Source organism: Balaenoptera musculus, chromosome 4, assembly GCF_009873245.2.
Source record: "Balaenoptera musculus isolate JJ_BM4_2016_0621 chromosome 4, mBalMus1.pri.v3, whole genome shotgun sequence".
In the NCBI taxonomy this organism is placed as follows: domain Eukaryota; kingdom Metazoa; phylum Chordata; class Mammalia; order Artiodactyla; family Balaenopteridae; genus Balaenoptera; species Balaenoptera musculus.
Window position 1 is genome coordinate 15,767,326 of NC_045788.1, and position 132,680 is coordinate 15,900,005.

Below are 132,680 nucleotides of genomic sequence, written 5' to 3' on the forward strand. Positions count from 1 at the left end.
TGTCTCACGGGCCCAGCTGCTCCGTGGCATGTGGGATCTTCCCAGACCAGGGCTCGAACCCGTGTCCCCTGCATTGGCAGGCAGATTCTCAACCACTGCGCCACCAGGGAAGCCCCTATTTGTTCTTTCTTAACCCTTCTATTTCTTTCTTCATTATGCCTATTTATGTTAACATATATATAATAGCTGTTTTAATATAATTGTTTGCTTATTCCAAAATCTCTGTCATTTCTAGGTATGCTTCTGTTGCCGATTTTTTTCCTAGTTATGGGTCACATTTTCCTGCATCTTTGTATGTCTAGTAAATTTTTGTTGGGTGCTAGGCATTGTCACACTAGCCTTTTTGAGTGGATTTTTTTGTTTTTTGTTTTTCTCTTTAAAGAATATTGAATTTTGTTTCAGCATACACTTGGGGAATTTAGGATCAATTCAATTTTTTGAAGATTTGCTTGTAAATTTGTTAAGGCAGGTCTAGAGTCGCCTTTACTTTAGGTCTATTTTAGCTCTACTGTTAAGATATAACCCCCTAGGGTCTCTACTAAGTGCCCTTGGTGTCCAGTGAACTCTCTCCCTTGGCTGGATCTATACTATCTCATATCCCTGAGTAAGCTCTGGGATTGTGCACCACAGATTCCCAGTACTTCTTTGCATAGCCTCTTGGAGTTTCACCCTAAGCATTCACAGCTTGGTTTTCAGCAGTAGACTCAAGGAGACCACTATGTAGATCCAGGAACTCCTTCTTCCCATAGTTCTTTCCTCTCTAGTACTCAGCCCCATAAATTCCAGCCATTTCTGCCTCTCTGAACTCTGATCTCTGTCTGTTTAACTTGACAAGACTGTAATGTTATTCTGCACCACTGTCTGGAAAAGTGGCTCCTGACAGAAAGCCAGAGCAATTGTAGGGCTCACTGTGCTTCCTAACTCTCCTCGACCAGTGTCCTGCACTGCCTGTTGTCCTGTACTTGGAAACAGCAGTTTCATACGTTTTGTCCAATTTTATCATTTTTTTAATAGTGGGAGGACAAGCCTGGTACCAGTTACTCTATCATGCCTAGAAAGGAAAGATGGATTTTTAAAAAGACCACATTCATAGCAGTGGTGATTCTAAACATTTTTTATAGAGCCATATACCAAGGGACTTTGGGAACTGGAAAGGACTTTGGAGAATATGAGGTATGGAGATTTGACAATGGTAGCAGAGGCCCAGGATGCCAGGAAAAGGATCTCAGCAGAAAATCTGACAGTTTAATCTAGAACGATTGTAATTCCTGGTGTGCAGGCTGAGAATAGGATAGGAAAAGGATTTGAGTATTTTCTATCTAAACATTATTTGCTTCTTCTTGAAGCAGAGAACCCAATATAAGATGGACCAGGGACTTTTCTTCTAAGAACTGGGTCTCAACCCTGGGTACATATTAGAATAATCAAGGGAGTGTTTATAAATCCTGATGCTCAGAAGTACTGAAAAAAAAATGTCAGTCTCTAGATGGGTCCAGGCATCTGTATTTTTTAAAGCTATTTAGGTAATTCCATTGTGCTGCCAAGGTTGAGGCAACTGACCTAAGAAGCTCCACAGTCAGCATGAGGGCTGTAGTTCTTTCTCCTTGGGGAGCTGTATCAAATGCTCTCTCTGTATCAGATGTGTATCTCACCTACTTAACACCCTCTTCCTTTACTTTCCTGAGCATCTTCTCACCTTGCTGTTGTTCTGCTCAGAAGGAGGCACAGGTGATGAGACAGTGGGGAAGGCCAGGCAGGATGCGTTGCAGTGGGAAGGAGGAGTGTGGATCCAGGAACGGCAAGGGAGGTGGGGGCAGAGACCAGAGGATGCAGAAACAGAGGGGGTCTCCACTGCCCCTTCCCCTTCTCCTGCTCTCACACTTTCTTCTTATGCTCCAGGCCCATATGAGTTTGGAGCTGGGCAGCTCGGTTGGCGACTGCCCAAGGACTTCTGCCCACACTTCCTGGCCACAATTCTCCTTTCAGGGTGGTGAAAGGGCCCTGGAAGTCCCTTCCTAATTTACCGAAGAAGTGTGGGCTTGTTTCTTGGGAACAGAATCCACAGACTTTCTGTGATGAGAAGCACCCTGGGTCAGAGCTCCTGCCCTGCAGCTGACTCCAGAGTGATCTGGCTCAGTTGCTTCTCCTCGGTGCCCCTCTGTTTCCCCACCTGTAAAATTAGGGGACCACGCTGCATGGCTTTCCTGGTCTTCCATCTCTGACAGTTTGGACACATGAAGGAGGCCTTGGGTTCCATTGGGAAGACTCCAGAACTAGACTCCAGAACTTCTCCTGAGATGTGTGGTGTCTGGTGGGTGCTGTCTCTGATCTCCCCTCCTGAGCGTGCCTAGCTCTGAGAAACAGGTTGGAAATGGAAATCTTCGGCAGCTGAGAAGCTGTCAGGTGGATCATTTGATGTGTAACAAAGAATCAGTGGAATTGGATCGTAGCATGTCCTTTTCTTTCTTTATCTTTAAAACTGAGAAAAATGACTACTTTGAAAGGGTCATGCTGGGGACAGACTAAATGTCTATTTTTATCTTTTTATTATCATTTTTAAAAATATTTATTTATTTATTTTATTTATTTGACTGCGCCGGGTCTTAGTTGTGGCAAGCGAGATCTTTAATCTTCGTTGTGGCATGTGGGATCTTTAGTTGCAGCATGCAAAGTCTTTAGTTGCGGCATGTGGGATCTAGTTCCCTGACAGGGGATCGAACCCGAGCTCCCTGCATTGGGAGCGCGAAGTCTTAGCCTCTGGACCACCAGGGAAGTCCCTAAGTGTCTATTTTTAAAGGAACCATGCAGTACTACCACATGGTCTGGGGAGGGAGAGACCTGCTCTCTCAGGGCTGAGCGAGTGCCATGGAGTTGCCTGGGGATTAGGTGGGGTGAGGGTGGAGAGCCATATGGCAGGTGCCACAAGAGGTCCTCAGAGGACGTCTGGGGGCTGGGAGAAGCCAGCCAGCCAGACAAGGGGCTCAGCAGAAGGAGCCTGGCGCTGTCTGAGAAGATGCGTGGAGCAGCGGTGGAGGAGAGATTTCCGGTCATGGGCGAGGGGCCAATGGCAGAGTTAGGTCTCTAGGCTGGGCCCCACAGCAAGGCTCTGGTGGGGCTCAGCCCAGCCACCCAAGGAGACATGCCTTCACGTGGACATTAGGCAGAGGGGCAGCAGTGCTGGGGCAGAGGATGAGTGCGGAGGCTATCTGGAAGCATGTCTCCAGAGCCCACCAGGGAGCAGACTTCAGACAGCCCGGATTCCCTGACTGGGAGGACGATGGCTGAGGTAGAACAAGAAGTGGTCCTTCCTTTACAAGCTGGGGTGTGAGGGATACTCCTTACAGCAGTACACAGAGATACCACACAGAGCAGGGCAAAGAGCTTACTGTGAGAGCAGAATGTGTAAGACCCAGTGCCTTTGGGTGTGTTTATAGAACTGCTGCTGTGATTATCACCATTGCTAACGATCCATCATGGGAATATTTTCATGAACTGTGGCCCAATTTTATGGATCCTTTTGTTGACTTCTTCTGGGTAACAGGGGTACCACAGTCCAGGCCTGATCCTCAGATTTGAGGGGCCCAGGCCAAGAGTGCAAAGGGAGGCTTATGTACTGAAACGTTACAGATTCAGCTGACAACCAAAGTTAATAGCAATGGGAATGATGTAATAAAACTGCAAAATGTTCCTTAGCCACCATATATACACAACTGCTGTGAATGCAGCACTAATTGAGAACATCTAGAAGCACACACTGGAACAGGAAGAGAACAGGAAAGTAGATGCTCAGTACGACTGGGAAATTATATTCTGTTATGTAAGAATCTATTGCATTCATACTTTCTGAGAGGAAGGATCAGGCAGGTTAATTTGTCTTTCTTGATCTGAGCACCCCATCTCCACCTAAGCACACTGCACCTCTCTGAGGCTGCCCCTTCACAGCAATCCGACAGTCACTTTGTTTTGAGGATTCAGGACAAAAGCTCTGGGGATAGGTTTTCCCAGGCTCTCAGTGGTGCTCATCACGAGGGTGGGTGTTTGGATTTTGTGTTTGTAACACGTGGGGTGCTCAAAAGTATGGGGCCCCTCTCGCTGGGTTAGCATTGTTTTATTTCATTTTATTTTCTCTTTGGACCTTAGCTACAGAGATTTTAGTTCAGTGTACTCCTCATTTCACGATACAATATAATCCTTGGTGTGTCCAGGGGCCTCTTAACATTGGATGCAATATTCAGGATGAGTTTTTCAAAGAACTATTAAATTAGACTAAATATACTGCTAAGATGTTCTATTCTATTTTGAGAAATATGACTTAAAATTAGTTTAAGATAGATTCAGCTTAATTCTTGAATTTTTTATCAAAACAATTTTCAGGTGTTTTCTTTGATATCAGTTACTAAGCTCCTGAAGATCATAAGGATTGACACCATTGGGTGTAGATGGGTGTTTATAGAGGCGGGTGTCTAGATTTGCCGCAAGGAGAACATAGGGAACCAAGGAAGAGGAACTAAACTTGCGGGCTGGGCTGCCTGCCTGTGAGGATCGTGTCATCACTGGCCTGTCCACGTGGCCACTCCTGGCGGTCAGCCACTTCCTGTCGCCCTGTGGCTGGACTTCCCACCACTGAGCCCCCCCAGTTGTCATTCAGCCATCACAGCTGGCACCTCTTGAGCCTTGGCAAAGTTTCTGGTGTCTCCTCAAACCCCAGGGGCCTGCCTGCGCCCTCTGTGCCCACCGGCCCCATCTCAACCCTACTGTCTTCCCCAGAGGCCAAAGGCTCTGCTTATGGAAAGCCTCCCTTGGTGTCCATCACGGCAGTGGAGACTGGAACCGTGAGTGAGGCCACCAGCATGGCTGACCCTGTGGGCAGCCACTGGAGTGAGCCACGCAGCTCTCCCTTCAAGAGGGAACCTGTCCAGAGGAGCTAATAGGCTCCGGCTGCACCGCCCCCAGGATCCGTTGCTGTGTTACAGCCGAGGCCCCACTCTTCTGGGCAGCAACAGGCAATGACCACGTACATGATGGTCTCTGTCCAGTGCAGGGCTCCTCTCATGGGCAATCCTTGTTCCGGAGCTCCCAATGGGGCTGGCTGAGAGTTTCTGGGGGTTGTACTGCTCTGAGGCTCTTGCTGCTTAATTCTCCTTCCTTCCTTCTGTCTTTCATGGGGTCAGAACGGCACTGTGGTCTGAAGGCTCTCCCTGCCTCCCCGCCTTCTTCTCAGTCATCTCCTCCAGGAAATCCCTTGTCCTCCTAACTCCATCTTGGTGTCTGCTTCCTGGAGAACCTGAACTGATGTAACATGTGAGGAAGTCTGTGTGAGAAATAGCACATGTGGCTTTTCAGCTGTCAGCAGAGAGGGCGAAAATGGTTTGAGGGCGGGGCGGGTCAGCAGTGGCCTGCCCAGAGCCACTTGCCCCTGAGGGCATGGCTGGAGCAGGAAGTGAGATGGGGAGAGCTTTGCGCCTTTGGTTTCTGTGCCTCCGGCGATCTCCCCTTTTCTGGGTGGAGTATAGGGACCCTGGGGTCCAGGGCTGCTGCTCACCTTCTGCCTCTGGCTATTATTGGCCCCCATCCCACCCCCAACTCCTTGCAGGGTTTTTTTAACAGGTGGAGTGTGAAAGGGAAGAAACTGGCCTCATGACCCTCTTTTCATTTGGCCAACTTACCTACATATAAGTCATATCTGTATTAATTCCTGGTGCAAATATCTCTTAAATGTCTGTCTTCACCTCTACAATGTCATCTCTATGTGCAAAGGGTCCCTGTCTGTACTGTTCAGAGCTGATTCCTTGGAACCAAAAATGGTGTCTGAAACATAACAGCAACTCAGTAATGTTGGCTGATGAATAAATGAGTGAGTGAATGCAGGATGGACCATATTTTTATACTTCCAGTAGCTATAAAAGTGAGTGAAGAAATAACAGCTTTCCCAATAGTTCAGTATTCTAGCCAAAAAATACACCCCTCCCATGGCTACCTTTCTAATGGGCATGGTCCCTGTGTTGGGTCTGGTTACCCTCTCGCGCCATCACTGAGCAATCCTTCCCTCCTGAATATCTGTCCCTGCCCTAGAGATGCCATTCCTGTATTTAAGATGTTGTTTAAAAAAAAATTCCTTGTAGGAAGCCTCTTCCCCCACCCTCTGTACCCAGACTTCCCTGAGAAGCTAAAGCCAGATCCACATTGGCCAGCGTGTTTAGAGTGCCTGGAGATTACTCTTAACTCAGGAAAGCCTGTGAGATGACATTCCAAAGAGTACTCCTCCCATCTTCTTTCATTTAAATAATTACAGGTCTCTTCCTCCCGAGGTGCTGAAAGAAGTTTCCCATGGGGCAAAGTGCTTGGAAGGTGATCCAAGCCTGGCTTTGTTGATGTGCATGCATACTTTAAAAACCATCTTCTATCAATCATCTCAGGCACTGGGCACGCTAGCAAGCAATTATTTGTATACACCAAAAGGAAAAACGATAGTCACACTTGAGAGTTGAACTGAGCTCGAGGCTCTGGGCTTTCACAGTGGAGGAGGGAGGTCTCTGTCTATGCTTCCCTTCACAGAGGACCAGAGGAGAGCTAATGGGTTGAAAAGGCAGTAAGCATCCCATAGGCTGGGTGTTGCTGAGCCGTGGCTCCTTTAACAAATAAGGTCAGCTTGCTCTTGCGGAGTACGTTAGATGTGCTCACAGAGAGAGCTGGGCTCTGGATAAAGTCTTGTGTTCCCTTCCTCCTTGATCACCTCAGGACACTAAACCAATTAAAGGGCAAGTTGCCATACCAGGGATGAGTCCTTTCAACACAAGAGTCTTTATAGCTGAGTCTCAGTCACTCACTTGCTCTGTTTTCCAGAAAACATTATGTTACGTAGGAGGAAATTTCTCCAAGAGCAAGGTGGGAAAGAGTAGGTTCAATCAATCATTTATTCATTCAACAAACGTTCATGACATGTGTACCATGTGCCAGGAATTGTTCTAAGAGCTGAGGATGTGGTAATGAACAAAGCAGACAGGGTTGCTGCTCTCACAGAGCTTATGCTTTCATGGAGAGGAAAGACTAAAACAGGCAGAAAATAAATGAGCAAGACAATTTCCAATAGTAATGAGTTCTTGGGAGACAATAAAATGGATAATGTGACGGAGAGAATGGGCGCTCTCTGGGCACATGTTGAGGACAAAGTTGCTAATTTGGGTTGGTGGTCAGGAAAGAACTCACCAAGGACGTGCCATTTGAGCTAATACCTGAACAACCCCAAGAAGCCAGCTATACAAAGACTTAGAAGTAGGGCTTTCTGGGTAAATGGAAGAGCAAGGACCAAGGCTCTAAGATGGGAATGAGCCAGATGTATTTGAGGAATCAAAAAAAAGTCCAAGTGATTCAAGTGCAATGAAATTGGGGGAGAAGAAGAAGTCAGAGATGTAGATCATGTGGTGAAAATTGCCAACCTGCCACACTAAGGAAAACATTAACTGTTCTATGCCCATCTCGATCTCTAGACCCCTAACACTAGGTGCCAGTGGGGCAGGGAGCTGACTTTGGCCACTTCCATAGTCACACATATATGCAGGTGTATGTAGAATCCTTTGTTCCCACCAGACTTCTGGCTGGTCTCTTCCATATTTTACTCTCATCTTGGCCAAGTCAACAGAAGTGACTTTGCAGATAAGCATTCCAAACCAACTACAGAATTCCCATTTAAAGAATTGGTGTTCTACAAAAGGGAAGTGTTTAGCCCTCTATGCTTTCCAGTGAGGCCTCTGACTTCCATGTTAACTCTCTTATTATGCAGCATCAGGTTATAGACCAAAGCTGATTCAGAGAGTTAACGCCAAAGCTTCTCAATGATCAAGCCAGGACCTTGCAGAGTTTTGCAGTACCTTCATTCATTTTCCCTAGTGATTGTATCTTCTCCTACTTTCTGTTGACAGCTAGGGTCAGAAGAGTCATTTGTGATTCATGTTTCCCACCCAGTGAAGGGATCTCAGTGCCAACATCCTTGTCAGGAAGCCATCCATCCTTGACTGGATTGTTCCTCTGATAAGGAGGTCACCTCCATCTGAAGGAGTTGGTCCCTTTGTTGCACAACTTTATTAGAAAACTCATCTACCTGCTGAATGGACACAGTAACATCCATCAACATGGTATTTGAAGACTTATTGTATAGTATTAGAATCTTCTCTTCTCCGGATTACATCACCAGTTCCTCAGCTGCTCTCCTTGGTGAAGTTTCCAGATCCTTCCAGGCACTCAGATACACTTGTATCAGTTAGGATACAAGTTTGTTACCCTTTTGGTAACAAATGACTGAAAATCCAAATCAAATAGATTTAAGCCCCAAAGAGAAATTATTGGCTCAACTAACTGAAAAGTCCAGGAGATGCTCCAGGACTGTCATGGTCCAGGGGCTGGTTTCTCCCTGTCCGGCTGACAGTCTCAGCCTTCCTTGGTGTTTGGTTCATTCTAGCACCCCATGTGATGGCCTTCGGAGCTCCAGGCTCCAGAGTTTACAAGTGATGCTCTGACTGGCTAGTCCTGATCACAGTCTCACAGGTGGAGATGGGGTACGAATCCACGGCACTAGGAACAGGTACACTGACCATGGAGGAGAGGCGGTCCCCCAGAAGAGAAGTGATGTACAGCTACCTGGAAAAAAGAGTGAATAGATGCTTTGGGGGCAAAACAATAGCACTCCAACTAAACCACAGATTTAAAAGTAACCAGGAGGGGATATGGGGATATATATATGCATATGGCTGATTCACTCTGGCATACAACAGAAACTAACACAGTATTGTGAAGCAGTTATACTCCAATAAAGATCTATTAAAAAAAAAAAGTAACCAATATGTTCCACTTCATCTGCTTGGGGTACAATTGAGGTCATATCTCTCTTTGCAGTATTCCAATTAAACATCTCGTGCCCCCAATCTCAACTCATGTTTTCTCTCTTCCTGGGGTCTACCCTGCCAGGATAAACTGAGAAGTGTCCAAGTTGTTAACTTGTGTTTGTTTCATCCTGCCTCACGGTGGAGAAGAACTCAGACCTATCCCAGAAGCCAGGAATCAGGCATCACAGCTGATGCCTCTGATGTCCCTGGAGACCTCTGCTGCTGTTGGGACCCTCACCACAGAAGGATGTCACACCACTGGTCACAGGTGAAAATCAGTGGCCAGTTGGGACTGAGTCTCCTATTCAGGTGCAACCTCTGGCAGAGGTGGAGGGTCTGCAGGTGGGGATGGAGGCTGACTTCCTTTTCCTCTCCCTTCCCACACCCTCATGCTGAGGCTCATACTTTGGTGTCCTCAACAAAGCATGGCCTGAACTCTAAGCATGTACATAAACAATTCTTTAATGGTTGAGGGCTTTTGAGGATGGAGAAGAATTACTACTCCTGCACTTTGTTTACTGGTTCATTCATCAATCTTCCAAATTTATCAAATGATTAACATTCCACTAATCTTAAATGTTCCGTATTTCTCTACATATTCACACAGCAATTACACAATTATAAATCAAAACTCATTGACTTACAAATTAAATTTTCCCAGTCATTTTTTCCCACTGATGGAAAATTATTTAATTTTCTAAACATTTATCATATTCTAAATCATATTCTAAAATTACAAATTCATTAGATTAGACTTTCTTAAATACTTCAAATACTTTAAGAAATAATAACACTCCAAATATCACAGTCATTATAAAACTGATTATTAGATTTCTATTAAAATCATTTACAAAAGTGCTAGTACCTAGATTTAATTATTATTATTTGTTCTTATCCTAATTCTTACTTTTATTCTAATATCTCATTGAAGTTCTCTTCCTAGGGTTTACAACGGTTTTAAGGTTTTATTTTAAAATAGAAACCATCTATGTTTCTAGCTTTGTCATTGTAAATAGACTGCTTGTACCAAAGGACGCTTCTAGCAAATTCAGCTTCAAACTTGGTAAAGTCCAATTTACTTCACAATGTTAATATAGCTTACATCTGGGGAGTGGCAGTGGGAGGAAAAAGGAGAAACTTTAAAGTTTACTGTATATACTTGTGTATCGTTGGAATTTTTAATCAAGCATTTACAATTTGTAATAACAAATGCAATTCTAAGTGCTCTGAATAATACAAACTAAACAACCCATGGTAAACACTGTTAATACTTTTTGTGGTTTCTTCTAGTCTTTTATTTCTCTGAGGCATCTATTCCATTTTGTACAATTAGAATCATAATCCATACTTGATTTTTTTCATCCTACTTTTTAATTTTAACTTAACATCATGTCACAAGCACTTTCTCACCTTAAATATTCTTGGGAAACAAAGGGATTGTAACTGCTGCATGATACTCTATCATGAGGACGCACCATAATTCATTGAGTCATCCTCCTATTGCTGGCAAAGAATTGCTTCAAATCTGGGACGTACAGGAAAGAGCATCCCATTTTTCTTATTTTCCAGATGAGAACACTGCATTCCCCGAAGCTAGTAACTTGTCCAAGCACGGCCAGCTGGCCAGAGGCTCTGCTGGGACCTGGCACTCCCAGGTCCAGCCCTCTGCCCTGGCTTCACCACACGCTGCCTCCTGGGCCTCTGCAAGGCACTTTTTGGAACCTAACTGTAGGTCACTGCCTACATTCTTTCTAAATTACATTTTCTCATTTGGGGCCCGTTATTCCTGCCTGTCAAGCTCATTTTTTATCTTCTGTCATATAACCATTAGGTAATGAGGGACACCATAGCCAACATTGGAAATTATGGCTTTTCCCTCTATCGAGATGTGCTTCCTAAATCATCTCTGTGCCAACGAAGGGGGACTATTGTCATCACTTTTATCAGATAATTCCAATAGTCACCAGCAATTATGGGGAAGGGTGCTAATGAGCATACCTCTGTCCATGTTTCTCGGGGATCTCCGGGTTCTCACCTTCTGTGATTAACACACCAGCAGATGCCTGGGCTCTGCCTAAGGGCTGATGCTCACGAGGTGGAAGAGGAGTAATAATTGGGTGGGAAAAGAGGGGAGGAGGGAACTAACATCCGTGGCCGACTCCTTGCCCAGCTCTGGGTACCAGGGTGTGGATGCCACAAGCATCACAGGAGGGGGACCGTGGAGGACGGGACTGGTGTACCTGGGGGGAAGCAGGTGGACCAGGGTAGCTCCCTTTTACTCAGTCTCATCTTGAGGCTGTATTGTTCAGTTCTACATGGAGGAACTCAGCATGGTACAGGAGACTGCTCTAGAAGGGCTGAGCCTTATTCTGCTTCTTCCTTCACATGGTATGAAACACATTTTATCCAAGCTTTACAAACAAGTCTTTGACATCAGTGTCTGTCATCACTAGAACCACTTTTTGAGTCACCTAATGTTGTATTTTTCCAGGATTCCATGTTCCCTCCCACCTAATTTCTTGGAGATACAGCCCCTTTAAAAATCTGTCTTTGGAAATGTTGTGGCTTGGACTTAACCTGCATTAATATTTTTTGTGTGTATTGCTTTTCAGAAAATGCTTAATTCATATGAATGTGATTGGCAGGCGCCACAGAATGTGATGGTTTCTATTTATGGTTGATGTTAATCCCTTGACCTTATGGTAGTTTAAATTTCTGGTACAAATTCCTTTTCCACGATGTTATAGCTCCTTCCTGGACTGCTGTAATTGTGTAATTTATCAATGTGAAAAATGGACTTTGAAATGTAATAGTCCAGAGCTAATATGGGGAGCAGCAAGGGAATTTAGTATGCTTAGAGAAGAGCTGTTTCCATGGAAACTAATTCCTTTGAGCAAGGTCCCTGGGTCCCCTGGCTGCAGGGTGATTTGTGTGTCCAGGTGATACGATACGGATTCCAGGCTTAGCTCTGACATGAATCACCAAGTGAGGTAGGCAAGTCCCTTAACCTCTCTGGGACTTAACGTGCTTATCTGTGACTTGAAGAAGGCAGAGAAGTTCAGTGTTTACTAGACTTTGGAGTATTAGTGACTGGTAGTATATCTTTTAAAAGTTTTTATTGGGGAATCATTTTAGATTCATAGAGAATTTGCAATGGTAATACAGAGAGTTCATCCAATGGGTACAATCTGGAGTCGGTCAGAAAGGGACACCTTGCCTGGAGAACACTTTCTCGTGACAAATAATTGGGTACCCTGGGCTGAGATGATCTCGTCTAAGGCCCTTTCAAATCAGTCAGGCTAGTGCTGCGTGCTGTAATGGTGTGGAGGCCACCATGCCAACAGCAGTGGGGACCTTTCAGTGTAATTATCAGTGAGATAATGAAAAGCTGAGTGATAAAGGTTTTTTTCAAATAAGATTTTTATAGGGGCTTCCCTGGTGGCGCAGTGGTTGAGAATCTGCCTGCCAATGCAGGGGACACGGGTTCGAGCCCTGGTCTGGGAAGATCCCACATGCCACGGAGCAACTGGGCCCGTGAGCCACAACTACTGAGCCTGCGCGTCTGGAGCCTGTGCTCTGCAACAAGAGAGGCCGCGATGGTGAGAGGCCCGCGCACTGCGATGAAGAGTGGTCCCCACTTGCCACAATTAGAGAAAGCCCTCGCAGAGAAACAAAGACCCAACACAGTCATAAATAAATAAATAAATAAATAAAAGAACGTGAATTTCTAAAAAAAAAAAAAAAAAGAGCCAGGTTTAAAAAAAAAAAAAAAAGATTTTTATAAAAGGATAAAAGGTTTTTTTTAAAAGGATAAAAAGTGATTTTTAAAATCCTGTTTAAACCCCCTTTTTAGAATCACTGGGATTAAAAAACAACAATAGTCACAGTGTAATTATCACTGAGAAAACAAACACCAGCCCATGGTTTCCCATTAGGGAGTCATCATTTCAAGAGCTAAAGGAATGACAATTTGGAAATACATTGACTTCTCCCATCTTTATGTCCTGTACACTCACTTTTGCAATGATGTATATAAATAGTTTTTGCTTGCCCTCTAAGCTTTTAAAAATTAAAACAGTTTCTACTCCTTCCCTCCCTCCCACACACACTTTCTCACGAGCAGACACATACGTGAATACACTCAGACCTCTTGTGGATCCACATATTTTGGGCATGTACATGAAACCATTTATGGGTGTTTAATCCATGAATCATAAACAGAAGATTCTCATTAAGAATGGGCAGTGGCTTCTTAAAGCTTGCATAGTACTTACGGTATTATGTACTCTCAACACTTTATGGGAGTCTCAGAGATTCACAGCAGACTCTGCATTGTAATATTAACTCAGATAAGGTATTAAGCCCAAGAGGCAATAATCTGATACAGTAGCAGCCCTTTATTCAGGGCCTGGCACAGAGTACGTTGTTAAAAATATTTGCTGAGAAAATGAATGACATTCCCCCCCGCCCCCCATTTTTCACAACTAAATAAGGGAAATAGGGGTTTCAGGGTAAAAAGTTATAAGGCAGAGCTTTAGGGAAAACCCAGTGACTTCAGGATAAATAGCAACTATTCCTGGATTACTCACTGAAACAATTTTTAAGTTTCTATATAAATTTCAACATGGCTGTTGGCAGTTGGGCAGATTCGTCACTTTCCTGTGAATGAAATTTCATCTTTAGCGTAAAACTGGCTCTGTTTCTTGAGCCCATGTTTTGGGGGTAGCTGCTGCTCTCCGCAGCCCACACAAAGCCATCAGGGCCTGGCCCTCACACTGCTGAGAGGCCAACACTTTCCTTCTTGGTCTCAAATTAGTTTCACTGAAACCCTATCTTTATGTGGGTCAGGGCTTCCTTTTTCCTTAAAAACTTTTTTTTCCCACTTCAAAAACAAACAAAAAAACACCCTCCTATTTCCAGAAATTCCTTGCAATTCTTTATTTCCTGTTGGCTTCTTCAGGGGCATTTTTTGCTAATGAAGTTTCAAGATGATTTCTTGAAACTGTTATAAAGTTATGTAACTTTGCTGATTTAAAACTATCTTCTTTGCTAAATTCTTAACTGTTGAGTCTCTCTCTCTTTTCAGAACAGAGACTTGTTCTTAACTATTGACGGTCACGATGGAGAAACTAGGGAGGATTTTACACCATATTGATCTCAGTTGCGAAGAATACGAGTTAAGCATTTTTCCCCTTTTCTGTAACTGTCCTCTGCTCTGTAACAGTTGTATAACCTACTATTTTAACCCTGATGATTCCTATATTCACCAAAACCCACTTTTGGACTCCAGGGTCAACCATGGGCTTGTTTCTGGGTTCCTGGGACATGCTGTCCAGAAGACAACCTTGTACCAGGAGCCAGGACATGGGGCCCAGCCCCCGATTCTGCCTTGGTTTCCCTGTCTGCAAAGCACAGAGCCCGCAGTGAGTGTCTTTACGGTTCCTTCAGTCCCAAGTCTGCTTCTGTCTAGGTATTCTGCCAGGCATTCTATTTCTAAAGACCTCAGAGAAGAAAATTCTAGAGTCCATGGGTTCTTTTTTTTTTTTTTTTTTTTTAATTGAAGTATAGTTGATTTACAATGTTTCAGGTGTACAGCAAAGTGATTCATATACATATATATTCTTTTTCAGATTCTTTTCCATTGTAGGTTATTACAAGATATTGAATATAGTTCCCTGTGCTATACAGTAGGACCTAGTTGGTTATCTATTTCATGGGTTCTTTTCTTTAATTTTTTTCTGCCTGTTAGCTCTAAAAATTTCTTCCTTCCATCATATAGATCTTTTCCCATTCAGTCAAGATCCGCATCTTCAGCCACAGGGATAGTTGGCATTTGTGTGCTGATGGATGTAGAATAGTTGACTTTTCTTCATAAATGTTGACTACCGTAATTATTCATTTGTTTCAGAATATCGATTACAGGTGGGATGGCCTGGTGCAAGAAGGATGGGCTGGGTTGGGCAGACTGCCCTCCGACCTTGGATCTCTGAATTTCCTTCCCCCCTGTGTAAAGTGGGGACCTGGCCACCCTGGCCGCAGGGCTGTTGTGAGGCTGAATTGAGACGATGCGGAGGGGGCCGTCCTCAGGCTCTGCGATTTTGGGGCCGCCCATCTCCCGCTGAGGCAAGGATCGGCTGTGCACCGCCACCCCTCAGGAGCGCCTTTAGACCCGGTGCAATGCTTGGTGGAATGCGGGGGGCTATAAATAATAAAAAGAATAAGGTGAAGATAGAGACTCCGAGAGAATCTGCCTCCCTGTGATTCCGTTGGGGTGCCGGGCAGGGAGCGTTTATTCGGAGCACCGCAGCTCCCTCCTGTGCTTCCCCCGCCCAACCCCGGGTAAAAAACAAACAGAAAAACTTTCCCGAACTTTCCCATTCCTCCGTGGCCTGGCTGCGAACGCTGAAATTCCAACCCGTGTTTGTTGTCACCCGCGGGCCCGTTTCCATAGTTACCCAGATTCCAGGCGCTGGCCCGGGGCCCACCACAACGCATCCCCCAAAGTCTCCTTGACGGAGGAGAACCAGAGCGAAGAAGGGCCCTCTCCTTCTCCCCGCAGCCCTGCCTCACCCCCGGGTCGTGTGCGATGTGTGTGTTATAGGTGGTTCTGTTCAGCAGCAGTTTTGGGGGGTAAGCACGATACAACAATTTCCTCCACTTCTCTTTTCCTCTTTGAAGCTGAGGAATTACTTTCTTATACCAAACATTACACCCTTGGCAAACACTCCAGATGGTTCTCATTAAAATTCCAATTCCTTTTTTTGCAATTCCTTTTCCCCCCATTCTTCTCACACTGCTATCTCAAAAATAAACACCAGGTGGAAGACTGATGAAGGGTCCTGTGGCCATGAAGGAGTCCCCAGGTCCTCTTCTTACCCATGGCCTCCTCTGCCCTTCATGGGGCTGGCTGGCATAAATATACACCTGGGGTGGGGCATATTTCATGTTAAAGGTGCCCTTGGCTTTGGTCTCTGTAGGAAGAGGGGCAGAGAGACAGCTAGGTCCCTGCTCCCCACTAGGCCCTGGCCCAGACTCTGCCAGCAGAGGGACTGGGGAGGGGGCTGTTGACCACCCCAGTTAGTGCACACTGAGGCCTCTGCAGCGTACTCAAGACACAGGAGTGAGACACACTTGCTTTAAGAAGCCAGAGGGAAGGATTGCCAATGCTTTTTGGCCATAATTGCAGCCGAGCAAGCCACAGGCTTTGCTCCCACATCTGGAAAAATTTGCTTGCGCAGGAAAAGTGTGTATGTGTCCAAGGATGTGTATTTGATGTGTTTTTATTTCCAACTTTATGAGAAAAAATTTTAAAATAGTTGAAAAAATAATACAGTGAATACCCATATCCCTCCACCTAGATCCAACAAGTATTACATTTTGTCATATTTGCTTTCTCTCTCTTTCTCTCTCTCTCTCTGCGTCTTTCTAGATAGATGGAGAGATGATAGATAGATCAATCTCTATGTCAAATGCCTAGGCATTTGGAAGTTGGAATCTTGCTCCTGTAGTGTTTTATAACATTTTATGTATTATAATTATGTAATATATGAGTACATTCTTATTGTAAAATATTCATACGTTCAAATAATACAGAAGATTAGAGAGTAGAAGCAAAAGCCCTGTCCTGGCCCCTCCTCAGCCTTCCTCCTCACCCTTCAGGGTAGTTTGGTTTGTGTCCTTCTTGACCTTTGTCTGATTTTTGCAGACATATGCATGTTTAAATAGAAACATATACTTTTGTTATATGTGTTTTTAAACATAAATGAGATCATACTATACATGCTCTTTTGCAATGTGTTCTTCACTTGAAAATATGTCTGAGATCTTTCTATGTTAGTACTTGGAGCTCTGCCTCATTCTTGAACTACTGTGGAGTAGTTCCAAAAGATGGTTGTACAGTAATTTTCTTAACTATTCCCTCTTGATGGACATTTCAGTTATTGTTATTTTTCCATTTCTCACAATGATGCAATTAATATCCTTAGAAGATATTTCCTTCAGGACATGTAGTAGTATTTCTCTTTGACAGCCGCTTAGAGGTAGAATCCTGAGTTGGATGTGATGCATATTTTACATTTGGATAAATACTGCCAAATTGCTTTTCAAAATGGCTCCTCCAACATACACAACCACTGAGAGAGCCCACTTCCCCTCATCCTCATGAACGTTGAATTTTATCAGTCTTTTTTAAGTGTTCACATTCTGATGAATGAGCAATGATTTCATTGTTGGCTTAATTTGCATTTCTTTGATTATTTGTAAGGTTGATCATTGTATCAGAGTTCAACTACAGATGACAGAAACCACTCTACATAGTTTATGTAGAAAGATAGGTAGAAAGAGGGTAGCGGAACTACTTGGATTAAAATAGGGGATTGGGTGCTTACAATTTTGTCAGATTAGGTGGAAGAGCAGGTTCTAGGTTGGGCTCCTAGGACTGGCTCCCAGATCTCTAACTCAGAACAGACCCAGCAAAGCAGGCTCCCCTTCTGCCACGACCAGGAAAGTGGGGATTGGAAAGCTGTGCCCCGACTGCTGACTTGGCAATCTGGGAACCAGGAAGCCTCAGCCACACCTGGTCTCCAGGACCACACTGCCTCAGCTGCATAGCGAATGCCTTGCACCCTGTCCACAACACCCATGAAGCTGGAGACTGCATCTAGACACAGATCTCTACTATGTTGATGAAGGAAAAAAACAAACCTAACCGAACCAAATATGAGAAATAAGGATTCCCCCTTAACTCAGTGTACCAGCAGAGTCAGTAGATCTCCTGCGGGTACATCTGCCCAGGGGAAGCCAGGTCATAGGCAGAAGCTCAACTCTAAGGGAGCCTGAGAACTGTAGGCATTAGCTTTTCAGGCTCCAGCATGTGGCAAGGCAAGCTACAAAGTGGTAGGCACAGGGTTGAGTGAATCAATTTGAAGAGTTTGTCATGATCATATTTTCATGTTTTGTACCTTCTTATTTTTTTCTGTGAATTGCCTGATTAGACCTATTGCCTATTTTTCTATTTGGGTTGCTTTTTCTTTATAATTTGTAGAAGCTTTATGGGTTATCTGGAAAATAATCTTTGTTATATATATTAAGACCAACTTCTATTCTTTCAACATTATATTTTTTGCCATGTAGAAATCTTAAATTTATCTAGTTTTATACTTTCTGGTTCCTAGGTTTTGTAGATTTAAGAAGGCCTTTCCTATCTCAAGGTTCCTAAAGTATTCAACTACATTTTCTCCTAACAACATCTTTAAAAATTTTTTATGTTTAATTCTTTAAATCATCTTGAATATGTGATGTGAGGTAGGGATCTAACCTAGGTTTTATTTTCCCACATGGAAAGCCAGTTGTCCCAGCATAATTTGTTGAATGAATTTACTTTATTATACTTTAAATTTGCAGAAGTTTAAAAAATATAAAATGACTGCTTAGCTTTTGCTGATGCGGAACCAGGGTAAAGCTTTAAAAAATTAACTTGTTATCACTTCACATTTTGGTTCTCTTTAAAATAGGGGTTTGGCATATCTTAAAGCAGAGGTATGACAAGATCATTCCCCTAATCAACGACCTTGATTGAGCCTCCTTTTCTTCAATACCTAGGTTTAATCTCTGTGGACTAGCCCTCTGCCTGCTCATCGCCCACCATGGGCCTTTCCAATCTTATTTCCCTCCTCCTTTGCCTAGAAGAGAGGTCACAACATTTGATTTGGCTGACAAAAGCAGAGAACATGTGCATATATCTATGTCAGCACTTTCTTTATGACATTGTAATAATCATTTATGATGCTTCTCTCACCAACTGGTATTTCTCAATGTGGTCACCATCAATATTTCAGAATAATTCTTTACTGCAGTATATTTAACAGCTCTGGCCAAAATACCACTAAATGCAGCAGTAGCCTTTGACACCTCCCTTCCCCACCACTCCAGTCACTGTAACACCAAAATTTCTCACATGTTTCTAAACATACCAGCTCTGCCTCTTAGTTGGAAGGAAGTGAGAGAGGGAAGGAAAAACTGGGATTGAATCAGGAATGACAGGATATCATCACTAAGGGATGTTCCCAATTCCCCTTTTCATCTCTAGATGTCCAAAACCAGCCTGTCTTTCAAAGGCTATCTTTTCTACAAAGCTTTTCTAAATTCCCTCAGCTCTAGACCTATTCCTCTTCTGCCTTCATTCTTTCATGGCATTATCTTTATATCTCCATCCATCCATCCATCCATCCCTGTGTCCATCTATCCAGTAAGTATTTACTGAGCACTTATAGTACACCAAGCGCACTGACCACTTTCTTCTTAGATTATGACTCTTTGCCTAAGTGTCTTATCTGATCTGTTGTAATCTCAGATAAAATCCCACATCTGATCTACTTTTGCATCTCCCAGAGTGCTTCACACAGAGCTGGTGTTCCTGCTGAACGTCAGTAGAATGAGTTACTGAATGCTGACACAAGTTTTAATGTACGTTCCAAATCTTTATTCAAAGGCAGTGGAAATACTTTTTTAAAAAGCAATGTCGTTCTGATTTTCACTATATCTACATTATAATTTTCAAAAGTTATCCATAACCCCAACACTATCCTTTTCCAGAAGAAGATAGAGTAAGATGTGACAATTTCCTTCTTGGCCGGTCTAATCTTGTTCCAAGAGGCAACCACTGCCAATAATTTGCTGTCTTTCCTTCCAGACTTATAAAAACATGTTTATGTACATTCGCATACAGATATACCTACATGTACATTTATTACGTTTAAATTAGCACATATGTTAAGAGTTATATGAAACATGAATTTTAGAATAAATTGTGAATTTATGAAGTAAATAAATTAAGATGTCTAATGTAAGTGTATACAGTTCTTTATAACTACAAAACAGTTTTGAATTTATTATACTCATTTTATTCCCTAACCCTGTGATGTAGGCTCAGAGAGGTTGACAGGCAGTCTCCTGGTCACACAGCTGGTAAGTAATAGAGCTAGAACTTGAACCCAGATGTTTTGCCTTCTAATTCATTGCTGGTTCTATTATATAAAATAATCCCCGAGGATTTTGGGGGAATAATTATCTACATAATAAAATGAATTATTCTTTGCTTGACTTCTGAGTATCAGTGTAGAATTTTTTTGGAAACGCTTATTTTATTATATTGAAAACAAATAAGAGCTAATATTTATCAGGTGCTTCCCATGTGCCAGAAACTGTTCTAAGCACTTTACTTGCATTGTCTCATTTAATCCTCCAATAAGCCATCATGTAAGCAGTATTGTCAACCCAATTTCCAACATGGAAACTCAGGTTCAGAAAGGTAAATAACTTATTTGAGGATGGGCACGAGATGTGCTACGCTGGTTTTTTTTTTTTTTTTCTACGCTGGGTTCGCAACCTAGGTCTTTCTGCCTCCAAAGTCTGTACTTTTAGCCACGATACTTTGCAAGAGCCTATATATGCTTTACTTATATGTAATTTCATATAAGTAACTATTATGTAAAATAAAACAAGATGCAAATGTGATGTGAGTTCTACTTTAAAGGAATTTGCAACATGAAAGAAGAAAGATAAGTCTAATGTATAGAGGAAGATATTTAGATAAATGCTTGAATAAGAGAAAGGGAGAAAAATAGCAAGAAAGAGAAATAGGAACATACACAGAGAAAGACTGATTCCTTGATAGATTTTTTTTTTAAGTTTTTTTTTTTTTTAAACATCTTTATTGAAGTATAATTGCCTTACAATGGTGTGTTAGCTTCTGCTTTATAACAAAGTGAATCAGTTATACATATACAATATGTTCCCATTTCTCTTCCCTCTTGCATCTCCCTCCCTCCCACACTCCCCATCCCACCCCTCTAGGTGGTCACAAAGCACCGAGCTGATCTCCCTGTGCTATGCAGCTGCTTCCAACTAGCTATCTATTTTACATTTGGTAGTGTATATATGTGCATGACACTCTCTTACCCTGTCACATCTCACCCCACCCCCTCCCCATATCCTCAAGTCCATTCTCTGGTAGGTCTGTGTCTTTATTCCCGTCTTGCCACTAGGTACTTCATGGCCTTTTTTTTTTTTTTTTTTTTCCTTAGATTCCGTATATATGTGTTAGCACATACTGTATTTGTTTTTCTCTTTCTGACTTACTTCACTCTGTATGACAGACTCTAACTCCATCCACCTCATTACAAATACCTCCATTTCATTTCTTTTTATGGCTGAGTAATATTCCATTGTATATATGTGCCACATCTTCTTTATCCATTCATCTGTCGATGGACATTTAGGTTGCTTCCATGTCCTGGCTATTGTAAATAGAGCTGCAATGAACATTTTGGTACATGACTCTTTTTGAACTATGGTTTTCTCAGGGTATATGCCCAGTAGTGGGATTGCTGGGTCGTATGGTAGTTCTATTTTTAGTTTTTTAAGGAACCTCCATACTGTTCTCCATAGTGGCTGTATCAATTTACATTCCCACCAACAGTGCAAGAGGGTTCCCTTTCCTCCACACCCTCTCCAGCATTTACTGTTTCTAGATTTTTTGATGATGGCCATTCTGACCGGTGGGAGATGATATCTCATTGTAGTTTTGATTTGCATTTCTCTAACGATTAATGATGTTGAGCATTCTTTCATGTGTCTGTAGGCCATCTGTATATCTTCTTTGGAGAAATGTCTATTTAGGTCTTCTGCCCATTTTTGGATTGGGTTGTTCGTTTTTTTGTTATTGAGCTGCATGAGCTGCTTGTAAATCTTGGAGATTAATCCTTTGTCAGTTGCTTCATTTGCAAATATTTTCTCCCATTCTGATGGTTGTCTTTTGGTCTTGTTTATGGTTTCCTTTGCTGTGCAAAAGCTTTTAAGTTTCATTAGGTCCCATTTGTTTATTTGTGTTCTTATTTCCATTTCTCTGGGAGCTGGGTCAAAAAGAATCTTGCTGTGATGTATGTCATAGAGTGTTCTGCCTATGTTTTCCTCTAAGAGTTTGATAGTGTCTGCCCTTACACTTAGGTCTTTAATCCATTTTGAGTTTATTTTTGTGCATGGTGTCAGGGAGTGTTCTAATTTCATACTTTTACATGTAGCTGTCCAATTTTCCCTTGATAGATTTTAGAGAAAGACTGAAACCTGGTGAAAGAGGCAGGAAGCAGTCAATGGGAGGAGGGGCGACCAGAGCCACAGCCCTTCCACTCCTGTCTTGAGTCCAGTCCATCGGGAACCCTGCAGCCCAGCCTGGGACTCATTTTTCTTGTACTCCTGAAGCCTCTGCTGCCTGTACTCCCCGGCTAAGAGCTCGGATTTGTCAGCACTGAATCTCTTAGAGGGCAGCCCTGGCTGAGCAGGAGCTGTGAGTCGGGCAGAAGGAGCATCTCCCAACATCTGTATAGCCCTGGGAGTTGAGAGCCTGAGCTGGGAGGAGAGCGGCTGGGAAGGCGAAAGCCAGGAAGATGGGCCTGAAGAGAAGGGCCTCAGCAGGCAGGCCTGTTCCCATGTGTCTGGGCTGAGCTGGGGTAGGCGGCGGAGGGTCTTATTGGATGACAGATGTAAGGTGTCCCCACTGGCAGAGAGGCAGGGAAGCTGCCACCTCGCTCTTCCTCAAGAAGACCTCACAGTTAGACTGCCTGCCAGCTAGAGTGAGCACCGATCTGTGAGCACGGCGGTGGGGGCAGCGGGTAGTGCTTGAGGCTGAGCTGCATGGGCAGAGGTGTCAGGAGAATGGAGGCAGGACCATGGCAAGGGCGGAGGAAAACCCCTTTGGCCTTGGGTGGTGGCACGACGATAAAGGGGAGCTGAGTCACTAGGGGAGGCATGGAATCACTGGGATGGGTTTATGCATCAACCTCCCTCACTTCCTTTCCAGTCATTTGGCTGTTTTCACATTCTCCACCCTTTGCCAACTCCTCACCTCCCCCATCAAATCTGGTGTGTGTGCGCTGTGTGTGTATGTGTCTTTGGGTGTATTCATGCACAGTTGGCTCTAGGCAAGAATACGAGCTAAAGACAGAGGAAATTGTGACTGAAGATTTCGACCTATAAAAGCAGCTTTTTCACATGGCTTAACACAGAAGGGTAAACTAAATAAAAACCTAGGTAGAACCCGTCACGAAGGAATGTGTTGACGGTGGTTCCCAGCTCTGTAGTTGTGCTTCTCCTCTTACTTGGTCAGAGGCTGTATCGTGAGCCAGCTGCATTGTTGTACCCAGGGCGACAGAGCACACATCCATATAGTAGTTGGCCGAGCTCCAGATGAAATTTGGGCAAGAACATGCCTGGGATTGGGTGAGCACCTCTCTTCAGGTTCTCTTAGCCATCCACAAAAATCTGTCTTGCTGCACTTCTAGCATTTCTATACATACCCCTCACCCCAGTGTCAGCTATCAGGCAGCAAGAATGACAGAGATGCTCAGGGAACAATTTCAGCAACTGCACTTGTAGGATTTGGTGAGGAGCCGGAATACATTTCAGGACTCCGCAGGAAGCCTGGAGGTCTGCACCAGCTTTTCTCTTGCTTTTCCTGGACCTGCCTGCTTTTCTGTCACCCCAAAGGCCGATGCTCATGGTGTCTTGAATTCTCACTACCAAGGTGGAACCCCTACAGATGGTTGCCAAGGACCAGCTACAGAATTTACGGACCCCAGTACAAAATGAAAATGTGGGCCACTTGTTCAAAAATGATTACTGGTTTCAACAGAGCCACAGCAGGGCCTTCTGCGTGCAGGGCCTGTATGTCTGCACAGGTTGTGTGCCCACGAAGCCAGTCCTGGTTGGCTCAGGTGCAGAGGCCAAGGCCAGGAAGGCCACAGATGTGAAGTCTCCTCAAGATTTCGCGCAGCTGCTTTTCCCCGACAGCCCCTAACCTCCCCCACTACTTCCCAGAGGAGCCCATGGATGAGGTGCAGCGTGGCAATGGACTGGGGGATGAAGGCCACATCAAGGAAGGAAGATTTGGGAAACAAACAGTCTTTCTAGAGTCTAATAGATCATTCCAGGATGGTACCTAACATCTCCAAATAACTTAACACAAAGAGCTGGGAAACAGCATAGTAAAGAGTCCCCAGCCCGGACTATGAGTATAAGCTGGGGTCACAGGTGGGCAAACCCCCTGATTCTGGCTACCTTCTTCTGTAACCCAAATTCTGAACTCCCCGCACCTTCCACGTGCCCTCTTGGCCCCCCCACAGAGCGGGAGTGAGAAGCCCACTAGGTGAGCTGTCCAGTCCATGTGTGGCCAGCCAGAATTCCGGGGACTCACACAAACCCTTACCCAGCACACTGGGAATCCACATATGCAGAATCGCTCCCAAGCAAAACACCACATTTATTCAGGACCTTGAGTTAGAGTTTACTTAAAGTTCCGCCAGCAATTCTGACTTTCTTAAAGGAATTGAGCGCCTCCTGCTGGGTACATTGACATCAAACTGTCAAAGCACCAAAATCTGAAAACACATCTTAGGGATTTGACCTTGTACACAAACCAGTGACAACAACATGACTCATGGTGGTAAAATTATGAGTTATATGAATTATATATAGGATTGGTAATAAGTTGAATTTTTAAATGTTTCATGACTCCTACATTCCTAGTAAAAAATTTTCAGTTTTTTTAAATCTCAATTGTAAAAGAAGGTAGACATTTGGAAGTTCTAAATGATCCAATAGGATTTTCTTCCCATTTCAGAATGCAGTGGTCACAGAAGGTTTTTCAGGGGATGTCACGTGGTCCAGGAAGAGGACACAGATTTTAGGATCAGACAGCCTAGATTGGAACCCATTTACTATTTGAGTGACTTTAACTTGGAATGAGTTATTCAATTTTAAGCTGCCATCACTTGATCAATGAGGACAATAATATCCACCTTAAAAAGTGGACATGAGGGCTGGAGGTCACGTGTCTAAAACACAAAGAAGCCCTCAGTTAACTGTATTATTGTTACTATATTATTAAGAAGTGGGTTTAAGTTGGACTTCAAAGGATCGGCAGCTCTTGGACCAGATTCTCCATTGCTAGAGGACAGAGGCTGCACCCAGAGTCCTGTGTCTGGCTCAGAGAATCTCCCCCTTGGTCACAGGTTAGCACTCACACTGGGCACCCGAGTCTCTATTGAACCACACAACCACCATCCGGGGTGCTGGCTTCCTGACACACACCTCTCACCTGGCACTTGTGGGCAATGACCTCTAAGATACTCCAAGTCCCTCTCCTGCCAACCCCATATTGCTGGTTCAAGCCATCATCATCCCTCACTTGAGCCAAGGCAAAGCTCTTCTGTCTTTTCACTTCTGTTCTTACCTGCTCAAACCCAGAGTGACTTATGTTAAAAAACATAAAACCTGATCAGGCCACTCCTCCACCTACTCCTGCCTCCCCACCCACCTTGTTCGGGACGCCAGCTCCACCTCTGAGCTTTATGAAATTTGCTCTTGGCCATCAATCCTCACCCCCCAATTCTTCCCCTGGCTACTCCTACCCATCTGTCAGGTGTTGGCCCACAAACTCAAGGAGGGTACAAGAAATATGTTTTCTTATTTTCTTCAGAGCAAATTAAATCTTTTCAGCTCCATTCTGCTGTGCTGCAGCAGAAGTTAGATCTGTGGTCCCTGAGGCATCCCTTCCTCTTTCAGGGTCTCACAAGCATTGAGGATGTTCATAAATGAGCTTGAAAATGGGTGAGGACCTCTACTCTCCAGTCCATCTGTGTCCCTGCTGCTATCTTCACCGTCAACTCTGAGGGGCCCTTGAAGGAGGTGGTTCCAGTGCTAGGGTGTCTTTGCCCAAGCTGGGAGACTCAGGTTGACTTCAGGTTTCCCTTGGGGCACCCCCAAACCGCAAGCCTCTGAAGTTCACCATCTCCCTGGGTACCACCAGCCACTGGGGCGCAGACTTCCACTACTCCTAAGAGGCTCCGCCTCTCCCTCCCTCCCCTGCTCCCCAAAAGGGGGTAGGGTTGGTTTTGAGCACATGCTCTCTGCTGTGAACAGGAAGCACTAAGGACCTGGCCACTTCCTTGGACAATGGAAAAAATTCAAACACAAAATATTTGAAATTATGTGCTATAAAAGCTACTTATCACAAAGTTTTGCTGTGATTATCTAAATCAGGTCCCCAGTCATACTCCCTATACCCTGCAATAGTCACTGCTGGGGCCCAGATCCCCTTTGCCCCATCTGTCTGTGCACCCATTCCCTGACTGTGTTGGCTGCCAGGAGATGCACTGTTCCCTGGAGAGCCCTGTCCCCTGGCAACGTCTGGTTATGCCCTCCCTGGGGGACGGAGGGAGGGCAGAGCCAATGGCTGACTACCGCCAACACGAAGGCCTAGGATCTTGCTTCAAGGTGGGAAGACTCTTGGTAACATCATGCTCTGTAGCGCCTGTGGGATCAGGCAGAGGCCAGACTCCAGCTGAAGCCACATCTTTGCTCAGGTTCTTCCCCTGCCCTACCCTGCTTCCCTCACAGGTCTCTCCTGAGCGCACAATCTCAATAAATTCCTTGCACAAGAAACTGCTTCAGATTTTGCTTCTAGGAACCTAAGGGACATATCTATTTTTTCTTCCTAGCATGTGTCACAATTTAAAATCAAAGATTTGTATGCCTATTGGTTTAATGCTTGTTTCCCTCACTAAATGAAGGCAGAAGCCATACTTATTTTGTTCACTGCCATATTCTCAGCACCAAGTGAGGTGCCTCCCATAGAGGAGAGCAACACACATGCTTTGAACTCGAAAGTTACAGGAACCAAGGCGCAGGAACCAACTGGAAAGCTATAGGGACACAGCCTCTCAGCCTCCCTCTGCAGACACTTTCCTCCTTGGGTATTCTGGCACATAAGGTTGAAAAGGCACCCTACAACGGCAGCCTAGCATCTCTCGTGCCCATCATCCTCAAGCCAGTCCTAGATGGGCAGATTCCAAAGCTGCAGTTGACAATTGGGCCCAGAATTTGTCACCTAATTCCTCATGAGCTATTGGTCTGTCACCACATCACAGGTCACAAACTTGGCGTGGGGGCAGTTTTCAGATAAGGGTCACAAGCCAAGCAGATAAACCAACAGCTGCCTGTCTTACAAGCCTAATTCTGATTCAGCTGAAATCCAGACAGCTTTCATATTTCACTGGTCTACCGGTACTCCTGGGAAAGGCTGGGTCCACAAGCAAGGCTGGATTCATATGAACATCTCCTAATATCCAGATGTCAGTGCTTTAGGTATTATATACCACAAATAAAGTTGTAGTAAAGCCCTCATTTAACTAGAACATGGAAGAACTGTGGAATTTTAGGTACTTTAATTTTTTGAAAAGCTTTGTTTTCTCTCGGTATAAAATGTTTTTTCTGAACATCATAATTCTCTTTTCTACTGGGTTGTCTGTCTTCAGTTATTGAGGGACTGCTGACTTGGGGTCTTTATTCTGAGATAAATGACTTCTAGGCAAGTCACTGATCCACAAGGAGATCAGCCTGGGTGTGTCTGGATGTCAGGTGAGTTGTTACAACCATGTTTCTGATCGAAACCCTAAAATTGGCTCATTTGTTTTGTGGTATACTTCCTACTCCTAAAAGGTATGTAAATAAAATGACCCAGTTAAAAAAACAATGAGAAGAGAGATTTCAATTATTCAGTGTTTCCAGTTTTTCAATGAGGGATACAGATGTAAAAGCCAGGGCCTCTTCCCACAGAGTTTACAATCTGGGGAGAGAACAAGAGAGATACCACATAAAAGAGGCAAATAATTCTAGGAGATAATGTCCATCAATGCGTTTTTCAAAATACAAGTTCTTTCACAAACGTGTAACTAAATATTGACTCCATGGTGCTTCAGTTATATCTGAAAGGGCTTTGAGAAAATAAGAAATCCTGTTACTGGATAAAACTAGTGGTCTATCTCGCCTTTCCAGCGGCACCAAAGGAAGCTGGAGGGAGAGCAGGGGTTAACTGTCAAGATAGCTTTTAATTTGTAAATTTATCCAAAGTTTGAAAATATCATGGGGAATCTTAGGAATCCCAGTAGTCAGCGAATGGGTTATCTATATGTCCATTACATCTACAGACTCCACACACACCCACTCAGATGATTCTCAGAATGGGGGTATATGATAAGTTAATTCTCATGTCTGGCTTCATTGTTCTTCGCCTTTCCCTCTCATATCTTCAATCACCTGTGTCACAGGACACATATAAGTAGTTGGGAAGTGTTAAACTGACAGTAAAGCAAAATCAGAGTTAAAGGCAAATGTTTAATGAATCATGCTCAAATACTAGCTAGTCAATGAAGAACTTTAGGTTCAAAGGGTCAGATATTCTGCAATCCCAAGAAATCGCAATCAGCTTCTTGTTCTGGTTGTGCATTTTCACATTGCATTTTGTGGCCACAAAATTAGTTGTACATTTTTGAGCGTTGATTTAACACTAAAAGGTTCAAATTAGGAGGCTGAAAGAAAACATTTTGTATCTGTGTATTTAAAAAAAATCTGTGGATGAACAAGGAGCCAGGCGTCAGTTTCCAATGGGGGGAACGTTCTCATGGAGGTACTGTAAGGCCAAGTCAGTCCACTTCATTTCTTGTTCTTTAACAGACTCTGTGGTGCCGCCATTGTCCTGTTCAGGTTCAGGAAGCTCATTCTGAAAAGGTACAATGGACATTCAGGACGATGTTACACTCTACGTTAACAAACCCCTTAAAACCCAAGAGCACTTGGAATTAAAACCTGTGAGTTCCTAGAAACAGGCAGCATAGAAGCGTATCCTAAGGAAAGAGCTAGAAAATAAAAAATGTGAGGAAACATCAAAAGTCACGCTCAAACGTGCCCCATCCGTCTCCAGCCGGGAGTGATGGCATTATGACTCTGGTACTTGTGTGGCAGGCAGCGTGGCAAAAGGCTCAGGACACAGGCTTCTGGGAGCCCCTGGGATCCAAGGCCATGACTCCACCATTTGTTGGGTTACTCAGGCAAGGTATTCAGACCCTTGCAGCCTTTGCTTCCTCTTAGGCAATGAGAGAAAAAAGTAGTCATCATCTCACAGGACTGCTGTGAGGGCTAAATGAGGAAATGCAGGTCAGGTGCCCAGCACAGCGTGGGGTATCCAGTGCAAGGACTACCTGTCATCCTTACTAGCGGCTAGGAACACTGAAAAAAGCCAGTACTAAATCTTTTTTGGGGAAGGCTGCTTTATAGAATACCACATTTGCTGGCATGTTCCTTAAGCACAAGAAAGGTATTCAAAACGATCCTGTATCCAATGTGCCTATATTATAATGGAGGTAGGAGCACTGAAAATGTAACACAATAGATGAGGCTTCCCCCTAGTGGTGGAGCAGGGCAACAAAAAACAACATAGCCTACCCACAATTTTCTTAAAATGGTAAGCCATGGGCCACACTTAGTGTAGAATCTGGGGTAGTTTTCTTATATATTTCCAGCTTTACTGAGATTTAATTTACATATAACATTGTGTAAGTTTAAAATGTACAATGTGATGACTGGATACACATATATATTGTGAAATGATTACTGCAATAAGGCTAGTTAACACATCCATCACCTTGCATAGTTCACCATTTTTTGGCATGTGGTGAGAAGTTTTTGATAGTTTCCTTGTATTTTAAATTTAAATTTATTACTACTGGAACTCTGCTTCATACTAGAATTCACTGATACCAATATATTTCTTTTCAGTTATCTGAATTTAGACTTTTTTTTAAGGGTAGCAAACTGCTATTCAATATCCAGACTTACGATTTCCCACTGGACTCCAATGTGCAGTATATGAATATAATAACTTTTTTCCTTCAAAGTGATGTTCAATATGAATAAAATGATTTAATTACAATATGTACAAGTATGTTTGAATCACATCTTGCTCTACAAATACTCAGATTCAAACATACTTGTACAAATTGAAAGGAACTACCATTTTCTCTAAAGCAATATTGCAAAGAGAAAGTTTTGTTTCAATAACTACTTACAGCTGACAAAGCATAAACAAGTCCTTGGTTAATCAATTATTTAATTCAGGTATTATTTAATTTCATCTTGTTCTAAAATAACACGTTTTTCATTTGGTCACTATTGTCTCTTGCAATGAATGCCAACATATAAAATTGCATATATGCCTGGAAAACAAACACAAAGTATCATAAAGTATCGTGAACACAACAACCATCTATTGTGGGGTACTGCAAAAATGGCCACAATTCTTTGTAGCCACTCTTATGAAAAGGCACTATTTCCCCAATCTTGCATTGGGACTGATCATGTGACTTCTTGGCCTAGGCTCCATGAAGCCTTGCAGTTTCCTCTCATGCTGCTCTTAGAACCCTAAAATGATTGTGAAGTCTGGGCTAATCTGCTGGATCATGAGACTGTGGCCTAGTCAGCTCATCATCCCAGCCTCCAGCCAGCCTGCTGGCCGACTGCAAAACACCACCAAGTCCAGCAGAGATCAACCGAGCTGGCAAAGATCAGAAGACTCTCTCAGCTGAATGACAAAATCATGACATAAATAACGGTTGTTTTAAGCCACTATGTTTTGGGGTTATTTGTTAGGTAGCAGCAAAAGCTAACGACACAAACATTGCCTTAGAATCACAAGTCCTGGGAAAAAACACAGATTAGCAACAGGGCCAGGCTACAACTTGGAAGTCAGCATGGAAATCTACATCTCCTTCAACCCCTTCCACACAAATGGTCCCCAAATCCTGCTATTAGCATGTCCAGAATTCAGCAATTCCCCTCCACTTTCTTGCTTTTGTTTAGGTCCTCCTCCCTTGCCTAGACACTGCATTAGCTTCCTAATTGGTCTCTTTGCCCTGTCACTGGCCCCTTTCTCCTTGGCACACATTCTCTAACAATGCTGCTAAACTGATTTTCTAATATATTTGAGCATGGCAGATCTCTACTTTGAAGACCACTCACTCCTGGATATCCTCAGGATGAGGGCTAAGCATGGCATCAAATGCTCCTCTCAAAATTGGGTCCAAGATCAACTTTTCTCCCTACCTTTTATGAGAAGTATAACCTCTATCCACACTGAATTGCCTCACCATCTCCCAAAGCAGTTTAAAACTCTGAGACTTTGCACATCTGTCCCCTCTGCTGGTTGGCCCTTGTCTACCCTCACTAAACCTCTTCCTCCCTATGACCAGTTTAAATGTGATTTTTCTCTCTGAAGCCCTTCCTGATGCCCACCAGGCAATCAGCCACTTCTTACACTACAGAGCTGTTCACAACCCTCACTTAGAACACTTACTATTACAATTATTTATTGATATATGTTGCCTCTCTAGACTCCGAGGGGCAGGAACTGTACTTATGTTTACCAAGTCTTAAGGCACACAGTAGGCTTCAAGAATTGCTTGCGGAATGAAGGAACCACCACCGGACAGGATCTGGAGCCTCACAGACTTCAGTGTGAAGTCCAACTTATTGGCTACCAACCTTTGGGCAAGTCCCCCTCTTTGATCCTGTTTCCTTCCTGTACAGTGGGTAGAACACCACCACCCCTGAAGGGTGTTTTAAGGATACAGATAATGTATGTCAGATTTCAACCTTGGTCTATGACACAAAACAGGTATTCAATAAGTGGAGCTATAATTCTCATTATGCTCTTTTGACTATTTTCCTAAACTTGAACTAAGCTGTTACTTGTTATTTGTTATGTGTATTTTTCACTGAACATATTACCTCTTATTCTTAGATGAAAATGTAAATGGCAGCAGCACACGGTCTGCCTGCAAGCTCTATTTTATTAATGGCTCTTTGCAATTGGAAGGCTCTAAAGAAAAACAGTCTCTGTTCTCCTTGCTAGGCCTCTGTGACATAAATAGGATTTTTAATAAATATTTATTAAAGCAAAATGTTTAGATCACTTATTACGTGAGGTTTAACAAACTCATTGCAGGAGAATTTTCCAGAGGTCAGGAAAGAAAAGAGCGTGATGGTCTAAATGCAAAAGAAGAAAAGCCAGGTATCTTCCAATATTTTCCAGGGAACCTAGAATAGGTATGTGTTCCAAAAATGTGAGTTTCTAAAAAAAAATGTCAACTGACAAACCACAGGTAGAGAAGAAATAAAGTGCATATGCCACTGCTTCTTGTTCCTCCACATGGTGTGCATTAAACTTTCACTATTTGGTTTACTAGCTTTGGTGTGGTGGACAGAACATGGCTCAGAAGACCTGGGTTCTAGTTCTAGAATGACCCCCTAACTGAGCTGGTCACGTCAGCCCTCTGAACCACATTTCTCTTCAAATACAAAGTCAAGCTAAATGTTCTCCAGAAGCTTCTAGAGTTAGAGGACTCCACAGCTTTGATTTCTTTGCCTTACTAGTTTATTTGTCTTGATATCCTACCCCTACTAGGGTCTACCAGATCATACCTTTAACCTATCACCCTCAGCACAAATTACAGCCTACCAGTGGTATTGCAACATCCTCATAAGGCAGCTTGTCTTCTCGCCAAGCATCGTCAATCAAATCCAAGATCCTTCCATCTCTCTGTACCTCACTGTCCATTCTCCTGCAGCTTTGATCTTGCCAGCTCTGTAAGCCAAAAAGATTATTTCTTAAACATGAAGGCTGAGGAGATGCTGTAATTCAGCAGTAGGGTTCTCTAGGCTTTTTAGCCTGGATGTGAATTTTGGCATGATATCACCCTGGGAAAGACTCATCTCATCTGGGTCAGGTTGCAGTTTATTTATAAGACCATCGTCCCTCCCAGCTGATTTTCCCAGTCACACACAGATTCCACCTTTCTGTAAAGTTTTCTCAGATCACTCCAGCTTCAGCACACATTCCGCCCTTGACCGGTTCTTTCTTGTCCTTATGATCCACTAAACAAGTTAGGTCGTCTTTGTGACTGATTGCTCAGGCATTAGTGTTTCCAATTGCTGTGTGTAAATTTTGTATTAATGACTCACCATAGCTTTCCCCAATCTGGCCTCAATCTTTTCCCACCTGTCCCTCTTCCAAACACCTCTAACCTTGTCATACTTTCCAACCTTTGCACTTAAAGGTCCCTTTGCCCCATCACTAACACCTACTCTTCCTTCCAATCTCAAAGTTGGGCGTCAGCTCATCGGGGTCAATATTCCATTTCCAGAATTAGGCGTTAAGATGCCTTCACTCTTCAGGAGCTGGAAGGGTGGAAAGCATAAGGCGTGCAATGACCACGACACGGCCACTGTCCCAAGCACTTTGCCACACTTGCCAGAATAAGCCATTACCACTTTCCTGAACAAAATTTGTTTTACACATGTGACTATCCCAATGCTTGGAATGCAGTATCTTGTTCCTTTTTTCCCCAGCTAACCCCCAGTCAATCTAAAAAGTTAGCTCCCAGGTCGCCTCCTGCAGGAACTTTCTCTAAGCGCCAAGGAGAACGCGGTCCCCGCCCCTCCGCGGGCCCCATAGTTCCCTGGGCGCAGTGAATGGTCCCCATCGGGAGCTTGTCACACTGCCCGTCACAGGGTCTTCGCAGACAGGCGGTGCGTACGTTCCCCGGGGCAGGGCAGTTTTATCCATCTTTGTTTTAGAGCTCTATAACGTGTAGTTACAGGAGCAAAGCTAGAACTCCTTTTCCCGCGCTAAAAATGACCCTCGCAGGCCACCACCATCCGTACAGGTGTAGGAGGCGGCCCCACAGCCGCGGCTTCCGGTCCGAGGCAGGATATACCAAATGCGGCAGCGGGGGAAGCCCAGGACCGCCGCTCAAGTCCCTTTCCACCCCTCCCGACGTGCGGTAAGGGGAGTGGTTATGAGGATGAGGTGAAGAGAACGGCCTCGGCCAAGAGAAGCAGCATAAGTCCGAACGCGCTGCCGCTTCTCCAAGACCTAGGCTAGGGAGGCGGGAAACCCTTACCAGCACCCGGCCCAGCGCGGCGCCCGCCTCCACCGGACCACACCCTCAGTGTCACGTGACCGGCACGGTCTTCTCTCCGGTCCCCAGATATGGGTGAGCCCATTTGCAGGCGCGGAGGGGGAGTCTGGGAGGACGTTGCTTCAATTAAAAGTGAGGGGGCAGTGGGCGGAACGAACGTGCAGACGACGGTGGCTGGACGTGAGGTTGGCGGTGACGCGCGTGCGCGCCCCCGGCCGGAGGTAACGGCGGGAAGCTTCGGGGGCGCGCTCGCGGCATCCCCGTAACCGCATGTGCGAACGTCGGACTGGCGAGGGGCGGCGGTGTCCACAGGCAGCCCTGGCTGCGGTGGGGCCGCGGCCCGAGCGGCCGTATGGCCCGGGGCCGGCTTCCTCAGCGGCCCGCTGGCCTCCAGGCTCGACCCCGCCGGCCCGGGTCCGCCCCGGCGCCCCACCTCTCGGCCTTGCGGCGGACGCTCAGCGGACCCGCGAAGCCAGATATGGCCTCCCGCAGCGCACTGTCCGGGCCAGCCAGGTGGTCAGCCCTTCTCCGGAGGCCGGGCCGGCGGGAGGGCTGTGGGGTGGGCGAGCTGCTCATCTTCTCCGAGCGGAGTCGGCCGCGGGCCAGTCTTCCACTTCAGGGGAGAGACTCCCGGCCCAGCCCTCCCGCCTGGGCTGCCTCATCTGGTTAGCTTCCTAACATTGTTGAGACTTAGGTCTTTGATGGCAGGTGATAGCGGTTCATTTATGGGTGGGAAGTTTAGCAAGTTGTAAAAAGTGAGTTGATTTAAAAATCTTAATGTTAGTACATTAGGTACGGAAATGTGGCAGAAATCATGAAGGACTGAAGTTGGGGAACCCTGAACTTATGGATTGCTCCATTCAAATCAGGGATGGGAAATAAATAATGAAGTAAGGGAATAAAAGGAACGGGTTCTTAGAATAATCATGAAGGTATTTGAAGGCAGTAAATCTCGGCTCATAATGTGTTTTTTTTTTTTTTTAATGTTTCTTACAACATCAGGGTAAAGATGAGCTTGCTCTCAGCGACTAGTCTTCATTTATAGTTACAGCACTCTTACTTGCAGAGTAGTTTTCCTTGAGCCTTACAGATGATTCCTAAGCCAGTCTTAACATTTTTTTTTCTTCGTTTAATGAAAGCAGTATTGTAGGATTTGTGCCCTGTAGTTATACAGTTCCCCACATGCTTGCATTTAATTTTATTTTCTAGATACGAAGAGGAAATCATAAGGATCATTAGCTACATGTTACCTTCAAATATTTATATTTATATTGATCATAGCTGTAGCTTAATGATATAACAAAGGGTATGTATTTTCTTATTTGGAATGCAGTATCATCTTTAGGTTGATTTTTATCCTGAGCTTCTTGCCTTTTGACTATATCATTACCAGTGATCAGTATGGTAAGAATGACTGAAATTAAAATGGGTTAGATATTTATAAACATTCAGTTACACTGCTCTTTAAAATGTATTCAGGTTTTAACAATTCTTTATAGTTATTGTATATGTTAGTTGTACTGATGCCACTTGTCTCCCATTAAAAGGTAGAACACCTTTGCTTGTTCCTTCCCGTTCTCACTTACGTAGTAGTGGTGGCAGATGGTGACAGCGTCAGTGGTCCACTTTATCAGAGCTTCCTACTTTTAAGCATATGTCAACTTGATTTGAAATTCAGCTAAAGCCAACATTGACCTGGGTTTCAGGAATTGAATTTTCGGTTTTTATGTTACTTTAGGTTATTTTTCTTCAAGAACTAAGTTTGTGTTTTCAGTTTTACAAAACCACAGTATTGTCATCACGTCTATGAAAATTAATAAAAATCCCATAATGTCAATATTCAGCCTGGGTTCAGGTTTCCCCACTTGCCCCATACATGTATTTTTATAAGTAGCTTGTTTGGATCAAAATCCCGTAGAGATCCACGTGTTGCATTGAGTTGATAACACCTTTTCAATCTTTTTTAATATAGCAGTTTCATTGCCTCTCTTTTCCCTTAACATTCTAGATTTAGTTGATTGCATCCACATGGTATCCTTCAACTTGTACATCTATTCCCTTTATTCCCTCTAAACTGGTAGTAAGGTCTAGAATTGCACTGTCCAATATAGTAGGTATCAGCCATCGGTGACTATTTAAATGAATTAAAATGAAATAAAGCTAAAAATTTCAGTTCCCTAGTGCATTGGCCACATTTCAAGGGCCTAGTAGTTTGGTGTGTATGTAAAATATTTCCATAATTGCATAAAGTTCTGTTGAACAGCACTGCTCTAGAAACTTGATCAGATTCAACCTTGACTTTTTTTGTGGGGGTGAGGGCAGGGCAAGATTTCATCAGTGGTGCAAAACAGGGAGGCACATGATGTCTGAGTTTTCTCTCTGTGATGTTAAAATTGAGCATCGTAGGGGGTTCAGGCGTTGTCGGCCCAGTCCATCCATCATGAAATTCTCCATGAGCCTTTTGCTTAATGGTGAGATCCTTTCATGGATTTAGGTTGCCTGTATCCACTATTGCATTAGCAGTTGCAGTGCGGTGATTTTCTGATTCTGTCATTCTTCAGCATTTATTAGCTGGAAATTTTTTATGAAGAAGAACTTTTTACTTCACCAGCTATTTGACTACCCCACCAGCTATTTGAAATACAGTTTGTATAGGAAAGACGAGAAAAATGCTTAATTCTTTCCCTCTATTTTCAGAGCACAGTAATGAGTTGGTGGCCTAGCAACCTCCAAAGGTAACCATGAGGGTTTTGCCTTTTTTTTTTTTTTTTATCATCATGAAATTATAGACTTGAATATATTTGAACTGTTTCAACCTACTGCAGTCTTTTTTTTAGGGGGGGGGTTCTCAAGTTGTCCTGTTGTTGGCGAGTGGCAGCCTGTTTAAGTTGGCTTCTGTCCACTTTGATATGACCAGTAATCTTTGAAAGTTTCCTTCTTTTCTGGTAAAACATGTTCCTGGCTCATTTAAACATTTCTGGCCACCAAGAAGCCCTGGTTCCTTTCAGTGGGAGATGGTGTTTAGAGACCAGTCTGGGTGCTGAAGGCACTCTTGCTACTAGATTGGTCACTGGTTTTAGGATTTACAGTGGCCAAAGTTAGGAAATATGTACATTTTTTAAAAAGAGAAATATCCAGAATTCACACCGATATTTCCAATTTAATTTCATAGTTTTTTTTAAACACTTGATTTTATATTTGTATCTTTTTCTCTTTTGCCTATTAACATACTTTTTCTGTATTATATATAATGCTTTCAAATTAGTGATACCAATTTTACTATTAACAATATGATTCCTGAGTGATGTTTAGGGTTTCTGTATAGTACGTTTTTGTCCTTAGTGTGTATCCCAGTTGGAATATGTACAGTAAAATTGTTGCATTTTAAAACCAATGAAACAATTTGTTATATGGTAAGGCTGCCAACTTGATATATAGTTGATAGTTGATTTATTTCATTTTGTTTCCAATATTTTTCAATACTGCTTTTTTTTTTTCCAACTGGATTTGTTTCATTATATTATAAAACATTAGCATAGTGCCTATAAAACAAGTAGCTGTTAAGGTATACATCCAGACAAGTTTAGCTTCCTGTTTTCTCTACCCTATTTCCCTTCCTTATAGGTATCATATTTACCAGCTTTGAGCTTATCCTTCCAGAAGAACAAATACACTATATATATTATATATTTATATATAATTATATATCCTTAATATATTCTGACATTTATATTACACATACATATATAATATATAATTTATATTTATGTAATATATATAATATATATCTATAATTTTCTCCCTTTCTTAGGTAAAAAGTAGTGTTTGCATATACTGTTTTGTATCTTGCTTTTTTCATCTAATATTATATGCCTTGTAGATCCCACCATAGACGTATGTAGAGGTCATTTTCCCTTTTCACAGCTTCATAGTATTATTCCATTGGTGGATGAACAGTCAACTAGTTCCCTGTCGATAGGCATTTGTGTTGTTTCCTACTCTTGCAAATAGTCCTGCAATGTATATCCTTCTGCATGTATGGTTTTGTATTCTTGCCAACATATGTTTGGGATAGATTCCTAGAAGTGGCATTGTTGGATCAAAGGGTAAATGCATATATATCAGTTGCTAAGTATTGCCAAAATTTCCTCTATAGTAGTTGTACCGTTTTGCATTCCTACCTACAGTGTATGTGAATGCCTGTTCCCATAGCCTTGTCATCAGTGTGCATTTTCAAACTTCTAATTTTTCATTAATCTAATACAGAAGAAAGGGTAACCCAGTGTAGTTTAAATTTGTGTTTCTCTTATTGTGAACAAGGTTGAGCATGTTTTCATACGTTTAAGGTCATTTGCATTTCTTTTTATGAGAACTCTTTGTTCATATCTTCTGCACATTTTTCTATAGATTTTAATTTTTCCTTCAGTTTTTAGAAGCTCTTTATATATTTGGTTAATTAACCCCTTGTGATAAAACTTTCAAGTAATGTTGTCATTTATCTTTCAGCTTTGCTTACAGCATTTTTCCCATGTAAAAGTGTATTTTTGTCTACTAAGATTTCTTAGTCTTAGCCCCTTATTCTTTCTGGATTTTGAGTCATAGTTTGGACAGTGTTTTAAAATTTCATTTTTATTTTGGAAAATTTCTTTGATACTTTATCTGATAATTTTTTCCCTTAAATTTAAGTAGGAACCTTTCTGGGCAGTCATAAATGATATTGATTATTTATTGGAGCAGGCACAGTTTATCAGTCATAGTATATCTGTCATAGCCATAGATCTTTGTAATCACAGTAACACCGAGGCAGGTAAGGGACAAAGCATTGTTATCTTCCTTTAAATGAGACTTGATGAGTAGGCATATTCCTTCTCTTAGTACACATATCTAACCAGAGTTTTTATTTTCTTCCTGTGTCCCATTTTGTGAGTAATTTGATCTTGGGTGCATACTCTGGATATTTTTCCTGATCTGTAAAATAAAGAGGTTAAATTGGAGCCCTTCGGGTTCTTTCTAGCTCTTAAATTCCAATATGTTAATGAATATCAAAGATTTTCCCATTATTAGATACCCTCTTTGTTTTTTTGTTTTTTATTTTGGTTGCGCTGGGTCTTCGCTGCGGCACACGGGCTTCTCTAGTTGTGGTGCGCAGGCTTTAGTTGCCCTGCAGCATGTGGGATCTTAGTTTTCTGACCAGGGATTGAACCCGCGTCCCCTGCATTGGAAGGCGGATTCTTAACCCCTGGACCACCAGGGAAGTCCCTAGATAACCTCTTTGGATTCTTTTTTCCCTAAGATTTAAAGTATGTTTTCCCTGCTTCCCAGACTTGGTGAAAAAGCCTGTATTTCCTTTAACCATTTTATTCTAGATTTCACTGATTTAAAGTAGTCTTCATTCGAAAGGAGAGTTTTAATTATAACTTCTGTTCGTTGATATCTTGGTCTAACTGCAGAAATGATTAAGAGTGTCCTGTACCAATTGTAGAGCTACACAGTTTCCATTTAACTACATTAACATTTCATGTTAGTGGCAAGGAGTAGCAGATTATCAAACAGTAATTGCTTAAATTTGTATTTATTTGGATAAAGAATAAAATTTATATAATTACCACATGGCACAGGCAAAAAAGAAAGCAAGTGATGTAGTGCATGGAGCTGAATGAGGGTCAGGTTGGTTAGGAAAGGAGTCAGTGATATAGCTATGAGAAACTCGGGTGAGAAAAGTCCACAGAAGATCTGAGTCCTTGCTATTTACCTGATCCTCAGGAATGAGAAATGATGGTGTTTGTCAGCTGCTCGAGGAGATAGTGAAAGTATTGTTAAAAGATGATTATATATTAGTAAGATTATTTTCCACAGAGAATGTTACTGGTTCCTCCCCACCCCATCCCCACCTTTTTTTCTTAAAAACAGAGATCTCCTTATCTAAGTCTTAGACCATGATTTTAATTTCTGAAATGGCTATTTTCCCCTATGTGGACTATTTTCACTGTTGTGCTACTGCCACCTGGTGGCCATGGTGGTGACGTCATAGTTAAGTTTGTATATTTTTTCCTGTGTCCAGACTTTTCGATTTGGTTTGATTTTGTTTATGCCAAGAACACATTATTAAATCAAAAGAAGATATGCTGATGTATTTTAAGATCCGGAATACTGTAAAATATATAAAGATTGCACATTGGCTGGAACTTAGGAGTCACATTGACTAGGTTTGAATCCTAGGACTGTGGTTTGTAGTTTACCATAATCAAGTTATTTAACCTTCTGAGCCTCAGTTTCCTCAAAGTAATAGTATTTATGTTTTAAAATTGTTATGAAGATTGAATCTGACAATATAGACAGGCAGAACAGTTGAGTATTCAGTGACTTTTAGCTTCTATTATAAATATTCCTAATTACTAAATAATATCCAGAAAATATATTATGTATTATATGTTACTAAATCTGTTTCTAATATATATTACTAAATGTATTTTCTAAGAATAACATGACCTAAAGGAGTATAATTTTACTAATGATAGTTTTGAATAACTGTAGTAGCTCTGTCCTTAGGAAGAGCACTTTCCTACGTATTTAATAAATATACATGTAGAGTTGTCAGGAGCATGATACAGAATATATGTAATTGGCTATTAGAATCCCATTAAAAAGCTGGAAGAAACCATGCAGATTATATAGATCATGCTTCTTACTTTATAGAGGCAAAGACTGAAGTCCAAGGACACAAAGCTACTTAGTTGCAGAACAGGACTCTATCCTGGGTTTCCATCTGCATGGTACTGTGTGAACTATGTACTGCCTCTCAGTTCCCTAGGGTGGATCAAAACACAGAATCTGCGTTGTGTTGTAATTGACTGTATCATTGTTTGAAAGAAAGTGGAATAGACCATGAAAGCGTTTTTCTTTAGGTTTTTATTTTGTCTAATGTTGGTGTAATACAAAGGATAAACCAACTGGAAAGAAATCCTCTCTGCCATATTTGTGCATGAATAGTTATTTAGTACTCCTGTTAGTAACTTTAGAAATAGATGCAAATAACGTGTAGTGGTTGTATTTTCCAGTCTTCTCATTCTCCTGTGTCTCTGTTTTATCTCCCTTCCCTTCTTTCTCTGCTACACTCTTCTCTGTAGTTTTCCAGCTATGACCAGTTTGCATGGGGGGGGGGTAGGTGAAAAGGGAGGGGAATTGAGATAAGTTCAGTCAAAAGCATTCAGCACAGGCCAGGTTGAAATGCAACTCTAAGCCCTGGAGCTGCAGGCGTGAAAAAAACTGGTTTTCTACCCTTTACGGTTGAATAGTAGGGGAAAAAGGTGTGCAAAAGGACATTCCCAGGGTGGTGTAACTCCTATGAAAGAACCTTTTAAGGACTAGAAGCAATGAAGTGCAGAGGAGGGAGGGCCCACGTAGCTGCCTCTTAGGTGAGGGAGGGTGTTCTAGGAGCTTCATGGGCCTGTCATCTAGCGGGTGAATAGGATCTCCCATGATGGACCAAGAAGTTGAAGCACAGGGCATTTAACCTTTTTACAATATCTCTTTAAAAGAAGCTACACTTTTCCTCTGACCTCTCATTTTGTTAGTGTCAGTGTTCCTCTGCTGCTAGCACCCCACCTCCACCCAGGCCCACTCTTACATGAGGAAGTAGGGATGTGACAGTGAGGTATTTGACTTCAGTCGTGCAGGGGGAGTGTCAATGGCAATTCAGATCATTTTAAATTGTTGTGTTTTAGTCTGAAATGTGTTTGGTTCTAGTATTTCTTGAAGAGATATTCCTTGACTGCTTCTACAGTCATCTTAAGAAGTGCTGCATTTTCTCATTGCTATTTGTATGCTTTCATTCACATTCTTAAGTTTGTAAGTTGAAATGTTAGAACATAAAAAATGAATTTTCTCCTGACAGAGTTCTTTGCTTTCCCAGTTGCCAAAACAAAGGGGATTTGGCGATGGAGGCTTTGTTGGAAGGAATACAAAATCGAGGACATGATGGGTAAGTTTGCTTTGACCTTAAGCTTCTCACTGAGTTTAAAAAGCATGTCTGAGTTATGCCTCTGACCATTTTGTGCTTTGGGTACAGAAGCAGAAGTGTGAGCAAAATCTAAGCTGATCCATGTCGTGTTTGTGGACAGTATCGCTCCTTGGGGTGTTTCCCTCATCTCAGCAGTGTGAAGCTGGATGCTTACCATCATCCCAGTTAAGTTTTCTGCTTTTAAAAAGCAAAAGGCTATAGAGGTTTTGTGACACTAAGAACAAATGCTTTTTTTAAAAAAAGTATTTAAGCCTTAGGAGTTATCTCTCTGTGGCCATTCCCGGAAACCTCTGAATCCAATACATCTATGTCCAATTCTGTTTCTACCTTTGTAACATCTGGCATCTCCTGAAACACTGAAGGACATCAGTAAGTTTACAACACTAAGGTAGGATGTGGTAAGTTTCTAATAATAAGTTGGAAAGAAATAGTTGGAATAAATTTGGCTCAAGGATGGAGGTTCTTAAAACAGCTCTTAAAATTGTATTGTCATTTTCCCAATAGCCTACTTGTTTCCAAAGCTTTTTATTTTGTTTGATGAGCTGAGAATGTGACATATGCTTGCCTGGATTCTTCCTGAAAGCTTCCCTAAAATGTTACAGAAGAGCTAGTTGTTTGTTGTGGAAGTCTCACTCACAAACCAGACTTCAAACATAAACCTTGCGTTTGACCAGTTGACTTAGGCTTAGGCTTTAGGTCGGCTACTGGAGGAAGACAAACTTCCGTGGAATAAGTGATCATCTTATGTGAGCATTAAAAGGAAAAGCTCAGAGATCCTGTTCTCTGCTTCTGATAATTTATTTGTTGACACTGTTCCACTTCAGGTAGCTTTACATCTGCTGTATTTTTACATGTGAAAGATGAAAAGCCACTTGGAGATATGTTCTATGTTCTTAAGGGTCTGTCCTTATTTATAGGGGATTTTTGACATCCTGTGAAGCAGAACTACAGGAGCTCATGAAACAGATTGACATAATGGTAGCTCATAAAAAATCTGAGTGGGAAGGACAGACACATGCTCTAGAAACTTGCTTGGACATCCGTGAACGGGAACTTAAGGCTCTCAGGAGTCAGGTGGATATGAAACACAAAGAGGTAAAGCGGATGATTTGCTACTCTTTGATATTTTCACCTTACCTTTTATAATAAATATGTTTCTTAAATATGTGTTGAAGAAAGCATTTTAAAAATTTTGAATTCAATTTATTTAAAACAAAACAAAACACAGTTCACCCATTTCTCCCACCCCCCGATCCAAGCCTTGTCTCTTGCAGCCACCAATCTGTTCTCTATATTTGTGAGCTTATTTTTTGTTTCTGTAGATTCTACATGTAAGGGAGATCGTACAATATTTGTCTTTCTTTGTCTGAATTATTTCAGTTAGCGTAATGCCTTCAAGTTCTATCCATGCTGTGGCATATGGCAACTTTTATTTTTTTGGCTGAATAATATTCTTTATATATGTGTGTGTGTGTGTGTGTGTGTGTGTGTGTGTGTGTGTATGTACCACAGTTTCCTTATCCATTCATTCATCAATAGATACTTAGGTTGTTTCTACATCTTTGTTATTGTAAATAAAGCTGCAGTGAACAGGGGGGTGCATATATCTTATTGAATTAATGTTTTTTTGTTTTCTTCAGATAAATACCTAGAGTGGAATTACTGGATCATATGGTAGTTCTATTTTTAATTTTTTGAGGCATCTCCATACTATTTTCCATAATGGTTGCACCAACTTAACATTCTCACCCAAGTGTACAAGGGTTCCCTTTTGTCCACACCCTTGCCAGCACTTGTTATTTGTTGTCTTTTTGATACTAGCCATTCTGCAAGGTGTGAGTTGGTATCTCTGTGGTTTTGATATGCATTTCCCTGATGTATAGTGATGCTGACCATCTTTTTCATGTACATGTTGGTCATCTCTATGTCTTCTTTGGAAAAATGTCTTATTTGGATCTTCTGCCCATTTTTTCAGTGGATAGTTTGGTTTTTTGCTATTGAATTGTAAAAGTTCTTTGTATATTTTGGATATCAGCCCCTTGTCAGATACATGATGTGCAGTTATTTTCTCCCATTCAATAAGTTGCCTTTTCATGTTGTTGATGATTTACTTTGCTGTGTAGAAGCTTTTTAGTTTGATGTAGTCCCACTTGTGTAGTTTTGCTTTTGCTGCTTTTACTTTTTTTGCTTTTGCTTTTGGTGCAGATTCAAAATATCATCACTAAGACTTATATCAAGGAGCTTACTGCCTATGTTTTCTTCTAGGAGTTTTATGGTTTCAGGTCTTATGTTCAAGTCTTTAATCCATTTTGAGTTAATTTTTGTGAATGGTGTAAGATAGTGGTCCAGCTTCATTCTCTTGCATGTGGCTGTCCAGTTTTCCCAACATCATTTATTGAAGAAACTGTCCTTTCCCCATTGTATATTCTTGGTTTATTTGTCATAAATTAATTGACCATATATGTTGGGTTTATTTCTGGGATCTCTATTCTCTGTTCTGTTCTATCAATCTAAGTGTCCGTTTTTATGCCAATACAATACCGTTTGTATGTAATAATAGCCTTATAATATACTTTGAAGTTAGAGAGTGTGGTGCCTCCAGCTTTGTTCTTTCTCAAGATTGCTTTGGCTATTCAGTTCCATGCAAGTTTTAGGATTTTTTGTTTTATTTCTATGAGAAATGCCATTGGAATTTTGATAGGGATTGCACTGAGTCTGTAGATTGCTTTGGGTAGTATGGCAGTTTTAACAGTATTGATTCTTTCAATCCATGAGCATAGAATATCTTTCCATTTATTTGTCTTTTTCAGTTTCTTTCATTAATGTCTTGTAGTTTTCCGTATACAGATCTTTCACCTCCTTGGTTAAATTTATTCCTAGGTATTTTATTCTTTTTGATGCAGTTGTATATGGGATTGTTTTCTTAATTTCTCTTTTTGATAGTTTGTTATTATTTTAAAAAACACAATCAATTTTTGTATATTGATATTGTATCCAGTAACTTTATTGAATTCATTTATTAGTTCTATTAGTTTGTGATAGAGTCTTTAGGGTTTCCTAGCTATTTTCATGTGATCTGCAAACAGTGAGTTTTACTTCTGCCTTTTCAATTTGGATGCCTTTTATTTCTTTTTCTTGCCTGACTGTTCTGGCTAGGATTTCCAATACTATGTTGAATAAAAGTGGTAAGAGTGGACATCCTTGTCCTGTTCCTGATCTTAGAGGAAAAGCTTTGAGCTTTTCAACATTGAGTATGATTTAGCTGTAGGCTTGTCATATATGACCTTAATTATGTTGAGGTATGTTTCCTCTATACCTGCTTTTTTGAGAGATTTGAGATTTTATTATAAATGGATTTAAATTTTGTCAAATGCTTTTTATGCATCTGTTGAGATCATATGATTTTTGTCTTCATTTTGTTAATGAGGTGTATCACATTGACTGATTTACAGATGTTGGACCATCCCTGTATCCCTGGAATAAATTTCACTTCATCATTGTATATGATCCTTTTAATGTGTTGCTGAATTCAGTTTGCTAATATTTTGTTGAGAATTTTTACATCTATGTTCATCGGGGATATTAGCCTGTAAAAAAAAAATTTTTTTTGTTTGGTGGCACTCTTGTCTGGTTTTGGTATCAGGCTAATACTGGCCTCATAAAATGTGTTTTGAAAAGATTCCCCTTCTTATATTTTTTGGAAGAATTTGAAAAAGCTTGATATTAATTCTTCTTTGAATGTTTGGTGGAATTCACCAGTGAAGCCATTTGGTCCTGGACTTTTGTTTGTTGAGAGTTTTTTTTTACTGAATTGATCTGCTTGCTGGTAAGTGGTCTGTTCAGATTTTCTATTTCGTCATGATTCAGTCTTAGTAGCTTATATGTTTGTCAGAGTTTATCCACTTCTTCTAGTTTGTCCAATTTGTTGGCATGTAATTTTTCATAGTAGTCTATATGATCCTTTGTATTTCTGTGGTGTCGCTTGTAATATTTCCTCTTTCATGTCTGACTTACTTGAGTCTTTTCTCTTTTTTTTCTTGGTGAGTCTAGCTAAGGTTTTGTCAATTTTATTTCTCTTTTCACAGAACTAACTCTTAGTTTCATTGATCTTTTCTGTTGTCTTTTTAGTCTCTATTTCATTTATTTCTGCTCTAATTTACTAACTTTGGGCTTTGTTTGTTCTTTTTCTAGTTCGTTAAGGTGTAGTTAGGTTGTTTGTGTGAGGCTTTTCTTGTTTCTTGAGGTAGGTGTTTATCACTATGAACTTCCCTCATAGAACTGTTTTTGCTGCATTCTGTAAATTTTGGCATGTTACATTTCCATTTTGTTTTTCTCAAGGTATTTTTTGATTTCTCTTTTGATTTCTTCTTTGCCCATTGGTTATTCAATAGCATGTTATTTAATCTCCACATATTTGTATATTTCCCATTTTTCTTCATGTAATTTCTCATTTCATGCCACTGTGGTTGGAAAAGATACTTGATATGATTGCAGTCTTCTTAAATTTATTAAGACTTGATCTGTGGCCTAACATATGATCTATCTTGGAAGATGTTCCATATACACTTGAGAGGAATGTATATTGTGTTGCTTTTGGATAGAATATTCTATAAATATGTGTTAAGTCCATCTGGTTTAACATGTTTAAGGCTGATGTCTCCTTATTGATTTTCTGCCTGTATGATCTTTCCATTGATGTAAGTGGGATATTAAAGTTCCCTACCATTATTGTATTGCTGGCTATGTCTCCCTTTAGGTCTGTTAATAATTGTGCTACATGTTTAGGTGCTCCTATGTTGGCTGCATAAAGATTTACAAATGTTATATCCTCTCATTGGATTAACCCCTTTATCATTATGTAATGTCTTCTTTGTCTCTTATTAAAGCATTTGTATTAAAGTTTTTTTGTGTGTGTGTGATATAAGTATAGCTACTCCATCTTTCTTTTCTATTTCCATTTGCATGGAATCTCTTTTCCCGTCCCTTCACTTTCAGTCTGTGTCCTTATATCTAAATTGTATCTCTTACAGGCAGCATATATAGGTGTGTCTTGCTTTTTATTCCTTCAGCCACTCTATGTCTTTTTGTTGGAGAATTTAGTCCATTTACATTTAAAGTTATTATTATGGGTATGTGCTTATTGCCATTTTGTTAATTGTTTTCTAGCAGTTTTTGTAGTTTTTCTCTGTTCCTTTTTTCTTCTCTTGCTCTTTTCCTTTGTGGTTTGATGACTTTCTTTAGTGGTACGCTTATGTTCCTTTCTCTTTCTCTTTTGTGTATTTATTCTAGGTTTTTGCTTTGTGGTTGCCGTGAGTCTTACACTTAACGACTTATATCTATAACAGTCTATTTTAAGTTGATAACATCTTAAGTTTGATCCCATTCTAAAGCTCAACATTTACTCTCATGTTTTATGTTTTTGATGTCACATTTTATGTATTTTTACCTTGTGTATCTTTTTAGCTAATTATTGTAATCATAGTTCTGTCTTTTAACCTTTATACTAGCTTTATTAGTGATTAATGCACTACCTTCACTATATATTTACTTTTCCAGTGAGATTTATCCTTTCATATGTGTTCTTGTTACTAATTAGCATCCTTTCTTTCAGCTTAAAGAAGTTCCTTTAAAATTTCTTGTCAGGCCAGGTTAGTTTAGTGGTGGTGAACTCCTTTAACTTTTGCTTCTCTGGAAAACTCGTTATCTCTTCTTCAATTCTGAATGAAAACTTTGCTCAGTAGAGTATTCTTGGTTGGAAGTTTTCTTCTTTCAGCACTTTGAATGTATCATGCTTTCTGGCCTGCAAAATTTGTGCTGAAAAATCTGCTGATAGTTTTATGAGGGTTCCCTTGTATAGAACTAGTTGTTTATCTTCTGCTTCTTTTAAGATTCTCTCCTTGTCTTTAACTTTTGACATGTTAATTGTAATGTGTCTTGGTGTGGGTCTCTTTGGTAGCATCTTTTTTGGGACTCTCAGGGCTTCCTGGATCTGGACGTCTGTTTCCTTCCCCAAGTTAGGGAAGTTTTCAGCCATTATATTTTCAAATAAGTTTTCTGCCCCTTTCTCTCTTCTCCTTCTGGGAGCCCTATAAAGTAAATGTTAGTCTGTTTGATGTTGTTCCATAAATTCCTTTTTTCATTCTTTTTTCTTTCTGCTGCTCTGATCAGGTAAGTTCCACTGCTTTGTCCCTGAGTTGACTGATATTTTCTTCTGCTTCATCTAGTCTGCTGTTGAACCCCTCTAGTGTATTTTTTTCAGTTCAGTTATTACATTCTTTGGCTCTGTGACTTCTATTTGGTACCTTCTTATATTTTTTCATCTCTTTGTTGAAGTTCTCACTGTGTTCATGTGACTTCTATTTGGTACTTTCTTATATTTTTTCATCTCTTTGTTGAAGTTCTCACTGTGTTCATCCATTCTTCTCCCCATCTTTATGACCATTACTTTGAACTCTTTATCAAGTAAATTACAGATCTCCATTTCATTAAGATTTTTTCTGAGGTTTATCTTATTCTTTCATTTGGAACATATTCCTCTGTTTCTTCATTTTGCTTGACTCTCTGTTGGTTTCTGTACAGTAGATGAAACAACCACTTCTTGCGGTCTTGATCGAGTGGCCTTGTGTAGGAGATGAACCTTGTTATTCAACCCTGCGTCAGTTCCTGGTTGTCTCTCAAACCTCTGTGCTTGTCCAGGCAGCCTATTACATTTTTAGTAGCTCCCAGTAGTTGAGGATGTACCAAAACCTGTCACTGTCCCAGAGTGGAGGATCTCAGCACCTAGATTCAGGTTGACTGGAAGCTGGACCCTCAGGCAGCAGCTTTTAAAGTATGCAAATATATACAGTTCTGAGGGGTGGTGAGGGTAGACCACATTGGTCCTCAGAACCAGGTGATCTGGAGGTGTCCACTATGTGGGCTCCAGATGAACTATTTTCTGGGTGATACTGATGGGTTGGAGCAAGGCAGAGGGAGAGTGCCTAGATGGCGTCCACAGCCTATGTTCCTTGATAGCAACTCCGTAGGCCACTAAATGTGAGCCAAACCTGAAGCCTGCTCCTCAGGCTGAAGGTCCAAGACAAGTAAAGAGGACTCTTTCACAGAAACCCTAGGGAGTGTGCCTCATTCTGCTTTCTGTGCAGTGCCTTGGGGGTGGTAGCCTGCCAAGAACTATCCCTCTGATTGCCATAGTCTTGTGGGATCCAGGAATGCAAATCCCTCCAGTCACCTAGAGCTAGGTAATCGAGGGGAGTCCCCTGGGCACCAGCCACGTGTATAGCTACCCTCCAGGAGACACTGGTGCACTAGAGGCAGCAGAGTGTGAGAGCAAAGGTAGCGCCTGCCCTCCAAGGTCTCTGGAAAGGATTAAAGTCAACTCCAAGATGCATGCCTAAGAAAAAAAAAAAAAGATGCATGCCTAATCAGAAGCTTGCCCCTTAGTTAGCAGTCAGGATGATCAGTTCATAGTCTCCCTTCGCAGAAAGATTGAGCTCCTGGGTCTCTTGCCTTTGCTGTGCCCTCAGGGTTGTAGCTGTTTAAGAACTCTTTCTCCTTGGGCTACAGTCCTGTAGGACCCATGAGTATAAGCCCCACTGACCACCAGAGCCAGTTGATGTAGAGGTGTTCCCTAGCATCCGTCACAGAAATCCAGGCACCAGACAGGGGAATGAGCTCCTTTCTGGGTGACACCAATTATTACAGTTCCTTGGGACCCAGAACACAAGCTCCCCTGGCCTCCAGAGCCAGGTAACCAAGATCATATCCTGGGTAGCAGCTGTAAAAGTCAGGACACCTGATGTGTGTAAAAGCTCCCTTCTGAGAGATACTGGTGCTCTGGAGCACAGCAAAGGTAGTGCCTGCCAGTCTTTGTTCCCAGAGTGTTCCAGCAGGCTCCTAGATGTGTGTGTTGAACTAGACGCCTGCCCCTCTGATGGAGGTTTTAATATAAGCAGGTGAGCCTTATTCACTTTACGTCTAAGCATGATTGGCTGCCTCTGAGCTGGACTCTGGGGTGGGTGAGTCTAAGCACATGAGCCCTCTAAGAGGTGTTTCTCATCACTATCATTTTGTGGGTCTTGGGACACAAGACCCATTGGTTTTCAAAAATTAGATGTTTTGGGGGCTTATCTCTCAAATGCATGTCTTAAAAGCTGGGGTGCCCAATGTGGGGTTTGAACCCTTTGCTCCTCAGGAAGTTTTGAGTTCTCTTCTGGTTGTTGGTTGCTATACCAGGGGTGAGGTTTATGTTGAGACTGTGTCCCCATCTCCCCTACAGGCTTTTGTATGGTTTTCTTCTCTTTTACCCAATGTGTGGTTGTCACTCAGCTAGGCTTTAGGTTCTTTTTTCAAGAAGAAATTGTTCCATATTTAGCTGTAGATCCAGTGAGTCTGTCAGAGGAGGTGAGTTCAGGATCTTCCTACATTGCCATCTTGAACTGGTGATACTGTCTTTTTCATAATGCAAAGAAAGCATTTGTGTGTCAAATTCTGATGGTTTCTTTCAGAAGAATTCATTGGTGAAAATGCATAAGAATAGTAATATTTATTTCAAGGATCATGTTACCTTGGTCACATGGAATACATACAATAACTTCTTTAAGAAAATGTAAAGGGTGTCACATGATTTTTGTAAAAACCTTCATTCTATTACATGCCTATGTTAATAATCACCGAGTTTAGCGAATGTTGTTTTTGGCCTCATTGTATGACTAGTGTAAAAAGTTAAGCCCCAAATTCAATAATTGGCTTCTTTTGGTTAGGTTTAAAATAAAATTCAGGAAACTCTTCTTAAAAAATTTATATTTGCACTTGTTGACAATTAGGGAAAAAGAAAGAAAAGAAAATAAATATTATTTGCGATCTCATCACCCAATGTTATTGGTGATTTGGGGGAAAAGTTTAATAACATTTGCTAATTGATTTCTCTTAATTTAGCTGGTACAGTGAAAAGAACATTGAATATTGGAAGGGAAGCAGAAAGCATATATAAGTGCAAGAATTGCCCCTAAATTTCTGTCATCAATGTTGATCTCAGAAGGATTGGAAGAGTTGTAGGGAAACACTGGTCCCAAGCCCCACTTAGATGGGCTTTCCTACCAGTAGGATCACCACTCATTAGTGCTGTCATTCAGCTTCTTCAGGGGTGTTTCTGTGAATGGTAGATTCTGTTGATGATACTCACTTATCAAGAATATTTTAGAAATGTTTCATGTCACAAGGAAAGAGTTAGGCTTCATAAAGTGTTTCTTTCCTTGTCAAGAGAATCTCTCAGTTGGCCATGTGCACTTTGGGTCAAAGCAGTACAGTTGACCCTTGAACAATGTGGGGGTTGGGGGCATCGACCCCAATGCACTTGGAAATCCACATATAACTTTACAGTCAATCCTCCTTATCTGAGATTCCACGTTCATGAATTCATGTAGTACTGTAGTATTTATTGAAAAAAAAATCCGTATATAAGTGGACTCATGTAGTTCAACCATGTTGTTCAAGGGTCCACCGTACATAGTAACATTGGCCGTGTTAGATTCAGTGTTCTGAGAATGCCACTTGCTAAACTGGAATTTATTTTAAAATTTGGGTAGACTTTTGAGAATGTATTTTAAAATTACACCTCATGGGACTTCCCTGGTGGCGCAGTGGTTAAGAATATGCCTGCCAATGCAGGGGACGTGGGTTTGAGCCCTCGGCTGGGAAGATCCCACATGCCACGGAACAACTAAACCTGCGAGCCACAACTGCTGAGCCCGAATGCCACAACTACTGAAGCCTGTGCGCCTAGAGCCCATGCTCCGCAACAAGAGAAGCCACCACAGTGAGAAGCCTGTGCACCACACGAAGATTAGCCCCCGCTTGCCGCAACTAGCGAAAGCCGGTGCGCAGCAGTGAAGACCCAATGCAGCCAAAAATAAATAAATAAATTTTAAAAAATTAAAAAAAATAAAATTAGACCTCATGAAAAGATATAGAAGGTGGGTAAAAAAGTGCATGGAATGATAATCATATTTGATTTTTTAAAAATTGTAATTTAGGTAGGGCCAGTGCTCCTTGGTAAGTTACTTTAGTTACTACTTCTTTATTGCTCCTGGGGCCAAACAAAAGTAGTTCTGTTTAGAAAGTTAAGGTGATAGTGCTTTCCTAGTTAAAAAACACTATACAGTTGACGCTTGAACAACCTGTGGGTTGGGGCACTGATCCCCGATGCAGTTGAAAATCTACATATAACTTTACAGTTGGCCCTTGTGTCTGCAGTTCTGAATCTGCAGATTCAACCAACTTTGGGTGGTGTAGTACAGTAGTACATATTTATCGAAAAAAATCCATGTATAAGTGGACCTGTACAGTTCAAACCCATGCTGTTCAACCATCAACTATATATGTGGATATCTAAGTTGTTTAACTTTGTTAGAAACCCATTAAGGAAATTCCTGTGTGTGTGATCATGAGAATATTCATGCCCAGGCTGTTGAAACTTATTCCTGCAGCTTAGTTTTGATGTCAAGGGCATTACTGCACTACAGGCAGTAATAAAACTACTCGTTTTGTTGCGCTTCACTCTATAATGCTTTGCCGATACTGTATTTTTTTACAAATTGAAGGTTTGTGGCAACCTTGTGTTGAACAAGTCTGCTGGCACCTTTTTTCTAACAGCATTTGCTCACTTCATGTCTCTGTGTCACATTTTGGTGAATCCTTGCAATATTTCAAATCCTCTACCAACATAAAGATTATGACTCACTGAAGGCTCTGATGATGGTTAGCATTTTTTTTCATCAATAAAGTGTTTTTAAATTAAGATATATACATTGTTTTTTAGACATAATACTCTTGCACACTTAGTTGACTACAGTACAGTGTAAACATAACATTTATATGCACTGCAATACCGAAAAAATTCATGTGACTCATTTTATCACAGTATTTGCTTTATTGTGATCTGGAAGGAACCTGCAGTATCTCTGAAGTATGCCTGTACTTAATACCTTAAAGAGGAATTAAAGAGATTGAGTAGATAGGTTCCTTGGTAAAGATTTGAAGATTACAGGTTTGGCCTGGGGACATAAAAGATGTTTATAAATGTAGCTGTCAATGATTTGCGGCTTCATTGATTGGGTTGCTGGAAGTTGATTAAGTTTCTAGAGGTAAAGTGTTTTTACCAAATACTAATTATAGGAATCTGTTCCATAGAGTTTGTCTGTGAAATTGTAATTTCACTGTTATTGGTAATAACATGTTTATAATCTACTTTGAATAGCACATGATAGAAGAACTAGAATATAGAGCTTTAAGTTTTTGTCAGTTTTATTTGTTTGAAAGTTTCAGGCCTAGAAGCAGTCAGTCCTATGGTATAAACCAGTGCTACTGAAATGACAGGTCCATGGTGAGATAAAAGGCTTGCACCAGAATGTAAAGTAGTACATTGCATCCTTCACTTCACAGAAAGTTTTGCTGTATAAAACTGTCAGTTGCACTACACAGTGTGTTTTGTAACATAGTTGATTTACATTCTGCTTCAAGGTTCTTATCTCACACTGGATTGCTGTTGTGACCAGCTCCAGCCCATCTGCAGATCATACTTGGAGTACTAGTATAAACAACTCATTTCATAAGTGAATGATCTGTTTTCTGATTACATTGTTGGGATTCGATCGGTTTTAATGGACATTTCTGCTGCTGTTACCTTCTAATGCCCTACAGAGCAGGTAGAGCTAATGAAACAAGTAAGGAATTTGGAGTCCTGGCTGTGCCTTTTCTCAGCTGAATGGCCTTGGCCAAATAATTTAACCTCTCTGAGCCCATTTCATCATGTGTAAAATTAGGATATAATCCCTATGTTCCCGTGTTGTTGTGAAGATTGAGTTACTGTTTAAGAAACCACTTTGAAAACTCTAAATTGTAGTTAAAACGATATCATCCATACTGACAGTTTTCAAACCTTCGCTTCCATTTCTCTAATGCTATCTCTTGCTCTCAGCAATTAACCTCTTTTTTCCTCCTCTTTTTCTTTAAGAAATTTAGATATTGTTGCGTGCCCATTATGAACCAGACTCTGGTAAATAAATGAAATTAAACAATCTTTTCTTCACATTTTATATTTATGCTTGCCTCACATAGTAAATGAAAAGAAAAATGGTTCTACAAAGCTCGTAAGAAAAAAAAGTGATCATCTGCCCTATTCCTCTGAACCTAGGATTCTTGCTTCTCTGAGGCAGTCATTTCAGTGTCTTTAACTCTTTTTTTTGTTGTTGTTATTCTCTTCATATTTCTATATAACATTTTATGGCAATATTCTTAATTTTCAGTTTTAACTATTTATCTATTAACTTGCTGCTATAAAAAATAAGGGCTTTGCTCTCATATACAATTTCCATCCCCTCACCCTGCCAGAATTGTATATCTTAATTTTTGGTTAGGTCAGTGTTTAGTGTTTATATCATTAAGATGGTAATTATTATTTACAACTGAGTCAGATAGCATAATAATAATCAAACTTATTTCTTGTACAATGTTTTTGTTTTCTGGGGAATTAGTAACTGTCTCATTTTTATTTGCTTTTTTAAAAAGTACCTTCTCAATGATAGGAAGAATTGATAATGCCAATATCTAGATTTGCCATGGATCTCTTTCTATCTTTTATTGCTTCTGCTTTTTTTCACTTTTGTTTTCTTATCTCCTTGTGTGTGTGGGATTACTTTCTGAGTGGGTTATCAAGCACTGTATTTGTAAAATTATTTGAAGAAATAGTTTAAGACACAGAATAGTGTTTTTTTTCCCTTTGGAGAAAGTTTAGGTTGCTTTTTCCAAGTTTCTGGAGTCCCTAGCACTTCGGAGATGCCTGGGGACAGACATTAGCGCTCTCTTAAGATCATCTTAAACTGAGTTTAGAGATTCAGATGTCTGCAGTTGATTGGCGATTTCAAGAAGGCCTTTTCTACATCTGGCCCATTCTTACTCCTAGGGTACAGCCTTTCAGGGTCCCAACTCAAAGCAAGGAGGGGTTCAGAGCTGTCTTGGGCACCAAATCTTTTATTCTCATAGCCCCTCGAAGTTATCAAAACCCCCATTTGGCCTCTTATCCTTTCAGCTGCCTTCTCTAGTTTCAATTAATACTTGCCCCAAACTCTGGGCTCACCTCCCTCCACCTCTAGCCTAGCCCAGTTGCTGACCTGGTAATTCTTCCCTATCATGTTAGCACTTGACTTCAGGCACATTTTTTAAGAAATCTTACTTATATAGTTGTCCTCAGTGTATGGACTGGCCCAGAATACCTAGTCTGCCATTACCAAATGTTAAAGTCTGAAAGATTCACAATTAACTAAAAACATCCTGAGTGAAATTTACTACTAAATTCTACAGCCAATCAAACTTTCAACCAGATGTGAAAAGAGAATAAAGGTATTTTCAGACATATAAAATCTCAAAAGAATGTTCTACCAAAATGAGAAGTAAACTTTTGAAGAAGATGACAGAGAATTTTTTTAAAAAGCAAAAAGCAGAAAAGCACAGAAAGCCTCCAGAATAATGGTGAAGGGAGTTCCCAAGATGACAGCTATACAGGTAGCCTAGAGTAACTTACCAATATTTGAGAATGGCAAGCTCCAGGAAGGATGTTTTCACAGGAAGAAAGAAAGTAAAAGAAAGAAAAGGAAAGGAAATTACAATAGCTGTTTACTGTGTTCAAGGAGATAAAAGATAAGATTGAGCATTTCAGGAAAGAATTGGAAACTATTAAAAGATGAGTGGAAATCATAATGTTGAAAAATAGAATAAACGAAATTAAGGCCTTAAAGATTGAGATAATTGGTGAACTGGAAGATATGACAGAAGAAAATGTTTGGAATAAAGCACAGACAGAATGATAGAAAATATAGAAGAGAGGATAAGAGAAAGGAGGATACAATGGGAAGGTCAAATATGAGTGTTTTGGGAATCCCTGAAGGAGAAAACAAAGTGAGAATGGGCTAAAGCAATATTTGAAGATAAATTGACTGAGATTTTGCCAAAAGTGAGGAAGGCTATGTACTTAAGAAATCCAAAAACCTCAAGCAAGATAAACAAAAAGAAATATTTACCTAGGTTGACAACTAAAGACAAAGAGGACATCTGAAAAGTTATCAAAGAAAACAAAATAAAACAAAACCAGATATTTACCAAGAAGAAAAGGTGATCTACGAACAGCTTCTAACAGCTGACTTGTCAGCTAAAACAGTGAAAGCCAGAAAACAATAGAATGATGTCCACAAAGAAATGACTTTTTTTCCCTGCCAAACCAGAAATAAATTCTATACCCAGAATAAAGGTGAAACCAAGACATTTTCAGATCAACAAAGATTGAGAGAATTTGTCACTAGGAGACCTGCACCAAGGAAATACTAAAAGAATGTCCTTCAGGCAGAAGGAAAGTGACCCCAGATGGAAGCTCAAGGGATAAAGGAAGAAACGAAAGATGACAGTAAATATGTGGGTAAATCTAAACGAATATTTACTGTATATAGCAACAAGAGCCTTCAGTTGAACATATATGTGGAATTATGATGGCATTTCAGTCAAGTTGGTGGGGGGTAAATGGAATTAAAGTATTTCTATAGTCCTTGGGTTGCCTGGGAATTGGTAAAACTAATGTTAATGTTAGCTAATGTTAATCTAATTAACATTAGTTAAGTCTAATATTAATTAGTTAAGTTTTAATCTTGAGAGAACCATTAAAAGTATATAGTAATATGTTAATAGAGTATATGTCTTCTAAGCTAACAGAAGGAGAAAAATGAAGTAAGAAGTTATCAGCCCCAAAGAAGGCAAGAAAGGAGAGAAAAAGAAACATAGGAACGGAGAGCTTATTAAGTACAAATAGCACTTAGTAAGACAATAGATATAAATCCCAAGAGGTCTGGTAAATGTAAATGTACTAAATGGCTTAATTAAAAGATAAAAATTGTCCAACTGGGTAAAGATAATTGAACTCAATTATTTGATGTTTATAAAGATACAGCAAAGTTGAAAGTAAAATGTAAAATTAAAATATATACCATACAAACACTTTGAATAGAGGGATGGTGTAGCTAAACTGTACTTGAAGCAGAAGCAGTGAACATTACCAAAGGTGAAGAGAAACACTTCATAATGATAAAATATGAAATCTCAGGATATGTAACTGTAGCAGATATTCTTATTGGCCTGTATCACATCCTCCTTGCCCCCGCATTTCACCTGGATATTACATACAGCTCACTGTGTACTGCCAGCATCTCACTACACTGTGCTTCTCTTTCTGGAAACTTAAAAGCTGCTCAGGTGAAACCTGGGATTGTAGGGGCAGTTAACACTCCTGGGGCAAGCCTCAAGCAGTGGAGGGACTGGAATCAGTGGATAAACTCTCCAACTTCCCATCCCTTAGAGGGACAATTCTGAAACACATTCTGTTTGGTTCCTTGGTGAGTTCCCTGTGGGAGTGGCTCCAGTGCTTACTGCAGAAATCAGCTCAGTAACACACTGTATTGGCTTTCTTTCCTTCTCTGGGTCTCTCTCTTCATTTCCTTACTGTGTTTCCTGGGATCACGTCCAATTACCTACCTGCCCTAAAATCTACACTTTTGGGAGAACTCAAACTAAGACAAAAAAAAAATCTGAATTTGTAAGTATCTAATTAATTTTAAATTTTTCTCTCTCTCTCTTATCTGTATGCAAAGAGTGGCAGAACTACAGGGAGGAATAGATGAAGCCACAATTGTAGTTGGGGATTTTAACCCAATTTTCTTAGTAACTGATGGAACAAGAGACAGATATCAGTAAGGATGTAGATTTGAGCACCATGATCAACAAACTTGACCTAATTTATATATACAGAACATTGCACAAGAGAACTGTGGTGTACGTTTTTTTCTAGCACAAGCAACTCTTTCCAAAACTGACCATATGATGAATCTTGACACAATTCAGAGTCTTGAAATAATGGAGTATGTTCTTTGAACATAGTGGAAACAAGTTACAAAAAGATACCTAAATACTAAAAACCCTTTGACGTACTTTTGTAAAAGGTTTTCTCAGTTTATTTGTTTTTAATTTTAATGGGATTTTTTCAAATAAAGAAGTTTCACATTTTGCAGAGTCAAATCTGTCATTCTCAAATGACTCTTTCATTAGTTTTAAGCTCAGTTTCTCCCTGTCCAGGAATTCAGTAAATACTCATTTAAATCAAAAAAAAATTTTTAAGCAGTTTTTTCTATTTTAATGGCTATATTTAATCATTCCTCTGGTTTGAACTTCAGAATCACTTTCTCGTTCCAAAAAAGAATTCTACTAGAATTTTTAATTGGAATTGCATTAACTCCTTGTTCTTTTTTTTTTTTTTCATTGGTTTAATTTTCTAACTAAAATAATTCATATAGAATCTAGTTTAATACATTTAATGCTGATTTTTATTTGTTAACTGGTAATATGCTATATTTTCAACTTCTTTTTTTTTAATTTTTTTTATTTTTACAAGAGATAAATAGACTGACACCAAGCATTGTACATGGATGACCACAACAAAAGCAACAATGATTGCCATTACCAAACATGAAACACACTCATACTATGTCATAATATTGACATTCAGTCCAGTAATCCTCCACTGTAACAGCTCCTTTACTTTGCAGTGAAAATTGATTTGTATATTCTTTGCCTCTGAGTCCTTGTGGGATTTTTTTCTTTTTTTAAATTCAAACAGAAAGTCACAAAAATTATACTCATCCTCATCAGTTCACTCAGTCCCATGTAATTAATTTTTTTTTCATCTTGATCTTTTGTTAGCACTTTTATGAGTTCATCAGTTTTTCATTAGAGTTCTGAAAATGCTTATTCATTCAGTTCAGCAGTACAGTCAGTTACCAGAAACCTGTACTTGTCAGAGTCTTTTCCATGAATTTCCTGAAGATGAAACCCTTTTATAGGAACATATTTACAAAAGCATCAGAGTACACCCAGAACTGTCTGTAAATGACAAAAGACTTAAAAATGACCACGGTTAGAGATTTGATGAAAGTTCATAATAATGCAGTTGACAAGAAAATTAGTTATTTCTGAGATATACATTTTAAAGTAATAACTAGGATTATGACATAACATTATACCAGAACATATAAGATTTTTAGAAATTTCATGTAATGTCTGAAACATTTATATTAACATATTTCCATACAAATAACCCAATGAAAGTTTAGTATTAGTTGTTTTGTTTGTTCTTTTTTTATACTGCAGGTTCTTATTAGGCATCAATTTTATACACATCAGTGTATACATGTCAATCCCAATCGTCCAATTCAGCACACCACCATCCCCACCCCACCGCAGTTTTCCCCCCTTGGTGTCCATATGTCTGTTCTCTACAACTGTGTCTCAACTTCTGCTCTGCAAACCGGCTCATCTTTGCCATTTTTCTAGGTTCCACATACATGCGTTAATATACGATATTTGTTTTTCTCTTTCTGACTTACTTCACTCTGTATGACAGTCTCTAGATCCATCCACGTCTCAACAAATGACTCAATTTCGTTTCTTTTTATGGCTGAGTAATATTCCATTGTATATATGTACCACAACTTCTTTATCCATTCGTCTGTTGATGGGCATTTAGGTTGCTTCCATGACCTGGCTATTGTAAATAGTGCTGCAGTGAACATTCGGGTGCATGTGTCTTTTTGAATTACGGTTTTCTCTGGGTCTATGCCCAGTAGTGGGATTGCTGGGTCATATGGTAATTCTATGTTTAGTTTTTTAAGGAACCTCCATGTTGCTCTCCATAGTGGCTGTATCAATTTACATTCCCACCAACAGTGCAGCAGGGTTCCCTTTTCTCGACACCCTCTCCAGCATTTGTTGTTTGTAGATTTTCTGATGATGCCCATTCTAACTGGTGTGAGGTGATACCTCATTGTAGTTTTGATTTGCATTTCTCTAATAATTAGTGATGTTGAGCATCATTTCATGTGCTTCGTGGCCGTCTGTATGTCTTCTTTGGGGAAATGTCTATTTAGGTCTTCTGCCCATTTTTGGATTGGGGTGTTTGTTTCTTTAATATTGAGCTGAATGAGCTGTTTATATATTTTGGAGATTAATCCTTTGTCCGTTGATTCATTTGCAAATATTTTCTCCCATTCTGAGGGTTGTCTTTTCATCTTGTTTATGGTTTCCTTTGCTGTGCAAAAGCTTTGAAGTTTCATTAGGTCCCATTTGTTTATTTTTGTTTTTATTTCCATTACTCTAGGAGGTGGATCAAAAAAGATCTTGCTGTGATTTATGTCGAAGAGTGTTCTTCCTATGTTTTCCTCTAAGAGTTTTATAGTGTCCAGTCTTACATTTAGGTCTCGAATCCATTTTGGGTTTATTTTTGTGTACGGTGTTAGGGAGTGTTCTAATTTCATTCTTTTACATGTAGCTGTCCAGTTTTCCCAGCACCACTTATTGAAGAGACTGTCTTTTCTCCATTGTATAGCTTTGCCTCCTTTGTCATAGATTAGTTGACCATAGGTGTGTGGGTTTATCTCTGGGCTTTCTATCTTGTTCCATTGATCTATGTTTCTGTTTTTGTGCCAGTACCATATTGTCTTGATTACTGTAGCTTTGTAGTATAGTCTGAAGTCAGTGAGTCTGATTCCTCCAGCTCCGTTTTTTTCCCTCAAGACTGCTTTGGCTATTTGGGGTCTTTTGTGTCTCCATACAAATTTTAAGATGATTTGTTCTAGCTCTGTAAAAAATGCCATTGGTAATTTGATAGGGATTGCATTGAATCTGTAGATTACTTTGGGTAGTATAGTCATTTTCACAATGTTGATTCTTCCAATCCAAGAACATGGTATATCTCTCCATCTGTTGGTATCATCTTTAATTTCTTTCATCAGTGTCTTATAGTTTTCTGCATACAGGTCTTTTGTCTCCCTAGGTAGGTTTATTCCTAGGTATTTTATTCTTTTTGTTGCAATAGTAAATGGGAGTGTTTCCAAAATTTCTCTTTCAGATTTTTCATCATTAGTGTATAGGAATGCAAGAGATTTCTGTGCATTAATTTTGTATCCTGCAACTTTACCATATTCATTAATTAGCTCTAGCAGTTTTCTGGTGGCAGTTTTAGGATTCTCTATGTATAGTATCATGTCATCTGCAAACAGTGACAGTTGTACTTCTTCTTTTCCAATTTGTATTCCTTTTATTTCTTTTTCTTCTCGGATTGCCGTGACTAGGACTTCCAGAACTATGTTGAATAATAGTGGTGAGAGTGGACATCCTTGTCTCGTTCCTGATCTTAGAGGAAATGCTTTCAGTTTTTCACCGTTGAGAATGATGTTTGCTGTGGGTTTGTCATATATGGCCTTTATTATGTTGAGGTAGGTTCCTTCTATACCCACTTTCTAGAGAGTTTTTATCATAAATGGGTGTTGAATTTTGTCAAAAGCTTTTTCTGCATCTATTGAGATGATCATATAGTTTTTATTCTTCGATTTGTTAATATGGTGTATCACATTGATTGATTTGCGTATATTGAAGAATCCTTGCATCCCTGGGATAAATCCCACTTGATCGTGGTGTATGATCCTTTAAATGTGTTGTTGGATTCTGTTTGCTAGTATTTTGTTGAGGATTTTTGCATCTATATTCATCAGTGATATTGGTCTGTAATTTTCTTTTTTTGTAGTGTCTTTGACTGGTTTTGGTATCAGGGTGATGGTGGCCTCATAGAATGAGTTTGGGAGTGTTCCTTCCTCTGCAATTTTTTGGAAGAGTTTGAGAAGGATGGGTGTTAGCTCTTCTCTAAATGTTTGATAGAATTCACCTGTGAAGCCCTCTGGTCCTGGACTTTTGTTTGTTGGAAGATTTTTAATCACAGTTTCAATTTCATTACTTGTGATTGGTCTGTTCATATTTTCTGTTTCTTCCTGATTCAGTCTTGGAAGGTTATACCTTTCTAAGAATTTGTCCATTTCTTCCAGGTTGTCCATTTTATTGGCATAAAGTTGCTTGTAGTAGTCTCTTAGGTTGCTTTGTATTTCTGCGGTGTCTGTTGTAACTTCTCCTTTTTTATTTCTGATTTTATTGATTTGAGTCCTCTCCCTCTTTTTCTTGATGAGTCTGGCTATCAATGGCTTATCAATTTTGTTTATCTTCTCAAAGAACCAACTTTTAGTTTTATTGATCTTTGCTATTGTTTTCTTTGTTTCTATTTCATTTATTTCTGCTCTGATATTTATGATTTCTTTCCTTCTGCTAACTTTGGGTTTTGTTTGTTCTTCTTTCTCTAGTTTCTTTAGGTGTAAGGTTAGATTGTTTACTTGAGATTTTTCTTGTTTCTTTAGGTAGGCTTGTATAGCTATAAACTTCCCTCTTAGAACTGCTTTTGCTGCATCCCATAGGTTTTGGGTCGTCGTGTTTTCATTGTCCTTTGTCTCTAGGTATTTTTTTATTTCCTCTTTGATTTCTTCAGTGATCTCTTGGTTATTTAGTAACGTATTGTTTAGCCTCCATGTGTTTGTCTTTTTTACATTTTTTTCCCTGTAATTCATTTCTAATCTCATAGCATTGTGGTCAGAAAAGATGCTTGATATGATTTCAATTTTCTTAAATTTACTGAGGCTTGATTTGTGACCCAAGATGTGATCTATCCTGGAGAATGTTCTGTGCGCACTTGAGAAGAAAGTGTAATCTGCTGTTTTTGGATGGAATGTCCTATAAATATCAATTAAATCTATCTGGTCTATTGTGTCATTTAAAGCTTCTGTTTCCTTATTTATTTTCATTTTGGATGATCTGTCCATTGGTGTAAGTGAGGTGTTAAAGTCCCCCACTATTATTGTGTTACTGTCAATTTCCTCTTTTATAGCTGTTAGCAGTTGCCTTATGTATTGAGGTGCTCCTATGTTGGGTGCATATATATTTATAATTGTTATATCTTCTTCTTGGATTGATCCCTTGATCATTATGTAGTGTCCTTCCTTGTCTCTTGTAACATTCTTTATTTTAAAGTCTGTTTTATCTGATATGAGTATTGCTATTCCAGCTTTCTTTTGATTTCCATTTGCATGGAATATCTTTTTCCATCCCCTCACTTTCAGTCTGTATGTGTCCCTAGGTCTAAAGTGGGTCTCTTGTAGACAGCATATATATGGGTCTTGTTTTTGTATCCATTCAGCAAGCCTGTGTCTTTTGGCTGGAGCATTTAATCCATTCACGTTTAAGGTAATTATCGATATGTATGTTCCTATGACCATTTTCTTAATTGTTTTGGGTTTGTTTTCGTAGGTCCTTTTCTTCTCTTGTGTTTCCCACTTAGAGAAGTTCCTTTAACATTTGTTGTAGAGCTGGTTTGGTGGTGCTGAATTCTCTTAGCTTTTCCTTGTCTGTAAAGCTTTGGATTTCTCCATCAAATCTAAATGAGATCCTTGCCGGGTAGAGTAATCTTGGTTGTAGGTTCTTCCCTTTCATCACTTTAAGTATATCATGCCACTCCCTTCTGGCTTTTAGAGTTTCTGCTGAGAAATCAGCTGTTAACCTTATGGGAGTTCCCTTGTATGTTATTTGTCGTTTTTCCCTTGCTGCTTTCAATAATTTTTCTTTGTCTTTAATTTTTGCCACTTTGATTACTATGTGTCTCGGCGTGTTTCTCCTTGGGTTTATCCTGTATGGGACTCTCTTTGCTTCCTGGACTTGGGTGGCTATTTCCTTTCCCATGTTAGGGAAGTTTTCGACTATAATCTCTTCAAATATTTTCTCGGGTCCTTTCTCTCTCTCTTCTCCTTCTGGGACCCCTATAATGTGAATGTTGTTGCGTTTAATGTTGTCCCAGAGGTCTCTTAGGCTGTCTTCATTTCTTTTCATTCTTTTTTCTTTAGTCTGTTCCGCAGCAGTGAATTCCACCATTCTGTCTTCCAGGTCACTTATCCTTTCTTCTGCCTCAGTTATTCTGCTATTGATTCCTTCTAGTGTAGTTTTCATTTCAGTTATTGTATTGGTCATCTCTGTTTGTTTGTTCTTTAATTCTTCTAGGTCTTTGTTAATCATTTCTTGCATCTTCTCAATGTTTGCCTCCATTCTTATTCCGAGGTCCTGGATCATCTTCACTATCATTATTCTGAATTCTTTTTCTGGAAGGTTGCCTATCTCCACTTCATTTAGTTGTTTTTCTGGGGTTTTTTCTTGTTCCTTCATCTGGTATATAGCCCTCTGCCTTTTCATCTTGTCTGTCTTTCTGTAAATGTGGTTTCTGTTCTGCAGGCTGCAGGACTGTAGTTTTTCTTGCTTCTGCTGTCTGCCCTCTGGTGGTTGAGGCTATCTAAAAGGCTTGATGGGAGGCTCTGGAGGTGGGTAGAGCTGACTGTTGCTGTGGCAGTCAGAGCTCCGTAAAACTTTAATCCACTTGACTGTTGATGGGTGGGGCTGGGTTCTCTCCCTGTTGGTTGTTTTGCCTGAGGCAACCCAACACTGGAGCCTACCCGGGCTCTTTGGTGGGGCTAATGGCAGACTCTGGGAGGGCTCACGCCAAGGAGTACTTCCCAGAACCTCTGCTGCCATTGTCCTTGTCCCCACGGTGAAACAGAGCCAGCCCCCGCCTCTGCAGGAGACCCCCCAACACCAGCAGGTATGTCTGGTTCAGTCTCCCCCAGGGTCACTGCTCCTTCCCCTGGGTCCCGATGCACACACTATTTTGTGTGCGCCCTCCAAGAGTTGGGTCTCTGTTTCCCCCAGTCCTGTCGAAGTCCTGCAATCAATTCCCACTAGGCTTCAGAGTCTGATTCTCTATGAATTCCTCCTCCCGTTGCCGGACCCCCAGGTTGGGAAGCCTGACGTGGGGCTCAGAACGTTCACTCCAGTGGGTGGACTTCTGTGGTATAAGTGCTCGCCAGTCTGTGAGTCACCCACCCAGCAGTTATGGGATTTGATTTTACTCTGATTGCGCCCCTCCTACTGTCTCACTGTGGCTTCTCCTCTGTCCTTGGACGTGGGGTATCCTCCTTGGTGAAGTCCAGTGTCTTCCTGTCGATGATTGTCCAGCAGCCAGTTGTGATTCTGGTGCTCTCGCAAGAGGGAGTGAGAGCACATCTAACTCCTTGTTCTTACAAGAATTTTATTTCTGTATTTTTTTTATTCAGGTATAATTGAGATATAACATTATATTAGTTTAGTTATACAGTGTAATGATTCGATATTTGTATATATTGTGAAATGATCACACAGTAAGTCTAGTAACATCTGTCACCATACATAGTCACAAATTTTTTGTTTCTTGTGATGAGAACTTTTAAGATCTGCAGTTTTTTTATTTTTAAATTACCATTCTGTATTGTGATTGAGATTACTACTTACTATTCCAAGTTCTTCCTTTCCCTTCTAGCTATTAGTAGATGAAATGCTAACTGGTTATTGAAAGATGTAGAGAAATGCTGATGGATATTGATGGAAGTGAGGGCTGGGCATGAGCTAGGCTGTGGCTGGCATCAATGAAAAATGGGTTAGGATAACATGCTCACTCTGGCTGGTGAAACTGGTTTTCTTTGAAGTGGGGTAAATGGTAAAGTAGGTACAAGTCGCCTGCTGTCTTTCTGTCTGATGTTACTATTTTGTACTTTGATTTATAGAATTTATTCTTGAAGTCTTATAGATTTTTGTTCCATATTTGTAGATTCCAAGGTTCTTGTAACTTTATCTCTCTTAATTTTATGTGAGGTTTTTTTTTCGATAAAAAGCGTTGGGGGGAATAAATGAGACAGAGGAAGTTTCCCTGTAAACTTAGAAATTCTAGAACAGTTGCTTGTTTTCCATTTTTTGGCATTGTTATGGATTATTAAATAATTAGATATTTGACTTCCTGAGAAATTGTACAGTTGAGAACGTGTATTCACAGATAAGTACAAAGGTTATTTTCTATTTTTGTGTTTCAGGGTTATTGTTTCAATGCTAATAGTGAAAAATGCTACCACCTCTCTGCTTTTAGGTTGGAATGTTGCGTCAGCAGGTTGAAGAACATGAAAAAGTCAAGCAAGAGATGGCCATGGAGTATAAGCTGGAGTTAAAGAAACTACATGAAGAAGTAAGATTTTAATTCTGTTATGTGTTGTATAATTCTGTCTCTTCAACCCATGAGAATTTTGTTAATGAGCCAGTTTCTACTTCATAGAGTGGATGTATATATACCAAGGGAGGTGCAGGGGTGGAAATCTATTTCTCTGTTCTTAAACCCAGGTAAAGAATCTTGCCTATTTATATGTTTGATACTACCTACAACAGCGATTCTAAAATGTGTTTGTTGGTTGAGTACCTGAAAGAAATAGAGCTATTTTTGTATAATACCATGAAATACTGATACCAAAAGCTTATATTAAATGTTTTAATTTTTAAGTTGAATCAGTTACTAGATTTTAAATAATGGAGGATCCAAAGGTTTCAGAAGCATTTTGGGATAGATAAGAAAAGTAAGAAAATTCTATCAGTTAACTCAGTTTTATTCTTCAGATTGGGAAAAAACTGCTTTTATTTTCATTTAATTCCACAGTACTCCTCTCTTGCTTACTTACTCAGTGTTCTGCAGGAGAATGGTTCAAGAACCACAGGCCTAGAGAAGAGAGGGTTTTTATTTGCTGCTTTTATTGTGGGGGCAGGTTTGGGGGCCCCTAAGTGTAAGGCGATTGTACATTGTAAGAAAAATTAAACTTCTGTTTATAAAATATTTTCCCTTTATTTTTTTCTTTGACTCAATATATTTCTTTTCTGGTGTTTATTTTTTATATGTAGTTTTGAGTTATTTTATCTGACATGCTGTCTATTTTCAGGGGTACTAGTGAGCTCTATGCGTGCTTTCATAATGCCAATTTGTTGTATCAGCACTATTTACACATTCTTAAATTTTAAGTCTAGAAATAACTGTGTCTACAGTTAGGCAGACTGAAGAGAAGCTATGAAAAGCTACAGAGAAAACATGTAAGAGACTTCAGAGGAAATGCCAAAAATCACAGGGAAGATCGGTCTGAAATTGAGAGGTTAACTGGAAAAATAGAGGTATGTTCATAGTACAGATTTGCTCATAGTGTCAACCTTCATGTAGGAAAATGCTGCTTCTAATAGTGCTATTTCCTGAAACCAATTTTCTCTCATCTCTAGGACTACTACTGAGCTATTTCAAAGGTGGAAGGGTGATCCGCTGTGCATCCTGTCACCAGGATGGTTACTAGCTATCAGTAGCTCTCAACAGGGCAGTACCATCCTTTGAGGGCATTGGAAATGTATGGAGACATTGTTTTGGTTGTCAGAATGACTGGGAGTGAAACTGGTGTGTAGGGCACAGGGACCAGGGACACTAAACATGGTTTGGACTTTTCCACACAGGAAGGAGTATTGAACCCAAAATGCCAATACTGAGGAACATTGACTACCAGTTACTAGCTGTCCTCCATGGGCAGTGTCCTTGTCTTATTTATCACCTAACAGCGTAGGGGCTTTGTAAGTGTTGAAGGTACTAAGTGTTGAAGCTTTTTTGTACAGAGTACTCTGCATATCAGATTGTTTATCGTCAGTTCCCATTTAGATATGGTAAGTAACTTACCTCCGCCTTTGCTGACTTTGTTTTTATTAAAACTGATAACTCCATGATTATTGTATATATTCATTCCCTAGAGGAGTTAAGGGAGCGGTGGGTTAACACCACCAAGAGTAGATGAAAGAGCAGCACGAGGCTGTCACTTTTTTCCCCTTAGATCCCCTCCTCTGTCTATGCTCTTGGTTCTCAAGTGTACCTAAGAGTCACCCAGGGCCCTCTTTAGGCTCTTAGAGATTTTGATCCAGTTGTATGGCATGCGAGCTAGGACTCTGCATTTTATCTAGCTTCCCTAGCCAATGCTAATTTGAGAAACATTGTTCAACATCTTTGTGTGATTACTTACAATTTTTCTACTCAGTGACCTGTCACCCACAAATGCCAGTATGTTATTACTACCTAGAATTTTAATTTCTGCATTTAATATTTTTTTACATCTCAATATTTTTATACATTTGAAGAGCTTAGAATCAGATACTGCTTTCCCTCCAGCCCTCTTCAGTGAAATCTGGGGTTTTTTTGAAAAACCCTTCATGTTCTTGTTCCCCATTACCACTTCCTGACCATTGTCTTTTCTTTGTACCTCAGAAACTCCATCGTCTTTTTTTTTAACATCTTCTTTAGAGTATAATTGCTTTACAATGGTGTGTTGCCACTCTCTCAATTTGCTTTATAACAAAGTGAATCAGTTATACATATGTCCCCATATCTCTTCCTTCTTGCATCTCCTTCCCTCCCACCCTCCCTATCCCACCCCTCTAGGTGGTCACAAAGCACCAAGCTGATCTCCTTGTACTATGCGGCTGCTTCCCACTAGCTATCTGTTTTACGTTTGGTAATGTATATATGTCCATGCCACTCTCTCACTTTGTCCCAGCTTACCCTTCCCCCTCCCCGTGTCCTCAGGTTCATTCTCTAGTAGGTCTGCATCTTTATTCCTGTCTTGCCCCTAGGTTCTTCTGACCATTTTTTTTTCTTTTTTTAGATTCCATATATATGTGTTAGCATACAGTATTTGTTTTTCTCTTTCTGACTTACTTCACTCTGTGTGACAGTCTCTAGGTCCATCCACCTCACTACAAATAACTCAGTTTCGTTCCTTTTTATGGCTGAGTAATATTCCCTTGTATATATGTGCCACATCTTCTTTATCCATTCATCTGTCGATGGACACTTAGGTTGCTTCCATGTCCTGGCTATTGTAAATAGTGCTGGCAATGAACATTTTGGTACATGACTCTTTTTGGATTATGGTTTTCTCAGGGTATATGCCCAGTAATGGGATTGCTGGGTCATATGGTAGTTCTATTTTTAGCTTTTTAAGGAACCTCCATACTGTTCTCCATAGTGGCTGTATCAATTTACATTCCCACCAACAAGAAACTCCATCTTTGATTTTCATGTCATCAGCATATACCACCAACCAGTGTACATACAGCCAAAGTTAGTCATCTTCTGATCCCTGGTTACTCCCCTGTTCAAAGACTTCAGCTCCCAGTTCACTGTCATTCTCTCCAACCTTGCTCTTACCGTAATTCTTGAGGATTTCAGTATCCACAGGGATGATGCTTATAATACTGTGGTCTTTGAGTTCCTTGGTGTTCTTTTCTCCACAGATATTTTGATCTCCTATCTGTCTCTTCTCCCTTTTCCCATTGCCATTTCTTAGGTGTTATCATTACCAATACTTGCAACCCTCCTAGAATCACATTTTTAAGCATCACATTCTCCAACTACCATCCCTGTCTTTTCAGCTCTCTCCCTCTGGCTCCTGATGCTTTATACTCACCTGACCCCCATCCCTTAAAGTGCTTGGATCCTGCCACTTGTCACCACTCTGTCTCTACCTTGTGTCCTCAGTTACCAGTCCTTACCCAGCTTCCATCCCATGGTTACACTTCCTTATAGTCCCCTTCAATTCTGTGCTCTCTCTTACTTCGTCGCCTTTGCTTGGCAAAACTGTAACTCTCGTTAAATCCAGCTTTCTCCCCACTTTCTACCTGTCGTGTGTGGCAGACCATGGCTGGAGAAAAATATAATCGTGCTGACTGGCCTCATTTTAAATTCATGGTCACTCACCTCAAATGGGTCCTCATGCTGCCCAGAATCATATTATATTTCCCCTCACTCTCCTACTTTCCATAATGACTGTTTCATACTTTCTCTTTTCTTGAATTTTCAACACTTTGCCCCACATCCTCACTTTTGGGGATGATCTTTCTTTCTATTTCATTGAGAAAATAGAAGATAATTTTCACAAACTTCCAACCTTGTGTCTACCTGCCTATTTGCAACTGCACCCACATACTCTGCCTTCCTGCTGGAGGGACTGTCCATGCTCTCCCTATTCCCTACCCACAACATCATTCTAGAAATGCTCCTCTCTTCTGCATCTTCAGGTTTTTCCTCCCTCCTGGATATTTTCCACCAACATGCAAACTTCCCCCCTCTTAAATATCCTTTCTTGACCTCTCTCTTCATCCTCTGGATACTGCCCCATTTTTCTCCTTCATTTTATAAGTAAACTACTTTAAGTACCTATACTTGTCTCCAGTTCCTTTCCTTTCATTTTTCTTACACCCACTCAGTAAGGCTTTTGCCCCCTCTCTCTGCAGAAGCTATTTGCATGGAGGTCACCAGTGACTTCCCCATTACTCAAGCCTGTGGCCAGCCCTCATGTTCCCCATCCTGTCTGCAACATTGGACCCAGCTGGTCTCCGTCCTCCTTACAACTCTTTCTGGAGTTGGCTTGGAGAACGATTGCACTTTCCTGGGTTTTCTCCTACCTTGTTTGCCACTCTTTCTCAGTCTCTTTTGTTCCCCAACCTTTTAGCATTGGAACACCTTACGGTTGTGTCATTGTACTCTTCTTTTTTCTGTCTAGGCCCACTCCCTTGGTGATATCATTCAGTCTCATAGTTTTAAGCATTGTGTATATGTTGATAATTCCCACATTTGTATATCTAGTCCTGACCTCTCCTTTTTGCTACAGAATAATTTGCAACCTCCTGTTTCACATCTCCAATGTCTAAAGCTGTCTCAAACTTGACATGTCCAAAATAAAGGTCCTGATTTTTTTCTCTCCCATCTTCCAGCACCATTTCTGTTTCAGTTAATGGCAACTCCATTCCTCAGATTGCTCAAGCCTAAAAACCTTGGAGTCACCCTTGATTTCTCTTTTCCCAGCACAATAGCCAGAATGAGTCTGTTGTAATGTAAGTCAAATCATGTCCTCTCCTGTACATAAGCCTTCCGTAGCTTCTCTCAAAAGACTAAGTTATCATAATGACCTACGTAGTCTCACCGCCTGTTAACTCTGACCTTTCCCTTCCTTTTTTTCCTTTTACTCACTTATTCCAGCCGCACCAACCTCCTTGCTCATCCTTGAACATACCAGGATGCTTCCACTTCAAGGCCTTGTACTTGCTGTTCCCTCTTCCCAGAATAGTATAACTTCATCCCTGTCTCCCTTGGTGTTTACTTAAATGTTACTCAGTGTGGCCACTCCTTTTTAAAATTGCAGCCCCCAACTCTGAGCACTTCATGCTGTATTTTCCCCAAAACAGGTACAGTTGGCCTTCTGTATCTGTGGGTTCCGCATCCATGGATTCAACCAACCATGGATCTAAAATATTCTGGGGAAAAAAAATTCCAGAAAGTTCCATAGAGCAAACCTTGAATCTGTCATGCGCAAGCAACTATTTACACAGCATTTACATCGTATTTATAACTATTTACATAGCATTTACATTGTATTAGGTATTATAAGTAATCTAGAAATGATTTCAAGTATATGGGAGGATGCGCATTGGTTATATGTGAATAATACACTATTTTATATAAGGGACGTGAGCATCTGTGGATTTTAGAATCTGCAGAGGCCTGGAACTAGTCCCCCACAGATACTGAGGGGTGACTGTATTACTATCTAATGTACTGTACAATGAATGTGTTGCCTATCTCCCTCCAACTGAGTGGGGCTAGAATTTTTGTTTTGTTAAATAGTGTATCCCCAGCACCTAGAACAATACCTGGCATGTATATGGTAGAAATAATGAATAAGTGAGTATCAGCTGGTGAACAGTAATTACCCTAAGCTAGCATGAGACTTCTGGAGTTGAGGCTCCTGGAGGACAGTGATGGAAAGACTGAGTTTCCTTTCCCTTTGGTTTGCCTCATTTTCATAAATACTGGGCTCATTTTTTTGATTATGCAACTTGAAGTTACTATTGATCCATCATTAATTTTGAACTGTTTGGCTTTGGGTTACAGATATCTGTTAAAATTTAATACAGATATTTCTTGTTATTCATGTCTTTGCAGTTCTGTTGAGATAATAAAAATTTGGATATCAAAGGATACTGTGTTAACTGAATCTATTTGGTTCCTGAGTTTTAGACACTGATAAGAATTGGGCTGCCCAGGGATTTATCTGAAAATTTAGTTGAATCCGTTCAGTTCCTGGGTTTGGATGTCAAGAATTTGGGCAGTGAGGGATATCTGTAATCATATTTTGAAATTTTCATTATCTTAGCATCAGTTTTCTGAAAAATCACTAGAAAAATTATTAGCAACCCTTAGGTGGCAGCAGATCTTTGAAAATCATGAATCCAGTATCTAGCATCTGTGTTTCATACTCTTCACCATTAGGGTGTTAAATTTAGAAAGACAGATCTCCAGAGGCACAGTATGTAAGGAATTTAGTATTACTCTATAGTTCTATCAGCTAAGTGAGTAATGGGGCTCCTGCTGTGGAGAAAGGTGCATGTGTACCCAGGGACCTGGGGAAAAATTAAAGTAAAAGTGAATCTGGAAAGTAGTGACAGCAAGGGGAAGCACTTAGAAGTTAAGTACCTTAATTGCCTCTTCAGGAATTTCGTCAGAAATCACTGGACTGGGAGAAGCAGCGCTTGACTTATCAGCAACAGGTATCTTCTCTGGAGGCACAAAGGAAGGCTCTGGCTGAACAATCAGAGATAATTCAGGTAAGTTTAAGACATTTTGGGATAATGGGAGGCAGAGAGGTTTTGATTAAATTTGAGCTAGCTTAATGCAGTGCGCATGTGCTCACCATGTCCACCCATGTCCCCACGCCCTCTTGCTCCCTTGCTTGCTGCTTTCCTCAGCGGTTCCTAACTCCTCACTCGTGCTCTTTCTTGCTCTCTCTCTCTGTCGCTGTCTTGCATTCTCATGCTCACTCAACACTCACATTTGTTTCACTCTCCTAATCTTGGTCTCTCCCTGTCTCCTTTTCTCTTTCTACCTCTGCTCTCTCTGTCTCCTTTTCCATTTCTTTCTGGCTCTGGCTTACTTATTCTGGCTGCTTCTGGCTCTTGCCTTGGTTCCACTTCTGTCTGTGTCTTGTTCCATCTCTGATAGTTCGGGGTGCCTTGGCTGAGGTCCCTCAGCCAGGGAGCTTCGGCCAGTCCACCTGTTTGGACACAAATATTGAAAGATTCACGCTAGCTAAAAGCAGTATCTTTGTGGCAACAGAAACACTTCTTAGAACACTACTAGAAACTGTTTTTTAATGAAAAAGTAATGGCTTAAACAAAACAAAAAATTAGCGACCTAATTTAGGAACTTTCTTCTTAGAACATATTCAGTTTGTTTGCTTTTTCAATTAAAAACCAAGAACAAAAGGGAAATGAAAGTAGAGGGTAATGAATATTTGTGACCATCTTCTGTGTGCTAGACACTGTCAATGCTTCTTCTAAAAGTAGTTATCTAGAATATATAGTTATATGTTATCTGTTTAATACCATGATAATTTGTCAAGGTTGGTAGTTATCTCAGTTTTACAGAAGAGAGAATTACTGGAGAAGTTAAGAGAGCTAGAGAGAAGCTCTAAAAAAAAATTTTTTTAAGAAACAATCTGTATTATTTGCTGCTCTAAGTCTCAGTAATATATTGGCTTTTAATCATCCCCCCTGAAATATCAGCAGGCTAGTAAGCTACCACAAATGGCTCTGCTGTTAGTGAGTCTACTCAGAATGGCAAGAGGGGCCCACAGCAATCTCAAGGAACAAAATTACTTACTAGGCTGCAGCAAGCTATGCAGCCAGAGTGGGCCAGCAAAATCCTGGATGTCTAGACCAGCAGTTTTTGGCCTGAATGCTAAAGCACTGTATAAACATAAATAGCTATAAGATATTGTAGACTTCAGATTGGCAAAATAGAAAATTGAGTCCTAGTTTTTAAGTTCTCAATTATTCATCTATGTAGTGTGCTTATTGTTGATTGTAGATCCTTTTTTCAAATTACTATTGTGATTACTCAGCATAATTAAAGCTTCATTGTTAGTAAAAATGAGATTTTTATTTACTATAATTTAGCTGGGGCTAGAGTAAGATGCCTTTAAAAAGCCAATGTTTGTTTTCCCTACTTAAAGGTATTAGAATTATCCTTCTGATAGTTTTCTTTAAACTAAAACTGCTCTGATTAAGTAAAAAATGTTACTTATATTTCTTTTTCCCTTTTGGTCCTCATTTAAAAAATTTTTTTAAAATAAATTTCTGTATACTCATTACTCAGCAATAATAGTTATCATTTTGCCAGTCTTTTAAAAAATTGTGGTAAAAAGCATTAAAACTTACCATCTTAACCATTTTAAAGAGTACAGTAGTGTTAACTATATGCCCCTTGTTGTGTAACAAATCTCTAGAACTTTTTCAGCTTGCAAGACTAAGACTCTGAGCAACAACTCATTTTGTCTAATTTGTTTCATCCTTCCCTACTTTTTACTTTTGGCTGAAATATTACAGAGCAAATCACAGACATTGTCTTATTTCCCAACAGATAGGACTTAAAAAAAATAAACATACCAGAGTCACATTAACAGACTAAATAACTTCTTAAATAATTTAATATTTAGTCTGTTCAGATTTCCTGAGTTGTGTGAAATAATGTCTTGGACTCCAGTTAAGGTTGAAACATTGCATTTTGTTGATATGTGAATCACCATTGAACAATAAAGGTAGAAAATCTTGCAGATTGGATAAATGGATATCAACATCCACACTTCCCCCCAGTTTGAAAAAAATTTTTGATGTAAAGTTTTTTCTTCTGTATTTTTTATCATCTAAAAGTGGAGTTCAGGGAATTCCCTGGTGGTCCAGTGGTTAGGACTCAGTGCTTTCACTGCTGTGGGCAGTTCAATCCCTGGTCGGGGAACTAAGATCCCTCAAGCCACGTGACCAAAAAAAAAAAGTGGAGTTCAGAATAACTTCTCACTCTTTGAGTCATATATTTGCTTGATTTTTTTCTTTTAGTCAGCTATTAAAATGACATAATACATGTTCATTTTAGAAAAATGAGAAAATGTAGATGAAATGAGAATTAAATAAAATCACTCATAATTCCATCCTTTAGAGATTTACCATGGTTAACATTTGCATGTAAATTTCTTCTGACTTTTTCTGTGTTTGTATGCCGTGTACATTGCATTCATGTACATTTGGTAGGAAAAACACTGTATGTGTGTGTATGGGAAGAGAGGAATAGTTGCAAACTTAAAAAATTACTAAGAATGGCAAAATGTTGATAATTGTTGAAGTTAGGTGATGTATAGGGGTTCACCATCTTACTCTTTCCATATTGTATACGTTTGAAATTTTCCATAAAACATAATGTGAAAATGTAAATTATATGCTTACAATGTGACAAGCAGTATGCTAAGCACTTTATAATGCAATATTTTATTTAATTTTCACAAGTTAAAAATTTTCCTTTTTAAATACGACATGTCAACAAATGTGAGTCATAATGATTGTATAGAAGTTCAGTCTGCCATTAAATGTCTTAATTTATATAACCAGTCTTTTGTTGTGGAACATTTAGTTTTTTTACTTTTTCACTCTTATAAGTAGTGCATGGGTGAACATCCTTATTTAAATATTTAGGAGTATATGTCTATTTATTTTCTTAGGAAATGACCCTAGAAGTGAGATTGCTGTATCAGAGTAGTCGTACATTCTTAAAGATTTTAATATATATTGTCAAAGTACTCTTCAAAGGTGCATTGATACACACTTTCACCAACAGTGTTTGGGAATGTCCATTTCCTCACACTTTCTCAATATTGTCCATTTTCTGCCACTCTCAGTATTGGGCACTATTATTTATTTTATTATTTTTTAAAATTTCTCCTACTTTTAGCCTTGTCTTTGTCAATCTGATAGGTGGAAAAAATGGTGTCTGATTATTTGTTTTAATTTGTATTTCTTTAATTATGAATGAGATTGAGCATTTTTTTCATCTACTTATGGCTATTTCCATTCTTTTGTAAATTATTTGTGTTCTTTTCTTTGCTCTTTTTTTTTTCTGGTTATTTTATTTATCAAAATCTGTTGTAATTTTAATCAGTAGAGATAATATTTTAAACTTTGTTAATTAGGAGAATACTTGCTTTCTATAAATTCAGCATATTTTTTCTTTCACAACAATAAAATAAAAATGTCTAAATGTACAAAGCACTAATCACTCTGACATATTGTGTGGAAGAATGTAGAGCAGTTCAAGTCACAATACACTGATTTTCAAAAACCAGTATATTTTCTTCTATTTCAATCAAGCATTAGAGCCTGAGACCCAGAAGAGGTCATAATGAAACCTTATCCAACCAAATCAGAACTAAAAAAAAAAATTTTTTTTTTTTTTAAATTTTTATTTATTATTTATTTATTATGTTTATTTTTGGCTGTGTTGGGTCTTCGTTTCTGTGTGAGGGCTTTCTCCAGTTGCGGCGAGTGGGGGCCACTCTTCATCGCGGTGCGCGGGCCTCTCACTATCGCGGCCTCTCTTGTTGCGGAGCAGAGGCTCCAGACGCTCAGGCTCAGTAGTTGTGGCTCACGGGCCCAGTTGCTCTGTGGCATGTGGGATCTTCACAGACCAGGGCTCGAACCCGTGTCCCCTGCGTTGGCAGGCAGATTCTCAACCACTGCGCCACCAGGGAAGCCCAAAAAAAAAAATTTTTTTAAACCAATAATGCACTTTTGTAGTCTCTTAGCACAGTTACCAAATGCTGCTTACATACATTCAACATCTAGCTTACTGGCATGATTTTTTATAAAAATGAGAAACTTTTGCAGATATATGATTAGAAGGTACACAGATTGCATTACATTAAACACAAAGGCAGTGTGGTCCTTGTAGGAGAAATCAAGTCAGTACCCCCTGGTAGAAATGTTCTATAAAAATGTGTCACGTTGAAGCGTCAGTGTTTTCAGCCAATTATCTGTCCCTGATGTATTTCCTTGGAGTGTATGATCTGTCAGGACTTCAGGTTTCTTAATTCAAAATATCTGACTGAATTTAGGTACATCTGGAAAGCAGCTGAAAGGGTTTCTCCAATAGTCTGACAGTGGGTTGAGAAATCCCTCTCTTTACCCAAAGGCATACTTGTTCTACTTCAGTCGTCAACAGCTCACAAAGGAAAAGAAAAAAAAAAACAATCAAAACTTCCCCTCACACACAATCCCACACAAGCTAAACAAAAACTACCCCCTCCCCCCATAAAACCCCAGCACCAAAGTGTCAGTCATTCCTGGGAAATAGAACATACCCCTTGGATTCTCTGATTTATTAGCTGTTCAAATTTGAAGGACAGAAATGACCTTATGTCTTTGTGGGGAGGAGGGAAGACGTGTTAATAATGACCAGAGAGCCATTGAGAAAGTGCATTATCTATTACACAATCAACTTAGAGACCTGTCCTCCAACAGAGGTGGCCACAACTTCATTTAAATTCTTTGCTCATTTTTTTAAGTATATTTATATTTTACTATTTTGAAAGAGCTCTTCCTACATTAAATATATTAACTCTTTGCGGTTTCATTGCACTTGTGTGTGTTTTCCCAGTTTACCTTAATTCTGCTTAGTAATTTTTATGGAAATACAATTGTTTTATAAACAATTGTTTAGAATGGCTTAATTCTATTAGTTTTTTCTTTAAGGTTTTTATCTTTGTTGTCATACTATAAATCCTTACTAAGCCAAGATTTCTTCTAATGCTTTATAATTTCTTCTTAATATATTTGATCTGAAAATTATTTTGGTATAAGGAATTTGATAGGAATCTATATTTGTTTTTTTCCAAATGGTTATCCACATAATTTGTTGACTGTTACATTTTGAGAACTTTACAGAATGATTCTAAAATTCATATGGAAGGATAAATGAATGGTACTAGGCAACATTTTTAAAAAGAAGAGTAAAGGTGATGTTTCTTTTATCAAATATTAAAATGTATTAAATTTAAAAGTACAGTTGTTAAACAACATGACATTATTAGATGCAAAGACAGAATGATGGTTATATAAGCATAGGAAAAGATCAGTATAGTCACTAAAACATAAGGTCATTTCTGTTTAGAGGTCAAAGAATCACTTGCTCCTTTCCCTCCTGCTCAAATAATATAAGAGTGAAAAGGAAACATTCAGGGAAATCTTAGAGAACATAAGAACATTTGAAAAAAAAATTAAAAGTATTAAGCCAACACAGAGTGTAAAATATTTAGCTTATTCATAGTATGTGAGAAAAGTAAAGGCTGCATTGTATATGTTTTCCTTTTGAAATATTTAGATGAGCTATGTGGTATTGTTCAAGTTGGTTTTAGATCGTCTGTTCAATTATATATTTATAGGTTTGAATATATGTTATATTTTTAAAAACACCATTTTCCTTATGAGGAAAGGATGATCCTAACTCAAATGTTAATCTGTTTTCTTGGTAGAATTATCACAGAGTTAATTGAATTGGCTCAGACCTACTGTTTAAAAGTTTATGGTGACAGAGACACAACAGTGATAAGAAGGTCTTACTGGGAGCTGTACCATTAATGGGCTGGCTCTTCAAGCTGCTACTTAGTGGAAATACTGCAGAGCTGTGGCCTGCACTGACACATTTGGAGTTGACTCTGATGGGGAGCTTCGTAAAAATTGATGCCTGCAGTGGCCATAACTTCATGTTGAGATCCTTTGGAAAATAAAAAACCCTTGTTGCTTTGTATCATATTCTTCTCAGTAATCTCACTATATGGAAAAGTTATTTTCTTGAAGTCCCAGGATTACATACCACAAAGCCAGGGGAGGATTTGTGTTCAACCCCCAATCCCCAGCCCTTTCCAAACTATTCTCACACTTTAGCTGCCCACCCTTGGTTTTTGTTTTTATCTCCATGACATAAATTGCTTTCTTAATGATTTCTTTACTTTTAACCACCTCTGTTGTGATTTGTGTTGTTGAAATAATTCTACCCACTCCACTAGAATAGTTAGGATGCTATATATTATATTAATAAGAGGAAACTCTGGTTTCTGGTTCAAAAAATTAGTGGCAGTGGTTAGTGGGGAAAAAAAAGGTTTAAAAATATATTAGCCTTAAGATACCTCTAACACCAGATATTTAAGAGAAATAATCATTATTTTATAACTGGTTTATATCTTTATTTCTGACTCTCTTCATATTGGAAGAGGTAGTCTCGAGATATTCTAGTGTAGCTCTGTCCAATAGAAATATGAGTCTCCTATGTATAAAATTTTCTAGCAGTCACATTAAAAAAGTAAAAAGAAATGAAATTAATATATTCTATTTATCTCAGTTTATCAAAAATATTATCATTACATTTACGTTTTTAAAAAATTGAGTCTTTGAAATCCAGTGTGTATTTCATGCTTTGAGTACATCTCAATTTGGATTAGCCACAATTCAGGTGCTCAGTGGCTATGTGTGGCTAGTGACTACTGTATTGGCCTAGTTTATTCATTCTAGTTAATGAAAATTTAGAATTTGTTCTTGCAATGATTATGTAATTTTCACTATGCTTAAAAACGGTGTATTTGTATGTGATTGAATACTGAATTAATTAAAGATAGGCTATGCCTGCCCACAGCAGTCATGGCCAGGCTTTACAGTCAGCTGGCCTGGGGACCAATCCCACCTACCAGTGTGCCTGCAGTAATTGTGGTCCAACCAAAACAGGAGGGCACACCCACACATCCACACAAGGGGATACCCCCGGAGCACTTGGCTGAAGGTGTAGCTGATATACCTCATACACAGAAACAAACACAGAGTTAGGCAAACACAGAGGAGACAAAGGAATATCTTCCTAATGAAAGCTAAGACCAAACCTCGGGGAAAGAAAACTATATGAAGCAGAGATAAGCAATTTACCAGATAGAGTTCAAAGTAATAGTCATAAAGAATCTCCAAACTTGGGACAAGAGTGGATGAACTCAGTAAGATCTCAAAGTGATAGAAAATATAAGATCCAGTCAGAACTGAAGAATACAATAACTGAAATGAAAAATGCACTAGAGGGAATCAAAAGCAGATTAGAGAATGTAAAAGAATGGATCAGCAATCTGGAAGACAAGGTAGTAGAAATTATCCAATCAAAACAGCAAAAAGAACAAAGGATTTTAAAAAATGAGGATAGTTTAAGGGATCCCTCAGATAACATCAAGCATACTATCATTGGCATTATAGGGGTCCTTGAAGGAGAAGAGAGAGAGAAAGGGACAGAAAACCTATTTGAAGAAATAATGGCTGAAAACTTCCATAACCTGGTGAAGGAAACAGGCATGCAAGTCCAGGAAGCCCAGGAGGAGTTCCAAACAAGATGAATCCAAAGAGGCCCACATAAAGACACAATATAATTAAATGTTAAAAGTTAAAAATAAAGAGGATCTTAAAATCATTGACGTGTGTGCGTGCGCGCGCGCGCACACACACACACACACACACAGGAACTAGTTATGTAAAAAGGAATCCCCCATAAGGTTGTCAGCTGATTTTTAAGCAGAAACTTTACAGGCCAGAAGGGACTGGCATGATATATTCAAAGTGCTGAAAGAAAAAAACTTACAACCAAGAGTACTCTAACTGGCAAGGTTAGAGCTTCAAAGGCTCAGGGGAGAGTACAGCAGCTGGCTTGCGGCAGGCAGAACAGAGAGAGACCAACACAGACAATCCTAGCCACCTTGCTGTACTCCCCAGATGGAGACATGTATCTGATGGTGCACGTGGGGGCTGGGTGCTGAAACTCGGGCTTCAGAGGACAGACCTTGGGAGAGGACTGGGGTTGGCTGCATGGAGATAGCCTGAAGGGGCTGGAGTGTTGGCCAGTCCACAACTGGGAGTGTGTGCAGGACAGAGCCCAGGTCCACTTTAGAAGCCCCATGGTTAACATGCATGCAAAGGGAGAGGTGGGGCCCCACGATAGGAGCCTCATTCTCAGCGTGCTTGCAGTGGGTATGGCTCTGCCTGTATGAGCTCTGGGAGTGTGCAAGCACGGGAGGGTTGCCCACACATGGAAGCGGGGCTGAAATCTGAGCAGGTCCCCAGGGGCCACATGACTTTGGAAGCAGGGCTGAAATTTGAGCCATGTCTGACGGCTTTGCAACTTAAGTGGATTTACGCTGAGGTGCCTTTGTAAGCTCATTGTTATTAGCAGGACATCAGAGCAGATTACTGGTGCTCCTGTGGTTGGAGTGGGTCTGGAGTTAGCAGCTGTGAGCTTTGTGGGCAGGCACTCATGGAGCCAGGGCCAGGGTCTGCACTGATACTGTAGCTCCCATGGTGGGTCCAGGTGCACAACTACTCGTGACTATGGTGGGTCCCAGTGCCTGACATAAGTAGATCTGTGCCAGTGGATCTGTGCTGGTGACTTTGTGAGCACAGTGCCTGAGGACACCTGGTCCTACATTCCCACAGCTGAGGTGGGCCTGAAGGCAGTGTCAACAACAGTGTACTTTGTGAGCATGCACAACGGGTGCCGGACAACAACACAGAACGTACTTCCTGGTGGACAGCTCCTGCGGAGGAATACTCAGTGACTCCTCTCCCAGTGGAAGTGCTCCAGTCCCACCTACCCCACACTGCAGCTCACAAACAGATCTGGGGGCTTCTACTCCAACAACTTGGGAGAGACCCTGTTCCTGACAGGGCTTTGACAACCACAGAGCAAAGAGGAGGCCCCGCTCAACATCCAGCGCAGGCTCTGGTCACTACAACACCAATCACACCCTGTATCAAGGGGATAACAGCCAGCACAACCTGAGGAAAGACATGGCAGGCACCCATACTAAAAGCCCTTGCACCAAAAACATTAGACTCATGCAGGCCACACAGGGATGCTCCCATATAAGAACAGCCCTTCAAGACCACAGTAGATAACTATTTCTCCTAAATTTATAGAGTCAGAGAAATATAAGGATAATGAAGAAGCAGAGGAACCACTCCCAATTAAAAGAATAAGAGAAATTCCCTGAAAGAATAAACAATGAAACAGACCTCTCCAATCTACCAGACCCCAAGTTCAAAAAGGAGGTAATAAAAATACTGAAGGAATTAAGAAAGGCTATCAGTAGAAATGTAGATCACTGTAACAAGGAACTAGAAACTATAAAGAGGAGCCAATTAAAATTAGAAAACTCATTTGCCAAGATGAAAGCTGAACTAAAGGCAATAAATAGCAAACTAAATAATGCAGAAAAATGAATAAGTGATCTGAAAGATAGAATAATGAAAATCACCCAATCAGAACAGCAGACAGAAAGACAAATGAAAAAAAATGAAAGCAGTGTATGAGACCTATGGGGTAATATAAAACATCCCGACCTATGCATAATACAGATCCCAGAGGAGAAGAAAGAAAAGGGGATTGAAAGTTTATTTGAAAAAATTATGGCTGAAAACTTCCCAAATGGAAAAGAAGCAAGAATCTATAGGGAAGAGAAAATCACAATTGGAAAGTAAATCACTTAAATAAGCCAGTACATAGATTAAAATTTTTTCGTGTGTGTGAAAGTGATGATAACTACAATGAACAGCAGAAGGATAAACATGAAGATGTAAAAGAGGACATCAGAATCATAAGGTGTCGGGGAGGGGAGTAAGAAAATGTAGATTTTTTTTTCAAGAATGTGTTTAAGCCTATATGACTATCAGTGTAAAGCAAGTATATAGTAGTGGGTTAACATACTTGAAAAACAGGGGTAGCAACAAATCAAAAGCATACAGTAGATTCATAAAAACCAAACAAAAGAGAACTCAAGTATAATACAAAAGAAAACCATCAAACCACAAAAGGAAAAACAAAAAGAAAAAGAGGAACAAAGAAGAAATACAAAATCAACTGGAAAATAAGGTTTAAAATGGCAATAAATACATATCAATCAATAATTACTTTAAATGTTAGTGAACTAAATATTCCAGTCAAAAGAGTGTCAGACTGGCTAATAAAACAAGAACCTACAGTATGCTGCCTACAAAAGACCCACTTTAGGGTGAAGGATGCACAAAGATGGAAAGTGAGAGGATGGAAAAAGATATTTCATGCAAACAGAATGACAGGAAAGCACAGGTAACAATACTCATATCAGACAAGATTTAAAGGTCATAAAGACACTATATAATGATAAAAAGATAAATACAAGAAGTTATTACACTCATTAACATATATGCACCCAATATAGGAACACCTAAATACATAAAACAAATACTAACAGACATAAAGGGAGAAATTGACAGGAATATAATAATAGTAGGAGACTTTAACACCCCACTCATATCAATGGACAAGTCTTCCAGACAGAAAATCCATAAGGCAAGAGATCCTAATTGACACAATAGAACAGTTAGATTTAATTGACATTTTCAGGACATTTCATCCAAAAAAAAAAAAAAGACTTAAAATACACACTCTTTTCAACTGCACATGTAACATTCTCTAGGATAGACCACATACTAGGATGCAAAACAAGCCTCAACAAATTTAAGAGAATAGAAATTATTTCAAACATCTTTTCTGATCACAATGGCATGAAACTAGAAATCAACCACAGAAAGAGAAACGAGAAAAAAAAAACAATGATTATGTGGAGACTAAACAACATGCTACTAAAAAACACTGGGTCAATGATGAAATCAAAGAGGAAATTTAAAAATACCTTGAGACAAGTGACAATGAAAACAACCATGTGAAATCCATGGATGCAGCAAAAGCAGTTCTTAGAGGGAAGTTCATAGTGATACAGGCCTTCCTCAAAAAACAAGAAAAATCTCAAATAGACAACCTAACCTACCACCTAATAGAATTAGAAAAAGAAGAACAAACAAAACCTAAAGTCAAAAGAAGGAAGGAAATAATAAAGATCAGAGAGGAAATAAAACAGAGATTAAAAAAACAATAGAAAAATAATAAAACCAAGAGCTGGTTTTCTGAAAGGGTAAACAAAATCAATAGACCTCTTGCCAGGCTCACCAAGAAGAAAAGAGAGAGGACCCAAATAAATAATATAAGAAATGAAGGAGGAGAAATAACCAATACTGCAGAAATACAAAAAAAAAAACAACCATAAGGTAATACTGTGAACAATTATATGCTAACATATTAGACCACCTAGAAGAAATGGACAAGTTTCTAGAAACATACAGCCCACCAAAACTGAATCAAGAAGAAATAGATAATTTGAAGACCCCGATCACTAGAAGTGAAATAGAATCTATAATAAGCAAAAACAAAAAACAAAAACAAAAACAAAACCCTGCAAACAAAAGTCCAGGACTGGATGCCTTCAATGGGGAATCTACCAGACATACAAAGAAGAACTTATATCGATTTTTCTCAAACTATTCCAAAATAGAGGAGGCAACACTCCCAAAGTCATTCTATGAAGCCATTATCACCCCAATACCAAAACCAAAGACAGTACCAAAAAGAAAATTACAGGCCAATATCTTTGATGAATATACACGCAGATATCCTCAATAAAATATTAACAAGCCGAATCCACCAACACATAAAAAAGGTGATACAGCACAACCATGTTGGATTCATAGGGTCACAAGGATGGTTCAGCATATGCAAATCAATCAATGTGATACACCACATCAACAAAAGAGAAGACAAAAACCACAGGATCATCTCAATAGGTGCAGAAAAAGCATTTGATAAAATTCAATACCCATTCATGATAAGAACTCTCACCAAAGTGGATATAGAAGGAATATATTTCTACATAATAAAAGCTATTTATGGCAAACCCACAGCCAACATAATACTCAATGGTGAAAAGCTGAAAGCCTTCCTGCCAAAATCTGGAACAAGATAAGGATGCCCACTGTCACCACTTCTATTCAGCATGGTACTGGAAGTCCTAGTCAAAACAATTAGACAAGAAAAAGAAAAGGTATTCAAATTGGGAGGGAAGAGGTAAAATTGTCATTATATGCAGATGACACAATACTATATATAGAAAACCCTAAAGACTCCACACAAAAACTACTAGAACTGATAAACAAATTCAGCAAGGTAGCAGGATACAAGATTAACATACAGAAACCTGCTACGTTTCTTTACACTAACAATGAAATATCAGAAAGGGAAAGTAAAAAAAAAATCCCTTTTAAAATTGCATCCAAAAAAATAAAATACTTACAGATAAACCTAACCAAGGAAATGAATGACTTATTTTCTGAGAACTATAAAACTTTGATAAAGGAAATTGAAGGTGATTCAAAAAATGGAAAGGTATCCCATGCTCTTGGATTGAAAGAATTAATATTGTTAAAATGGCCATACTACCCAAAGCAGTCTACAGATTTAATGCTATCCCTATCAAATTACCCATGACATTTTTCACAGAACTAGAACAAATAGTTCTAAAATATATGTGGAACCATAAAAGACCCAGAATAGCCAAAGCAATCTTGAGGAAAAAGAACAAAGCTGGAGCCATAACCTTCCCAGACTTCAGGCAATACTACAAAGCTACAGTAATCAAAACAGTGTGGTATTGGCACAAAAACAGACATATGGATCAATGGAACAGAATAGAGAGCCCAGTAATAAACCTCACACACCCACAGTCAGTTAATCTTTGATAAAGGAAACAAGAATATACAGGGGAGAAAAGACAGTCTCTTCAGCAACTGGTGTTGGGAAAGTTGGACAGCTGCAGGTAAATCAATGAAGTTAGAATACCCCCTCACACCATACACAAAAACTCAAAATGGCTTAAAGATTTAAATATAAGAAAATGATGCCATAAAACGCCTAGAAGGGAACATAGGCAAAACATTATCTGACATAAATCATAGCAGCGTTTTCTTAGGTCAGCCTCCCAAGGCAATAGATAAAATAAAAAATAATAAAATGGGACCTAATCAAACTCAGAAGCTTTTGCACAGCTAAGGAAACCATAAACAAAACGAAAAGACAACCTATAGATGGGGAGAAAATATTTGCAAACAGTGTAATCAGCAAGGCATTAATTTTAAAAATATAGAAACAGCTCATACAACTCAGTAACGAAAAGGCAACATAATCAAAAAATGGGCAGATGACATAAATAAACATTTCTCCAGAGACATACAGATGGCAAATAAGCACATGAAAAGATGCTCAACATTGCTAATTATTAGAGAAATGCAAATCAAAACTACAGTGAGGTATTACCTCACACTGGTCAGAATGGCCATCATTAAAAAGTCTACAAATAATAAATGCTGGAGAGGATGTGGAGAAAAAGGGACCTTCCTACACTGTTGGCAGGAATGTAAATTGGTGCAACCACTATGGAAAGCAGTATGGAGGTTTCCTTAAATACTAAAAATGGAGTTACCATATGACCCAGCTATCCCAGTCCTGGGCATATATCAGGAGATAACTGTAATTCAAAAAGACACATACCCCCCAGTGTTCATAGCAGCACTATTTACAACAGCCAAGACATGGAAGCAACCTAAGTGTCCATTGGCAGATGAATGGATAAAGAAGATATGGTGTATATATACAATGGAATGAAATAATGTCATTTGCAGCAGCATGCCATCTGCAGCAACATGGATGGACCTAGAGATTATCATACTAAGTGAAGTCAGAAGAAGACAAATATCACATGGTATCACTTATATGTGGAATCTAAAATATGATACAAGTGAACTTATTTACAAAACAGAAACAGACTCACAGACATAGAAAACAAACTTATGGTTACCAAATGGGAAAGCAGGGGTGAGGGGAGGGATAAATTAGGGGTTTGGGATTGGCAGCTGGAAGCTACTGTGTATAAAATAAACAACAGGGACCTACTGTACATCACAGTGAACTCTATTCAATATCGTGTAATAAACTATAATGGAAAAGAATATGAGTATATATATATATATATATATATATATATATATATATATCTTATGTATATGTATAACCGAATCACTTTGCTGTACATCAGAAGCTAAGACAACATTGTAAATTAACTATCTTCAATAAAAAAATTGAAAAACTAATACAATAATAAAATTAGGTAAGTGATACACAAAATAAATGTAAAATATGCCATCAAAAACAAAACAGGGAGTAAAAATTTAGTGCTTTTAAATGCACTCAAATTTAAGCAACCATTTAGTTAAAATAGGTAAGTTGTTACATATGAACCTCATGGTAACCACAAACCAAAATCCTGTAACAGATACACAAAAAAGACAAAGGAATCCAAACATAACACTAAAGAAAGTCATCAAATTCCAAGGGAAGAGACCATGAGAAGAAGAAAGGAATGGAGAAGAAGTACAAAACAACCAGGAATTAACAAAGTGGCAATTAGTACATACCTATCAATAGTTACTTTAAATGTAAATGGACCAAGTGTTCCAAAAGACAAAGGGTGGCTGAATGGATAAAAAAAGGCAGAGGTTCACCTACAGGATCTCGCTTCAAATCTAAAGTCTTGCACAGACTGAAAGTGAAGGGATGTAAAAATATATTCCACGCAAATGGAAACAAAAAGAAAACTGGAGCAGCAATACTAATATACAGAATAGACTTTTTTTTTATAGGTTTATTCACTCATTAATCAAAAATTTAATGTTTAGTTAGGCATAATAGGAGAAAGTGTTACAGAGGTGGATATAATTCCATCCCATTAAAAAATTTGCATGTACATTTTATTTATTTTATTTATTTATTTATTTATTTATTTTATTAGTCATCAATTTTATGCACATCAGTGTATACATGTCAATCCCAATCGCCCAATTCATCACACACACACACCCCCACCGCGGCTTTCCCCCTTTGGTGTGCATACGTTTGTTCTCTACATCTGTGTCTCAATTTCTGCCCTGCAAACCGGTTCATCTGTACCATTTTTCTACGTTCCACATATATGCGTTAATATACGATATTTGTTTTTCTCTTTCTGACTTACTTCACTCTGTATGACAGTCTCTAGATCCATCCACGTCTCAACAAGTGACCCAATTTCGTTCCTTTTTATGGCTGAGTAATATTCCGTTGTATATATGTACCACATCATCTTTATCGATTCATCTGTAGATGGGCATTCAGGTTGCTTCCATGACCTGGCTATAGTAAATACTGCTGCAGTGAACATTGGGGTGCATGTGTCTTTTTGAATTATGGTTTTCTCTGGGTATATGCCCAATAGTGGGATTGCTGGATCATATGGTAATTCTACTTTTAGTTTTTTAAGGAACCTCCATACTGTTCTCCATAGTGGCTGTATCAATTTACATTCCCACCAACAGTGCAAGAGGGTTCCCTTTTCTCCACACCCTCTCCAGCATTTGTTGTTTGTAGATTTTCTGATGATGCCCATTCTAACTGGTGTGAGGTGATACCTCATTGTAGTTTTGATTTGCATTTCTCTAATCATTAGTGATGTTGGGCAGCTTTTCATGTGCTTCTTGGTCATCTGTATGTCTTCTTTGGAGAAATGTCTATTTAGGTCTTCTGCCCAATTTTGGATTGGATTGTTTGTTTTTTTAATATTGAGCTGCATGAGCTATTTATATATTTTGGAGATTAATCCTTTGTCAGTTGCTTTGTTTGCAAATATTTTCTCACATTCTGAGGGTTGTCTTTTCGTCTTGTTTATGGTTTCCTTTGCTGTGCAAAAGCTTTGAAGTTTCATTAGGTCCCATTTGTTTATTTTTGTTTTTATTTCCATTACTGTAGGATGTGGATCAAAAAAGATCTTGCTGTGATTTATGTCAGAGAGTGTTCTTCCTATGTTTTCCTTTAAGAGTTTTATAGTGTCCGGTCTTACATTTAGGTCTCGAATCCATTTTGAGTTTATTTTTGTGTATGATGTTAGGGAGTGTTCTAATTTCATTCTTTTACATGTAGCTGTCCAGTTTTCCCAGCACCACTTATTGAAGAGACTATCTTTTCTCCATTGTATATCCTTGCCTCCTTTGTCATAGATTAGTTGACCACAGGTGTGTGGGTTTATCTCCGGACTTTCTATCTTGTTCCATTGATCTATGTTTCTGTTTTTGTGCCAGTACCATATTGTCTTGATTACTGTAGCTTTGTAGTATAGTCTGAAGTCAGGGAGTCTGATTCCTCCAGCTCCATTTTTTCCCCTCAAGACGACTTTGGCTATTTGGGGTCTTTTGTGTCTCCATACAAATTTTAAGATATTTTGTTCTAGTTCCGTAAAAAATGCCATTGGTAATTTAATAGGGATTGCATTGAATCTGTAGATTGCTTTGGGTAGTATAGTCATTTTCACAATATTGATTCTTCCAATCCAAGAACATGGTATATCTCTCCATCTGTTGGTATCATCTTTAATTTCTTTCATCAGTGTCTTATAGTTTTCTGCATACAGGTCTTTTGTCTCCGTAGGTAGGTTTATTCCTAGGTATTTTATTCTTTTCATTGCAATGGTAAATGGGAGTGTTTCTTTAATTTCTCGTTCAGATTTTTCATCATTAGTGTATAGGAATGCAAGAGATTTCTGTACATTAATTTTGTATCCTGCAACTTTACCAAATTTATTGATTAGCTCTAGTAGTTTTCTGGTAGCATCTTTAGGGTTCTCTGTGTATAGTATCATGTCATCTGCAAACAGTGACAGTTTTACTTCTTCTTTTCCTTTTATTTCTTTTTCTTCTCTGATTGCCATGGCTAGGACTTCCAAAACTATGTTGAATAATAGTGGTGAGAGTGAACATCGTTGTCTCATTCCTGATCTTAGAGGAAATGCTTTCAGTTTTTCTCCATTGAGAATGATGTTTGCTGTGGGTTTGTAGTATATAGCTTCTATTATGTTGAGGTAAGTTCCCTCTATGCCCACTTTCTGGAGAGTTTTTATCATAAATGGGTGTTGAAAAGCTTTTTCTGCATCTATTGAGATGATCATATGGTTTTTATTCTTCAGTTTGTTAATGTGGTGTATCACATTGATTGATTTGCATTTATTGAATAATCCTTGCATCCCTGGGATAAATCCCACTTGATCGTGGTGTATGATCCTTTTAATGTGTTGTTGGATTCTGTTTGCTAGTATTTTGTTGAGTATTTTTGCATCTATGTTCATCAGTGATATTGGTCTGTAATTTTCTTGTTTTGTAGTATCTTTGGTTTTGGTATCAGGATGATGGTGGCCTCACAGAATGAGTTTGGGAGTTTTCCTTCGTCCACAATTTTTTGGAAGAGTTTGAGAAGGATGGGTGTTAGCTCTTCTCTAAATGTTTGATAGAATTCACCTGTGAAGCCATCTGGTCCTGGACTTTTGTTTGTTGGAAGATTTTTAATCACAGTTTCAATTTCATTACTTATGATTGGTCTGTTCATATTTTCTATTTCTTCCTGGTTCAGTCTTGGAAGTCTATACCTTTCTAAGAATTTGTCCATTTCTTCCAGGTTGTCCATTTTATTGGCATAGAGTTTCTTATAGTAGTCTCTTAGGATGCTTTGTATTTCTGCAGTATCTGTTGTAACTTCTCCTTTTTCATTTCTAATTTTATTGATTTGAGTCCTCTCCCTCTTTTTCTTGATGATTCTTGGCTAATGGTTTATCAATTTCAGAGTAGACTTTAAAACAAAGATTGTAACAAGAGACAAAGAAGGTCATTACATGATGATAAAGGAACCAATTCATCAAGAGGACGTAACACCTGTAAATATGCACCAAACATAGGAGCACCTAAATACATAAAGCAGACATAAAGGGAGATATTGACAATGATGCAGTAATAGTAGGGCGCTGTAACACCTCATTTACATGAATAGATATGTCATCCATACAGAAAATCAATGACACAGCATTGGCCTTAAATGATACATTAGACCAGATGGACTTATTAATAAATATATAAAGAATATTTCACCCCAAAACAACAGAATGCAGATTCTTTTTAAGTCCATATGGAACATTCTCCAGAGTAGATCACGTTAGGTCACAAAACAACTCTCAATAACTTTAAGAAAATTGAAGTTATATCAAGCATCATTTCAATACCACAATGGTATGAAACTAGAAATCAAGCACAAGAAGAAAAGTGGAAAAAACCACAAACGTTGTGGCTAAAGAACGTGCTTTTGGACAACCAGTAGGTCAATGAAGAAATGAAAGAGGAAATTTTAAAAATACCTTGAGAGAAATGAAAATGGAAACACAACATTCCAAAATCTGTGGAACACAGGAAAAGCAGTTCTAAAAGGGGAATTCATCACGATACAGGCCTACCTCATGAGACAAGGAAAATCTCGAATAAACAGTGTAACCTTGCACCTATAGAACTAGAAAAAGAAGAACAAATATAGCCCAAAATTAGTAGAAAGAAGGGAATGATAAGGATCAGAGCAGAAATAAATGAAATAGAGACTAAAAGGACAATAGAAAAGATTAATGATACTAAGAGAAGGTTCTGTGAGAAGATAACCAAGTTGATAAACCTTTAGACAGACTTATCAAGAAAAGAAGAAAGGGCCCAAATAAATAAAATCAGAAACAAAAGAGGTTACAGCAGACACCACAGTAATACAAAGGATCATAAGAGACTGCTATGAACAACTTTATGCCAACAGTTTGGAAAACCTAGGAGAAATGGATACATTCCTAGAAAATTTCAATTTTCTAAGGGTGAATCAGGAAGAAATAGGAATTTTGAACAGACTAATCACTAGTAATGAAACTGAATCAGTAATCAGAAAACTTCAAAAAAAAAAAAAAAAAGTCCAGGACCACAGCTTCACAAGTGAATTCTACCAAACATTTAAAGAAGAGTTAATACGTGTCCTTCTCAAACTGTTCCCAAAAAATTGAAGAGAAAGTCTTCCTACACTTCCAAACTCATTCTGCAAGGCCAGCATTACACTGATACAAAACCAGATGGAGATGCAACAAACAGAAAATTATAGGCCAATATCCCTGATGAACATACATGCAAAAGTCCTCAACAAAATATTATTAATCCAAATTCAATAATACAATAAAAGGATCATATACTATGATTAAGTGGAACTTATTCCAGGGATAAAAGGATGGGTCAATATCTGCAAATCAATTAGTGTTATACACCACATTTAAAAATGATAAAAAATCATATGTTCATCTCAGTAGATGCAGGAAAATCATTTGACAAAATTCAACATTCATTTATGATAAGAACTCTCAAGAAAGTAGGTGTAGAGGGAACATACCTCAATATAATAAAGGCCATATATGACAAACACACAGCTAGCGTAATACTCAACTGTGAAAAGCTGAAAGCTTTTCTTCTAAGATCAGGAACAAGACAGGGATGCCCATTCTCACCACTTTTATTCAACATGATATTAGAAGTCCTAGGCATTGCAGTCAGACAAGGAAAAGAGATGAAAGGCATCCAAATTGGAAAGGAAGAAGTAACTGTCACTATTTGCAGATGGTATGTTACTATATATAGAAAACTAAAGCCTCCACCAAAAAACACTATTAAAACTAATTAATTCAGTAAAGGTGGAGGCTACAAAATCAATATACAGAAATCTGTTGCTTTTTTGTACACTAATGATGAACTATCAGAAAAATAAGACTTCTGTCCCATTTACAACTGCATCAAAAAGTATAAAATACCTAGGAGTAAGTTTAACCAAAAAGGTGAAACACCTATACTTTGAAAACTATTAAGATGTTTTTGAAAGAAATTGAAGATGAAGATGACACAAATAAATGGAAAGATGTACAGTGCTCATGGATTAGAAGAATAAATATTGTTAGAATGGCCATACTACCTAAAGCAATCTACATATTCAGTGCAGTCTCTATCAAAATTCCAATGACATTTTTCACCAAACTGGAACAGATAAATCTGAAGTTTGTATAGAACCACACACACACAAAACCAAACCCCAAATAGCTAAAGCAATCTTAAGAAAGAAGAATAAAGCTGGAGGTATCATATTCCCTGATTTCAAACTATACTATAAGTCTATAGTAATCAAAACTATGTGGTACTGACACAAAAACAGACACATAGATCAATGCACCAGAATAGAGAGTCCAGAAATAAACCCACGCTTATATGGTCAATTAATTTATGACAAGGGAGCCAAAAATATACAATGGGGAAAAGACAGTCTCTTCAGTAAATGGTGTTGGGAGAACTATTCATCTGTAGGCAAAAGAATGAAACTGGATCACTTTCTTATACCCTGTACAAAAATAAACTCAAAATGGATTAAAGACTTAAATGTGAGACCTGAAAGCATAAAACTCCTAGAAGAAAACATAGGCAATATGTTCTTTGGCATCGTTATTAGCAATATTCTTTTGGAACTGTGTCCTCAGGCAAGGAAAACAACAGCAAAGATAAACAAGTGGGACTATATCAAACTAAAAAGTCTTTGAAGAGCAAAGGAAACTATCAACAAAATGAAAAGGTAGACTACTGAATGGGAGAACATATTTGCAAATGATTTATTTGATAAGAAGTTAATACCCAAAATATACAAAGAACTTAAACAGCTCAACATCAAAAAACAACCTGAGTAAAAAATTGGCAGAGGACCTGAATAGACATTTTTCCAGAGAAGACATACAGATGGCCAACAGACATGAGAAAAGATGCTCAGCATCACTAATCATCAGGGAAATGCAAATTAAAACCACACGGAGATACCACCTCACACCTGTCAGACTGGCTATTATCAAAAAGGTAACAAATAACAAGCGTTGGTGAGGGTGTGGAGAAAAGGGAACCCTCAAGCACTGTTGGTGGGAATGTAAATTGGTGCAGCCACTACAGAGAACAGCATGGAGATTCCTCAAAAATTAAAAATAGAACTACCATATGATCTAGCAATTACACTTCTGGGCATTACCCCCCCCCCCCCCCGCAAAAAACATCAAAAAGATATATGCACTCCTCTATTCATTGCAGTGTTATTCACAGTAGCCAAGGTATAGAAGCAACCTAAGTGCCCACTGACAGATGAATGGATAAACAAGATGTGGTATATGTATACAGTGGAATATTAGTCATGAAAAAGAATGAAATTTTTACCATTTGCAACAACATGGATGAACCTAGAGAGTACTACTCTAAGTGAAATAAGACAGAGAAAGACGAATTCCATATGACCTCACTTACATGTGGAATCTAAAAGACGAAACAAACAACAAAACAGACAGGCTCATAGATACAGAGAACAAATGTAGTTGCCATGGGGTTGTGGGGGGGGGGAGTTGGGCAAATTAGGCTAAGGGAATTAAGAGGTACAGACTTCCAGTTATAAAATAATTAAGTCATGGGGATAAAATGTGCAGAATAGGGAATATAGTCTATAATATTGTAATAACTTTGTATAGTGATAGATGGCTACTAGACTTATCATGGAGATCAATATGTAATGTATATGTGTAGAATCACTATGTTGTACGCCTGAAACTAACATAATATTGTATGTCAACTACAGTTTAAAAACATAAAGAAAAAAATAAAGCTATGTTCTTCTAGAACAAAAAATTTCACAATTTGCATGGAAACACTAAAGACCCCGAATAGCCAAAGCAATCTTGAGAACGAAAAATGGCGCTGGAGGAATCAGGCTCCCTGACTTCAGGCTATACTACAAAGCTGCAGTAATCAAGACAGTATGGTACTGGCACAAAAACAGAAATATAGATCAATGGAACAGGAGAGAAAGCCCAGAGATAAACCAACTCATGTGTGGTCACTTTATCTTTGATAAAGGAAGCAAGAATATACAATGGAGAAAAGACAGCCTCTTCAATAAGTGGTGCTGGGAAAACTGGACAGCTACATGTAAAAGAATGAAATTAGAACATTCCCTAACACCATACACAAAAATAAACTCAAAATGGATTAGAGACCTAAATGTAAGGCCAGACACTATCAAACTCTTAGAGGGAAACATAGGCAGAACACTCTATGACATAAATCACAGCAAGATCCTTTTTGACCCACCTCCTAGAGAAAGGGAAATAAAACCAAAAATAAACAGATGGGACCTAATGAAACTTAAAAGCTTTTGCACAGCAAAGGAAACCATAAACAAGACGAAAGGGCAACCCTCAGAATGGGAGAAAATATTTGCAAACGAAGCAACTGACAAGGATTAATCTCCAAAATATACAAGCAGCTCGTGCAGCTCAATATGAAAAGAACAAACAACCTAATCCAAAAATGGGCAGAAGACCTAAATAGACATTTCTCCAAAGAACATATACAGATTGCCCACAAACACATGAAAGGATGCTCAACATCACTAATCATTAGAGAAATGCAAATCAAAACTACAATGAGGTATCACATCACCCCGGTCAGAATGGCTATCATCAAAAAGTCTACAGACAACAAATGCTGGAGAGGGTGTGGAGAAAAGGTAACCCTCTTGCACTGTTGGTGGGAATGTAAATTGATACAGCCACTATGGAGAACAGTATGGAGGTTCCTTAAAAAACTAAAAATAGAACTACTGTACGACCCAGCAATCCCACTACTGGGCATATACCCTGAAAAAACCATAATTCAAAAAAAGTTATGTACCACAATATTCATTGCAGCACTATTTACAATAGCCAGGACATGGAAGCAACCTCAGTGTCTATCGACAAATGAATGGATAAAGAAGATGTGGCACATAGATACAATGGAATATTACTCAGCCATAAAAAGAAACGAAATTGAGTTATCTGTAGTGAGGTGGATGGACCTAGAGTCTGTCACACAGAGTGAAGTAAGTCAGAAAGAGAAATGCTAACACATATATATGGAATCTAAAAAAAATAAATAAAAGGTTCTGAAGAACATAGGGGCAGGTCAGGATTAAAGACACAGACATAAAGAATGGACGTGACACGGGGAGGAGGAAGGGTAAGCTGGGACGCAGTGAGAGAGTGGCATTGACATATATACACTACCAAATGTAAAATAGCTAGCTAGTGGGAAGCAGCCGCATAGCACAGGGAGATCAGCTCGGTGCTTTGAGACCACTTAGAGGGTGGGATAGGGAGGGTGGGAGGGAGACGCAAGAGGGAGGGGATATGCGGATATATGTATATGTATAGCAGATTCACTTTGTTACACAGCAGAAACTAACACACCATTGTAAAGCAATTATACTCCAATAAATATGTTAAAAAAAAAAAAGAAAGCTATGTTCTTGATGCCACAAAACTAGTTGTTTAGTTTTTAAGTATCAAATCTTGGCCAGCTGGTTAAACTATAGCTTAGTTAAACTATAACTTCAATACCAGTTTACTTTAAGGTCACAGATCTGAACTGAATAATGTTAAATAGCTGTTAACAGTGTTAAAAAGACAATGCTAGTGTTTTGCAATTATGTATTGTTTTTCATCCTGAGCGTCCAATTGAGCAGTGGTTTTCTAACTATGTTCTGTCAAGCCCCAGGGCTGCTATGCAGTTTAAAGTAGGGTTGGGGAGGTTCAGCACGCTGGGCTCTTTCTTATCATCCTCATCCAATGTCTTCAGTTATTTATTCTGTTCAGAATTCTATGTAAGATTTCCCCTTGTTGGGGGTGGGTAGTTTATATTGTATTTTAAAAGTTTGGAGACAGTTGCATCCTGGCAGTTATTCTTGTGCATTTAAACCTATTTGATGTTCTTTTTTCACACTGTTGCAGGAATCTGGTAAAAAAATTTTTTTGAATCTTTGTGCTGGAATCTTGGATCTGTAATTTATATAAACACTATCTGCCTCTTTGCCTTTCTCCTCCCACCCTCTTTCTGGCTTATGGGCATTGTTGAGCGTCTACTTTATGCACGCACAATACAGCATTTTGGCCCTGTGCTATTCACAATAAAATCCTTAAATCCACAGCAGATAGATTTCCCAGAGACATTTCCACTTAAACTTCTAAAATAAAATTGTGTGCTTTACCTTTTAAAAATATTTAGAATAATGGAAGTTTTACTTACACAAATGATTTATGTCTGTCTTCAGTGTGAAGATGAAGTACCTTTCAGGATGCTGGATTAAAATTTGTGAAAACTAGAAAGTTGGGAGCTAAAAACCGGTATAGCTGGGATACATAGCCTAACAAATCATCCAAGTTATAGGAACTGCAGGTCCATGAGACAGTTGCTAAAGTGGTCTTATTGGTATGTAACTCAGTAGATAAAGCATAGAAGGAAACTTTGATATGCACTATATTTAGTTGAGTCTTTTAGCTCAGGGAGTGTCCAAAAATTGATGACAGAACAAATCCTTCCTCCCCTCCACGCACCTTTTTCCTGAAGGAACAAAATTCTACAATTCTCGTCTCCCCACTCCTTTCCTCCTACAGGTAAACATTTTTGTGGTCAATTTGAATCATTGGAATGTGTGTGATTTTCATGAAAAGAATGTTAAAACACAATAATTAACTACATGCAACATGTTTTGGGGTGGGGAGAGAGGAAAATTTGATCTGGAAATTTAAGTGGTTTAGTGACTTTTAAAAATTTTTAATTTCTGCACTTCTGTAAGAAATAAAATAATGCACTATAGTTCCTTTTTCCTATGTTTTAAATAAGAGATAAATCCAGTTTTCCTATATGATGAGTCATGGATATAGTTAAACTTCTGCACAAGTAGGTAGAATAATGCAGCTGTCTTTTCAGTAGGTAGGCAGCATCTCTTCTCCATCGCTCCATAAACACATCCATCATTATAATATCATACAGATTATTTTCACTGCCATAAATTTCCTGTGTTCTGCCTATTCATCACTCCCCTGCCTACCCTCCCCATAATCACTGATCTTTTTATTTTGTCTATTGTTTTCCCTTTTCCAGAATGTTGTATAGTTGGAATCATACAGTATGTAGCCTTTTCATACTGGTTTCTTTCACTTAGGAATATGAGTTTAAGACTCCTTCATGTGTTTTCATGGCTTGATAGCTTATTTCTTTTTAGCATTGAATAATATTCCATTGTCTGGCTATACCACAGTTTATTTATCCACACACCTACTTGGTTGCTTCCAAGTTTTGGCAGTTATGAATAAAACTGCTTTAAACATCCATATTCAGGTTTTTGTGTAGACATACATTTTCAAACTTCTTTGGGTAAATGCCAAGAAACACAATTGCTGGATTATATGGTAAGAATATGTTAAGTTTTGTAAGAAACATCAGACTGTCTTCCAAAATGGCTGTAACATTTTGCATTCTCACCAGCAATGAATGAGAGTTCCTGTTGCTCCTTATCCTTGCCAGAATTTACTATTATCAGTGTTCCAGATTTTGGCCATTCTAATAGATATGTAATTGTTGTTTTAATTTGCATTTCCTTGATGACATATAATATAGATCATCTTTTCATATATAATATTTATTTGCCATCTGTATTCAAGTCTTTGGCCTATTTCTTAATGGAGTTGTTTGTTTTCTTGTTGAATTTTAAGAGTTCTTTTTATATGTTGTATAACAGTCCTTTTATCAGGTGTGTCTTTTGCAAATATTTTCTCCCAGACCTGGCTTGTCTTCTCATTCTCTTGACATTGTCTTTCACAGAGTAAAAGTTTTCAATTTTAATGAATTTCGGCTTATCAGTTATTTCTTTCAGGGATTGTGTCTTTGGTGTTGTATCTACAAAGATATTGATCTCAGAGAGATAGCGGTCCTGAAGAGAGATCTTAGTTTCCTGACAAGGAATTGAACCTGGGTAGTCTGGATGAAAACCAGGAATCCTAGCCGCTAGACCACCAGGGACTAGAGGCTAGAAGCATTGTGGCCCTGGCTCTTACCCCCACTGAAAGCAAGAATGTTTCAAAAAGGCAAAAACTGTAAAAACAGGTAGAAAGTTTATTATTAGAGACACAGCATATCATGTGGGAGAGCACACAGAGAAGCAGTTTATTTAAGACAGAAGCAAGGCAGAAATACACACCAGGAGAGGAGTGCGGTCATCCTGAATGAGGAGTGCAGTAAGTCAGAAGCTAGGCATAAATACACACCCAGAGAGAAAGAGTACGTGCGTCCTGTCTAATGAGGAGGAGTGCGGTAAAGAGTTGATTTAAATCCCTTATGTAGGACAGTTCTTCCAGGTCTTTGTTTACCTTTGGCCAGTTATCTTGTTTCTTTTTTCACACCTGACCGGTCCTAGGACCCTCCCAAGATGCGTGCGCAACTTTTTGCTAAGATGGATCCCACTGCAGAGGCCTGTGGGGATATGTCCACACTTATTATGGGGTGGTGTCCCCTCTCTTTTGGACCCCCAAGGAGCCTTCCTGCACATATGCAGACAGGGAAGTTTTCCTTGACCTCAGGACTGGTCATCTTTTTACTTCAGCGGAGCTCAGCTTCTGCCACCTGCTTTGTCCTTGGAGTGGCTGAGTGAGAACAAAGCTTCAATTTTACTTCACTTGCAGACACCAGCTGTCCAGCCCAGGGGTCTGTCTGTCTCCTACCTCAGTAGGTCCTCTATCTCCTACTGTACCCAAAGTCATCTATGTTGTCTCCTATGCTATCTTCTAAAAGTTTTATAGTTTTCATTTTACATTTAGGTCTGTGATCCATTTTAGTTAATTTTTGTGGAGAGTGTAAGGCCTTTGTCTGGATTCATTTTTTTGCATGTGGACGTCCAGTTATTCCAGCACCATTTGTTGAAGAGACTGTCTTTGCTCCATTGTATCACCTTTGCTCTTTTATCAAAGATCAGTTGCCTATATTTATAAAGGTCTATTTCTGAACTCTATATTCTGTTCCATTAATCTATTTGTCTGTTCTTTTGCCAGTACTACACTGTCTTGATTACTGTAGCTTTATAGTAAACCTTGAAGTTAGGTAACATCAGTCATCCATCTTTGTTCTTCTCTTTTGATATTGTATTGGCTATTCTTAGTCTTTGCCTCTGCATATAAACTTTAGTTTGTTGATATCCATAAAATAACTTGCTGATGTTTTGATTGGGATTGTGTTGAATTCATAGATAATATTGGGAAGAACTGACATCTTAACAGTATTGATTCTTCCTTTCCATGAACATGGAATATCTCTTCATTTATTTAGTTTTTTAATTTCATTCATCAGAGTTTTGTAGTTTTTCTCATATAGATCTTGTACATATTTTGTTAGATTTATACTTAAGTAATTTCTTTAGGTGTTACTATAAATAGTATTGTGTTTTTAATTTAAATTCCACATGTTCATTGTTGACATATAGGAAAGTGATTGACTTTTATATATTAACCTTATATCCTGCAACCTTGCTATAATTGCTTACTAACTCCAGGAGATTTTTTTTTTTTTTTGGTCAATTCTTTCAGATTTTCTACATAGATGATCATGTTATCTGTGGACAAAGACAGTTTTATGACTTCTTTCCTGATCTGTATACCTTTTATTTCCTTTTCTTGCCTTATTGCATTAACAAGGATATCCAGTGTGACATTGAAAAGGAGTGGTATGAGGAGACATCCTTGCCTTGTACCTGATCTTAGTGGGAAAGTATCAAGTTTCCCCCCTTTAAGTATAATGTTAGCTGTAAGGTTTCTTTAGATAGTCTTTATCAAGTTGAGAAAGTTCCCCTCTATTCCTAGTTTTTATCATGGAAATTTTTAAAATCATAAATGGATTATATATTTTTAATGAGCGAATGCTATATGTTTTTATGGAAGTAAAACTCAGTTTCATTTTAGTTTTCCTTATTCATTGATTATTCTTTTACCTTTTCACTTTTACCAGTTGGTAATTTGTGTGTTTCTAGGCTCAGCTTGCCAATCGGAAACAAAAATTAGAGTCTGTGGAGCTGTCCAGCCAGTCAGAAATTCAGCACCTGAGCAGTAAGCTGGAGCGGGCCAATGACACCATCTGTGCCAATGAGTTGGAAATAGAGCGCCTCACCATGAGGGTCAATGACTTGGTTGGAACCAATATGACTATTATGCAAGACCAGCAGCAAAAAGAAGAAAAATTGAGGGAATCTGAAAAACTGTTAGAGGTATGTTTTTAAATTGTAATATACTGTAACTGAGGAAATGTGTGTATGTGTGTTTTAAGAGAGACTAATGAACTTGGAACTAGGTTCCAAGATCTATGATTTCTTCCCTACTCTGTAGCCAATAGATATTGATATTAATAACAGGCCTTATTAATGTGGTGCCTGTTATATAACTTACAGTTTGACTCCCTGGCTACCTTTTCTCATGAAATAGAAAAATTTAATAACATCTGACTTTTTTTCTGAGTATTTTTGCAGGTTCTGCAAGAAGAAAAGAGAGAATTGAAGGCAGCTCTTCAGACTCAAGAAAATTTCATGCATGAGACAAGAATACAAAAGGAGAAGCTACAAGCAAAATTAAAGGCAACTGACACTCAACACACAGTAGAGACCATAAGGTATATTTAATCTTAAATATTATTAATCTTAGCCACGGGGTGGTTTAGCATTAAGCACCAGTTTTAATATTGCATATTCATAATTTTGTGTTTGATCATATTATAGGTTTTCTTATTCAGTTTTAATTTCTGAGTTAAATTTTTTTAGCTTTAGAAAATATTGTATGATTAGTTTTTTCTGCCTGCAGTTTGGGTCCCCTAACCAAGAGACTCTGATGTTTAGAAAGTTAGGAACCCTTTTGTCAATCCATACCCTTGCCAAAACTGCAAACGTGAAAGGAATTATAGTCTACGTCTCCTGGGAGGCCTCCCTTCCTTGGTAGAACAGGTCATGTTTAGTAGCTGCTTATCATCAATACCATCAATAAGCCAGCTATTGAGATAGCCCTTTAAAAAAATCCTAAAGTTAATTTTGTTTTTATGTATGAATTGTTGCTCTGAAGTTTGTAATTTAAGTCTGGTGCACATTTCTGTTTTTGTCTATAACTTTTCAGTTTCTTTGACTCAAGGTATCAAGTGTCAACAAGGTGATTTTTGTCATTTTGTCTTTTTCCCTTGAAAAACAGGCCAAATCCCAGTTGAGAAAGGAGTAAACTGTTGCTGACTTTTTTAGAAGCATCATCTCTGCCTCTTTACTCTCCCAGTTTTTTGTTTTGTTTTGTTTTTTTGTAAATCAGGAAACAAATTGAAGAGTTCTGAAGAGTTTCATTACCAAAAAGAGTTGGGAAATATGAACTGGCTGTGTGTTGTTTTTGTTTGCAGAGATACAAGGCCTTTAACAGTCCTCCTGTGTCTTCCCATAGGTCACTGGAGGAGTCTGAGGCAGAAAGGAGGTATGCCTCTCAAGGGCAGGGAGACTTAGAGAATGTGCTCTCCCGACTGGATTTTACCCACACTAGTGAAGAACTTCTGCAGGCAGAAGTGACTCGTCTGGAAGGCAGGTAGGTAATTACATACATTTCAGAAACATTCAAATTGTTAGAAACTATTTTCAATCATGTATTGATAAGGTAAGCTAATATAACAAGTGAAAATATGTTTTTTTCTCTATCATTCACAAATGGCCTAACTTCTTATTTCATTGAGGTTAAAGGAGAATTGTAAATCTCAGTTAAAGGAGAACTTCCTAATATTCTTACCACCAAACCTACCAGTCAGCCTGCAATCTGTGTCCTTAATCTGTTAGAGTGAATGAATCAGTGGATGACGTCTGTGCTCCAAAGACTCCACTTACGTACTGATTCTGCAGCTTCTCCTTTTCTCTTTTACATCATCAAGTTTTTAATATCTGCTAAATCATTTCTACTAGTATAAAATATGTTTTAATATTCCTCATCTTGGGAAAAAAATGAAAATCCTCCTTTAATTCTATATCCCTGTCAAGTTACTTCTGTATTTCTCTGCTGTCCTTTAAAATCAAGTTCTTCAAAAGAGGTGTCTCTATTGACTGTACATCTTCACATTTCTCCTGTGCAGAAGGCCTTCAGTTAGGCAGCCTTTCCCCTCTACGAGCCACGTCACTGGAGCTGCTCTTGGGGAGATCTCCCTGGACACGTGGTGCTCCTTCCTTCTGTGCTGAAATGCTGTTGATATTTCCTAGTGTGTTGATTGAATCCTGACTTACGCTATACCATGCCCAGCTCACTTGTATCACCATACTGTGAACTTTTTTTATCATCCTGCTAAACTTTCTGATCGGGAAGAGTTTGATATTTTGTTTTAAACGTAAATCATGGTCATTTGTACAGTAGTATTTTCTGCGTGTAGAAGATAAAAATACAATAAATTGTTAGCCTTTAGGCAAACAGATAACCAAAAAATTGCCATTTTACCCTTTTAAGTACAGTAATAAATTTTTTGTCCTATCTTTAAGTAATATATCTTTTATTTCTGTTTTTGCAAACCACTAAATATTTTCTTTACATATTAAATATACATGCATACACACACAGAGTTTTTGCTTTATTTCTTTCTCACCTTGGAATACTTAAGATATTCTTAGTTGTCATTACTGAGGTATATTTGCATACTTTAGATTGAATAAAATAAAAGCTTAGGATTCTTATTGACATTAGAACTAATATTTACATTTTTTATCCTGATTTTCCATTGATTGACTTTTTAGTGATCTTTTACATGTTTTGCTGTGCTTTTAGCAGGCTCTGAAGACTTGCCTCTTGTTTCTGACACACTGCCTCTTGCATTGTGACCTGGGACACTTTAGTCTCTTTAGGCCTCGATTTTCCCGTCTGTAGATAGGACAAGATTATCTGATTTTCTTCTCTCTCTACCTCAGTGTTTGACACACTGTAGTCACATTCTAAGTACCAAATAAATAAGCATTCTAGGATTTTTAGAAATAAGTAAAGTTGGAATAAATGGATACAAATACCAGTGTTCAGTAATAAAACAAAGACTTCCAAAATTATTTTTCTGTGTCAAAAGGCAAGTAGAAAAATGAACCCTTTTAGACAGCTTATTTGTGTGTTCAGTTTGAACAGAATATTCCCTGAAACAGGAACTGGAGGAATTTAAGTGACTGTTTTTGTGTTGTTGTATTGTAGAGATGTTATTTTTGAACGGTAGCTTATCTGGTAAGTTGGCTGTGTGGGTGAAACAACCTAGATAGTTATTAAGCCTGTATTGGACAGTCTGGAACCAAATGATGCAGGGCATAAGGGTATGGTGGGCAAGGTTAGAGGGAGGTAAGAAGTAAAAGACATTATTTTAATCATAGAATTTGTAGTTCGAGAAACATAATATGCACATTAAAGGACCTAAGAGCAATTTAAAGTGAAAATTCTAGAAAATGTCTACATTCAAGCTCTAACAATTGAAAATAGACTGTTTTCAAGGTGATTAAGGAATGAGGGTCAGTGTGGCTCTATCCAGGTAAATGTTGATCTGATTCTTGAAAGGGTGTTTACTATCCATTGCCTGGTAGGAGGGGAAGGTGCTGTGTGGTCAAGGGGATGGTGTGTGAAGAGACAGGAAGTCAGGCTTAGCAAATGGCACATGGCAGACAGTAAAGCCTAGCAATTTAGCGGCAAAAAGACTTTATTAGTAGATATGAGCTGTGAGATAAGAGAGGTATGGTGCCCCTGAGGTTCTTGTATCTGATGAGTGATTGATTCTTAAGTAAGGGTGACAAGTGGGAAACTCTTTGAAGAAGATTATTTTGGCAGCTGTGTGTAGGATGGGATTGTAATTAAGTTGGTGAAGACTGAGATTATGATGCAGCTCCTGTACAACTAGAGAGAAAAAAACTACCTAAGTTGCTATAATCTTTAGAATTTTGTAACCAGTAATATTCTAAGCAGAGAGAAAGAATATAGGTAAACACAGAACTCAAAAGTATCTCCAGAAGTGTGAATTGAATTTAGCTGCCTCCAGTGATAAGGAAATCGGAAATGAGTTTTATTTTGGGGTGGGAGGTGATGTTTAAGGGTATTTCTTGGACATCAAGAAGGTAGGTTAGGTAACTCAATTTGTGGGTTTCAGGGTTTTGTTTTATTTTAAATATGTGACCTTAATTTTGTCATACAGCTTGGAATCTGTGAGTACAACTTGTAAACAGCTGAGCCAAGAGCTAATGGAAAAATATGAAGAATTGAAGAAGATGGAAGTGCATAACAATGAGTACAGGGCCGAGATTAAGAAGGTAAAGGTCCGCATGCCTGGGATCACAAAGTCCTTTGTTTTTATGGACTGAGCTGTGGGTTGGGAGGTTACAGGAATTATTTTTAATGAGAGAAAAGTGTAATCCAGAGGCCATTTGATGCTCACGAGTAGAGAGTACATGGAAGGTGCTTAGGAGAGTGTCTTTCTGTGTCATCCCCAGGGATGCCGTGTAAGTATTTTCAAGATAGTTGAAGCCTGCCCCTTTGAACTCTACAACGTTATTTTATATAATTCCTTTATTTATTTATTTATTTTTGGCTGTGTTGGGTCTTCGTTTCTGTGCGAGGGCTTCCTCCAGCTGCAGCGAGCGGGGGCCACCCCCCATCGCGGTGCGCGGGCCCTCCACTATCGCGGCCCCTCCTGCTGCGGAGCACAGGCTCCAGACGCACAGGCTCAGCAGCTGTGGCCCACGGGCCCAGCTGCTCCGCGGCACGCGGGATCTTCCCAGAGCAGGGCTCGAACCCGTGTCCCCTGCACTGGCAGGCAGACTCCCAACCACTGCGCCACCAGGGAAGCCCTACAACGTTATTTTAAATGTGCCTTGATGAAAAGTTTTCTAGAAGCTACGCACCTTCTTGCTTGCACAAGCATATGAACATATTATATGAGCTGGCATTTAATATTTTCTTAGTGACCAAAGGTGGTGATGGATGTGTATTCTCTTCTGTGCTGTTGGTAGTTATATCCTCATTGACATTTGAAGTGTGCAGAGTTTGTCTCTATGTTAGTGGGCCCTGGCTGTCCTGTTTGTTGACTCATATTTTTTTATTACTTCTTTGAGATTACGTCTAGCCCCTTTCTTCCTCTTGCCTTTCTGTTGTCTTCTGTGGACCAGGAAACTATATAAGCAAAATTTTTAGATTTGCAACTAGAAAAAGAATGAAGGTCACAGGTGCTGTCCTCTAAACAATGTGGCTTCGACTTTGATACTGGTTCTCAGCATTTGAGTAAGGCATCTCTCCCTGTTTTGAGATCTAATAGGTAATTGTGGGTATAACCACCTGACCTTCAGTACAGATACGCAGCTTGGTAAATTGCTAATTTTCTGCAGATTTAATCAGGGAAAAATTCATGTCTTGAGGTAAGGTAAAAATTACTTTATTATTATATTTTTCTATCTAACATGTCTTCTCTTAATTTTTAATGCCTTCTATTTCTTTGTAGTTGAAAGAACAGATTTTGCAGGCTGAACAGAGTTACAGTTCTGTACTAGACGGAATGAAGGTGGAGATCTCCCAGCTAACTCGAGAGTTACATCAGCGAGATATCACTATTGCTTCCACCAAAAGTTCTTCCTCTGACATGGAGAAGCAACTCAAAGCAGAGATACAAAAAGCAGAAGAAAAAGCAGTAGAGCACAAGGTGAAACGAACAAAAATTCTCTTTATTTGAAGTTTGTTTTTGTTTTTTGATTTTTATATTTATTTATTTATTTATTTTTGGCTGCGTTGGGTCTTTGTTGCTGCGTGCAGGCTTTCTTTTTTTTTTTTTTTTTTTTGTGGTGAGCAGGGACTACTCTTCGTTGTGGTGCATGGGCTTCTCATTGCAGTGGCTTCTCTTGTTGCAGAGCACAGGCTCTAGGCGTGTGGGCTTCAGTAGTTGTGGCATGTGGGCTCGGTAGTTGTGGCTTGTGGGCTCTAGAGCTCAGGCTCAGTAGCTGTGGCGCACGGGCTTAGTTGCTCTGCAGCATGTGGGATCCTCTCGGACCAGGGCTTGAACCCATGTCCCCTGCATTGGCAGGTGGATTCCCAACCACTGTGCCACCAGGGAAGCCCGTGAAGTTTGTTTTTGAAGATTCAACTTATTAAAGGTATAATTTCCATAGTAGTTAATTCGGTAAATTTTTATTAGCCCTCTTCTTCAGGCTAAGGGTAGGCTGGTTAACAAGCAGTCTAGTGGAGACTGGTGGGAGGTGAGAGTAGATGAGGCAAGTGAAGAGACCCTCTCTGTGGTGTGTAGGGTGTGTAGTGAGGCTGTGCCACGTTCGCTGTGACAGACCAGAGTTCAGATGGGGCGAGTGGCCAGGGATGAGACTGGAAAGCAGTGACCTGCTCCTGAAGGGCCTGCCCACCCTGTGCAGGAGTAAAAGGTCTCTGTGGTTGTCGTGTGGAGAATAAGTGAGGAGGCAAAGAGACCACTCGGATGCTGTCACAGCAGCGAGATGGTGGCCCGAGCACTGCGCCAGGGAGGCAGAGGGAAATGGATGCATCCTGGAGAAAATCGACTGGGCTTTGTATTTGATTGGACCGGGAGAATGAGTTAGACAGCGTTAGGAAAAGATGTCACTCAGGATTCTGGCTTGGGCAACTTAATAGAAAGTGATGCTCTTTAGTGAAATACAGAAAAGATAGGGAGCAGGTTTGAGGAGGATAATGATTTTGTATAAAGTGTACACAAAATAGGCAAGCTGGCACATGGGACACTGGTTTGAGATAAAGGCTGGACTTCCATATGGAAATATCTAGTAGTCAATTCCACAGAAGGCCTGGAGTTCAAGATTAAAATCAAGGTAAGACATTTAGCTGCGGAAATCTTTGCATGAAGTTGGCACTGGAAACCCTGAGAGACTTTGATATTATAATGAGAAGGCATAGAGTATGAAGAGGAGAGACTTGCACCAAACTTAGGAATCTACTCATTTAGGGTAAAAAGGTGTTGGAATGGAGCTAAAAAGAAAAGTAGCAATAAGGAAGGAAACCAGGTAGTTTTCACAAAGGAAGCAGGAAGGCAGGGAAGGAAGGAATCTTTTCAAGTAGGAATGGCTAAGCAGAAAAGCTAAGGAGAATGAGGACTGAAAATAAGTTTTACTACCTTGTGAAAGGAGTGCAGTCCACATGATGCTGGAGGTGGAGGCCAGTAAGAGGAGTGCTGGCGGTTACCAGTGCCTGATTCATCTTCTTAGAATAGTATTCTAATTGCATGCATATGAAGTCATGTTGAAACACCTTTTCAACAACCTTTCAGAAAGTATTTGTATATATGGATGAAGAATGTGACCTTGCCTAATGAAAATTACATGTGGAAAAATTTTATAAGATGCGTTTGATTTATTTGTTACATTTATTTGTTTTTTGCTTTTCCCTTCTCAGGAGATTTTGGCTCAGTTGGAGTCACTCAAGTTAGAAAATCATCGTCTTTCTGAAATGGTGATGAAATTGGAATTGGGTTTACATGAGGTACATAAATAGAAACTTAAGTTTTTCTACTATCCAAGCCTTTAAAGAAACCACTTTGTAAATACTGATATTGTAAAGAGAAAGTTAAGATCAAACTATGAAACGATCCTTCTGCAAAAACTTTCTCAAATGAAAAAAAGTCAAGACAGTGATGGGAGTGAGCACAATATGACTCTCCACTCCAGCAATTGGAAGATTTAAAAAAATATTATGTATGTGATAAAATACACAATGTGTTCTTAATAGGGCAAATGTATGTAAAGGGCTTAGCATAGTGTCTGGCATTTAGTAAGTACAAAATAAATGTTTGATGCTGTTATTATTATTACTGAAATTATTGTGTTCACAATATCTTTTCATTATGAAGTATAGGATCTTTTAAATAGTTTGGTTTTAATTATATTTTTACAAGATATAGTTCATTTCATCAAATATTCTAGAATCTTTTATGTTCAAAGTATTTTAGTAGACAATGTAATGGACACAAAGATGAATTAAGACAAGATTCTTACCTTTACAAGATTGAGGGTAATCTAGTAGGGAGGATAAGAAATGTAAACAAACTGCTGTGAAACCAGAGAACATGATCAGCTAACAGTGAGTTATAAACTGTGTGGATGCTCTTTGAACTATTTTGTTATAAAATCTTTATAATTTTCAAAATGACCCATCTGGTCTGACCCATCTTTTCTTGATGTAGGTGAGATGCCCAGAGATTGTAGAAATTCTTTTTTTCTGTATTTCCAGAGAGTGTGTGCCTCCAAAGATTCATGGTCACACAATGCCCCTATTTGCTCCTAAGTAGTTTTAGTTCCACACTCATGGATTATGGAGGCTGGGGTGGGAGAACATGCAAAAAACTACATGAATATGTTACTTCAGCTAAAAGAAAATACGGGGGACCATTTTTATAATCTTTTGAGAGGGTGAGACTCTCTTAGCATCACAAAACCATAAAGAATTTTGCAACATAAGGAATTTTACAACATAAAAATATAAAATTTCTGGATGACAAAAGACCCCATTAAAAAAGACTAATAGACTAGAGGAAAACAATCTATTAAGAGATAAAAGGTTAATATAAAATATTAATATATAAGGGTTTCCTGTAAAGATAATAAAAAGCTTAGAATCCAGTAGAAAAATGGGTAAAGGACATAAATAGATAATTCATAGAAGTAATGCAAAAATCCAGTAATGAAGAAAAGCAGTTACACCCCTTTAATAATCAAAACAAAAGAAATAAATATTCTTTTGTTTATTGGCTTGACAGTGACTTTTTAAATCCAGTATAGCCAGCGTTGGCAGGGATATAGAGGAACAGGCCCTTCAGTGCTCTGTTAATGAGAAAGTGAATTGACATAGCTATTCTAGAGGGCAATTTAGCAATATCCATTAAACTGTATGTAAATGCATGTAGCCTATAAAGTCCTGAGTCATGTGCTTTTCTGATTTTGATCATCATTGTTTTCCAGAAAGGTCATATCAGTTTGCATTCCCAAAGAACCCATCCTATACGAGCAAAGGCATAAAAATGGTCATTTCAGTGTTGTTTGCAATATCCAAAATTTTGAAAAAAACTAAATGTTAATCTATAGAGGGACAGTTAATCATGACTTTCTATACTAGGAAATATTATGCCATCATTTAAGGTGGCAGATGAATGTGCACATCTAATCTTGCTCCCTCCCCAAATACCTCTAAAACTATAATGAAAGGATTTTTTTTTTTTTTAAAGCACAAACCTACAAGGATGGAAAAAGTGGGAGAGGAGACAACAGCTAAACATTTTGTAAGGGGGAAGATGGAAGGAAGGAAGGAAGGAAGGAAGGAAGGAAGGAAGGGGGAAGGCGGGAGGGAAGGAGGGAGGGAGGGAGGAAAATGACTTTATATGCCCTGATTAAATCCAATACTAAGCTAGTGGTGGAGAAAACCAAGAACCAATCTGATATGCACCACAGAATCTTCAGAAGGCTCAGGATTTGGCAATAGCTGATTGACAGAATCTTATCTTATGCAGTGATTACCTATTCATATTTAAGAGTTGGGAACTCTCAGGGATGTGTAAGCCAGACTATGACCAGAGACTCTGTTCAGCTTAATTTCTCCTGAAACCTCTATCTACTCTATCTAACAGTGGTGATAATGTCCTTTCTTTACACAGCAAGGTGTATGCTTGCTATGCACTTTCTATATTACCTTCCACATTCATTTATCTGTAATTGTTTTTTTTTTTTTTTTGATGTGGACCATTTTTAAAGTCTCTATTGAATTTGTTACAATATTGCTTCTGTTTTATATTTTGGTCCCTTGGCCGCAAGGCATGTGGGATCTTAGCTCCCCGACCAGGGATCGAACCCGCACCCCCTGCATTGGAAGGTGAAGTCTTAACCACTGGACCGCCAGGGAAGTCCCTATCTGTAATTGTTGATAATAAAATAATAAATTTGAGAAAAATTTAAAAGATTCCTGCCTGGCAAAAGCAAACATTATCTTCTTTTAAAAAGTATATTTAATGACATCAGACATCAAACTCTGGCTGGTGAGAATCCTGTTAGCAGTTTATTCTTCCTCCGGTTTTGAAGTTACACAGAGTGTAAACGTGGTGTACGTATTAAGAACAATTATTGGAAAGTGCCATTTTGCATTTTACCATGTAGGAAGGTGATATTACTTTTACAAATGAATATTTTAGCTAAATAACTTTTAATAAAAGTAATTATCTTAATAGTAAAAGCAATAGCTCTGATAAATTATTTACCATGGTAAAAAAAATTGACAGTAGTTTATAGCTTAACTCCTATGTCCTGCAAATTTTTTTTTGAGATTTTAGCATTTTGTAACTTACTGTCACTGCTAGAACAGATAGTTAAACGGTTGTATTTTAAGATTTATTTTTTTGTTAGGTAAATTCTGTTTGTCAAACCACTGTTTACCAGCTTATTTTCGGAAAGTTCTTTATAGAAAAGACCAAACTAAACATCAAATTAAATTCCAAAGAAGATAACCGTAATTTTTCAGAATGCTAATGAAAATATTTTGTCATTAGAAGAAAATGGTCCAGACCTCTGTTTTTTTAGGTACTATATTACCAGGAAACACCTAGAATTGAAGAACAATAAATAATCACAGAATTCAGACCAGATCAGAGTAGTCATACCTACCTTATCCTTGAATACTGCCTTATCATGTCCAAATTTATTTCACATACCAGAATAGGTGCCAACATTATGTAAAAGTCTTTAAGACCAGAGAGTTGTTTATTTAAAAGTTGTCCCTGCCAGCCAGAATTCCTTTTCAGAACCTTATGTCCAAATTTCTTTCTTTGAAATAGGTCTCTTGATTTTCTTCCGCAGGTATTCTGGGGCTATTCAACCTTCTCTTTCCTGTTTTTTTTTTTAATCAGTAGCTTTTTTTTTAAGGTAAAGCGTAGTTGTATAATTGTATAGTATAGTTACAATATTATATTAAAGTGTACAACATGATTCAGTATTTTTATAGATTATAGCCCATTTAAAGTTATTGTAAAATAATGGCTTTATTCCCTGTGCTGTACAATATATCCTTGTGGCTTATTTATTTATAAATATACATGCATTTGTACCTCTTAAACCCCTACCCCTATCTGGTCCCTCCCCCCTCCCCTCTCCCCATTGGTAAACTACTAGTTTGTTCTGTGTCTGTGAGTCTGTTTCTGTTTGGAATATTCATTTGTTTGTTTTATTTTTTAGATTCCACATCTAAGCGGTAACATACAGTATCTGGATTTCTCTGTCTGACTTATTTCACTAAGCTCAACGTTCTCTTTCTTGAGGAAGAATCCATGGCTGCTCTTTTCTTTCTTTTTCCCTGTCTTTGATTCTCATCTGTAGCTTTCTTCCATCCTAGTTCCAGGCTTCCTCCAGTTCCTTGGATATTCCTTGGCACATCAGGGAAGCCCATTGTGCTCCTCGTTTTCTACCCCTATTTACCGTAAGAAACAGAACGTTGTTTCTCTTTTAGGCGACCAAAACCAAATCTTCACTTTTTCCTGAGTAAAGCCATAGATTAACTAGTCACAGCTGAAAGTAATTTTCCAACAGCAGTATCACAGATTACAAGTTATTCTTGTACAAATTAAGTGACTCTAGTATTCTTTTTTATTAGGCAAAAGAGGTTTCACTAGCAGACCTCCAGGAGAATTATATTGAGGCATTAAATAAATTAGTGTCTGAAAATCAACAACTACAGAAAGATTTGATGGATACCAAAGCTCAGCTGGAGATTTCTACTCAGATTTGCAAAAAAAACCATGACAGGATCTTTAAACCAACACACAGCAGAGTACCTGAGTTCAAGAACACGGAGTTCAAGTAAAATTTCTTCATAGTTTATTTAAAATATGTATCTTTATAATATAATTCTCATTTCTTTGAGAATAATTTCCAATTTACAGAAATTAAACCTTCGTCAAAGGACTCTGTTTAATCCCAAAGTACACCGTGCACAAGTAAAACTGTTAGGTTAAGAGGTGCGGGGGTTCTAAGCACTTTCATCGAGGCTTCTGGATGTAGGTGTAAATGGCAGCCTGTTCCACTGAGCCTCCTCATGCCGCCTCCCACCTCTCCAGCCCCACTTGCCCCATAAGAAGTAGAAGTTGGCTTTTTATAAAAAGCTTCTTTCGTATTTTTGGTCAACTAATGATAGACTGTTACCTAAGAAGTCAGCATTCAGTGAAAAACCACCTGGCTTCAGCTTGTACGGTACGGCTTACACATTTTCCTACCTTTGCTGACACCCTCACCCCGACTCTCACCTCTTCCCCACATGAAGATAAGGGCCTTCTCTCTGCACAGTGCTTCCCTCTATCCTAAGCACCAACCACACGGGGTCACCCTGGCAGCTTGCTTATCTTCCTTGCTGTATTGTTAGTGTGTGGGGAGCAGGGGCCTGGCGGTGGGGATCGCGGATTGGGGCCGGAGTGACGGAAAGAACATCTGGTCGGAGCGGGCTGCTCATTTGGTAAATTAGAGCCTTCTCCTTAGCCTGGTCCTGTGATTGTAAGTGAACTTCCAACAACAAGGATGTTTTAAAAGAGGAAAGTTGCTACAACGTTTATCTGTTTTATTTTCTAATCCGCTATCCAGGCCAGCCAGTGGCCAGCGCAAGCATGACGGGATGAAGGCTGAGCACTACAAAGCAGGTCTTCATTCCAGGCAAGGACAAGCGTCGGATAGCGTAGAGCCTGTGTCCGGGGGCCTCAGCCCCCCGAGTCATCAAATCAGCCCTCGCTGCTCCACCGGCTCTCTGCCTTCTGACTTTCTGTGCAAAACTCACTCTCTGCCTTCAGTGCTAGATACAGATGAAACCAATTTTTCTGACACTGTCTCTGAAAGTATAAATGACCAGGAAGACTTTCTATCTTCGGTATGGAGACTTGCTGAGCTTACTAGTTTATTAAGTTTATTTAGTTTGATTTTATTTTTTGTTTTAAGGCAGAGCAGTATTCCCGCCCCCCCACCCCTTACTGGTCTCTCTCTTAAGCAGCCTTTGTTCTCCTCAATTATTTCTGTCTTAAGGTTTTGCTTGTGAAGACACTGTCGGCCACGACTACTTTTCAAAATGCATCTTATGAAATATAACATAAGTTATAGGTATTCATTTCTTTTTAGCCTGAATGGGAAATTCCATGCCTGCCTTTTTCAGAGAGGGTCAATTTTGTATTGGGATGATTGGTTCAAGCAATATCTCTGCCTGCCAAGATAATCCTGGGGCATAGACAGTGGGGAAGGAGAAAAGGAACGGTTGGAAAGGGAAAGGTGGGTAGAGGCGGGGGAAGGAGTCGCATCTGACGTGTCTAGGACATGGACTGGGTGCCACACAGTGGTGGCCCTGGTGACAGAGGCTGCCTTTCCACATGGACTGGCCCCTTGTTCCTTCCTGCAGCTGCTCTGAGGACTCCACTCCACCATCTTTTTTTTACCTTCTGTGCGGAAGCACTCGCCTCTGGCCATTCATTCCCATCAACCTCCCGTGGTCCTGTACCTGTGACAGTTCAACATTTTTGACTTTTTAATGTGCCATCAAGTCCATGGGAAGGTTTTCTTTTAGTTGTCAAAATACATGTAATATATGTAATTCTGAAAGCCAAAAAAGTCCTGACAACTAACTTTCTTCCTAAGTTTGTCAGCAAAACTTACTTGGCACTGAAACCTGACCTGGCCTGAACTGAACTGATGTGATAGTATGTATAGACTTTATTGATCCCACTTAGCATTTTACTTCAGAAATATCAATGTGTTTGATTATGGGAGTTACCTCCGACCCCTCATGAGTCTGTATTTGTGAATTCGTCTATTCACTAAACTGTTTGTAACCCCTGAGCAGTACTCATGAGCACTTGCACAGTCATTCGTGAACATGTGCAGAGGTGCACAAAATTTGAGTCACTGGACTTGGATGTTTCCAGCTGAGGTCAGTCAAGGTGGCACTTTGCCCTCTTGTTTCAGCTCTTGTGCTGAGTTGAGATACCCAGAGGATGGAGCCCCTGGGGGGCAGCACAGTGCAGTGCAAGAAGCTCGGATGCTGGCGTTGAACAGGGTTTGAACCCCAACTCTGGCACCCTTTAGTGGGGTGGCCTCGAGCAGGTCACTAAACACTCTCAACCATGTTTTCTCTTTTGTAAAATAAAGAAAATAGAATCTGCTGGATGAGTTGTTTTTAGGAGTTAGGATTATAGTCTATGTGAAGTGTGTGTGTGTGTGTGTGTGTGTGTGTTTCCCATAAGAGCAGTGTTTCAATATTCACTAATTCAGTGTTTGAGATGACTTTCATAGAAAATAACTACTGCAAATGAGGATTGACTGAATTTGGTACATGTGACCTTTCTAAAATCTAAATTCTGAAACCAGTGGTTTCAGGTAAGGCACTGTGGACTCAAATTTTGGAAGAAGGAAAGTATTGATTTTAACCGATATCTAACTTATTATAGGTAGATTTTCTATGCTTTAAAACGAAAGTAACATTCAGATTTTAAAAGTGTGTTTGAAATAATAGGCATTAAGTATTTCTCTTCTGGGGTATAGAAGGATATACAAATGCTTTCAGAGGAAAGCATTTTTAAAAAAATCACCTTTTAATATTGCTAGTTAGAAAATATCATGAATAATGTGTCTTAGAAATATACTATTCAACTTATATATGTCAAAATGTATTTCTCTTCTAGTGTCCCTTGCCTCTGTCTCCTCTTGGTTCAATAGCCACAAGATTTTTGGAAGAGGAGGAACTGAGGTCTCATCACATTCTAGAGCGCCTGGATGCCCATATTGAAGAACTAAAAAGAGAGAGTGAAAAGACAGTGAAACAATTCACAGCCCTAAAGTAGCCTCTTAAAAAATCACAAACTTGGAAATAAAAATAAACACCGGAGAGTTACTGTCATCCTGAAGTAGCGGCTCTTTGAAAGGCTGAACATATAGAAACCATAAAAATGAGATGTACTAATAAAGCTGCCATGAGGAGTCTGAGAAACTGATGTTAGCTCTAAGGTGTTTTCACTGCACTGGTTTGTTTGAAGGACTTTTTCCAGCAATAACTTGTAAATAAACCACTTTGCTAGACTTTTTCTCTGTCGTAAAGTGATACTTTCTCACGCTGACTTAAATGTGAATAGCTGTAGACTAATTAAAGTAAAGATTTTATGATTCGTGTTGAAAATAAAGTAACTATAGGAACTTCCTCTGAGCGCAGTAGCATTGTATGTAGTGGAAGCATGGATTCCAGACTCAGAGCGATCCAGGTTGGTGTACTGGTTTTGCTTCTCATTAGGCAGCTGGGCTGGTAATGTGAGGTTGGGCCGAAGTGTGTAAAGGGGCTGAAGGACTTTGACAGGAAGGCTTCTCTTGCTCAAAACACAAGTGGAGGAGAGAGGTGGGGGTGGAGCCTGGGGCTGGGTTAGTGTGGGTGCCTGGGGACACACGGTGGAAATCTTGCTATCTGCATTTCTGAGGAGAGGTTTAAAGGGGAGATGGAGCTCTCAAGGTGCAGGGGCATTTGAAGCCATGGAGAGCTGAGGAGGAGGAGGGCAAGGAGAGAGAAAGGCACAACTTAGAACTTGGTTGCCCTGAAGGACACCGGCACAAGAGCATCATGCAATTAGATCCAGCAGAGGCGCTGGAATGTGCAACTAGAGACCAGCAGGTGAGGTGTAGGGCTCTTGCCGCCCAAGGATGGGGCTCCTGTGATCTGACCCTCTCGGTGGATCTTTCCCATCAGCATGGAAACATCCTGTTATTTCTTCTTTCTTTAAAGCAAAACAAAACCTCGGTTCCATATCCTCCCTATCTACTGCTCCATACATTTGCTCCCCTTCACGCAGACATCTCTGGTGAGAACTGTCTGCAGTGACTGTTGCCATTGTCTTCTTAACCCTCTCCATCCCCACTTCCCTCCCTGCCATGAAACTGCTCTCCTGCTCTAGAGGTCGCCAGTGACCTCCTTAGTCCTGAGCATCATTTCACACACTTAGCCTCTCCCTCTTCCTCTCCTGGCTTCTCTGACCTGACACTCCTGCCCACTGGCCACTCCATCTCGTTCTACTCCTGTGGCTTTTCCTCTTCTAAAGGCCCCCCTAGGACTTCGATGTGGGTTTTCTCACTCAACATGCTCTTCCCTAGACTGTTCCATTCAACTTCAAGCCTTTAGTACCATCTGTAGGCCAGTGACCCCTGCATTCAGAGCTGATCTTGACCTCTCCCCAGAGCTGCTGCCTTACATATTGAACTGCTTATGGAATAGCTTCACTTGAATGTCTGATAAGCATCTTAGGTTGAACATTTCCAAGAGAGAACTCTTGATTCTCCCTCTTGCTTAGATTCCGTGTCAGGACAGCATCATGTGTGCCGATTGCTAGGAGTTATACTTAATTCCTTCCTACCCGCACATCTGTATCCAAGGCATCGGGAAGTCCTGTCTATGCTGCCGCCTATCTCAGGTCCAACCATTTCTCTCCTTCTCCACGGCTGCCAACCAGTCACTCACCTAGATTCTGGCAGTAGCCTCCTAATTGGTATGACGACTCCTACTCCTGACCCCACTAATTCGTTCTCCACAGTGCCTCCAGAGATATCCTTTAGAAATGTAAATTAAACACCGTCAAGCCTTCAAAGGCTCCTTACTGCTCTCAGTTTAAATCTGAATTGCTTGTCATCGCCTACAAGGCACTCAGTACCCCGTGCCTGCTTCCGTCACCCACGGCATCATCGTCCTTCCCTTGTGCTCCAGCCACGCTGGCCTCCTTTCTGCCTCTCGAGTGCTGCCAGCTGTAACCTTTGAGGGTTGCTGCGCTTGCCATTTACCTGGAGTCCCTTTCTCTCACCGCGCCTGCCATAGGCGCTTTCTCCAAAGCCTCCCTGACTGCTGTCTCCAAAACCCGCTTCTCCCAGCTTCTCTCGCTCCCTGCCCTGAGTTATTTCCTTCATAGTACTCGCCACTCTGCAGTCATTTTGTGACTTGATTTACGTTTTTATTGTCTATTCTGCCTTTAGAATTAAGCTCCTTGAGGGGAAGGACTTGGCAGTCTGGTGGGGCCCTCATCTCTCCACACAAGCCCAGCACTTGGAGGTGCTCAGTTCAAAGAGCAGTGAATACATGTCCTTCCTCAGAGGCAGCACATTTTCCCTTTGTGCCTGCGTACATGCTGTCCCTTCAGCCAGCCCCTCTTCCCACACGCTCCACCCCCGCCCCCACCACCCCGTGCCCTTAGTACCTCGACTGGCAAGGCTTTCGTACATCCCAGGGGGAGTTCCTCCTCGTTTCTCACAGCGCCGAGCACCCTTGCTTCCTCTTCCATTTCTGTCTCTGCCACTGAACCGAAAACTCCTCAAAAGCAGGGGCCATCCTCAGTCAGCAGGCTGCCTAACACATAATAGATACTAAGCAAATACGAGGTGGATGAAAATCACCACCATTCTAGCTTTCATTGTACTGACCTCTAAAACGGGGATAATACTTCATGGGGTTGAGAGGATTTGCTGAAAAGATATTCTGAGAGCACTTTGCAGACTCTGAAAATACTGTACCAGTGTGGACTGGTATGAGGAGATTCTGAGTTTCAGACTGTCCCAAGCTTCCACTTAGAATATGTAGGGTACAACCCCTGCTTCTGGAATGCTCCTAGTACTTGTTGACTAGGAGGAACAATGGCAGACTCTGTAGTCACTGGAAACACTTAAGGAATCATGAGGTGCTATGTATTTCCTTAAATTTATACTGTGTTGTTTAAAGTTGAAGTAGTTAATGATTGTCTGAATTTGTCAGAACATTTGATTGTAATTTCATCTCTCAACTTCATTCTTCAAAAAGATATGCCAAATATTAAAATGTGTCAAAATTAAATTTGAGTTAGTTTCTTCATATACAATACATTTTACAAAACCTCTCGGTGATCAGGGTGCCCAAATCAGCTGAAAAGATAAGGGTGCTGTTGTCTACTTTTGGGTTTTCAGATGATGTTTTGTTGGGTGAGTTATTCTTCTTGGCCTGGATTCTAGTGAAGTTGTGTTTAGATTTCTACACAGATTTTAGCTGAAGAAGACAAAGATGAGTTCCCACTATGGGATGGACACGACCTTTCCATGGAGCCTCATTTGATTTCAACAAGTCTAGGAGGCAGTGAGTGTCATTGTCCCATGTGACAGGGAGGATTTAAGTGGCTTGCCCAGGGTCCCAAAGCTCCAGCTCTTTCTAGCAGCGCCTGGGGATAGAGAGTGTGGACTCTGCAGGCACACAACCCTGTTCCTAATCCTAGCTCTGCCACTTATTAGCCCTGTGACCTTGAGCAAAATAATTAACCTCTCCATGACTTCATTTTCTCATCTGTAATGTGGGGGAAATAAAAATTGTACTTACCTCATAGGATTTGTGAAGATAAGTATTTGTAAAGCACTTAGAACGGTGCCTGGCCTAGTAAACATGAAAGTATCTTGTTGAATAGAAACAATACAATGCTATGTGTTTCTATTATGTCTGCTTAGCTGCAAAAAATTCTACCTTCCCTTTCATACACAGACATGTAACACCTGGTAAACTATAGGTGATGGTTGTCTGTTTGCAAAATATCCTTGAGTCCAGAACCTAAAATGTTACACGTGAGAAAAATAACTACAAGATAAGCTCTACCTGTCACTGAGAATGTACATTAAGCAAACAGCTGTCATGCATGGTGTTTCATGAAGTGCACAACATAAGGTGCAGAATGGCAAGGTTAGAAAAAGAAATGTGTTGACTTGTTCTAGAAACAGCTTGAAATAGTACACAAAAATGCTTTAAAAAGGAACTAACAGTGGGGTTGGGCCAAAGGACAGGTGAGGGCTATAAACGCTGGTCAAACAAACAGCTAGTCCAGGCCAACTGCCAGAGGCAGGTAGCAATGCTGCTCTGAGCTTCTTAAGGGCCAGAGTAGAGACGAAAACATTATTATTTATTTATTACTTACTTAAGTACATAATTAAATTATTGTTTATTAATTAATTATTACAAAATCAAAACACCATGGGTTCAGGAGAAGCACTCTCTTCCTCAGTGTGTGTATGAGCCGTGGGAGCGGGACACAGCATTTTTGTAACTGACTAATAAGAGGATCGGTACATCCTTACAGGGGGCTTCCGTGTGGACTGCTGGCATGAGGCTGAAGTGCAGTTCAGAGGAACTGGTTCTCAGAAGTCCCCAACGTGACGGTGAGAAGCTCTCATGGCCTGGCTTGATCAGTTAGAGCCTGAAGGGGAACAGTTAGAGGGATGATGGACTGCGGTCATCTATAAAAGCAATCTTCTATAAAAGCTATTTCTCCACAGTGCGATTTTAGTAACTTTAACAACACGGTTCACTCTTTCTCTCTGTGGGAGCTTAGAATTTGGGAAACTTATGTTGCCCATTAAGGCCATGTTCAAATGATTTGACAATCCAATCAGAAGTAGGTTTATACTTCTCTTATGAAAAGAAGGAACCTAGTCGAGGCAAAGCTTGAATGGTGGGAAGTCCAGGAATTCCCTGATATTAAATGCAGGGAGAAGATCCATAGTTCCCACCAGACTCTCAAAGATATCTATGAGCCAAAAAGAGATTAAGAACCACAACTTTAGGGGCCAGAATTCTCCCAGAATGGTGTTCCGTTTCCTGAGGAGAGATACAAAATTGGAGGAGCCCAACAAATTCCTATTGGGGCTGAGTTTTAAAGTGCGGTTGAATAGTCATAAAAAATTCAAGCTTTTCAATAATAAAAAGACAAATAACCCAATTTAAAAGAGGGGAAAAGATCTGAATGAACATTTCTCTAAAGAAGTTATACAAATGGCTAATAAGCACATGAAAATATGCTCTACATCATTAGTCGTCAGGGAAATGCAACTCAAAACCCTTCACACCCACTTGTAATAAAAAAAGATGGAAAATAACAAATGTTGATAAGGATGTGGAGAAATTGGAATACTCATACATTGCCGATGGGAATGTAAAATGGTTGTTACTTTGGAAAACAACTTGGCAGTTCCTCAACAAGTTAAATTTAGATTTACCATATTACCCAGCAATACCAAGCCTAGGTGTATACCCAAGATCAGTGAAAACATATGTCCAAAGGGTTGCACACGAATGTTCATAGCAACATTATTCATAATAGCCCCCAAATGGAAAAAACATAAATGTCCACCAACTGGTGAATGGATAAACAAAACATGGTATATCTATACAATGGAATATTGTTTGGGAATAAAAAGGAATGAAGTACTGATGCTACAATATGGATGAAACCTGAAAGCATTACGCTAAGTGAAAGAAGCCAGTCACAAAAGAACACATATGTGTGATTCATTTACTTTTTTCATTACTTTTCATTTATTTGAAAAGTCCATGATATGCAAATCTGTAGAGACAGAAAGTAGTTGCTGGTTGCCTTGGGCTGGAGGGTATGGCAGGATTGGGGGTGAAGACTAAAGGGTAAGGGTTACTTTGGGGGTTATGAAAATGTTCAAAAATTTGATTGTGGTGATGGCTGCACAACTCTGAATATAGCACAACTGAAAACCATTGAACTGTACACTTTAAATGGATGACTTATATGGCATGTGAATTATATCTTAATGAAGCTCTTTCCGAAAAAAGCTTCTGATGCACAGCAACACCTAAAAAAAGTCAAGTTTATATTCAGAAAACATTACAGCACATACAGCACATGTTATTCTAAAATTTCATATTTTCCACTTTCACACTCGGGAGTAACAGTGGCACCCCTCTTTAGAGGGTGGTGATCAAGCTCTGTCTGAATAACTGCTTGTGCGGGGGCAAGATTACACACCGAGACACCGTGGGTAAGGGCTTTGCCGGGATCTGGGCCACTGAGGGCTCCTGCTCTCCCCGCAGTGGAGCGCAGGCTTGTGCTGCCGCTAGTGGGGCAGCTTCCAGGATGACTGAGGGCCCTGGCAGCAACGTCCGTGGTAATCAACCAGGCAGTTTCTTGGCCAAGTATATTGTCTGGAGGGGCTACGGGAATGCTCGGCGATCTCTCAGTGGTTAGAGGAGGGCTGTTTACAGAACGTTTCAGATGGAGTTCCAGACCACTGCTGGGAAGTGTGGGAATACGAGACTGTGCCCTAAGACTGCTTGGCCAGTCCCCAGTGTCTTTACAAGCGTGACAGCAAAACAGAGGAAGAAAAGCCAGGTATACACAATATACCCGCTCATTTCTTCAGCTAGGGGAAGAAGATCAGCTAAGACACCGGTCGACACCCCTGTGCCCGGTGCTGTTATGGACCTGCCACAAGCTCCAGGAGCTGTCCTGAGACCCGAAGCACTGGCCTGGGGAAGCGGCATGGGCCTCTCGCTGGGCCATCTCTTGGATGTGTCTTGCCCCTGATGTGTAATATGGACTAAAACAACTCACCAGTCTGAATCTTTCTGCAATCTAGGATGTGCATTTCAGATCCTCAGCCTAAAATTAAATGCCACAAACAAAGCGACAAGTGTTTTCTACCAGTTAGACCCTTCAGCCTTGGCTGAGCACAGCCCTTGCTCCCAGCAGGAGCATGTGCTACAACGTGCAGGTCCCCGTGTAACCCGACAGAGTGGTGGCTGAGGCAGGAGCCCTGTGGCTTCCCTAGTGATTCTCCTCTGGGCTGATGGGTGCCTCAGCCCAGCGTGGAACGCTGGCAGCAGCCTGTTCATATTAATAAGAGTTGGACCGTGAGCAAAGGATGGGGAAGGTTCTAGACAGGTGATGTGTCCAACCTGCTACCTTCTGCATGAGCTACCGCTTGTGGACTAAGAAGGCATCCCTTGATCTCTTTAATTTGCTTCAAAAGTTTTAACACTAACACATGGTTTAGCAACACCACTCAATTCCAGTATATTCCCAGGTTAAGTCATTCCTTAAATCCACATTTCTCAAACTGTGTTCCAGAGACCTGAAATTTTTCAAAATGTTAATAAGAGCTCCTTAGAAATGTACCAAAGCAGAATGGGAAAGGCTGCGTGTCATCCCCCCAGAGCGGGGATGGAATTGGGAGAGCTGCCTCTCTTCCTCCCACTGGCCACGACCCCTGCATCCCTCTCCCTGATGGCCTCCCCTGTGCTTTCCAAATCACTGGGAGCTGGGGGCCTTAGGCACTTAGAGGTTCTTAACATTTTGTGTGCCAGGGACTTCTTTGGCAGAGTGATGAAGCCTATGAACCCCTCAGAATAGTGACTAAGTCCACAAAATGAAATATATAATGTTAAAAAGAAAACCAATTACAATGACATTCATTTATCAAAACCTAAGAAAAAACAAATTTGTGATTAAAGTATGACATGCACCTCTTTATTAACTCATTAAATAACGAGACCCAGTGACAGGTCTATCGCCCACTATGTTTTGAAGCAATGATGCATGAAGATACTATTTTGAGGTGTCTGCAACAACTGTAGTGAGAGGTGAAAATACCTGTGACTTCTCTTGGAATAAAGCCCCAGGTACTGCTAGCACTGCTGTAGTTTATGGCCAATATTCCTAATAGAATGGAAACTAAATTTCAGTTAGAGCTTATTGAGAATAAGGATGTCGAGTTTTCCCACTCAAGTTCATGGAGCCTTAAATTCTCTCCTTGGACCTCTTGGTAGGGGGTCCATGGACTCCAGGTTAAGAATTTAGAGGCTTAGAGCTTATTTATGCTTCACCTTGTCCCTGGTCAGTCTGGTTCTCTGTGAACATTCACTTGTGTAGTGGGGGCAGTATTTGTGCTTAGTGTCACCTGTGATTCTAAGAACTCAGTCTTTAAACGGATGAGATCACAAACCAATTTATGCAAGGGGAACCTTATTTTTTATTATTCGTGGACTGACTTTGGGCATCTTGGAGAACTAGTGTCATGCACTCGACAGCTCAGAGCATTCCCCTGAGTTACAGGGGACCCTGGGCTCTGGATGCTCTCAGCATTTAGGGCAGCCAGGTCAAGACTGGGATGGTCACAGCTCCTGGCCTGGGGCTCCTCAGAGGAAAGTTAGGTTTGGCCAAGCATCCCACAGTCCCTGTAGGTGACAAACCCAGTGGGTGACAAGTGGCATCTTGGGCTTGCTGCACATGATCAGGGAGAAGCTGGACCACTCGAACGTCTCCTCCAACTGAGCTGCAGAGGGTGCCGCCGTCCACTGTGGACAAGGAGCCCATGAAACATGGGGGTAGCTGGGGCTCTGTGCACCCAAGCAGAATTCTGTAGCCCAAGGGCAGCCACCCGGGGACTGCGGGGCAAGGGACAGGAGGTGGGTAGTTGGTGCAGGTGAGACAGGCTGGGACCTGGGAGCCTTTGCTGCAGTGCTTGCCCCTGGACACACCTATCCTCGAGCAACGGAGTACAAAGAACGGTAAGGGACTAAAAATAACGGCATGCGTGTGCAGTCGGGGCAAATTATGAACAACAAAATACAAAAAGACCAAAAACCCACACAGCACCATCAAGGGGGTGGGCAGACTACTTAAGCCACCCCTCCGGCCCAACCCTTGGACCAAACCCTACGCTCACCCCATATAATTAACCAGCTCGCCGCACCCCCGCCCCTTAGGGATCGAGGAAGGGAAACTGTTACTTGTTCTTGCTCCCTCCTGCTGCAGCAGGGGCCCCAATAAAGCCTTGCCTGAATTTCTTGTCTGGCCTCTGATCAATTTCTATTGATTAAGGAGGCCAGGAACCCTGGTTGGTAACACAGGGAGGCCAGTCGGAGTTCCTGTGGGTACAGCTCTAGATGGCGGTCCTGAATCTCTGTCTTCACAAAACAATCCAGTAGTCTCTGAATCTCAGGACATGCATTTTGGACCCTTGGCCTAAAATTAAATCCTACAAACAAAGCAAATGTTTTATCCAGCAATGGTCAGATAATCATAGTTCTCTGTTGTGTACCCTGCCGCCTCTCACCCCAAGCCAGCTACAAGATGACTACTCCAATGAGAAACAGAAGTTCCCTAAACTAGCGTTTCTCATAATTTAACAGTTGATTTAAAAATGCTTCATTGGATTCAAAATCTCTCCACAAATTACCAGAAACTTCAACAATAAATTTGTCAGTTAAAGAAGAGGAATTGCAATGGGTCTTTAAATACATTTTGTAGTGTGGTAGTTTTCAAATTAATGTTGTAAAGAAAATTATCACTGCTTTGTAAAGTTTCTCATCAAGGTGTACTAGAAGGACTTTAAAGACACTGTTAACTAAAAATATCTTAATTAGGAATTGTTTGTAACAATTTCCAGCATAAATCCTGATATAAAAAGTTAAGGTCATTAATCATACTTAAAAGCTTTTGCACAGCAAAGGAAACCATCAACCAAATAAATGAAAAGACAACTTACAGAAAGGGAGAAAATACTTGCAAATGATATGACCAACAAGGGGTTAACTTCCAAAATATACAAATAGCTCATACAACTCAATATCAAAAAAAACAAACAACCCAGTCAAAAAATGGGCAGAAGACCTAAACAGACATTTCTCCAAAGACATACAGATGGCCAACAGGCACATGAAAAGATACTCAACATTGCTAATTACTAGAGAAATGCAAATCAAAACCACAATGAGGTATCACCTCACATTGGTCAGAATGGCCATCATCAAAAAGAATACAAATAAATGCTGGAGAGGGTGTGGAGAAAAGGGATCCCTCATACACTGTTGTTGGGAATGTAAATTGGTGCATCCACTGTGGAGAACAGTGTGGAGGTTCCTTAAAAAACTAAAAATAGAGCTACCATATGATCCAGCAATCCTACTCCTGGGCATATATCTGGAAAAGACAAAAACTCTAATTCCAAAAGATACATGCACCCCAATGTTCATTGCCAGCACTATTTACAATAGCCAAGACATGGAAGCAACCTAAGTGTCCATCAACAGATGAATGGATAAAGAAGATGTGGTACATATATACAATGGAATACTACTCAGCCATAAAAAAGAATGAAATAATGCCATTTGCAGTAACATGGAGGGACCTAGAGATTATCCTAGTAAGTCAGACAGGGAAAGACAAATATCATATGATATCACTTATATGTGAAATCTAAAAAATAATACAGATGAATTTATTTACAAAACAGAAACAGACTCACAGACATAGAAAACAAACTTATGGTTACCAAAAGGGAAAGGGGACGGGAGAGGGATAAATTAGGAGTATGGGATTAACAGAAACAAACTATTACATATAAAATAGATAAGAAACAAGAATTTATTGTGTAACACAGGGAACAATATTCAATATTTTGTATTAACCTATAATGAAAAAAAATCTGAAAAAATATATATGTAACTGAATCATTTTGCTGTACACCTGAAACTAACACAATATCGTAAATCAACTATATTGCAATAAAAAAAGTTAAGGTCATGAAAGAAAGCTCAGGGTTTTCATGAAAAATTTTGAAAAGATCATATTGGAAGTGTTATATAAATTCAATGTCTTTCCTAATACTTGCATTTTATTTTTATCATCAAAATTACATATTGCAGAGAAAATGTAATGAATTTTGTCTCATACAGACACCCTTAAATCCTCTCCAGTTTACCCCAGAGGGTTGTGCAAATATTATTGTCTATGATTTTCATGGGAAGTCTTCCCTTAAATGAGAAGGGGGTCTCGGTGGCGAGGGAGGGTTTGGCATGGGTGCATTGTAGACTACCCTTCCTCCTCTTCTTTTCTGCCTGAGCTAAAATATTTCTGCAGTTAAAATGCGTTGTGATTAATAGTTAAACCTATGTGGGCTACTCAGATGACAGTTCATCCATTTATTAATTCATTCATCAAATATTTAATCAAGCAAACTCCTCATCTTAGAAGCCTGAGCGCCTATGATTCCCTGAAGATGCTGGGGACACAGACCCCAGCTCTGTTCTTGCTCCCAGAACCTCTGACAAGTGTGCGTGACGGGTCTAGTAACACACCTGCGCCCTTAGCAATTTGCATCACCAATGCTTAAAGAAGGCCCCAGTGCCCAGGGGGATGGGCCGAGTGAAATGAGTCTGAGAGCAGAGAGGGAAACCTCAAAGCCGGGTCTCCACTTACCAGCTGTACGCCCTTGGGCAGTTTCTTCATATGCAGAATGTGGACTCTGATACTCGCTCAGTGAGGTTGTCGTGAGGCCAGGTGAGATGCTGAATAGGGAAGAGAATCAAAAAGCTGTTGATGGGGCCTCACAGGCAATATCCGTCACTGAAGGGGGCAGCTGTAGGAAAGCATCCACTCAGGGGTGGGCAGCTGACCCTGGCTTCAGGGTCTGGGAGATGGTCAGAGGGAGAGGGGTAGGAGGACCTGGGCAGCCAGTCCGTCCAAAGGGGGCGCTGCAACTCCGTTCCCTGTGGAGCTGTTCACAGGCTTCTCGTGGAAAAGTTGCCAGTCAGATTTTAAGGTGATTTTCCTGATTTTTAAATGGTGGCACCGATTAACACTGTGAAGTCTGAACAGTAAGGTTTGTAACCTCTACCCACACCAGTGTGGAGGTGATAAGGACGACCTGGGGCCAGGGTGCATCACCACAGCCAAGGCCTCCCCACCACCCCCCAAGTCAAGCCAATGTTTACAGAGCGAAACTGAGGTTTCAGTCCTGCATTAATGGCTCGCACAAGGCAGCTTTCGCTCAAACAGTGACCAGCGGCTAAGAGGCCATCTTTCCAGAAAGAAGCCCATTGCCTTCTTTTTAAAATGGGCTTTTAACACTCTTGTGGAGCTTTAAAAATGTCAAGCGAAGCTTTCACAGACAAAGTCGATTTCCTCCCAAGATCAGGTTCTCTCCACTGCGTTTCTCCTGGGAGGTGGGGAAGGGGATCTGAGGCTGATGAAACAGACGCGAAAGGGTTCTCGGTGCCCAGGCTCATCCCAGTCCTGAGGGCAAGGTGATCACAAAAGATGGGGAGCAGCCTCCAGATGCCTACGGTATCTTGGCTACATTTAATTTTTTGTCATATAATGAAATGATCAATGTTAACTTTCAGATCCCCTTGGTGTTCACATACACACTAACACATATACAGACCGGCAGAGTGCTCACCAGACAATTTGTCATCCCGCAGTCATTTCTTTTACATAAACTTTCCTCGTCCTCCCTCATCACCGCTCTTTGTCCATATGGGAGCTGCCAGGGGCCCCTCACTCCTAACATCTGTTCTCCGTTAATCACGTGGCCCAGTTCCTCTTGGCCATTCTCGGTGTGGTTGCCCCTCTGCCCTCATGGCACAATCCTCCCCACCGTCCTCCCTGCCACCCTGGAGGGGGCGTCCTTGCCCGGTCCCCGCACAGCTGGGGCGGAATTATGTCTGATTCCTTGTGTCACGGAGGCATTCAGCCGTCCCCGCAGTGGAAACAGAGCAATCTCAGCACAAGCCTAGGGCGGCAGTTTCCCCGGGAAGAAGGGCACTCCTCCGGTCGATCGGTTGCCCTGATTGCTTTTTGGAGGTGAACACCAGGAGCACGCCCAGCCAGGTGGCAATCTTTGTGTCCTTTCAATCCACATTTCCCACAGGGGCAAAGGAGCTCGTCGCCCAGCATATAGTTTTCAGTTAGTTGGGAGAAAGAAGATGACTCAACAGTCTTTTGGGTCAACAACCATGTAAATAAATCCAGTGATTTATAATTTCGTTTTTGAAAGGACAAATTGATGTTCACTTCAAACACGTACTGATTGCTTATTCTAAATGCAAGGTACCGGGCTTCCCTGGTGGCGCAGTGGTTGAGAGTCTGCCTGCCAATGCAGGGGACACGGGTTCGAGCCCTGGTCTGGGAGGATCCCACATGCCGTGGAGCGACTGGGCCCGTGGGCCACAATTACTGAGCCTGCGCATCTGGAGCCTGTGCTCCGCAACAAGAGAGGCCGCGATGGTGAGAGGCCCGTGCACCGTGATGAAGAGTGGTCCCCACTTGCCACAGCTAGAGAAAGCCCTCGCACAGAAACGAAGACCCAACACAGTCATAAATAAATAAATAAATAAATAAAAGAACGTGAATTTCTTTAAAATAAATAAATAAATAAATAAATGCAAGGTACCGTTTCATCATGAGATGGAATAACACACAAGTTCGGGGTGCTTCCTCCTTCCTGCAGTACTATGTCTGCGTGCGTGTCTGTGCTCCACGCGGGTGGCTTGGGTGGTGACCTCCTGGATCCCAGAGGTGGTCAGGACGCCTCCAGAGCAACATCCTTGGGTCTATGGTGGGAGGTGACTGGTTGTCCGCCAGTGGGCAAAGTTTGCTGGGAAGCCAGCGCTCACCCACTAGTCTGAATAATCTCCTGTATCATTTGGTCTTGGCTTGAGTTTGGCTGCCTTTCGGTCAGAATTGGCAAATAAGTGGTGCACCTCACCCTTCAGTCCAGTGTCTGTGGATCATTAGGTAATCACAGTACTCTTTCCTACTGAGCTCGATATGACCTCAGAATCCTTTTTAACCCAGTGCTCCAGGCAGCAGTGACCAAACATGTGGAGAGCCGGTTTAAGTCCAGGTTTCCTTCTCATTCTCAAACCCTGTGACTCAGCTTTGCCACTGGATACACAAGGACCTTGAGGCACTTTGTCTCTTTTATGTCTCATCCTGCAGGCGCTTCTCTTTAGAGCATTGGCCTTGGGGACAATGCTGCTCAAAGAACCAGGAGCTCTGAGTGTTCACTGGACCGTTGCTTTCCGAGACATCAACCCTCCTGAAGATAGTCCTGAAAGTACTCAGGCTTTGTCAGTAAAAACTGTTTATGCTTTTTGGTCTTAAATAACAAAAGATGTGCCAGTTTTGCAACTCTTTCCTAAGGTAACAGGTTTTCCTGGGGTTTTAGAAGCTTTCCTGTAGGAAGGTTTATTCGCTGGGCTTGTTTGTGTGGGACCGGCAGGTGCCTCCAAGGGTATTTGTGTTCCTGAACGGAAGCACCAAGCTTAGGTTATAGAGCGGTTATAGAGCCTCCTTCAGACTGGGCCCTGGGGGAGAAGCTGGGGCAGGAAACATCATTAGATGAAGGAAAGGCAACTCCATAAGACTATTCATGGCCAGAGGGTCCCTGACCATCCTCTGCCATCACCCTTACCAGCAGGGAGACCACCTGCAGCCACCACCACTGCACCTGTCAGAGGTCTCCCCTGGCTGTGGTGCTATCCACACACTGTGGAGCTATGCTCCACACTGTCCCCTAGAGACGTCCTCAGCACCTTGCCTCTTCAGAGTCCAGGAAAAGGAGGAGACTCTGGGATTTTACCTGCCTCCCTATTAAAACCAGGTTTTGTTTGAAGACCTACATTTTCCACCAACACCTGACCAAATTATGCCTTCTCCAGAGGTGGCAAACTTCTGGAAGGTTTTCATGGACACCTTGTCTTAACCAACACACTAGTCCTGGTGCTCAAGTAAGAGGAAGCATGGAGAGTCACAGGGCAGGTGGAGGTTCATGTCATCAGAGGAAGCAAGCACACGGTGTCACTGGGAGATGAGGAGGGCCTGAATTATGGCAAAGGCCGCTCAAAGGAGTGCCCACGGCATTGGACTGTTCCCAATATGGAACACGGCAGAATGGACCAGATTTCCTCCCTGAAGGGGATGCTGGGGTTACTAGTGGCCACGATGAGTTTGACTTAGGGGATGGGGATGCATTTGTTGGGGGCCCAGGAGGAGGTGGAGGTAATCTGGGGGAGAGAAGTGACTTTGGTTCAGTATCTTTTGACTCAGGGATGCGGGTGGGACATCCAAGAGACGGCATCCCAGTTGCCGCCTGAATTTTAGTTTTCTTTAGTTCTGCTCACAAAATCAGAGAGCCCCTGAACATCCTGTCAGGGGCTGTTGCTTCCCCTTTGGTCCCTCTGCTGGGTTTTCTCCAGCCTCTTGCCCTCAGGCAAGAGAGGAGCCAGCAGCGCAGTCTGCTGGGGGCTGCAGGGCAGGCTCTTAACCCAGCAGGGCCCTTCAGATGTTCCGTCACTGACAATCCCAGGCCTACCGCCTGCCAGCATCTGTTCACGGAGACACAGCATCACAAGCTCTCTGGACCGGAAGGGATTTTAGAGGTCATCCACTGCAGCCTCGGGGCTGGCATTTTCAAACTGGTCTAAGAATTTGAGAGTCCCCCCTTCTATCATGCGGAAACTGTGTCTTCTGACTTTCCCTTACCATGCTGTTAAAGATATGGGTCACCGTGGACCTCCTTCGTAAGGAGAAGCGTGCTGGGGCTTGTGTTTGTGGGTCTAGCAGTGAGGGGCGTGACAAGGCCAGATTTGGGAACACGAATTCTTTTTGTCCTTCACACGACAGCTATGAGAATGGTCTCCATGGTTACGGCAGCTTCTTAGAGGTGCCTAGATTTTCATTTTCTATATTTCCCTAAATGTCTAATTTATGAATAATCTGTTTAGGTAACCTGCTGGAAAGTTTCTGCAGGTATATGTATATCAAGGAATATATATTTATATATATTCACAACAACAACAAAAAGTAGGCTGATAGGCATTTCTGGAACATTTTTTTTTTTCTCCCACTAAAAACAGAAATTAGGATCGAATTAAAAAATTTCAGGTTAAACAAGATTCAATGAAATGAACACTGCCTTCATGTTCTTCAAAGGCACGTGAGCCGGAGAGGGGCTGGAGCTAACCTAATTATGTTTCCTTTAATGTGAAATAGCTATTTGCCTGACATTCTATTTGCATCTCACCATCACATTCAAATAGCTGGGACATTGATTTTTTTCCCTAGCCTTCCCTTTGAACATGAAAGTGTTTTTTCCTGTTCTTTCCCCTCCTTGTGAGAACAGTGATAAGAATGGATCGATAATTACATTGTTGGATAAAAATGAATATAAATTTTATTGAAAAACAACACGAGCAACAATGTGGGGAAAGCATACTCAACAGCCAGCGGCCCACACAACTCAATGCACACGTTATGAAAACTAATCACCTCTTCAGAGCTCCAACTACTCATCCAAATGAAAAGAAATGATCGACCTCAGATAAACTGACGGGGGACACAGATGCAGACAACCTCTGAATGCTTAGCCAACAGCAAAGGACGCGACCATACCATTGTGGTCCCCTGTTTGCTGTGGGTGATGGAGCGTATTTCAAGAATTAAACTGGTTTGGAAAGAACCTAGTCCTTCCAGTGAGTGTGGCATCAAAGACCCCAGACCACTGGGAAAACTTTTCTATTTTTCCCGTCCTTTAAGAAGAGGATTTCACAAACTCTCTTGGCAACTTGTCCCTCCTGCTTAACAACAGGAAATACTTTGTTATGTCTAGCCTAAATCTTTCATGCTTCAGTTAATCTATTTATTTCCTTCTAATCTCAGCAGGCTGTGAGGGGTTCTCCGTGGTGGGACAATGTAACATATGGGGAACACACAATGATCACAATCAGATTGAAAACGGAGTCCAGCTGTGCTGGTGGCGCTTCCGAAACAAGCTGAAAAGAAGTTAATTGCAGTTGTGTTTGTAGCCCATTTGCCCCATTCTACTCCCCCCACCCTCCACGACCTTCCATGCCCTTCTGGGGACTTGCAGCAAAAGCTCTCTGAGTTCGATCAGTTCCAATCCTTCAATGGCGCAGGAATGAGTGTGGTCAAACTGTTCCATCCACTGCTACGGGATTTCCGGGCAAAATACTCCCCAATCCTATTACATTCACGTCGTCTCACCATGCCAGGCAGGCCCCAGTCTCGCCTCACAACTTGTGCGTGGCAACGACGTGCTCCATGTATACACGAAGAAGCGCTGAGAAGCCACGAGAAAGCACTCAGTGAATTTAACATAAACATCTCAGCTGCATTTTTCAAATTCTGTGAAAAACCCCGGTGATAGATTCAGCCTCAAGGGGATTTGCAGCGCCCGCAGCTCCGCACATCGGGCACCAGGGGGCGCCCGTGCCATTCCGCTGGCCGCTGGAACGCCTCGACCGGGAAACAAAGATAGGGATTTGAATAAAAGACTCCGAAATGCAACCTCGAATTCTACCCTGAGCAGCATGCGTCTAAAAATTCATGAAGATTGGATTTCATTTCATGTATTTTTACTTTAGTGGGAAGAAATGCACGTGTCGTCTGACTGTGCCTACAGCTGTCTTTACAAGGGGCGGGGGCGCCTGGTTAAATGAGCAGGGAGGGCTGCTGACGCCCCCAGCGCTTTGAGAGGCTGGGCCTCCGTCTCCGTCTAGGGACAGCTCCTATTTTTCTGGGTGGCATCCTTTGTGTGCTCTAGAATGTACAGATTAATTATATTGTTTTGTAAAGGATGCATGTTGTTCTCGGCAGGACCGGCAGCCAGCTCTGGGTCCCGGGAGGGACATGAGTCATAGAAGGCACTTATTATTTTGATGAAACACAGCATATTTCTTTCAGCCCATAAAATCAAAGGGGTGAGAAAAGGCTGTTTTCAGGGTGTAA

The 132,680-nt window shown here is 40.1% G+C and overlaps 2 protein-coding genes across 15 annotated transcripts; one reads left to right on the plus strand and one right to left on the minus strand.

The window, feature by feature from the left end:
• Positions 1 to 28,086: 28,086 nt before the first annotated feature.
• On the minus strand, positions 28,087 to 33,866 carry ANAPC13 (anaphase promoting complex subunit 13). 2 transcript variants are annotated; one of them, XM_036850296.1, is made up of 3 exons: positions 33,728 to 33,866; positions 32,284 to 32,409; positions 28,087 to 28,491 (listed from the first exon to the last, which is right to left on the minus strand). In XM_036850296.1, exons 2-3 carry the CDS (start codon positions 32,380 to 32,382, stop codon positions 28,366 to 28,368), a joined length of 225 nt encoding a protein of 74 aa, XP_036706191.1. In that variant the 5' UTR covers positions 32,383 to 32,409; positions 33,728 to 33,866; the 3' UTR covers positions 28,087 to 28,365. The 2 variants fall into 2 exon arrangements, with proteins under 2 accessions (XP_036706191.1, XP_036706192.1); XM_036850297.1 differs by lacking the exon at positions 33,728 to 33,866 and adding an exon at positions 32,910 to 33,091.
• Positions 33,513 to 115,484, plus strand: CEP63 (centrosomal protein 63). 13 transcript variants are annotated; one of them, XM_036850282.1, is made up of 16 exons: positions 33,730 to 34,258; positions 36,443 to 36,480; positions 41,658 to 41,726; positions 42,683 to 42,860; positions 65,725 to 65,820; positions 66,663 to 66,785; positions 72,192 to 72,305; positions 100,297 to 100,530; positions 100,789 to 100,928; positions 101,732 to 101,869; positions 104,475 to 104,589; positions 105,774 to 105,971; positions 107,699 to 107,785; positions 111,932 to 112,137; positions 112,912 to 113,191; positions 114,990 to 115,383. In XM_036850282.1, exons 1-16 carry the CDS (start codon positions 34,016 to 34,018, stop codon positions 115,146 to 115,148), a joined length of 2,418 nt encoding a protein of 805 aa, XP_036706177.1. In that variant the 5' UTR covers positions 33,730 to 34,015; the 3' UTR covers positions 115,149 to 115,383. The 13 variants fall into 13 exon arrangements, with proteins under 13 accessions (XP_036706181.1, XP_036706179.1, XP_036706177.1 ...); XM_036850288.1 differs by having other exon boundaries at positions 33,985 to 34,258; positions 112,912 to 112,980; positions 114,990 to 115,167; XM_036850286.1 differs by lacking the exon at positions 36,443 to 36,480 and having other exon boundaries at positions 33,513 to 33,820.
• The last annotated feature ends 17,196 nt before the right edge of the window (positions 115,485 to 132,680 follow it).

Coding starts and splice junctions, on each gene's coding strand:
- ANAPC13 (XM_036850296.1), bottom strand. CDS start 32,382: ATGGACAGTGAGGTACAGAGAGATGGAAGGATCTTGGATTTGATTGAC. Junction 28,492..32,283: donor AGGATGTTGCAATACCACTG/GTAGGCTGTAAT, acceptor GTACCTTTTCAG/AATGAGCTTCCTGAACCTGA.
- CEP63 (XM_036850282.1), top strand. CDS start 34,016: ATGTGCGAACGTCGGACTGGCGAGGGGCGGCGGTGTCCACAGGCAGCC. Junction 41,727..42,682: donor CAAAATCGAGGACATGATGG/GTAAGTTTGCTT, acceptor CCTTATTTATAG/GGGATTTTTGACATCCTGTG. Junction 112,138..112,911: donor TTCAAGAACACGGAGTTCAA/GTAAAATTTCTT, acceptor TCCGCTATCCAG/GCCAGCCAGTGGCCAGCGCA.